Source organism: Bufo bufo, chromosome 10 (assembly GCF_905171765.1).
Source record: "Bufo bufo chromosome 10, aBufBuf1.1, whole genome shotgun sequence".
Taxonomy (NCBI): domain Eukaryota; kingdom Metazoa; phylum Chordata; class Amphibia; order Anura; family Bufonidae; genus Bufo; species Bufo bufo.
The window spans coordinates 143,989,773-144,107,557 of NC_053398.1; the positions used below are offsets into that span (position 1 = coordinate 143,989,773).

Below are 117,785 nucleotides of genomic sequence, written 5' to 3' on the forward strand. Positions count from 1 at the left end.
CTACATATCATATACACTATGTACTATAGCTTCACCACACTGAGATCTGCTCAGAAAGCTCATTTACATATCATATACACTATGTACTATAGCTTCACCACACTGAGATCTGCTCAGAAAGCTCATCTACATATCATATACAATGTGATTCCCTGAAGAAGCCTTCACAGGCGAAACGGCATTGTGTAGGGTGTGACCGAGGGGCCGACACGCAGCATCTGGTAGTACACTTTTACTCTTTTTACTTTTGGCTGCCAGCTTGTGGATCCATGTACCTAGTTTCTTTGAAACAGGTTTATTTAATACTTGGTTTTTTTTTTGCCTCTTGCTGGCAGTCTTGTTTATTATTATCACTAGAATTATTTTCACTTTATTTTTTGCCAGAATCTTTGCTATGGCCGACCCCCTCAGCCCTCCCCTGGGTCCATCAGTCCTTTACTGTCTGTTCTTATCTGCTGCTTACTCCAGTATTTAATTATGCTGTTCTATATGTTTGATATAATTGTTTAATAAAAATAATAAAAAATACATTTCTTAGATATTTGCCCTGTGTACCACAGTCTGCTGTTGCAGATATTTTTTATGATATCATCTTTAATAAATGACTAAGTTTGTAAAATACCTATGTGTGGAGGTGTACAATGTTTGTTTGGTTTAGTAATCATATACCATGTGTACTATAGCTTCACCACACTGAGATCTGCTCAGAAATCTCATCTACATATCATATACACTATGTACTATAACTTCACCACACTGAGATCTGCTCAGAAAGCTCCTCTACATATCGTATACACTATGTACTATAGCATCACCACATTGATCTGCTCAGAAAGCTCATTTACATATCATATCCTCTATGTACTATAGCTTCACCACACTGAGATCTGCTCAGAAAGCTCATCTACATATCATATACACTATGTACTATAGCTTTACCACACTGAGATCTGCTCAGAAAGCTCCTCTACATATCATATACACTATGTACTATAGCATCACCACACTGAGATCTGCTCAGAAAGCTCCTCTACATATCATATCCTCTATGTACTATAGCTGCACCATACTGACATCTGCTCAGAAAGTTCCTCTATATATGACTGCTTTATTCACAGGCACAGTATGCGATTATACAGACTCCAGTAATATGTGATTGCGTATAAGCATAGAAAGATCTGGCTTCTCCATGTGGTAATGCTGTAGCTTGGAGGTAAGTGTTTGGTTCTGCATGTAGAGATTCCCGGTCTGAACCCTGGGAGAGACTTAAAGGTTTTTATTCTTCCACGTTTAACCCATAATAAAAGTCTAGGGGGGTCATTTATTAAGAAGTGTACACCACTTTCTGGTGTATTTAAGGTGCAGATTTTGTTGCAAAGGGGTATTGCGGCAAGATCTATAACCTTTTCTTGCTCACGCCATTTTCCCAGGTGGCGCGGGCAGAGAAGGCGGCGGGCGGGTCCTTATCATTTACAATTTTCGACACCAGTTTAGGATGTGGAAAACGGTCTTAGGGTACTTTCACACTTGCGGCAGGACGGATCCGACAGGCTGTTCACCCTGTCGGATCCGTCCTTCCGCTATTTCGCCGTGCCGCCGCTCCGTCCCCATTGACTATAATGGGGACGGGGGGCGGAGCTCCGGCGCAGCACGGTAGTGCACGGCGAAAGGCCGCCGGACTAAAAGTCCTGCATGTCCGACTTTTTAGTCCGGTGGCCTCTCACTGTGAACTGCGCCGGAGCTCCGCCCCAGTCCCCATTATAGTAAACGGGGACGGAGCGGCAGCACGGCGAAATAGCGAAAGGATGGATCCGTCCTGCTGCAAGTGTGAAAGTACCCTTAAACAATGGCAGGCGTGGTTTAAACAATGTCGTAAGGCCCGCGCCTCTACATAACTTTTCAAAATAAACGGCCAGAGGTCATGAGAACACGACATGTTGTAGTTTTAATCCGGCCGCCTCTCGGCATGTTTGCCGTGCTGCGTCCGGACTTCCGGCCCGCACCCATTATAGTCTTCCGGCGGCGCGCGTGCACTAGCGGCAGCACGGATCCAGAAGGCTGTTCCCCCGCCAGAGAAGGCTGCCGCTAGTGTGAAAGTGGCCTTAGTTTATATATAAAAGGTAAAAAATGTTGCCTGTTGCAGCAGTGTTTTATTTTACCCTTTTGTCTATAGATATTATAAGGTTATTATGTATCACACTGACAGCAGCTATTAGATTTAGCTACGTTGTCATCTGAACCATAAATGTAGTCAGTTTTCCAATAAGATATTTTAAAGATGCATCTAAATGGCAGCAACTGTCATATACAGTACAGACCAAAAGTTTGGACACACCTTTTCATTCAAAGAGTTTTCTTTATTTTCATGACTATGAAGGCATCAAAACTATGAATTAACACATGTGGAATTATATACATAACAAACAAGTGTGAAACAACTGAAAATATGTCATATTCTAGGTTCTTCAAAGTAGCCACCTTTTGCTTTGATTACTGCTTTGCACACTCTTGCCATTCTCTTGATGACCTTCAAGAGGTAGTCCCCTGAAATGGTCTTCCCTTCACAGGTGTGCCCTGTCAGGTTTAATAAGTGGGATTTCTTGCCTTATAAATGGGGTTGGGACCATCAGTTGCGTTGAGGAGAAGTCAGGTGGATACACAGCTGATAGTCCTACTGAATAGACTGTTAGAACTTGTATTATGGCAAGAAAAAAGCAGCTAAGTAAAGAAAAACTAGTGGCCATCATTACTTTAAGAAATGAAGGTCAGTCAGTCAGCCGAAAAATTGGGAAAACTTTGAAAGTAAGGGCTATTTGACCATGAAGGAGAGTGATGGGGTGCTGCGCCAGATGACCTGGCCTCCACAGTCACCGGACCTGAACCCAATCGAGATGGTTTGGGGTGAGCTGGACCGCAGAGTGAAGGCAAAAGGGCCAACAAGTGCTAAGCATCTCTGGGAACTCCTTCAAGACTGTTGGAAGACCATTTCAGGGGACTATCTCTTGAAGCTCATCAAGAGAATGCCAAGAGTGTGCAAAGCAGTAATCAAAGCAAAAGGTGGCTACTTTGAAGAACCTAGAATATGACATATTTTCAGTTGTTTCACACTTGTTTGTTATGTATATAGTTCCACATGTGTTAATTCATAGTTTTGATGCCTTCATAGTCATGAAAATAAAGAAAACTCTTTGAATGAGGTGTGTCCAAACATTTGGTCTGTACTGTACTCTACAAATCTAATCTGTCTCCTTCACACACAGGAATCCTACCTAAGACACCAGTATAACTTTTAGAGCTCTAATAGGCACTTCTATTTCCCTACACAGCACGGAAGCATTCTTGTTTGCTTCCAGAGGTTGAAAAGCAAATGCCATGATGACATCTATATATATTTTATGATCAGCATAAGGCCCAAACTTCTAGAGTATACCACAGCAGCCACAGTACCCGGGTGCACCTATAAGATGCCCTGGTTGAAGCTTAGCAGGTGCAGAAATGTGCTGTTGAATAAAGCAACTTCTGAGACTTAAGCTCCATTCGTCTAATGCAACAGATTAAAAAAAAAAGAAAAAAAATCAGGCTTACTACAAACTGGCCACTAGGTGGCAGCATGACACCACTGCATAACTAAAAATCATCAATAAGGCAGAGGCGGCCATCTTGTGGATAGCCCTCAAATCTGATTAAATAAGGGTTCTTGCACAACGCAGATCCCCACCCCGAAAGCAGTCGTACAGGCTTATACGGGAAAATATCTCCGTTTATATCTCCGAGTCCGATGGAGCATGCAACAATTTCTTTTTCCATATGGAATCCAATAGAAAAAAAAAATCATGATCTGCATGAAATCAGAAGCAGATGGGGGTACAGCACAGCAGAGGACAGCCCCATTAGTGTTCCATATCCAAATCGGTTACTTTCCAATATAGTTTGTGTCTCAGTGCTTCACTGTTTTCAAGACCTCTGTTTGCGGTCAATGAATGCGACCCTTCAGAGGATGAAAACCCCATACAGACCTGAAACACCTGGGAGCTGAATACATCAGCGACACAGATCGCTCTCCTGTCCTGATCGTTTGCTACAATGTATCAGTGCAGGGAACAATGTATCGGCCCAGAGTGCTGCACGCTTAGGTCACAGAGGATTGCCCAGGCTGGAGACCACTGTCGGAAACGCTCTGCTGTATTTGGTCGGTACGGGTTTTCAGCCTCAGGTAGCAGACAAGAATGCTTCCAATCGCTGACAGGAAGCAGAGATCTTGTAACAGATCAGCTGGACGTGTATATAGGAGTTAATGCACACATTCTAGAAAGGTAAAAGAGCCGGATTCCTTTAAATGATGTATATTTTTCCTTGAAGCGAGGCATCTCTTCCACAATACATACGGTGTATCCCTGCTCGGTATAATCTTTGGTTAAAATCAACGCCCATTTGGTCTAAACTGAGACCCAGAGGCAGCCAAAGAGTCCGAAAACGACGGCTCGTGGCTGCTGGCGAATACCCTGCGTCTGGAGACGGTATACGTGTTATGTATGGTGCAGATATGTGTGCAGATCTATACATATGTATATATATATATATCTCTCTCTATATCCTCTATAAATATGATTTGTGCATAATAAAAATTTAAGGCAGCAGTAACATAAAAGGCACTTTGGTCATAAAAACGATATGGCTTCATAATCCCAGAGGAAAACTTCAGTCACTGTAGTGATAAAAGACACCGACTTCGTCAGCGGATCTCGCCGGACAAAACGAACAGCGAGTGTCTGTTGAATTCTGACGGGCTGCGGCTAGGGCGCTCACATCTTTGGGAGGAGGATGGGGGGGGTCCTGTCAGCCCGTGCGGTCACGAGACAGGATGGCGGCTCCTTGGTGAACACGTGGTATGAGCGGACGCCGCATGTTGTCCCTCCTTACATGTTCTTGATTGTCGCTGGAAGGCACGAATTATAGGGATAGCCCTGTGCGGAATGTGTCCTGCGGGGGGCACTCTAGGGTCAGGCCAGCAGACCCATCCGGCTGACCTTAGCAGAAAGGAATGTGTGCAACAGGAAAACAACGGGCTTCGGGCACGTGTGCAAATCCAGAGCCTGAAAGAGATAAGGGCGGTCGTGAGAAAATATATTCGACAAGAACTGCAGCAAATACCCGGTGGTTTGTGTACATTAAGCTACATGAGTCTAGATGCAGCAGAGCTGAGCGGGGCAGAGCCAATCTTAGTGGATAGGGGATAACTTCACATATCTCGAATACCCCTTTAAGCCTTGTGCTGAGCCGTGTCAGGCGTATGGGGTAGTGCATGTCCACACGACAGATTTTCTGCCTGGTTTTGGCACTTTTTCTTACACTTTCCATTCATTTCAATGGGAGAATCAGCACGGTCCGCTCCAAGACAGAGCATGCGGCTTCTTTTTTCCACGCTGTTTTTTTAAGTGTGGAATAAAAAGCAAGTTCTGCCTCCCACTGAAATGAATGGGAGGCTTTTTAGAGGTGCTTTTTAGTGTAGATTCCATGAACAAAACACGTGAAAAACAGCGCCAAAAAATGTCCCTTAAGAGTGTCAAACGCAGCAGAGCTGAGTGCGTCAGGTGCAGCGAGGTACTGTATCATTCACTACAATGTCAGTTATTATGGTCAATAACACCAACAGCTGAATGACAAATCCAGCTCTGCTACATGTCTATTATATCATGCCATGAGGCTGGTGTCACACACAGGGGGGTTTAATAATTTCTGAGGGGTTTTGCGGTGCATTTTTCTGCAGTATTTTATTTTTTTTTTTGGGCAAAAAACAGCAGATCCAGGTGTTGGACGGAAGTCTATAGGAAATATTAAAAGCAGGGCAAACGGCAGTGGCGTTTTTTTCACCCTTGAGGTGCATTTTTGGGGGTCCCTGGCATTACTGAAATCGCAGCACGCTCTGGTGCTTTTTTTTGCAGTGTGTGTGGTGGCGCTGTACTGGGTCCCCCCCCCCCCCCCCCCCCCCCCCCCCCCCCCTTGTATGTAATATGCCAGAATAATACCAGTTCTCCTTCTGGTCCACCAAAGTCCAGATAAAGATGTTTGGTCCCATCGTCTGCTGACATACGGAGCTTCTCAAATGGGTATCTGTACATGACGGGGCCCGAGGGCCCTCCGCGGCACACTGTGAATCCTGTGTCGTAATGGATGGAGAGGGAGACGGCTTCCCCGCGTAGAGAACAGCCTGTTAATACACAGAACAGCAATGCGTTACCCTGAGATCTTCCCAATTTAAAGGGAACCGGTCACCGGGATTTTGGGTATAGAGCTGAGGACACGGGCTGCTAGATGGCCGCTAGCACATCCGCAATACCAAGTCCCCATAGCTCTGTGTGCTTTTATTGTGTAAAAAAACCGATTTGATACATATGCAAATTAACATAAAAGAGTCATATCTTACTTGTGTGACCAGAGAAGAGTCATATTTTCAAGCTCTGACTCATCTCAGGTTAATTTGCATATGTATCAAATCGGTTTTTATACACAATAAAAGCACACAGAGCTATGGGGACTGGGTATTGCGGATGTGCTAGCGGCCATCTAACAACCCGTGTCCTCAGCTCTATACACAAAATCCTGATGACAGGTTCCCAACTCAGACAATCCTAACGATATCTCCCCCCCCCCCCATTATCTGATTGGGACCCACACCTACACAGAGAACGGAGCGAGGAAAATGGTGGCTGGAGGACCACAGGTTTTCCGGGGTCCGGCCACCACCAAGCACTCTCACTGTATCAGACAATGGGGGCATATCCTAGCAATATGCCCCCATGGTCTGAGATGGGAAAACCCCTTTAATATAGAAGGGCGTGACACGACCCCAGGAACGCAGTCAGTATTCCCAGCATGCTTTGCAGTCAAGTAAAAGCCCACAAAACACTTGTTATATAAGCCCCACCCCCTTTGGGACACGGTTCGCAGGACTGGCCCGCCAAAATCGAGACATGCTATAAGGCTCTATGTACACAACTACTTTAGCAAATATCTCTCACAGCTGAAACTTTGCTACAGTTGAATGCAATGTAGACGATCCTCTACAGTCTAAACAGTGTAGCAAAAGCTCAGCCGTTTTCATCTTCTGAATGTAAAGGATTTTCCCATTCACTGCCTGCAAGCACAGGTACGTGTGATTGTCTTTGCGTTCTTAAAGGGTTTTGCCTCAGACTGAATGGGCGTGCAAGTCCGTGCTGTCCACAGTAATGTCACAAGGCTATGCAAACATCCCACGCCTGCCGTGTCCATGGGAAACAAAATGGACGCAGTCACTTGGTTTAATCACATGATCGCCAACCTCTGCTGTACAGGCGCCGGACAGTTGTTTTATTGATTCAGTTCCGGTGCAGGAGCGGACAGGTAGGAGAGCAGTCACGTGATTAAACCATGTGACTGCAGCCATTTTGGTTCACATGGACACAGCGGCTGTTTACATAGCCATGTGACAAGCAGTTCAAGTGGTACACCTCAGATTACTGTGGCACAGCATGGACTTATGTGCCCGTCCAGGCTGGGGCCAACCCCTTTAAGAATGCGAAGACAATCACACTTAACTCTGCTTGCAGTCAATGAATAGGAAAATTCCTCTTTACTGTGGCACAGCATGGGCTTGCGTGGCAGTTTTAAAATGGCCAACCCCTTTAAGAAATCGACTCTATGCTGATGACACATTATTCCTACACTCATAGGGGAGATTTATCAGACCTGGGGTAAAAGAAAACTGACAGTTGCCCATAGCAACCAATCAGATTCCATCTTTCATTTTTCACAGCTCCTTTGCAAAATGAAAGGCGCCAGCTGATTGGTTGCTATGGGCATCCAAGCCAGTTTTCTGTTACTTCAGGTTTGATAAATTTCCCCCATGGACTGTAGCAAACTCTCAGCTGTGTTCAGCCTCTACACGTAAATAAAGATTTTTCCATTCACTGACAGGCAGTTATGTGCCATTGCCTTGGCATTCTTCAAGCAGACTTATCAAAACTGTCTGGGAGAAAATCTGCTTTGGTTGCCCATAGCAACCAATCACAGCACAGCTTTCATTTTTTAAGAGCTGAATTTGAAATGAAAGCTGCTCTGTGATTGGCTGTTATGGGCAACAAGGAGCCATGCTTTAGAGTTTCCTAAATCTATCAAAAAACTTTATTTTACCCCAAAAGTGACTTACTGATGGTGACCTCCCTCGTGAGTTCGGCTGACATGTGACACCCCTGCACCAGCGCTCTCGTCCAAGCAGAAAGATCCCGCTGGTTCTCCACGCGGAAGACGTGCATGTCAATTCCCTGAGGGCACCCCGTGCGAGTGGCAAAAGTTAGATGTGGCGCCAAAGAGGGCGAGTTGTGCCCCGGTCCTGAGTGTACTAATCTAAAAAGAAAATAATATAAGCAATAATTACACCGTGAACACGACAAGGCTACTATACAATATGGTGCTGGATGAAACGAGAAAGACAGCGCCACTCTTGCCCACTGGATTTATTTGGTATTGCAGCTCAGCTCCATTCAGCTCAGCTGCAATACTAGGCCCTGCCTGTTGACAAGAGTGGTGCTGTTCCTTGGCAAATGGCGGTCTCTTGATGCCAATGAGATTGCTGCTTCTCCTTTCTTATCTGTACACCAGAAAAGTCCGCTCAAATCTGAATGGTTGCTATGGGCAACAGCTCCACTTTTACGTCGTAAGCGTCTAGAGGGAGACTCGTATACAGTCTAATATCGTATTGCTGGCTGCTACCTGCAAAATCTAATAGTCCAGAAGCGACGCGAGTGCTGGGGAGCGAGGTAAGTACTATCTGTGTGAGGGGCCCAGGCATACGGGGGGCATTATAGGTCTTGGATAACAGTTTATTTACAATGTTAGTCAATCATTAATGCATATTGATACCTATAAAACTATCCTTCACCTTGTGGAGATCAGCGGCAACTTAAGCTTGGGGTGCGCCCACTCGTCCCGCGTCCTGGGCATTGCCTCGAAGAGAAGAAAATCCTTTGGAGAAACAACTGCAAGTATTGGATGCCATAAAGCCCGGCCATCGTCCTGAGAGACCTGAGATGGAGAATAATAAGGGTGAGGGCAGAGTACTATGAAGGGTCTATGGACGGGGGCAGGAGGCACTATGGGCGGGCCGAGGGGGAAGACTAGGGCCGAGGGGGAAGACTAGGGCCGAGGGGGAAGACTAGGGCCGAGGGGGACTCCTGGAGACTCTGGGCACGGGCAGGGAGACCGGTACTAGACACAATATGGGGGAATAAATAATGACGAAGCATACAGTATGTATACAACAGAAAAGTCTTAAAGGGGCTCTCTACTACGGTCACCTCTGGTCTGCCTAGAATCCATCTTATGTTCATACAGGACAAATCCTTGGGAGACCTGGCTCTTTAAAGGGGTTGTCTGTTTAATACTGATGATCTTCAGGATAGGTCATCAATATCTGACCGATGGGGGGTCCAAATCCACTGCACTACGGTGAGAGCACTGAGGACTCTTCTTAGGCCAGTGACATCAAGTTTATTGGCCACATGGCCTAGACGCAGCTCAGTCACATTGAGGTGAATGGGGCTGAGCTGCAATACCAAGCACAGCCACTATCCAATGAATGGCGCTGCGCTTGGCTCACGGGAGCACCGCCGCCTTCAAACAGCTGATCGGCAGGGGTGTGGGACCCCCGCCAATCAGATATTGATGACTTATCCTGAGTATAGGTCATAGGTATTAAACGCTTGGACAACCCCTTTAAAATAACTCGAAGATCTATTGTTTTCTGTTATCAGCCCCTTCAAGTGAGTGGAAAGCCTTTGTGCTGTCACTGAGTGGGGAACCTTCTCGTGTACACTCACATCCAGGAATCCCATAAATGCCTATTACTTCTTACAGCTGAGCGTTTGCTTCATTGTATCCAGTTTAGGCTGATAAATTATACCTGCGCTGATACACTGTAGCAAAATATCAGGACGGTAGAGAAATTCTGCTTCTGATATTTAGCTGGCAGAGGATTGGCTTGGATGCAACAGTAGTAAACTCTCTGTTGTGAGAAGTACTAGGTCTGTAAAATGTTCCTATTCACTAGCAGCAAGCAGAGATCTTGAAACTGTGACAAATTGACATACAGTTTATTAGAACTTTTCCGTAATTTTCATGAAACAATGATGAAATTATTAATCACATAAAAGTAGAAAATTCCTTTAAGTCTTCGAGCAGTAGACAGAGGACGGTACACGAACCTGTTCGGCCACCCAGCCTAAATATCGGAGGTCGTCGGCCGCCGCTCCCAGCATGCACTGGGTTTCCGCCAGGACCTGTGGCAGCAGAGCGGTAATGTTGTTGTGCAGGGCCTGTGACCAGGACAGGGAGGAGGCGGAATCTCGACAGCGCAGCACCAGCGAGTGACATCCATCCGGTGAGCGCAGCTCTACCAGCCTGTAAGACACGTGGACATAAGAGGAGTGGAGAAGAGGCACGAGGCACACTGCTACATGTACCTCCTGCAGAGACAAACAGGAACATTGGAGTCACGCACACATTGCCACTGACCGTCCCTCGGGGTCGTACATGCTCAGATTTCTCGCAGCGTAACACATTTTTAAGGGAATGACCTTGCAGTCCCTCGATCCGTGTTTGGGAGAACCGGACGCATCGCTGTGCGCTGGACTGCCGAGGTCGCAACCGTCCCAGGGAAGATCACCCACCAGGGACGCCTTCCGGATATAGGGGGACACGTCCTGCAGGAAGCGCACTGTCGGAAGAGAGAAGGAAGACCGTCTATTGTATAATTCATTGATATAACACCGACATATCCCGCAGCGCTGTACAGAGAATGTCATCGCTCACGCTTAGATGACATATGGCGGTATTATGGGATTAATATTTTGCTGCATCATCGGATTTAAAGGGTATTTACTCTTCATAGAAGCCCTTGAATACTATATACGGGTTTCTTAGGTACACTGGCTTCGGAGAGAGCTGGGTAACAACTAGGGCTGAAACGATTACTCGATTGAATCGGGGGGGAGGCTGGTGGCACTGGGGGGGGGGGGGGAGAGGCTGGTGGCACTGGGGGGGGGGAGAGGCTGGTGGCACTGGGGGGGGGAGAGGCTGGTGGCACTGGGGGGGGGGGGAGAGGCTGGTGGCACTGGGGGGGGGGGAGAGGCTGGTGGCACTGGGGGGGGGGGGAGAGGCTGGTGGCACTGGGGGGGGGGGGGAGAGGTGGTGGCTGGGGGGGGGGCTGGTGGCACTGGGGGGGGGGGAGGCTGGTGGCACTGGGGGGGGGGGAGGGAGGCTGGTGGCACTGGGGGGGCAGCTGGTGGCACTGAGGGGGCAGCTGGTGGCACTGGGGGGGCATTGATGAGTTTTTATAAAGAAAAACGTTCTTTCAATTAGTTTTTTGCTATTAGCGTACTCGATCAATCGTTGGATTAATCGATAGAATACTTGATTACAAAAATAGTCGGTAGCTGCAGCCCTAGTGACAACCAACATGGCCGCCCATATAAGGGTTACTATGTTTAATTAAGGCAAGTCAAGCTGAAGCAGCACCTATATAGTTAAAGAGTAAGTCCAAAGAGTAAGTTTCTTCCAAAAACAGCGCCACCCCCTGTCCACAGGTTGTGCGTGGTATTGTAGCTCAGTCCCAGTTGCTTCAAAGGAGCGGAGCTGCAATACCAGACAAGACGGGCGCGGCGCTGTTTCTGGAAGTTTACCTAAGCCTGGGCTTAGCCATTCAGGGTCTCAGGAAAGCTGAGTGCCAGCCTTGTGACATTTCCGATAGACAGGGTTTGGCAATTACAATGCACTGGGAATTTTGGGATTTCACAGAGAAATTCTACACTGGACAGTGCATAAGAGGTGAGTCATGCGATGAAGGGGAGAAAAGGGCAGGTTGAAAAATTTCCTCATCATTTTCCCTTACATGGGTCTCCAGAATTCAAAGTAATGATGGCGACGCCTTTCCCTCGCCTGTTCTTCTGGGACGTCAAGGGGTTAATCTAGACTGAAGCTGCTATCTAACTGCAGATTATATTGCTCGCTGCAAAATACGGGAGGATTAGGGAGAGTCTCCATATAAGGGAGCGAAGCATCACACGGTGTAATAAATGGAGAGGCGCCCGAAAAGGGGGGCAACTGGAGGGTCTCTCTCCGGGACCTGCTGCCTGAGGACAGGTGCAGCCATAAGAATGACCATAACAGGTCACCACGCTCTATAGTCTGTCTCCTTAAAGAGTGTTTTCCCTGTTCAGACAGTGCATCTCTTCCTGGGAAAGCTGGGTGATGGCCGCCATCACTTCTGATTGGTCACTCAGACTCCTGGAAGGCAAACTGTCTAGTTCTACAGTGCAATGGAAGCAAGGGGCGCGGATATTAGGGGCCACGGCTCAGCAAAGGAGGGGGCATTAGTTGTTTCTCAGTGGACTCCAGCCTGTGGCTCACCAGCTGCAGAGAAACTACAACTCCCAGTATGCCCTGACAACCTTCAGCAGGATCACCAGCTGCTGAGAAACTACAACTCCCAGCATGCCCTGACAGCCTTCAGCAGGATCACCAGCTGCTGAGAAACTACAACTTCCAGCAGGCCCTGACAGCCTTCAGCAGGATCACCAGCTGCTGAGAAACTACAACTCCCAGCATGCCCTGACAGCCTTCAGCAGGATCACCAGCTGCTGAGAAACTACAACTTCCAGCATGCCCTGACAGCCTTCAGCAGGATCACCAGCTGCTGAGAAACTACAACTCCCAGCATGCCATAACAGCCTTCAGCAGGATCACCAGCTGCTGAGAAACTACAACTTCCAGCAGGCCCTGACAGCCTTCAGCAGGATCACCAGCTGCTGAGAAACTACAACTTCCAGAATGCCCTTACAGCCTTCAGGAGGATCACCAGCTGCTGAGAAACTACAACTCCCAGCATGCCCTGACAGCCTTCAGCAGGATCACCAGCTGCTGAGAGACTACAACTTCCAGCAGGCCCTGACAGCCTTCAGCAGGATCAAGTCTCTGCAAAAAGATAATGATCTAGAGACGTTGCCACTGTGTCCCCCTTTTTTGGGATTTTGGTCACAAGAAAAAAAAAAACATATCTCAGCCCTTCAAATGAAAGTTAATGTAATGGCGGTGGCAGAGTTGTGACCCTTGTATCAGAAGTACTACATGCGGGTTACAGTCCTTCTGAAAAGGAAACTAAAGGGCGTGAACCCTATCGGCCCATGGTTCTCTCCGATTGGTGGAGGGCTGCTGAATGACAGGACACTCCCCTCCGAAGCACCGCCCACATGTCCTTTCCAGAAGGACGCCGAGATGCACTGAGCACCCATGAACTTGGTAGTGCTGATTTCTGGAGCTCTGACAACCAAAGATGTCACATTTGTCAGCGTCCACATCACATGTAGCTATATGTAATCCTTCTGCCTGGGGCCATAGGGTTCACATGTCTTCCCTGATGTCCCCGCAGGATTGAGTCATGGGCTACACCCTATTAAAAGTAATCTGATACCTGTGCGATTCTGCTCTCAATATGTACATTACGCTGGGAATGCAAGACGTGGCCTCGCCGGACAGGAGGAGGGAGAGACCCCAATGGATGCGAACCACTGCACTGACAGAGTGTGACTTTATCCGGAAACACGGACAGGAGGGGGTGACCATACAGGACAAGGAGGGGGAGGGGGTGACCATACAGGACAAGATATTTTAAAGCCACTGGCCGGCACGTCGCAAAGGCATTGAGTGGATACAACCATTTTCAAGGGATCGTCCAGGACCATTTATAGAAATTTATACTATTATTTTATTTATACTATTTATGAATGAATTGCCAGCCGTGTGTAATAGGGGGCGTGTCCCTGCATTCAGTGCTAGGTGGACACTCACTGCCCAGTGCTGGCAACTTTTAGTAGGAATAATAGAGTCACAAGAATAGATGCTCTAAGAATTGTTACTACATGGCGGATGCAACAACATGTCATGAGGGGCGACAGCTCCTCTCTAAAAATTTCGGAAAAGAAAGAGGTGATAAAATAACAACCTGCGTTACCTGGAACATCCCCCGCGAACTCCAGTGCCGCCATCTCCTCTGCTGTCCTGCAGTGCTGACATTGCCATCACCCATGTGTCACTGCTGCGGTTCTCGCCCGTGGGTGGTTGCGACATCATCACTGCAGGACAGATCAGTTTTCCAGGAGAGCAGTATTTATCTTTATCACATCCACTTTCATTTCCGAGATTTTTAAATGCCCTAAAGGACAAGCTCCGGGTGGACTGCCTGCGACGTGCATGCTGCTGCGCAGTGTACAGCCTGCTGCCTCTCCTGTGCCTCACACATGCCTCGTGCACCTCCACAAGTTGTGGCCTCTGACTGGTGGGATCCGCTTCCCCTAAGTGATGTCTGACCCAACGTGTCGCTACTGAACTACCTCCCTGCGTTCCCACACTAAAGATGGCAGACACATGGGAGGCAAATAGAGGGACACTATTCCACTGTAGGTGAGGTTAACGGGGGAGGGGGGACAATTTCAATATCGCTAACGTTGCGTTAACCGGCCCGGCCGGTTTTGAAAATACACATTTCATCATACAGCGCATCGGAAAAGATTAAAGTACAACTTATAAAATATCGTACAATTACAGAACCTCAGGGCGGAAGAAAAATGACCTTTCCCCTGGAAGAGACAAGAACTACGCAAGGTCAACAGCACCACAGTTGTCCTCAGGTTGTGTCTAGTACTGCAGCTCAGCTCCATAAAGCTAATGGGCTGAACTGCAGTACCATACATCACCTGTAGACGAGTGTGGCGCTATTTATGTTTTAAGACAGCGGTCATGGTTTTCTAATCTTTTTTTTTTTTTTTTTAAAGGGGTTGTCCCAAGGGGGTTCTGTCAGGGGTATCTGATCAGTAAGGGTGCAACTGCTAGGAACCCTACCGCTCACAAGAACAAAGTTAGAGTACCCGCCAATGAATGGAAGCGAGGTTGAGCGCGCACGCTGGACATAGGATCGGCAGCTCACCTGACTGACTGCCATACCATTCATTGTGGGAACTACGGACCCCATATTTATAAGCGGCAGGACCCCACCAATTACTTCTATCTTGGGACTGCCCCTTACCGGACCCAGACGGCTCTGGCTCATACCTCTAGCTGCTACACCTCCTGAGATACAGCAGGTTATAGCAGCCCCTCCGCATGGCTATGGCCGCAGCTACTTAAGGGAACATCACTGCTCGGCCGTAGTTCCGTCCCCGTCTGCAGGGTTGGATATGAGAGACCTGCCAATAATTCCTAAAAACCGCTGAATGTGAACAGAAACTTATCTGTACTGCTCCAATGCATCCGGAATAAAAGAAAGCATGTGGGCAAATAATAAAACCACGTGCTCCGTATTTGGTACACAGCTCCGATGCAGAGCCACGTGTGCTGCCATCGATTAATAATTGACCGCACACAGAGTGCACTTTTTATACGTTTTCGTATATTTTCATGACCACTCCCAAACTTCTACCTTCTCCGAAGGTTTTACGAAGCTGAGTAAACAGCGGCATCTTGTAACACTTACGTGTCGGTCACACGCGGAGCATATGGCGGTTACACACACACGCCCAGCGCCCAGAGACCCGGCCGTTCCCAGCCCACCAGATGCTGAGCTATTATATGTCTCCAGCTGTGGGGAATCGGGAGGTCTGCAATTTGTCATCACACCGGTGGTCTCTCACCTGTGCCTGTCAGACTACAACTCCCAACATTGCCCGAGTGTATGGCTTTTTTAAAAAAAAAAAAAAAAGGAGTTGGGGTAGAAACCCGATCTTAGATGTTGACCCTCGAGCATCTGCCAAACGTTCACAAACAGATTAGCCACATTTACATCCTCGTGCTTGCTGTCAATGAATGGAAACATCTTATTTATTTATTTTTGCCTCCACATTCCCAGCTAAAAAAAAACTAATATTTCTCACAGCTGAGGGTCTGCTACCATTGTACCCAGTCCAATCCTTTGAGATAAGGAGTCCGGGCTCCGAACCGACACATTGTAGCAAACGATCAGAGCCGGAAAGATTTCTCCTGCTGAGGTACTCAGTTTACAGAAGATTGTCTACACTGGACACGTAGCAGCAAACCCTCCGCTGTGGGAGGCGGCAGGTCTTTATGGCTTTCTAGCTTCTGGATGTGATCTCTTGTAAATGCTGGGAGTTGTAATACGACAAAAAAACAGCAACGTCAGGTTCCTAAAATACTTAGGAATTTGTAGATGAATTGCCGCCAGAGACGGCGCCGTCTACGCCAAATTAATCACGTGCCTCTTATTAACAGATGATTAAAAAAATAATAATAATAATAATGTTTCCACAATTATTTTTAACCATTGGCTGCCCGATTTGCCGTTATTGTGCATAATTCTCAATACCCGAGTCGCCGCCTCCTCTTTCTAAGGGCTCGTTTACACGACCGTATGGCTTTTTCAGTGTTTTGCGGGCTGTTTTTAACGGATCCGTTTATTGTTTCAGTAGTGTTTCCGTTTTTCCGTATGGCATATACAGTAATTACATAGAAAAAATTGGGCTGGGCATAAAATTTCCGATAGATGGTTCTGCAAAAAACGGAACAGATACGGAAGACATAGGCCTCTTTTTTCCGTTCCGTATACGGAACAATTCATTTCAAAGGGTCCGCAAAAAAAAACGGAAGGGACTCCGTATGCCTTCCGTTTCCGTATTTCCGTTCAAAGATAGAACATGTCCTATTATTGTCCGCATAACGGACAAAGATAGTACTGTTCTATCAAGGGCCAGCTGTTCCGGACGTCATCCGTATTTTTTTGCGGACCGCAAAATACTGGAAAAGCCATACGGTCGTGTGCAAGAGGCCATACGGAGTACATTCCGTATGTGTTCCGTTTTTTTTGCAGACCCATTGACTTGAATGGAGCCACGGAATGTGATTTGCGGGAAATAATAGGACATGTTCTATCTTTGAACGGAACAAAAAAAAAAACGGAAATACGGAAACGGAATGCGCACGGAGACCCTTAAAGGCGTATTCCCATCTTAGACAATTGGGGCATATAGCTAGGATATGCCCCCATTGTCTGATAGGTCCTACCGCTGGGACCCGCACCAATATTGAGAACAGAGCGGGGAGCGCTGTGGCTGGAGGACCACCAAGTCCACCACCAAGCGCTAATCCCCGCCTCTCCCATAGAAGTGAATGGGAGCGAGCGTGCGCGGCCCATGCTCCCATTCATTTCTATGGGGCAGACAGCTGCGCATGCGCAGTGCGCTCTCTCTTTAACTTTCGGGGCTCCGTTCTCGATATAGGTGCGGGTCCCAGCGGTGGGACCCGCACCTATAAGACAATGGGGGCATATCCTAGCTATATGCCCCCATTGTCTCAGATGAGAAAACCCCTTTAAGTTTTTTTTTTGCTGACCCATTGAAATGAATGGTTCAGTATAAGTAACGCATGCTGAACAAAAAAAAAAAAAAAAACGCCAGTATACTAAACGCAAAAAACATTTGTGTGCATGAGCCCTAAGGATTTTATCACAGACCCACCAGACAGCGGAGAAACGGATAATGTAATAATCCCCCCATTAGGGCGAGATAGCTGGCGGCACCGGATACGCGCTACTTTTCAGGCTGAATAGCACACAATGAGGCGGATTATGCTCTGCAGAAGGTGACAGCGGTGATGGGGGGGGGGGGGGGTTAATATTAATGCCGGGTTAATACTGATTAGCATTGTCAGGTGCTGACTCAGCAAATCCCTCCGTTCTGCCTACATGCGAAGGGTTAAGGCGTCTGCACACAACCCGATTTCTGGAGCGAACCTGGACAGGAGTCTGGAGGGTGGGGGTCGTCCTGCACCAGTGGAAATAAGTGAACCCCAAAGTAAAGGGCACATGGGTCAATCATGGTTACGCCCAACATGAAGAACATCCGAATATTACTCTTCGCCGTGGCCGATGATTACCGAATGTCTATGGGCAGCTTTAGAAAGGGGGATATTTAAAGGGGTATTCCCATCTTAAAGGGGTCATACAGGATTAGAGAAACATGGCTGGTTTCTCCCAGATAGAGCGTCACGCCTGCGTCTGGGTGGTGTCGCACACTGCAACCCTGATGACTGGGGCTGGGCTGCAGTACCACTCAGAACCTGTGGACGGGCGGGGCGCTGTTTTCTGGAGACAAGCAGTCATGTTGTTTTAACCCTGGACAACCCCTTTAAAGGGCTCATGCACACGGCAGTAGCCGTTTTTGCGGTCCACATAACACACATACCGCCCATGTGTGTTCCGCATTTTGTGGAAGGGAAGGTCCTGCCCTGTATAGAAGACAGTCCTATCCGAACAGGACGTGTTCTATGTTTTTGCGGGGCCACGGAACGGACAGGCGGCTTCCTAACATCCAGAAGCTGAAAACGTGCACAGGCCTAGGATCTCCTAACTGACGGACTGTTACAAGTGTATCCAGTCTAGGTGATCTTCTGCACGCAGACAGCACTGCTACATTGCAGGAAGCTATCAGAACAGCAGAGAGATGTATGCTGCTCATGTACTCGGCTCACAGCGCTACCCCTCAGCTGTGAAGGGTCCGGACCGTACAGAGGGTTCAGCCTCTGAATATAAGAAAGAATGTGCTGAAATATTTCTCCCCCGTTTATAAATATGTGTAACTTCAACATTATAATTACAAAAGGAATCTGCAAAAAATTACATTAACTGTACTGAACCTGAGTTACATCCTGTATTATACTCCAGAGCTGCACTCACTATTCTGCTGGTGCAGTCACTGTGTACATACATTACTTATCTCGTACTGAACCTGAGTTACATCCTGTATTATACTCCAGAGCTGCACTCACTATTCTGCTGGTGCAGTCACTGTGTACATACATTACTTATCCTGTACTGAACCTGAGTTACATCCTGTATTATACTCAAGAGCTGCACTCACTATTCTGCTGGTGCAGTGACTGTGTACATACATTACTTATCCTGTACTGATCCTGACTTACATCCTGTATTATACTCCAGAGCTGCACTCACTATTCTGCTGGTGCAGTCACTGTGTACATACATTACTTATCCTGTACTGATCCTGAGTTACATCCTGTAATATACTCCAGAGCTGCACTCACTATTCTGCTGGTGCAGTCACTGTGTAAATACATTACTTATCCTGTACTGATCCTGAGTTACATCCTGTATTATACTCCAGAGCTGCACTCACTATTGTGCTGGTGCAGTCACTGTGTACATACATTACTTATCCTGTACTGATCCTGAGTTACATCCTGTATTATACTCCAGAGCTGCACTCACTATTCTGCTGGTGGAGTCACTGTGTACATACATTACTTATCCTGTACTGATCCTGAGTTACATCCTGTATTATACTCAAGAGCTGCACTCACTATTCTGCTGGTGCAGTCACTGTGTACATACATTACTTATCCTGTACTGATCCTGAGTTACATCCTGTATTATACTCCAGAGCTGCACTCACTATTCTGCTGGTGCAGTCACTGTGTACATACATTACTTATCCTGTACTGAACCTGAGTTACATCCTGTATTATACTCCAGAGCTGCACTCACTATTCTGCTGGTGCAGTCACTGTGTACATACATTACTTATCCTGTACTGAACCTGAGTTACATCCTGTATTATACTCAAGAGCTGCACTCACTATTCTGCTGGTGCAGTGACTGTGTACATACATTACTTATCCTGTACTGATCCTGACTTACATCCTGTATTATACATCTCAGAGCTGCACTCACTGGCGGAGTCACCTAATCTGACACAAGCTTGGTGACTGTTTCCATAACAGACAGTAGAAACCCAGATTTGCAGCTCTGGAGTGTAATGCAGTTGTAAATCAGGACCAATGCGATATACCTAATGGGACTTACATATGGTGCTGCAGATGTACACTGTAAAATAGGGGTTGAAAGGTGGAGCTGCCCTTTAAAGGGGAGTCTTTCCACCGATGTACTGACCCGTATAGGACTCGGACACCTATTATAGTCCCCATATGTGATCGCTACTTACCGTTTAGCTGTCCGTCGCTTATTTTCTTAAAAAAACGCTTTTATTCAATATGCAAATTAGGTCTGAAAGTGCCCAGGCCCCTCGTCGCTATTCATATGAACCTTCCCCCCCCCTTTTCACCCCTCTGGCCCGCCCTAGGTTCTTCAGAAATCCAGCGCCGTTCACAAGATTCGCCGCGTGAGCGCTTCATTTCCCATTTCTTCACACGCGCATTAAACGCTCTTGTGCCTCTGCCCATAATAGGGAATGAAGTGCGCAGGCGCGGCGAATCTTGGGAACGGCGAATCTTGGGAACGGCGCTAGATTTCTGAAGAACCTAGGGCGGGCCAGAGGGGTGAAAGGGGGGGGGGTTCATATGAATAGCGACGAGGGGTCTGGGCACCTTTAGACCTACTTTGCGTTTTTTGAAGAAAATAGGCGTCGGACAGCTACACGGTAAGTAGCGTTCACATATGGGGCCTATAATGCAGATCATGGTGTCCGTGTAGGTGAAAGACCCCCTTTCAGCCATTTTTCGGTTAGTAGGAGGAGGTGTCGGGAGAGGCGCAGGGTCTCCAGAAATGAGGAAAGTTTCTGCCACGTGAAAGCCGTAAGTCCTGGGTGCGGACGCGATGACACCGACGTCGTCTCATGAAAAGTATCTGGACAAAGCTGCAGGACGCGGAGCGAGAAACAAGAGCCCGGCCACTTCTGGAAAAGCTGGGTGACTACCAATACGGCCACTTACCCGAGGGACACCTTCCGTGCTGCGGGAACCTAATGATGGTCGCCCGGCATCAAAAGACGACCTCAGCTCTCTCCAACCGCCCTAATGGGGCAAATACTAATGAAGCGCTGATTAGTACCGGAGGACTCTGTACTCACCGCTTCCTGGTCCTCGGCTGTGCATGACCTCACGCTGTGCGCAGCCTTCACAGCCGAGGACCAGGAAGAAGAGAGAAAACTAGTGCTGAGGGGGGGCTGGGGGCTAATATATGGCATTGGGGGTCTTATTGGGGCCGTCAGCTGAGGTCTGACCTGAGGTGTAATGGAGTGCGTCTTATAGGGCGAAAAATACGGTACTTGCTTTCTCCTCCTCCCGACCTCCCCTGACGTCACGTGGAGGCACCGCAACGCTAGGGTGAGCCCCCCGGTCTCCTTCCTGACCTGCGGAGCGGTGCCCACTGCCCCGAGCACGGATCCTGAGCCGCTGGGGTCTTCACGGTCAGCTATATTATATATATATATTACTTGTGTTGTGGTGGAGGGTCTTCAAGGGAATAGAACTGAGCTGCAAAACCACATCACGCCTGTGGATAAGAGGGGCGCTGACCCTTTTCCCAAATTCAGGACAACCCCTTAAAGCGGATTGGGTGATCCCTGTCGGCCAATCAGAAAGCATTGTTACAAACAATAGTAATAAATCACCGGTCACATGATCACCATACGCCAAGGCTCTGCTATTTATTGGTATTCCAGTAAATGGAGCTCAGCTGCAATTTCACCTCATGCCCATGGAAAAGGGGGGGCGCTGTTTCAAGAAAACCAACAGAATCCTCCCTCCCCCCCAAAAAAAAAATTAAAAAAATTATGGAGAAATCCCTTGGATCAGGTGATCCCTGTCGGCCAATCGGAAAGAAGCAGTATTGCAGGCGACTGGTCACATGATCATCATATAACTTCTACACAGACAGATGGGGGGGCACTGCCAGGAGGTGGGCACCTGGTGGGGGGGGGGGAGCACTGCCAGGAGGTGGGCACCTGGTGGGGGGGGGAGCACTGCCAGGAGGTGGGCACCTGGTGGGGGGGGGGAGCACTGCCAGGAGGTGGGCACCTGGTGGGGGGGGGGGAGCACTGCCAGGAGGTGGGCACCTGGTGGGGGGGGGGGGAGCACTGCCAGGAGGGGGGCACCTGGGGGGGGGGGGGGCACTGCCAGGAGGTGGGCACCTGGTGGGGGGGGGGGGAGCACTGCCAGGAGGTGGGCACCTGGTGGGGGGGGGAGCACTGCCAGGAGGTGGGCACCTGGTGGGGGGGGGAGCACTGCCAGGAGGTGGGCACCTGGTGGGGGGGGAGCACTGCCAGGAGGTGGGCACCTGGGGGCTCTTACCTTCCAGTGTCACCTCCTTGCCCGCTTTCTTCAGCACTTGCACAGCTTGGTCATGGGTGGCATTCCTCAGGTCGGCCCCGTTGACGGCCAGGATGGCATCCCCCACCCGGAGAGCCTGGCTCTTGTCCGCTGCCAGCCCCGGGAAGATCTTGGAGATGAGGATGGGCATGCGGTTCTCCTGGCCGCCCTTGATGCTGATGCCCAGTCCTCCGAACTCCTGCTTCACCACCCGCACCTTCCTCGCCGGCTCCGCGCCCTCCTCCGGGCTGTCCAGGGGGAACCTGGCCCCGGGGCTGCCCACCCCGGACTCGGAGCCGCAGTCTGATCTGGGGGAACTAGCTCCAGAGCGCCCGGGGCCCCTGCGGGGACTGCCCGGGGCCAGCTCCGTGCCATTGCTCATGCCATTGAGCGCGGCCGGCTCCTGCTCCGAGGTCAGGCTCAGGGTCTCCCCGGAGAGCTCGGCGTGGACCCGCACCCAGTGGTCCTGCAGCAGCAGATCCAGGAGCCCGGACTTGGAGGCTCGGGTCCACACAGCCATGGCGAGCGCCGAACTGACGAGCTGCTGCCTCCTGCGCCGCCAACTTCCTGCCAGTGTCAGCGGCTGCCTCCTCCCCGGCCTCCTCCACACACGCTGCGCGACGACCCCTGGCGGCGGCTACTGCGCATGACAGCTGGGGCCGGGCGCAGGGCAGGAGATGCAGAGCCGGAGCCCGGAGGAGCTGTGCGGAGGGAGGAGCAGAGCTGGAGGAGCTGTGCGGAGGGAGGAGCAGAGCTGGAGGAGCTGTGCGGAGGGAGGAGCAGAGCGGCTGGAGGAGGAGCAGAGCGGGAGGAGCTGTGCGGAGGGAGGAGCAGAGCGGCTGGAGGAGGAGCAGAGCGGGAGGAGCTGTGCGGAGGGAGGAGCAGGGCAGGAGATGCAGAGCCGGAGGAGCAGAGCGGCTGGAGGAGGAGCAGAGCGGGAGGAGCTGTGCGGAGGGAGGAGCAGAGCTGGAGGAGCAGAGCGGCTGCGGGAGGAGTTGAGCCGGAGGAGCTGAGCGGCGGGAGTAGCAGAGCAGGAAGAGCAGAGCGGCTGGAGGAGGAGCAGAGCGGGAGGAGCAGAGCGGCAGGAGGAGGAGCAGAGCGGAGAGGGGCTGGAGGAGCAAAGCTGGAGGAGCAGAGCGGCTGGAGGAGGAGCAGAGCGGGAGGAGCTGTGCGGAGGGAGGAGCAGAGCAGGAGATGCAGAGACGGAGGAGCAGAGCTGGAGATGCAGAGCTGGAGGAGCAGAGCAGGAGGAGCTGTGCGGAGGGGGGAGCAGAGCAGGAGATGCAGAGCGCAGGAGGAGGAGCAGAGCAGGAGGAGCAGAGTGGCTGCGGGAGGAGTTGAGCCGGAGGAGCAGAGCGGGGAGGGGCTGGAGGAGCAGAGCAGGAGATGCAGAGCGGCGGAAGGAGCAGAGCTGGAGGAGCTGAGCAGGAGAAGCAGAGCGGCTGCAGGAGGAGCTGAGCTGAAGGAGCAGAGCTGGAGGAAGAGCAGAGCGGCGGGAGGAGGAGCAGAGCTGGAGGAGCTGAGCAGGAGAAGCAGAGCGGCTGCAGGAGGAGCTGAGCTGGAGGAGCAGAGCTGGAGGAAGAGCAGAGCGGCGGGAGGAGGAGCAGAGCTGCAGAGCAGGAAGAGGAGCAGAGCGGCGGGAGGAGCAGAGCTGGAGGAGCAGAGCGGGAGGAGGAGCAGAGCTTCGGCCTCATGCACACGACCGTTGTTGTGTTCCGTTCCGCAAAATGGGGTTCCGTTGTTCCGTGATCCGTTTTTGTTTCCGTGTGTCTTCCTTTATTTTTGGAGGATCACCAGACATAAAGGAAAGTAAAAAGAAGTCTAAGTCAAGTTTGCCATGCAAATGATAGGAAAAAAACGGACGCGGATGACAATCTTGTGTGCCTCCGTGTTTTTTAGCGGGCCCATTGACTTGAATGGGTCCGCGAACCGTTTTCCGTGAAAAAAATAGGACAGGTTATATTTTTTTGACGGACTGGAACCACGGATCACGGACGCGGATGACAAACGGTGCATTAGCCGAGTTTTCAGCGGACCCATTGAAAGTCAATGGGTCCGCAGAAAATCACGAAAAACGGAACAACGGACACGGAATAAAACAACGGTCGTGTGCATGAGGCCTAAAGAAGATTATACAATATTCCCGTTCGGTTCCCTCTTCCGTCCTGTCAGCCTTTATATCTACCAGATGAGTCGGGCAGTGATTTAGCATTTTTTTTATCTTTTATTTTTCCATTCACTTTTTTTTTTTTTTTTAACGGAACAAGTTGTATTTTCTATAACGGAGCGGCCGCATCCAACCTACTGGGAAGCTGAAAGAAATTCTAAATGTGTCTGGAACTGGAAATGGAGGCGCAATTCTGACTTATGGGCTTTGTCTTTACATGATTTCCTATACGGTAAAAACGTCAGGTTCTGGCGATTCTCCGGGTCGGTGCCGTTACAGCAGCACCACTAACTTGTGTTTTAATAGATAAAAAAGAATCATAATCAATAATATAAAAACTTTTGGGGAAAAAATAAAAAAATGTTTTTGCATCGCCATATTCTGCCCCCCATAACTTTGTGAGGGGCGATCTGTCGTTTCCATGGATACCATTTAGAGGTATTTCATTCCTCCCATTGCCTTCGTCCTGTCCTGCTTCTGTTCAGGGGCCCCTGGTCATTGAACAGGTGTAGGAATGTGGGGGACACAGCGAGAGCCCCGCAGGAGCGCGTGAAGGTGTCGCCGGACGTATTTTGGAGACGTCAGCAAATTCCAGATGTCTACGGAGAAAATGGCGGTCACGCCGACAGCCTTGACACCGTAGATTTGACACTACACCACCCTGGGGCCCCTAATGAGAAATCTGGCCCCTTCATTCTAGGGTGTGTCATTTATAGTACTAGTCTCGTCATATCCAGCAAAATAACCTGTTGGACCCCCCATCAGGGGCCCAAATGTGACTGCAACAACGCCTGTAGCTATGCCCCTGCCACTTACCTCTAGAGGGGGGCTGCTTTGACCCTACAAACCACCCACAGTGTACCAACTCTGATGGAAGTAGCAGAGGTGGATTCTCTAAGCTAGGCGGCGCAGGAAGACTGTAGACTGGAAGACTAATGTAGCAGGATTGGAGAGCCGGTGTAGCAGAGCTGCAGGAGTGAGGCAGCGGAGCTACACCGTTGAACAACCTGTTGTGTCGTAGGGTTAGCGGGTGATCGATATGGAGTGATGTAACTGAGTTGTAGCAGCATGCTGGAGACTGGTGTAGCAGAGCTGTAGCAGTCAAATAGCAGCAAAGCTGAGTGATGTAGCGGAGTTGTAGCAGCAGACTGGAGAGTGGAGTAACAGAGCTGTAGAAGCGTAGTGAAGACTGTTATAGCAGCATGATGAAGCAGGAAACTAGAGAGTGGAACAGCAGAGCTGTAGAAGTGTACTGAAGACTGCTGTAGCAGCAGACTGGAGAGTGGAATAGCAGAGTGAAGTAGCAGAGCTGTAGCAGTGTACTGAAAACTGCTGTAGCGGAGTTGTAGCATCAGACTGAAGAATGGAATAGCAGCATAATTAAGTAGAGCGTAGAGCTGTAACAGCAGAATGGAGAGCGGAATAGCAGTGTGATATAGCAGAGTTGTAGCAGCATACTGTAGGCTAATATAGCAGAGTGATGTAGCAGAGTGCCGATGGCTAATTCAGTAGAGCAGGGCAGAGCAGAATGACTGGCGGCCTAAAGCTGGGATGTTAAATAATATAAGTAGTGTCCTGTGGCCTGAGCCCGGCGGAATGGTGTCATACATGTACACCCCACAGGGGAAGAGACTGGAACGGCCGAAAATGGGGAGCTGGGCAGCACTGCAGGATCCAGGACAGGTAAGGAGGATCTGCTGAATATGAACTATCACTGGGACAGATTTTCCTACTTTCCTATAATGGGATCCGTTCTCCCAACCAAATCCTCCTGTTACATTGGCACGGTGGTGATGCCACTGCCCGCCTGGCACCACGCTGCTCACCTGTGACATTCTCCCTGGAGCCTGAAGGTCACACACACTCCAGATACACATGAAATATTTGCATTGTCCTGTCGGTGCAGATTGTGGCAGGTGTACGGGCTCGGAGAAGCCTCCTCTCCCTGCCAAATATTTGCATTTTTACTAAATACACATTATAACATAGTGCAAAGTGGAGGCGGCTCCCTGGGAATCTGCAGACCACGAGTCCACGGACCAAAGCTTCAGTCTCACAGCATTAGGGGCTGAATAAGGTTAAAAAATAAAAGAAACAGCGCCCCTGTAGTCTATAGGCTGTGTCTGGTATTGCAGCTGAATGAAATAGGAAGGACAAACAGAAGACGCAGTGACTTATTAGATAATTACACGGATATTAATACTTCGACCCCCCCCCAACACAGAAAAAAGGGAAGTGTCACTTTAAAGAGTCGCTGTTAGTGTTGAGCGAACTTGTGTTTTAAGTTCGGCGTCTAAAGTTCGGGTTATCGAAGTATCCCGTTATGGATTCTAAATTCCGTTATGGTCCGTGGTAGCGGAATCCATAACGGGATACTTCGATAACCCGAACTTTAGACGCCGAACTTAAAACACTAGTCGCTGTCCCCTCTCCTGACGTGTCTGTTCTAGTGACTAGGCGCATCCCGCAGGTAAGAGTTGGAGCGTTTATTCTTATTGTCTATTGTCTACTGTGATTCGGATTGATTGTCCACATGGATTTCCCCGCGAACATTTCTCCGCACATAAACCCTGAAACCTAAGACTCCTGGATTAGATCATAGGGAGTCCTTTATTGGGCATACTTGTGGCGCAGAATGCGGTGTAAAGGTCCTTTGCGCCACAATCTGTGACTTCACCTCACTTACACCAGATCTAAAATAGTGGTCATGGCGTGGACGGGGAAGGAGCCGGCAGGCCCGTCTCATTTACCATTTTCTATGCTGGCGCGGCGGTGTATACGCCAAAGTTATGTAGTTGCTGGCGCCGCTTCATAACTTCGGCAGATTCACTGCCAGTGCAGGGCTTTATTAAGGCCGGCGTTTTATAAAGGTGCCCCATAATCGTGCAGGGCCTGTGCTGTATACAGAAGCCGGTGTTCTCTCACTATAAGGCCGCACACGTGTTCGTTTTGAGGTTCGCAAATCGCGCATGAGTAAAACGCGGATAACGGTTGTGTACATCCTGCATTTTTCTGTTCCCACTATTGTAAAAATGCCTTTTTTTTTATACCTCTAAATGGACAAGATTAGGGCATTATTTTATATATTTTTTGGGATGGTGGAATGGACATATGGATGCGGACAGCGCACTCAAAATGTGGCGAAAAATACATTTGTCTGTATGAGGCCTTAGGCCTCTTTTACACTACCATATTTTTTTTCCGTTTTGTGGGCCGTTTTTTGTGTTCCGTATATGGACCGTATGCAGAACCATTCATTTCAATGGTTCTGCAAAAAAAAACGGAATGTACTCCGTATTGTATTCCGTTTTCCGTGTTTCCGTATCTCCGTTCCGTGCAAAGATAGAACATGTCCTATATATGGCTGCAAATCACGTTCCGTGGCTCCATTAAAGTCAATGGGTTCGCAAAAAAAAAACAGGATGCATACGGAAATGCATCCGTATCCGCTCCGTTTTTTGCGGAACCATCTATTGAAAATGTTATGCCCAGCCAAATTTGTTCTATGTAATTAATGTATACTGTATATGCCATACGGAAAAACGGAACGGAAAAACGGAAACACAATGGAAACAAAAAAACAGAACAACGGATCCGCGTTCTGAGGCCTAAGGCTACATGCACACAACCGTATGTGTTTTGCGATCCGCAAAAGAAACGGATGACGTTCAGTATGGCATCCATTTTTTTTGCGGATCCATTGTAATAATGCCTATCCCTGTCCGCAAACTAGAAAAAAAATAGGACATGCACTATTTTTTTTGCGGAGCAACGGAGCGGACATACTGATGCGACAGCACACGGTGTGCTGTCCGCGTTTTTTGCGGACCCATTGAAATGAATGGGTCCGCATCCTATCCGCCAAAAAAACGGATCGGACACGGAAACAAAATACGGTCGAGTGCATGACGCCTAATACTGAAGAAATAGCAGATTGTGCTCATTTGATTCCTAAATGCGAAGTAAGGCCTCCAGCACACGGCCGTATGGCTTTTTCAGTGTTTTGCGGTCCGTTTTTTCACGGATCCATTGTTCCGTTTTTTGTTTCCATTTTTCCCTATGGCATATACAGTATACAGTAATTACATAGAAAAAAATTGGGCTGGGCATAACATTTTCAATAGATGGTTCCGCAAAGACGGAACGGATACGGATGCATTTCCGTATGTGTTCCTTTTTTTTGCGGAACAGAGATACTGATGTGGACAGCGCACGGCGCGCTATATGCATCTTTTGCAAAAAAATGCAGATGAGACGAGGACCAAAACACGATGTGTGTATGATCCTTAGACAGCAGCAGGGAGGGGGAGGAGGTTGTACCAGGGGGAGGAGGTTGTACCAGGGGGAGGAGGTTGTACCAGGGGAGGAGGTTGTACCAGGGGGAGGAGGTTGTACCAGGGGAGGAGGTTGTACCAGGGGGAGAGGTTGTACCATGGGGAGGAGGTTGTACAGGGGGAGGAGTTGTACCAGGGGGTGGAGGTTGTTCCAGGGGGGAGGAGGTTGTACCAGGGGGGAGGAGGTTGTACCAGGGGGAGGAGGTTGTACCAGGGGGTGGAGGTTGTACCAGGGGGTGGAGGTTGTACCAGGGGTGGAGGTTGTACCAGGGGGAGGAGGTTGTACCAGGGGGAGGAGGTTGTACCAGGGGGAGGAGGTTGTACCAGGGGAGGAGGTTGTACCAGGGGGAAGGCAGCAGCATCCTGGACACAGAGCCAATAGCCAGGAGAAACCTCTGACGCCAGGACCTGGCTGCAAACTAAATATCGCTGGGTCTGATATTTTTTCCATGTCAAAGGTGTCCATAGCCTTTAAAGGGGCTCCACACCAGAGCTTGACTTCACTGTCTCAGGGAGCCTGCATCAGGAGTGCCATCTTAATGTGACCCACACCCGCCCGTGTTATCTGCCAAGCTGTGCCCGGCGCTTCCTGTGAGGTCAGGAGATCTGCGGATTCTGAACGTTCGCGGTTCTCCAGTATAAATAGTTTTGCTTCTGTTTTATGTGATATTTTCTTATGTTATATTTAAAGGGGGTCGGCCAATGTCTGTATCCCGCACGTTGAAGCGCAGGGGGGCACCTAGCCTTTCTGCTGCCTGAGGCGAAAACTGAAACGGCGCCCCCCCCCCCCTGCCCAATGCAAATTTCTTAACCTAACCCCTTTGCCACAATGAAAGCGTTCATTGCCCATGACCCCTCCGCTGCCCCCCTCTTGCCCCTACCTGGTGCTGCCTGAGGCGATCGCCTCACCTGGCCTCATTGGTGGTGCGCCCCTGCTGAAGTGCCCTAACTGCCAGTCCATCGTCTGCGTACAGTAGATATCGCTGTGCCGCATCCATAAGAACCAAGATGGTGGCCGTCACCGCTCTCTCAGCTTTCCCTGCTACATCATCTTCTGCGCAAGCACAGACCCTCCATGGTGGCCAGCGCAGCTGCCCCTCCGCCAAATCCTAATTTTCAGGGGTAAGGCAGAAGGGGTTTCCTGAACTTGACTACCCCTTTAAGAACTACAAATGAACCAGGAGTTACCGTAAATGCCGGTTATGACACTAATGTCTACAAGACCTTAGGGAAGTAATGTCTACGAGGTGGCGAGGCTGGAGGTGAACGCTCCCTTGGCGGCGTACATCGGCTGACTTTCCAGAGACAATGTCATGTGTCAGGCCTGCTTATCTGGGAAGCCCTGGCGCGGACATGAGGCCTTCCTTCCTTCCTTCCTGAGGACGCACTCGCAGAGATCTGTTGAACGAGGTTTAACTCATCCATGGCCTGAAGCAGTTACTGATCATCTGCTAGAGAAGCCGCGACTAACGCACCAAAACTCAAATCCGCTAGAAAAGCTGCGACTAACCCTGCGGTAACCCTGCGGGCACTGTCAGCAGTTTACAGCTTCCTATGGCGGCACTGTCAGCAGTTCACAGCTTCCTATGGCGGCACTGTCAGCAGTTCACAGCTTCCTATGGCGGCACTGTCAGCAGTTCACAGCTTCCTATGGCGGGCACTGTCAGCAGTTCACAGCTTCCTATGGCGGCACTGTCAGCAGTTCACAGCTTCCTATGGCGGCACTGTCAGCAGTTCACAGCTTCCTATGGCGGCACTGTCAGCAGTTCACAGCTTCCTATGGCGGCACTGTCAGCAGTTCACAGCTTCCTATGGCGGCACTGTCAGCAGTTTACAGCTTCCTATGGCGGCACTGTCAGCAGTTTTACAGCTTCCTATGGCGGCACTGTCAGCAGTTCACAGCTTCCTATGGCGGCACTGTCAGCAGTTTACAGCTTCCTATGGCGGCACTGTCAGCAGTTCACAGCTTCCTATGGCAGCACTGTCAGCAGTTCACAGCTTCCTATGGCGGCACTGTCAGCAGTTCACAGCTTCCTATGGCGGCACTGTCAGCAGTTCACAGCTTCTATGGCGGCACTGTCAGCAGTCACAGCTTCCTATGGCGGCACTGTCAGCAGTTCACAGCTTCCTATGGCGGCACTGTCAGCAGTTCACAGCTTCCTATGGCGGCACTGTCAGCAGTTCACAGCTTCCTATGGCGGCACTGTCAGCAGTTTACAGCTTCCTATGGCGGCACTGTCAGCAGTTCACAGCTTCCTATGGCGGCACTGTCAGCAGTTCACAGCTTCCTATGGCGGCACTGTCAGCAGTTTACAGCTTCCTATGGCGGCACTGTCAGCAGTTTACAGCTTCCTATGGCGGCACTGTCAGCAGTTTACAGCTTCTGCCTTTTCCTATGCCAGTAAAGGTGACAATGTACCTGAGATAGCTGACGGCTACTCCGGGTGACCCCCAAACACCCTCTCAGTGGGGAGACAAATAAGCCCCTGCCAACATGTCTGACCCTTCTTTAACCCCATATTTGCTGTGGAGCGGAGAGTCAGAAGACTTTGGCCGCCATCTAATGTGTAGGACCTACTGCCACCCTGATTCATCTCTATGAAGAGTTAAAAGACGGCTCGTTTCTATAGGGCGTTCCCTCTGATTATTTAAAGGGTTCCCCAATTACATGGGCAACGTTACAATATATAATTATTGCCTGTGTAAGGGAACGTTCGCATCAGCATTGGAAATCCGGCAGCGAGCGGAGCAGCCCGCTGGAGGTCACCATGTCCGGCCGAGAACCGCCGGATCCACATTGACTATGCTTTCAGGCATAAATGGCGGGTTTCTGCGGGACAAATACCGCCACATGCAGCAGTTATTGTCTGGCCGACAGCTTACCGGAAGAGACTGCTGGATCTAACACTAAGGGCCCATCCACACAACCGTATGAATTTTGCGGTCCGCAAAAAATGCGGATGACGTACGCGTGCATTCCGTATTTTGCGGAACGGAACAGCCAGCCCCTAATAGGACAGTCCTATCCTTGTCCGTTATGCGGACAATAATAGGACGTGTTCTATTCCTTTTGCGGAACGGAAACAGAATGCACACAGAGTAACTTCCAATTTTTTTTGCGGACCCATTGAAAAAAAACGGAAAGAAAATACGTTCGCATGCATGAGCCCTAATGTAAGCCTTGAGTTAAGGTACTGCCGATCGCAGGACAAAACACTCATTTGTTTATGCAGCGTGTGAAGCGACTGATTTTCGTCTTGCGTAAACAGAGATCAAATCTGTACGGGGATAAAGGATCGCAGTAACGATTGTTCGTCCGCGCACAGAAGGGACGCCTGCTGCATGTGAACGCAGCTTGAACAGTCCATTCCCAATCATTGCCCTGCATGCTGTGACATGTCCCCCGTCAACTTCTGGATCGCATGGGGGTCCCAGCTACTCAGACCCCCCCCACCCCACCCCCACAATCAACTGTCGCAGCTATTTAATGTATGTTTTGGATGTGAAAAATCCACCGCATTCCTCGAATCTACACATTTTTGACGCTGTGAATATAACCTTGCAAAACGGACTCCACAAAGGAAATTCTAGAACAAATACGCCATGTGTGAACACGAATGTACTCTTCTTCCATATTTTTTTTTTCCAAGCCCCATTGAAATGAAGTATTCCGTATACGGACCTGTAAAGGTCCGTATACGGAATACTTCATTTCAATGGGGCTTGAAAAAAAAAAAAACGGAATGTGTGCATATGTAATGTTCTGAAAAAAATAAAAAAAATAGAACATGTCCTATTCTTGTCTGTTTTGCGGACATGGACAGGCATTGGATCCGCAAAAAAAAAAAAAGGATGCAACACAGATTATTATTTTTTTTACGGACCACAAAATACATACGGTCATGTGCATGAGCCCTTATAGGTCACTTAAATGGGACGTCTAAGCAGAAAGCCACAATTCAGCAGGACCGCAGGGCGGCGCTACTTGGACAGCCAGTTCCAAAGAATGAGGCCGATGGAAAAATCAACCTACAAAGAACAACGGCGCGGTTGTTTTCCACATACATAGGGCGAATGATTCAATAAATATAGAGTAATGTCGCACTCGAATGAGGTAAACCTCTGAGGAAGGGGTCAATGCTCTAAATCCCCGAAACGCGTCTGGTGTGAATCCCTCTTTAGTACAGAAAGGACATCGTAACTCCGGTAAGGTCTGGACATTGCTACAAGAATAAGGAATGTTAAAGCCAACTAACCACGACATTGGAGACGCCGAGACCACGTGGACTAAACAACCTAATTGGCGCCACAATTCAAATTTGAAGCAACAGCCCTTGAGACCGGGACTTCACGAGCCGAACGCTCCGAGTCGAGGGCGCATCGTCCAGCTTAAAGACCTCCGGGTAAGGTTACATAGATTCCACACAAGCGATCGCTTCTCTTAAACACAGCGGGACGCCGCTGTATGCTTTAGTAGCTATTACTTACTTGAACCATTGAAAGCTACACTGCTTGGAACTTTTTGACATCATATGTTCACAACATCGATACATACGTTGCAGGCTCACTGATCTACAGCTTGTGACTATTTGCAATAGGAGAATTCTCTGTTTAATTACCGACTGCTACATATGAGAGACTGGTCTTAATCAGGAACCATTCCTATTCTGACTAAATATTATTCCATATTTTTGGAGAAACACGCCAAATGAATATCAGTGAAAATTAAGACTTTTATGATAATTTATTCAAACATTATAAATTATCTGAAAATCTGAATATTTTTATCGTATCAATTGGGATCCATATTTATATTGATTGTTATTTAATATATTTTTACATTTTTAGGGTCGTCATTTCGCTTTTATCTGCTGCTGCTCCACATTATTATTATAATTTATCTCATATTGTCAATTCATTGTTAATTTATTGTATATAATGTTTAATAAAGATCCCTCTACTTAAGAGAGTGCCCCACTTCTATTTTTATATAGGGCGAATGATAGTTACCGTAGTCAGTGGTGTCACCCACCCCCCACCAGAAGTTTTTTTCGTAATTTACTTTGTTACTAAAATGCTCCGGTTGTCAGATAACCTTTTTATATTGTAATGGCGCCCCCTGGTGTTTAACCTGTACAGTAATGTGCACGTCCACCCACTGAGATGGTCACACATTCTCAGTTCCCTCACTGGTTACTTCCTACTACTAAAATGCTCCAGTTGTCAGATTCCCTTTTTATATTACAATGGCGCCCCCTGGTGTTTAACCTGTACAGTAATGTGCACGTCCACCCACGGAGATGGTCACACATTCTCAGTTCCCTCCAGCGAGATCTACTGTGACCGTTACCGCGAGAGAGCTGCAGCAGAAAGACACGCGCTCCCCGAGCTGCAGCAGAAGGGACACATCCCCTGAACAGCCAACATGACGAGAATCCGGGGAAGCATTTGGAGCAATGAATGGGGAAATCTCTGGATCCATGGGAGCTACAAGGCTGGTTCTAGCTTTGCCATATCATATATCATAACCCCTTTAAGACTGTTCTCGGTCACTGGTTTACCAGAGAGGATCTTCCCATAAACAGCGGCCGGTGCCGGCTCCTCTCCTTGATATTTGCTCCTATGAATCACCGCATAAGATGCCATTATTCCTGTCCGTGTAGGGAAACGTCAGCCGGCAGTCTTAATGAAGAAACCAGAGTGAAAGGAGTGCGCTAAATAAATAATGAGGGAGGTTACTAACAATTAGCGGTTGCCAAGAGAGCTGACCCCGGCGAGCAGACTGACCGTTACGGGAGGGAGAAGTGATAGGGGCCCCATTCACACACTGTCAATACCAAACCGCATAACCGGTTTCTGACAACCGGAGAGGGGGTTCCAAAAGGAGCAGATATGGTCATTGCTAGGGGTGCAACGACAATTCCGGGAAGTTCCCTGTGCGAACGGAGTGGTGGGGAGCGCAGGCGTGAAGACTCCTCGGTTCGCTCCTATCGGACTGCCGAGTACAGCCTTCAGACGTCTCCGTCTGTCTCACAGAAGTGAATGGAGCAGACGTGTGAATGGACCCTAAAGGTATGTCCACGTGGGATGTGTTTTGGACAGGAAAAGGCCTCTGTGGCTGGTACATTTCCTGTGCCTCGTCTGGGGTCGTCTCTATCTTTTTGATGTCGTATAGCCAAGGCACTCCCCGACTTAAAGGGGTTGTCTCATCTCAGACAATGGGGGGCATATCACTAGGATATAACCCCATTGTCTTATAGGTGCGGGTCCCACCGAGAACGGAGCCCCGAAAGTGAAGGAGAGCGCACGGCGCATGCGCAGCCGCCCTCCATTCGTTTCTATGGGGTCGCCGAAAATAGCCGAGCGCTGGCTCTGGCTATTGCCGTCTGCCCCATAGAAATGAATGGGAGCATGGGCCGTGCATGCGCGGCACGCTCCAATTCACTTCTATGGGAGAGGAGGGGATTAGCGCTTGGTGGTGGACGGACCCCGGGAAATCTGGTGTCCTCCCGCCACAGCGCTCCCTGCTCAGTTCTCGATATAGGTGCGGGTCTCAGCGGTGGGACCCGCACCTATCAGACAATGGGGGCATATCCTAGCGATATGCCCCCATTGTCTAAGATGGGAATACCCCTTTAACAACCGCTGCATTAATACACCTAGAATAAATGAGCCTAATATCACGCCATATTACACGCACTCATCAGTGAAAGGGTTTAAAGGGGTATTCCTATCTCGTTACAGCTAGCCCCAACCCCGTCCGACCTGGATGTGAGACACTGTTTCCATAATTCCCATTCACAGAAATAGTGTTCTGGGGACAGACTTGGGTCCCAGATCTATCAGGGAGGAGGGGTGGGGTTGGACAACTCCTTTAAACCTTTCCACAAAACACGGAAGGTGCGGCAGCATTTCTCAGAGCGCTCATAAATGTTTGAGATGGATATACCCCTTGAAAGGGCACCTAAACCTTCCCGCTAAACAAGAACACGGTAGGTGCAGCGGCATTTCTCTCAGCGACCTGCACCTCGGCTCTGCTTTTGCAGTATGTGGATCCATGGAAAGCATATAGGACCTGTACTCCGCAGGCGGAGAGCAGCGCTGATGTAAATGGAAGGTGCCGATCGCTCAGAGAAATGCTGCTGCACCTTTCACTTTCTGCGGGAAGTCTTAGGTACCCTTTAAAGGAGTTCTCCAACCTTTAACACAACCACTCCCTCGCTCACCAGCGCTCCGTTCCAATCGTCACAGCTTCCAGTCCCATGGACCAGAAATGCGACGCCCCATCCGTCCTCACTTGCACTGCTGCAGCCATTCCACATGCTGCTTGGGGACACGTCCAGGCCGAGGCCAGTGAAGGTCTGCAGCGACGCACGTGACGTGACCACTGATGGGACATCACATCTGGTCCACAGGGGGTCAGAAGCAATGGGGACCCTCAGTGCTAGAATAGAGTGCTGGTGAACAGGTGAGCGGTTTACGTTTTTAATGTTAAATGCTTTTCAGGCCTTCATTAATTTTACCTTTAGGGGGGGGCGGAAAACCTGAGGTACGGAATATTTCACATGAACATCCACACGCAGGACTGAATATTCCTCAGTGAAGACAACAAATCAGCAACCACAGAAAAGCCAATAATCCGGAATCATAATATATATTCAAAGTGGGAAATGGACAAAGAAATGACATTTTCAGTCCATAAAAAAATGCAGCCTCATAAACTGGGTCCTAACGGGTCCATTCTCGGTGTTTTGAGCGCTGCCACACCGACGTCCATTTATTTCCAGTCCAATCTGTGGTGTTACAAACAATCCGGGCCCTCTGCCCCCCCCCCCCCCCCCCCCCATTACAATAAAACCATCGGATTATAAAAAATAAATCTGAATAGAGAATCTGGGAAGGCGTTTCTAGGTTCCAAACTTCTTCTGTTTCATTGGAGGAGGCAGCTGAGGCAGGATGTCACCGAGCGGCCTCTCCACCAGGACCAGATCCCCATCGTCCAGCAAGTCCATGAAAAGCAAGGGCTGCAGGGTGTCCAGGAGAAAGGGCAGAATTTGAGTAAAAAAAAAAAAAGGGGAAATAAGTTAAAAGCATTAAAAATAATACTATACGGGCAGTTTATCTCACAAAGTATTGTCTATATCACCATTGTTTTTTAGGTTTGGCTCTTATGGCGTTCACTGCGCGGTAAAACGTTGATATGTTAATTTTAGGGCTCATGCACACGACCGTATGCCCTCCGAGACGTACGGTCTGTGAGCGGGCAATATGTCCCGGAGCGGCATACATAGGTTAGTATGATACTGGGCGCATCGGGCTGGCCGTGGGGCTATTGTCCCGCGCTCATATGAGTGCGGCCCGATGCGCACAGTATCCTAGTAACCTATGATGCTGTGCGCTCCCGTGTGCACAATGTATGCCGCTCCGGGACATATGGCCCGCTCACGGACCGGTTGTGTGCATGAGCCCTTATTCTGAGGGTCAGTATGATGATAGAGGTACCAAATTTATATGATTTTTATTATGTTTTACTACCTTTTGATTAAAAAAAATGTTTTGTGCCGTGGTATCCTGACACCCATAACTTTTTTTTGCTTTCCTATCGACACAGTCGCATAAGGACCTTTTTTTGGGGGGGGGCAGGCTGAGCTGGGTCCAAAGCGGACTGGAACCTTTTTGATCGTTGGATCACTTGTCAATACACTGCTATACTTTAGGTGACTAAGGGTAATTAGAGCATCCAACCACTGACTGCAGCATTTAAGGGGTTGAAATGGCAGGGATTAGAGTTATCTACAATCCCGTCCTATGCAGCAGGCCAGCTTCATATCGTACAATCTTTACACGTATGCTGTGGTGCATGTAAGGGTTAAAGAGTATTTGTCAGCATGATCAACTCTACTAAACCAGACATAATGGGTTGATCGGGCTGATGACAAATGCTTGATCAAGCCTTCTTTTCTCTGTATGTTGAACAGTCCTTGGAGCACTGCTTCTGTAACGCCCCTGTGCTCTGCCCCTCATTTACCATCTACCCCTTTAAGAAGAATGAAGGATCAAGGTCCTACCTGAAACCTTTTGGTTATTTTGAAGGCATGCGCATGACTTCTCCTCGCACTCTCGGACAGCTGTCTCAGCGAGTTCTGGTTCACCAGAGGGGTTTTATCATCAGGCAGAGGCTGTGGTGATAAGAATAGGATGACATATAGATGCATCACCAGGGCACATCAGTCACGACACCATCACCAAATAGCAAAACTGGACACATCGGCAGATTGGCATTGGTTGGGATGGGGCAAGATCGGCCCCAAGTAGTTCTGTTGCTTACCAGAGACTTATCCAGGACACAGAACATGTAGTTATCATGCAAAAGAATGTCTTCAGCCCTCGTGGGGTTAAAAGCGATGCCAGTGATGGGAGTATCGCGCTCAACCCAATCCCGATGGAGGCCGCGCTGCATGACTTTTCGACTCCAGTCCGTGTACTGCTTTTGAGCAATGCTGAACTCCAGGATCTAGAGGGCGAGAGAGGCAACGTAAGAGTCGTGTTATAGGGAGACCCCAAAGGAAAGCGTCTCCGTCCCGAGCAGAACCCACCTGCTGGTCGGGGTAAGCAATGACCAGGTTATTAGTGGATGGATGGATTCTGATGGCTGCAGGAGTACAATTGTATTGAGGTACTGAGCATTCGTACTGGAGGAAAGACAAGAAGAGGTTAATAGAATATACGCTCCCAACGTCCCTTTTCTAAAACTGCAGGAATAATTAGGTTCTTCTCACTTTTAGCTTCTTCACATCATATATATCAATCTGAGCATTTGCAGAGGCCACGGCCAGTAGGGACCCATCTGAACTCGCAGCCAAAAGATGCACCGGGTGGGAAGAAGCTGTGAAGAAATATACTTTCTGGTTAGACTCTTCTCCGAGGCCGCGGGGCTAAGGCTGGTCAAACGGCCGTTAAAATGGCAAAATAGTCCATTTTCAATCTGATACTTTTCTGAAAAATGGACATCGCTTTCAATAGTATGGGAGCTGTCTGGCCGTGAAAACAGACAGAATAGGACAAGTCCTGTTTTGAACAGAACCACAGACCGCAATGGTTAGGAAGACATCAGCCTGACGGCCGTCACACATCCATTGGTCATTGCCGTGAGAATGTAGCCTAAATCAAACAAATCTAAATCAATTTGGGGATTTTTATCTCGCTGTTCCTTACTGTTTATCTCACCGTACCCAGTACTGGAAACCCACAATGCAGCAGAACAGATGGGCTGCAGTATTAGGCACAGTGACGTGCGCAGAGTACAGGACCCCCATTGGTCATGAGGTAGGACCCCTTCCTATCTGATACTTCTTGTAACCGGAAGACGCCTTTAACTCCAGCTCCAGGATCAGTATAAATCCATCAGCCTGGGTTTCGTTGCCAGCTTCACTCAGGCTGAGGATCAGGACAAGTATTGGTAACTTGCCCCTCTAAAGCCGCCGCCAAAGGCTACTTTGACACTCGCGTTTGGTGCGGATGCGTCATGAATCTGCACAGACGGATCCGTTCAGATAATACAACCGTCTGCATCCGTTTGTATTATCTTTCACATGGCCATGACGGATCCGTCTTGAACACCATTGAAAGTCAATGGGGGACGGATCAGTTTTCTATTGTGCCGGATTGTGTCATAGAAAACGGATCCGTTCCTATTGACTTACATTGTGTGTCAGGACGGATCAGTTTCGTCAGACGGACACCAGAACGCTGCAGGCAGCCTCCAGAGCGGAATGGAGACGGATCGGAGGCGAACTGATGCGTTCTGAGCGGATCCTTTTCCATTCAGAATGCATTAGGGCAAAACTGATCCGTTTTGGACCGCTGAGCCCTGAACGGATTTCACAAACGGAAAGCCAAAACGCCAGTGTGAAAGTAGCCTAATTTGTCATAGGCACATTGCACAGGAATGTGCTGCAGGCAAAGAAAATAACTGTATCGGGAGGAACAATCGTCGTTACTATCGTTCATCCCCCATACACAAGCTATGACGGCTGCCAGTAAATGCAGCAAACGAGTGGGTAATGAGAAGGAACACATTTCCTTATTCCCCCCCCCCACTGCCCAGACTATCGGCAAGTGTAAAAGGGCCATAATACTGCACGCTAACCTGACCGATATGTACAAAATTCCAGTGACAATACAACGGGAGCATCATCCTGAACCTCAGTGGCGGTACCCCAAATCTATCAGCTAGCCACTACTCCAGGCTCAGCATTCACAGTCACGCTCTGCAAACTTTACCGAAATGTCTAACTTTTTCTCTTCCCCTTTAAGATGTCTCGTACCTGACGGACGCTCTAGTGTGCGACTGTGCTGGCAGGCGCCCTCCGACAGCTCCAGGACATGAACACGTCCCCCCTCTGAGCCCACATAGAGGCGCTTGGAGTCAGGAGAGAAGAGAAGCTGCAGAGCCGGGAGCTGAGGCACTTTGGGAACCTGTGAGGACACAAGGAGGTTATTAGCTGTGGATATACCAAGAAGGCTAATGAATGCGACACCGCAATATCCAGCGCTCTCCGCGGGTCCGACTCACCCGGCTGATTCTTAGATTATCCTTATCGTAATGAAGCCTATGAAGGAACAGACGGGAAGATGTGGCATAAGAGACCCATGAACCGCAGCGGGAGATGGTGCTGCAGCGGATGCACTCAGAGCCCTGAAAGGAGAAGACTGATTAACCCCTACAACTCTATGCATAAGAAGCAATGCCTTTGATTAGGAGTAAGGGCTCATTCACACGACTGCATCTGCAGACCCATCAATTTCAATGGGCTGCCCCGCAAAAAAAAAAAGATAGAGCAGATCCTATTCTTGACAAGCTGATAGCCACGTGCAGTCCGCAAATTACGGAACGCACACGGGCCGCTACCCGTGCGGTCGTGTAAATGTAGCCTAATGCACACACGCTATACAATATATACACACACATATTGCTCTCGTTCAAGATGCGGCATTTTCCGTAACTTTAAGCATAAAAAAGCCGCTGACAATGCGTCAAAACACGGTTTTCAAGAGGCATTAATCACATCTCCAAACAGCAGAGGCGCAATGCTGCCACCTGGTGGCGCTGCTCACCTTTCTCTTCAGCTGCAAAAGAAGTTCTTGCTCCTTGCTTACATTAAGAAGGTCACCATCGATTCCTACAACCCACAAATATATATTTACAAAATGGCTCCGAAAGTTAACACGGTCATGAAAGTGACATGATTCATTTGTCGCCTATACATAAATAAATGGTATGCATTATATAACCTTTTATTAGAAAAATAAATCTGCTTTCCCCGGGAGACTTTTGAGCAATTAAATTGGTCATGATGCGATGCATTAAAGGGGTTGGCCCATCTCATACATTCGGGGGCATATTTCTAGGGGTGTCTGATAGCTAGGAGTCCTAGAGGTGCACCCATCTCTAGAATTGAAAGCAGACCATGCATACGCGCGGCCACCTCTATTCATTTTCACAGGACTGCCGAAAATAGCAGAGCAGCGCGCTCGGCTCTTTTCTAACGCGCCATAGAAATAAATGGGAAGTGCAACATGCAAGCACAGTCGCCGCTCCATTCACTTCTATAGTGCTCGGCTCTTTTCGGCCGTCCCATAGAGCTTGTGCACTCGCTCGAAACGCCCCTTGCGCACCTCAGATGTACAGTTATGTCCGAGAGAGTGAAGGGATTTAAATACAGGTATGAATATCTACCCTGGAGTAACGCGACATACCCGATTCATTCGTCTGTCCCAGTCGCCACAGCTCTAGATGTCCTGGAAACTGGAACAGAAGCAGTCGGGAGGCTTGGGCACAGGATACAAGATGGCGCTATCGAAAGAAAAAGATGGTCAATACAAGGACAAACCTAATCATAATCATTTCTATAGACAAATTTAAACTTTTCACCTATCCACAGCTTAGGTCCTAAATAGGTTGCGCCGTGCAAAGATACTGATGACCTAATCCTGGGGATAGGTCATCGATATCAGATCTGCGCAGTCTGAGCTCCCGGCACCCTCGCCGATCAGCTGCTTGAAGAGGTAGCAGCGCTCCACTTCAAAATTACCTGTGCGTCACCAATTCCAACTGCTCTACCCATTCAAGCCCTAGGCCAGTGACATCACGTTCCTCCATCACATGGACTATGTGCAGCTCAGTCTCATTCCAATGAATGGGGCCTAGCTGCAATACCAAGCACAGCCACTATGCAATGCAATTAAATCGAATCCAGCCGGCACTTTCTGTATTACCTGGTGTTGCAACGGAAAGGAGCATCACTCCACCTGGAGCAGTGAAAAAATCCAGCAAACCGCCAAATTGGCGTTTTTTTATTCACTATGCAATGTAAGGCGCTGCGCTTGTTATGCGCAGCTCTCTCTGGAACACTGCTACCTCTTCAAACAGATGATCGGTCGGACCACCGCCGATCGGATATTGATTGCCTATCCCGAGGATAGGTCTCAATATCCTTGCACGGCACAGCTTTTTTAAGTGTCTATGGTTGGTGCCTGACACCCGGGATCCCCACCAATCACAAGAACGGGGTCCTGCCTCTCAGGTTTGAGTAGAGAGGCGGTCAGGGATGCATACCGCTGCTCCGTTAATCTGTAGGGGACTGCCAAAGATAGCCAAGCACTGCACTCGATTATCTTTGGCAGTCCCATAGATAAACTGAATGGCAGGGCACAGGTTCGATACAGGAACAAGGTACTCTGTTCTCGTGATCGGTGGGAGTCCCAGTGGTTGGACCCCCACTGGACAGACACGTACCTGTGCATAGGTGATAAATTCAAATATTGAATCATCCCCTTTTAGAAAACCTGTACAAAATGTACAGAGTCACTATGGAAGTCTAAGAATGGCTGCAGACAATCATAGCATCTGGAGACCATCAAGAGTATTGCAGAACCTTCCAGGTCTACCCAGCATGTTACCTGGGCCTGGATTACACTAGTTCTGTCACATCTCTAGTCCTAATGGGACTTACATGAGGAAACGTGATTTTTCTCAGAGCAGCTTCATAGGATTTTGTTTGCACCTTTTCCATCAAAGGTCGTGAGACAACGTGGCCATCAACACCTGTTAAAAGAAGAAGAACCGGGCTTCAGATCTGATGCTCAATGTCCTCGTTGTTCTATGGAATCTGCGGATCTGACGACACATGCTATGGCAATGTACGGCATTAAATGTATTCTGCAGAGAGGTACTTGATGTCATACAGAAAGATTTCTCAGTACATATACCCCAGGATCCTAAGGTGTGCATTTTGGGTTATGTGTCAGAGTTGAAAACATGCTCAAAGTGGCTATAGGTCGTTTGCTATATGTGGCTAGGAAACTAATAGCTCTACACTGGATACAAGCTGACCCTCCGAGTTTAAGAGCGCGGTTAATTACATGTTAGTATATGAAAAGGCTGTCTTCCAGAAAAGAGGTTGTCCCCTCAAATATGCAAAATTATGGGAGCCGTGGCAGGTGTATGTGCGGTCAAGTAATATTATGGGGTAAAAGTACAGCAGATACCGGAATGGGGGGTTGGTTGGTGCTGGGGGGGGAAGGGGGGTAACTGTATGCAATTGGAATATGTATACAAATTTACATGTAACGTTGCATATGTTGAGAATTGCTTCTTGATGTAGCTTTATGGTACGATGTTTCTACTTTCTGTAATACGTGAATATAAAACTAATAAAAATGATCTGGTTAAAAAAAAAAAAAAGAAGAACCACCTTTAGAGAGGAGGCAGAGCGATGCGATGTGTTAATCAAACCATAGTGAGCAACATACCTCCAGAGATGAGAGCGGTGCTGCTGTGCGCCACAGCCCTTACATCATGGGTGTGATATCGAAATGGCTTTGTGCGAACCCACTGTTGCTCTGGCTTCCCTGCCTGAGTGGCCAAACGTTGGAACTGGAGAATGAGCCCTTCAGCCGTGCCCACCAAGAGGCTATCCTCAGTCTGCCAGGACAAATGAGCAGCACGGGTCAGCATGATCATTCATTACGTTTTTATAAGACGTTTATAATAATGAGCAAGTGCGTCATCACCTGGTTCACCGCCAGGCTTAGGACGTCACAGCTCGTCACGTTGTAGGTGCGGATAAGCGTTCCGTGGTCCAATTCCCAAAACTGGAGTTTTCCTGTGGAATCCACACTGACGACTTCGCCGCAGGACAGGACGGCCACGCTCCACACAACGCACTCACGAATCTGTACATTCGATGGCCGGCGGTCCACCTTCAGTCTGTGAAGAAGATGACCTAATAGGAAACGACGCAACAAACCAATGAACTACAGGTCTGGTATAGACAGCAAAGATGACAGACAGTAGAAGTCAGATACTAGATCTTACAGGCCATGTACACCTTTGGGGGCGATTTCTTTTTATTATTATCATTGCATTGTACTCATTTTGAGCTATAAATGTTGAGCCCTTTTCCCTGCACAGCATTGAGTTTATCTGGTAGCAGGACCTGAATTTTCTCTCTGCTCCTCAGGCAGGAGCTGAGGCTCTTTATATCCGATATCCTAAACTCTCATTATAGCTCAATCCTTAGTTTACTGATAAGAATGTGGCTTAAATAAGTGTTTAGGACCTTTTAGTAATTCAGAGATAAGGTTTATCAGATGACCGGCACACGGTGAACGTACCAGTCACACAGCTAGACAAACAGTTAAATAGTGACTGCTGCTTTATTTTATTTTGCTAATGTGTAGGGACAGCGACAAGGAAAATAATAGTAATATACTTTATTTAGGGAAAAATGTTTATTTGTGGTAGAAAACTGGGGCTGAAATGTCCCTTCGCAGCGCACTCTCAGATGAGCATTGCTAAGGGCCATCCGTCTTCTATTAGCATAGGAGAGACGGGCTGTGCGGGAGCTGCGGGCCTCTGCCTGCCCTGCCCCCTCACAGCCTGGTGGGCACAGGAGCCTTAGAGTTCCGTCACAGGGGCTCTATACCAGTAAAGAACTGATCAGTTTTATCCCCATGCATTCTGAATGGAGAGCGATCCGTTCAGGATGCATCAGGACGTCTTCAGTTCAGTCTTTTTGACTGTTCAGGACGGAGATAATACCGCAGCATGCTACGGTTCTATCTCCGGCCAAAAAAAATGAACACTTGCCTGATCCGGCATTTTTTTCCATAGGAATGTATTAGTGCTGGATCCGGCATTCAAATTGCCGCATTGACGGATCCGGTATTCCGGTCTGCGCATGCGCAGACCTTTAAAAATGTGGAAAAAATATATATACCGGATCCGTTTTTTCCGGATGACACCAGAAAAACGGATCCGGTATTGCAATGCATTTTTCTGACTGCTCAGGCATTTTTCAGACTGATCAGGATCCTGATAAGTCTGAAAAATGCCTGATCAGTCAGAAAAAATGACATGACAGTTCAGGCAACGGAGCTGCCTGCCGGAATCAAACAACGCAAGTGTGAAAGTACCCCTATGTGTTAAAATTAAATGTAGCTTACCCCTTTTTATTAAATATAATGGATTGTACACTCTGTATGCTCACTGACCAGCGCTGTCAGTGAGCTGCACTCCCGGCGTGCTGTAGTGACGGTGTAGGGAGGCAGGGGGCAGCTGCTATACAGTATTTAAGGACAGTTAAGGCTACTTTCACACTGGCGTTTTGAATTCCGTTTGCGAGATCCGTTTCAGGGATCTCACAAACGGTTCAAAACGTATCAGTTCAGCCCCAATGCATTCTGAATGGATAAGGATCCGCTCAGAATGCATCAGTTTGGCTCCGTTCCGCCTCCATTCCGCTCTGGATGCGGACACCAAAACGCTGCTTTCAACGTTTTGGTGTTCGCATGGCGATACGGAGCCAAACTGATCCGTCCTGACTTACAATGAAAGTCAATGGGGGCGGATCCGTTTTCACTGACAAAATATGGTGCAATTGAAAACGTTTTGACTTTGTTCTTCATAATGCAAATGGATCCGTTCTGAACGGATGCAATGGTTTGCATTATAGGTGCGGATCCGTCTGTGCAGATACCAGACGGATCCGCGCCTAACGCAGGTGTGAAAGTAGCCTAAGGACTGCTGATACATGCAGAATACAAGCCACCGGAAAGTTTAGTTATATTTTAGGCATAAGTATAAACTACATGCTGCCACAATGGGGTAGCATAAGGCGCCTTCATCGATGTGGGCACACACCCCATCCCCCAATGCAGAAACAATACCCTACCCTCGTACTCACCTGATGTAACACTAAATACTCTGATGACCTTGACAGAACCAGTGACAATCTGAGATCCAGAAGGATGCCAAGCCAGGCACAGGATACGATCTGTAGTGGGAGACAGAGTAGGACAAAATGACGCTCGCCCATCAAGATCAGTCAGAAGCAGCCGACGACCGCACTAGATCGACCTGCCAATCACCTTTCTGCCGGTTCAAGGATTTCTCAAAGACAATCTTCTCGGGGCTGATGTTGAACAGCTTGACGGAGCCATCTTCACAGCAAACCTGCACCATAAAGGAATGCACCAGGTGAGGGGAGAGCATACAACCCAGAGAGATAATAGCATTAATGCTGGGGATGTGGTACATACGGCAAGTTGGGTGCCACTGGGACTGGCCGCAATGCCCCAAATGGGTCCTCCGAAAGCATCCAGAGAATATTTAACACAGAGCTTCGTCAGATCATACTCAACGATCTCCCCATTCAGACCGGCAGAGAAGAGCCGACCACCAGGGGCCCAGCATATGGACTGCGTGGACCTCCGATCATCACCGGGAATAACCTGCACAACAAAAACACAAAAGGGGGCGATTTACTAAACCCTTTACGCTATTAGACAAGCCTACAACCAGTGACCCCGCTGCGGTTATACCACCATGCCCGGCTTCACCCGCACCTACTGTGTCCTACCTCCAAACCTCGTAGACTGTAAGCCTCGCGGGCAGGGCCCTCTCCCCTCCTGTACCAGTCTGTAATCCGTCTTGTTCATGCCTAGTGCAGCTGTCTGTATTCTGTATGTGCACCGCTTATCATATGTACAGCGCCAGGGAATGAATGGCGCTTTAGTGATAAATAATAATATTATGGGGTAAAAAAGTAGCACATTATGGAGCCCGCCATTTGTGCACCATAATTTGCAATGTGCCGAGAAAAGGGGATGGGGTGGACGCAGACCTATCTCCAGAACGGAGCCCGCAAAGTGAATAAAGAGTAGCCGCGCATGCGCGCCCACCCGCTGTTCATTTCAGGGCCTTGTTCTCTAGATGGGAGTGGGCACCTTTCTGACATTGACCACATATCCAAGGGCCCCTTTCACACAAGCGAGTTTTCCGCGCGAGTGCAATGCGTGACGTGAACGCATAGCACCCGCACTGAATCCTGACCCTTTCATTTCAATGGGTCTGTGCACACGGTTTTTTTCACCCATCAAAATAGAAAAAAAATAAGTTATTTTGCAGGTGACAAAATCGCTTTAATTACACCCATTTCACAAACCTCTTTGAGGCAAATTTACTTTGTTAATGGGTTTTTCTGAGTGTTACATACTGGTGACCTATCCTGAGGATGGTCTGACAACCTGCACCCCTGCGCTTCGGTGGGCGCCGGATCATACCAAGCACAGACCTGTCCACTGGATAATGACCCCCACCGATCTGATACTGGTGATACTCAAAAAACCCATTTACAGGGGTCGTAAAGTTTAGAAAATCCATGTTGGGGGTTGTAGTTTTGAATCAGCTTAGCAGTGCCGTATGTACTGATCGGCATACCGTCTCCTGGTAGTAGTTGGCAGGAAAGTTGTAAACCTCCACAGATCCGTCATTGCGAGCCACAGCGAGCCTCTCCGTCTCTTCCGAGTACGCCATACAGCACACGCCGGACGGCACATAGTCAAAGAAGCGGACACGGTGCACCTTGAACTCCCCCATACCTGTATAATGACACAAGAGAGGCAGAATTTAGTGTGGACGTACCACGCCATGAGACCACGTGACCCTCTATGTAAACGATCGGCTATGGGGAACATTTTTTGCACCTCTATTACGGCCAGGCATCCGGTCCTATCTCTAGGATGCTGCCTGTTCAGATCCTCAGTCGGAAACGCCCCATGGCAACATACCGTGAGCGGAGTAATGTCCGCAGCAACCAATCACATCCAAGTTCTTATTTGTCGCTGCTGCTTCAGGAAATGTAAGCAGCAATCTAATTGGTTGCTATGGGCAACCCATCCTGTGGTGATTCTCCACATGTGAAACTACAACCCCCAGCAAGCCCTGCGAAAGATTCGGTCTGCAGATCCACTGGGTAGAGACGACATGTGGGTTGCATTCACGGGTGGCGAATTGTCACAGCAGCTCTGACACCAGGATCACATGATTACCAGGACTGCACTGTTGGGCCTCACATACAGCAGCCAATCAGAGGGCAGCTTTCATCTGTAAACTGCTAGTGCTCATATAAAATGAAAGGTGTAGTTTGATTAGCTGACCTGGCTGCCAAGAGAAACCAATCAGGGAATAGCTTTAATTTCTTAACCTGCTGAAATAGAATGAAAGCTGTGCCGTGATTAGCTAGCCTTGCTGCCAATAGCAACCAATCAGAGCGAAGCTCTCAATTCTTAACCTGCTCTGGTACAATGAAAGCTGCGCAGTGATTGGCTGCTGCGGGCAGTTAGGCACTGGGTACTACGGAAGGAAGGTAACTGGCTGTCTCTGGTGCATAAGGTCGAGGGAATGTTATTCGTGTCACACGGTGGACAGCACTCACCCCGGCTCTGCTCACGTTGCTCCTCTTCCTTCACGTGTGCGGCACAGTGCACGGGAAACGGAAACGCGTCATACCACAAGCCCCGCCCTCGTCGCTGCAGCGCCAAGTTCAGTTCCCGGTGGAGCGGCCGGTGGTCACCGAGGAGGATGGTTCAGATCGTCGTGTCCAGGTCTGTGGCCCTTGTCCCTGCAGAACTACTACTCCCAGTGTATCCGTCCGCCCTGACCAATCAGTCCGCGGGTCTCGTCCTCCTGAGACTGATGTAGAACTACAAGTCCCAGCAGATGCTTTCAGTCTGTTATTCTGTATGTGGATAAAATGCATTCCTGGCCAGTCTGTGAGTGTAGGGGGACTACAAGCCCCTTCGTGTCCTGTGGGTCTCATTCTGTGGCACCACAAGTCCCATCGTGTCCTGTCAGTCTCATTCTGTGGCACTACAAGCCCCTTCGTGTCCTGTCGGTCTCATTCTGTGGCACTACAAGTCCCATCGTGTCCTGTGGGTCTCATTCTGTGGCACTACAAGCCCCTTCGTGTCCTGTGGGTCTCATTCTGTGGCACTACAAGTCCCATCGCGTCCTGTCGGTCTCATTCTGTGGCACTACAAGCCCCATCGTGTCCTGTCGGTCTCATTCTGTGGCACTACAAGCCCCATCGTGTCCTGTCGGTCTCATTCTGTGGCACTACAAGCCCCATCGTGTCCTGTCGGTCTCATTCTGTGGCACTACAAGCCCCTTCGTGTCCTGTGGGTCTCATTCTGTGGCACTACAAGCCCCATCGCGTCCTGTCGGTCTCATTCTGTGGCACTACAAGTCCCATCGCGTCCTGTGGGTCTCATTCTGTAGCACTACAAGCCCCATCGTGTCCTGTCGGTCTCATTCTGTGGCACTACAAGCCCCATCGTGTCCTGTCAGTCTCATTCTGTGGCACTACAAGTCCCATCGTGTCCTGTGGCTCTCATTCTGTGGCACTACAAGCCCGTTGCGTCCTGTGGGTCTCATTCTGTGGCACTACAAGTCCCATCGTGTCCTGTGGGTCTCATTCTGTGGCACTACAAGTCCCATCGTGTCCTGTGGGTCTCATTCTGTGGCACTACAAGCCCCGTCGTGTCCTGTCGGTCTCATTCTGTGGCACTACAAGTCCCGTCGCGTCCTGTGGGTCTCATTCTGTGGCACTACAAGCCCCGTCGCGTCCTGTGGGTCTCATTCTGTGGCACTACAAGTCCCATCGTGTCCTGTGGGTCTCATTCTGTGGCACTACAAGTCCCATCGTGTCCTGTCGGTCTCATTCTGTGGCACTACAAGCCCCGTCGTGTCCTGTCGGTCTCATTCTGTGGCACTACAAGCCCCGTTGCGTCCTGTGGGTCTCATTCTGTGGCACTACAAGCCCCGTCGCGTCCTGTGGGTCTCATTCTGTGGCACTACAAGCCCCATCGTGTCCTGTGGGTCTCATTCTGTGGCACTACAAGCCCCGTCGCGTCCTGTCGGTCTCATTCTGTGGCACTACAAGCCCCGTCGGTCTGACGTCACTGGTCTCAGTGACGCTTCCAGTCTGGTAGGGTAGCTGCATAGTAAACCAACAATGGCTAGAGACCTCTGCTTGCTGTAAGTGAATGGAAGCCTCAGTCTGGTCCAGGTTGCAGTGCCGTTCCTTCACTTCCTCTGTGTAATTCCAGGGACGCCCCGGGGCAGCCGGCCGAGTGGTTACTTATGGAGCTGCAGGGAGAAATAGAAGCCCGGAAAGAGGATGGACTAACCGGGAAAATGATGGGCGATCTGCACTACACCAAGGAGGTGAGCGTGTGAGCCATGCTGGGAAACCCCACTCATCCGGCACCTGATAATCCGGAACTGACCAGAAAAGGGAGACTGAGCGGAGATAAGAGTCTGGATTAAAGGGACGTGCCAGCTCCGATCTGATATAAGACGCCGCCGGTGTGATCCCAATGGTGTAACTCTGGCAGAGCTAGAGGTCCTCTTCAGAGGTTGCAGCATTTGTGATGTAATAACATATCCTCGGCCATTCATTTCCCTGCTGCTCCGATCCGCCATTTTTTTTGGGCTGCAGGCAGCGACGACATATACTCCATGTGACCGCACAGCAGCGTCCGGGTATACGGCATGGAGGATCTGAACAGCGGCAGGAGAATGAAATAGTCTCACAATTGCTGCTTTGTGGGACATCTTCTTAGATGGACAACCCCTTTAAGAAAGAAATTTGATTAAGGCCTGATTTACGCAACGGCTGTCAGCCCAGGAAACGTGGTCCGTGTGACAGACGCATCTCTGGAGCCGACCATGGCTCCCCGAACTGACTGTATGTGCCGTCAGTTCCTGTCTGATCGATTTGAACTGACATCATCATGCGAGCGCAGTGCGATAAATTACTAAGATACAGTCGGTACAGGAGAACCGCGGTCGGCCTGGTGGATGCGGGCGACACACGGAACGTGTTTCCGATGGTCAGCCCTAATAGGAGGTTACTGTCATATTACTGCAATCCGGACACAAAGGGAATGCATTTGTGAGACTGATCCGGATGCGGATCCGTCTGGCAAATGCATTGCAATACCAGATCCGTCTTTCCGGTTGTCATCCAGAAAAACGGATCCAGTATTTTTTTTTAAAATAATTTTTAAAGGTCTGCGAATGCGCAGATCGGGAAACCGGATCCGGTTCTCCGGAACACTTAGTCCCGGATCTGGCATTAATACATTTCAATGGAAATTACTGCCGGATCCGGCATTCCGGCAAGTGTTCAGGATTGTGTTCAGGCCAAAAAACGTAAGAGGGACTGAACCGATGCATCCTGAACGTATCGCTCTCCATTCAGAATGCATTAGGGTAAAACTGATCAGTTTTTCCAGCATTGGGCTCCTGTGACGGAACTCAATACCGGAAAAGAAAAACGCTAATGTGAAAGTACCTTAATCTCATACACTTTGCTGGTACTGTAATACGCTGCGGTTTTTCCGCACAAGAATCCGCCTCGTGTGCAGGCAGGTGGTCTTATGCTGCTTGATTACAGCGCCATCTAGTGGCAAAGTTAGTACAGAAGAGTGAAGAATAAAGCACTTCGGCGCTTTCACATGGGGGGGAAGCAAACGGAATGCTTTTTAAAGGCTTCCGTTTTGCATTCCGTCATAATACAAGTCTATGGGCAGAAGTATAGTTTTTAGAATAATTTATTTATTAATAAACGAGAATTACTTTGAATAACATAAGATTTGTCCGGATTCCTCCAAGTGAAGTTTGCCTGTCCATAGATACAAATATCTGGCATCTTATGAAGTTGTCTCGTACCATCGTTTACTTTTCCTTGTAGTGATTGATTTTTATTTTTATTTTTTCACTGTGAGCGTGGAAAATAATGAATACTCTGCCAAACCATGTGCAAAAAATGCACTGTACGTGGCAAGGTTTGAAAAACTCTGCAGCCTGTAATACCAGGTTCGGCCACAAGGTGTCACACATACATAGCACATGACTGGAAGCTTTGGAACTATGGATCTACAGTGCTATGATGTCCCACGTCACATGACCCTAGGATGGGGTGCACAGAGGTTACGGGGGTTGTCCCACGGAAAAAGATTTTGTTTTTTAAACCTGCACTTTGATCGGAATACTTTTGTACTTGCCTGTAATTAACATTTAGTATAGCCAGTGAGCTATTCAATGAAATCCATCTGTATAGCGCCCTTTTTCTAAATTCTCCGTGCAGCTCACTCAGGTGGCTGCACATGCTCAGTTCCATCCTTCAACCGTCTCCAGCTGCAGCAGAAAGGACACAACCCCTGAGCTGCAAGCTGGAAATAAATCTAGCTAGGGGAATTGCAGCAATGATATGAGATCTGATTCTTACATTACTCATAGGATAATTCCTATGGGGGGGGTTTTCCCATGTCAGACAATGGGGGCATATTGCTTGGATATTGTCTGATAGGTGCGGGTCCCTACATTGAGAACGGATCCCTGGAAGTTGTGGAGGGTGCACTGTGCATGCGCAGCCGCCCTCCATTCATTTCTATGGGGCCGCCGAGAATAGCCGGGCACTGGCTCAGCTATTTCCGTCAGCCCCATGGAAGTGAATGGGAAGCGGTGGCTGCGCAAGTGCGGTGTGCTCCCATTCACTTCTATGGGGAGAGGACCTGGTGGTGGCCGGACCCGACCAGCACCTTCCCCCCCCCCCCCCCCTGCTCCGTTCTTGGTGTAGGTTCAGGTCCCAGCACTTATCAGACAATGGGGGGTTAACCCTTTAAGGGATCTATACCTGATTGCTGTTTGTGTTTTCATTCAGGGGGTTCCTGTTCTTATCGTTGGACATCACATCTTGTACGGAAAAGTGGCACGTCTGGAGAAGCCGTTTGCCGTCCTCATGAAGAGTAGCAGTCCCTCCTTGGGCGACGCAATGGACACCGGAGATGTGACGGAGACAAAGTATAATGTGACTGCGCTGATTAAGAGGAAAATAATTTTTAAAACCCGGCCAAAACCCATCATCACCAATGTGCCCAAGAAGGTGTGAGGGGCAGGAGACGGTTCTTGTGGCGGTGGCGGGTTTGGACTTTCACGGAGCAGCACTTGATCTGGAACAACCTTTCCTTTGGTGGGACCATAACTGAATGTATTTCTTCTGTTATATTCTGATCCCCCTAAAGAAGGCAAGACCCTACGTCATGTATCGTGCCCCTGCTAGCTCTGATCTAGGACACTAGCACTGGCGCCATATTTAAAGGGATCTCATCAGGGCAGATGTCCATTAGCTTAGAGTCTTATCAGAAGGGGTTGATTTTTCTTTTACTTAAAGGCATTATGCCAAGTTTTTAACATATCCCCCCTGTCCATGTATTCTGACCACTGGGACCCCTTCAATGTTGAGAATTAGATTCCTTTGTCTTCCTATATGAATGGAGCAGCGGTCGAATATGTGTGCTGCCAGCGGTCCCCTAGAGATGAATGGAGCGACAGCACACGTGCTCCACCACTGCTCCTTTCTTCCGGGAGGACACAGGACCTCCCCCTTGTGATCGGTGGGGGGGTCCCAGCCATCATTCGCAAATTGTGTGTAGATAGTAGAAGTTTAAAACTTGGCACAGCTCCTTTGCTGGAGGTCCAGAAGTGCCCATGACGGTGCCCTGACTCCTCAGGGTGAATTCACAGATGGCAGATTTGTTGCAGAACGAACATCCGTTCCATTCATCTCAATGGGGTTGGTTCAGCAGGAGGCACAACGTCTTCTGCAAGCCCCGTTCAGGTGCAGTGGCCGGAATTTTGCAGAAAATCTACCGCCTGCAAATTCCCCCTTAGGGACCAGGAGCGGCGAGACCTCATTCATAGCAGCCGCGGCAGGGAGTCTGGCAAGTGCAAGGCCATTTTGTAGGTGTATTTTATTAGGACTTCCACATCCGATGGAGCTTCCCTTTAAGAACTTTCAATGGGAGGACAAGGCAATGTGGATTTCCTACAGCCACCCATGAGATCTGAGATCCACCAGGATCTACTGAGCACCTAAGAAATGGTACATCGCCCGTGCACTGAATATTCCTGTAAAACCGTTTTCTCTGCACTTTTCTGTCTATGGATGTATTCTTGTTATAAAGAATTCCAGTGGATCACTGTGTTCCGGTTCTATACGTTTACTGTACGGCAGAGTGTAGAACAGGGGGCCGCCGGGTCCGCCAGAACCCACCCCAGCTGGACTTCACACTTCTCCTTCTGCATGCGTTTCAATTCTAATCAAGGGGACCCTTCACTGAATTCTATATGCCCCCCTCCCTGTTATCCTATCGATATGCTATAAGTGTCTTGGCTGGGGGGGCTCAATGACTTGTGTTCTTGTCAGTGAACCAAATGAATTAAGAAAATCTAATCTTGCAAACAGAAGCAGAAGTGGAATCCAATAAGCACATGTAATGGTTAATCAATGGCTCTGAGCACGAGGCCGTCCAGATACCGCTGTATGTGCAGATGTGAGGGATGGTGGCGTCCACTGCGCGACACTGGAGGGGATACGCCTGGGGTCTGTAAAACGCAGATTCCCCCATAGGTCAAGTAACGTACACTTCACTATAAATGGTCAGTCGTTGTGCTCGTCTCCAGACCCCGGCGTTCCTAAATCACGTCACATTATCATCTGCGGAGAAGAACGTCATCCCAATCACTTTGCTTTATTTTACGAAAATGCAGATCACAAAATAAATAAAATAAAAAATAACATAAAAGATTTCAAAACTGTACAAAGGTAAAACAAGCTGACGTTGACCTGGAACTTGTCGTATTTCACGCTGCATGCGGAGACCGCGCCGGACCCTGCCATGTGCATAGTATTTGCTTTAGGACTGCTGACAGTTCTCTCTGGGCGGTGTATGCAGCAGATAAAAAACGGATCCTGCGAACATGGCCGATCACTAACCAAGCCGCCTCATACTGTGTGGATCTATAAAACGTATATATGGTAGTGCTTGTATTATCTGCAGCACACGTTAATACAGGGCAGCCATTGGTCTCTCCAGTATCTAAAGTCACATTTGGCGACTTTGTTAAGGCCAATAGAGGGAACCCCCATCTAGGGGCCACGTCAATGGGAGAGTTGCATAATGGCCCCTTAAAGGGGGCTGTCTCACATCATCTCTCCACAGGACAATTAATAAATGTCTCATTGCTCGAACCCCAGCTGATTACCAGGCCCCCATTTCTCCTCACTGCACAACCGTGGTGGTTGTGCAGTGAGGAGTTTGAATGGGGGATCGGTCGAGCATGCGCATTTCTGCTCTGGGGCTGAGGATGCTCGGCTGTTCCCATCAGCACCATAGACCTTGAACTGAGTAACAGGACCGCCGTCAGGACCCCTTTTCTGGATACCTAAATATCTATTCTGGGACAGTCCCTTTAAATTGAAGAATTAATGCTATTAAAGGGGTTATCCACAGGACAGGTGATAAATAACCTCCTGAGAACGAGGGGTCTCCAAATCCCCCAAACGGGGGGCAGCGATGTGCTACTTCTGTGGGGCTGATGCTTACCGCTCTCTGTCAGCCCCATAGAAATGTAGTGGTGGACAGACATGCCCTACTTCATTCAGAGAAGGCATTCGTAGACCCCTCGTTCTCGGATTATGGTTGGACCACCCGCGATCTGTTAGATCGGTGGACAATCATTTTCCTGGTGCAGGCTTTGCGGGTTCTGTAGACAATTGGTGCAGGCTGCAGACCACACACTATGGCAGGGATGGCCAACTACAACTCCCACCATGCTCTGCTGTAGGCATGCTGGGAGTTGTAGTTTTGCAACAGCTGGAGAGCCTCAGGTTGGCCATCCCTGCACTATGGCATATGTAATAGATGAACTCCAGCCCTGCCTCTATTAGCCTAACCCTGAGAGCTGGAGCGGAGGCTGGTGGTTTCATCTACAGGAAGAAGAGCGGTGACATCTGGACAACACGATGCATAGTATAAGGGGACAAGGCGCAGAAAACGCAGTGTACTGGAGAATGGGACACGAGACAAATCCCTGAGCGGCTGCGCAGGCTGCCTGCTCTTATAGGGGTTGTTGCATATCCTCAGCATCACAGTCTTAGGCCAGGTCTACACGACGACATTTGTCGCGGGACAGTTTTTTTAATGATAGTCTATGGTGTCGCACTGCGACGCGACAGTCGCAGAAAGATCCATTCGAAATGGATTTTTCTGCGACTGTTGCATCGCAGTCACAGCGTGTCGCAGTGCGACACCATAGACTATCATTATAGAAATTGTCGCGCGACACATGTCGTCGTGTAGACCTAGCCTTAGGCCACCTGCAAATGGATGCGGGTGAACGCACATAAGATCCGCACGAATGTCTATTGTCAATTTCCACATGGACAAAAAATATCAGCCAAGTGTATATGAGATTAGTGTCATCCCGTACACTTTGCTGGCGCTGTAATCCGCTACGTGTGCAGGTGGCCTTAAAGGGCCATGTGATGTTGTCGTTGGCTGCACGTGCTGATCCTATCCACGTAAGGCGGCCACAGAATTACAGTACAGTACATATATGTCAGCAGGCTTCTGACCCTCTAATATCTATGAAGATACCAGACCTTCTTTACCTAACCTGAATTTTTTGGGGGGGTACTAATCAGTTGGCTTCATACACTGGCTGGTTAAGGCTAGGGCTGGACGGCAACCTTGGTCACAGGACCAACAAAGGTTGTGTATGATTTTGGATTTGCAACGTCCATTGACCACATTCATTACTCGCGAAGTCTCAATGCCGCGGTCGGCATGTAACCCTAGCTGTGGTGGTCTACTGCTGGAGATGCTGAGGAATGTGGGGGAGTCCAGGGTTGTTGTAAGACTCTGAAGATACCGGCACTGTCTGGAAGGGGAAGGTACTGATGAAATTGAATGTGGCAGGTGAACAGGGAAAACGAGGTGTAGCAGCATTCTATAACGTACAGTATACAACTAATACCCCATCTAATATACAATCAGACATGAGGCGCTTAGCTAAAAAAAAATATATGTGCCCATCCACCACAGCAAGGTGACCTCAATACAGATAGAAGATACTGTGCCGTACATGGACAACCCGAATACACCTTTGTCACCTCTTTATTACATGGGGTTTTAGTTTATATATAAATCATATACTGTACATTTATAGAATGCCTGCTGTGCCACCTAATTATGACTCTGTGCCCCTGCGTATTCATCTTACCCGGCAGGATGGACTGACTAATTCTGTTCTTGCAGCATGTATCTTGAGGTGTGGCGGCCTCCATATTGGTTGCTATTGCTGACCCATCCTTTCTGCAGCCTGTTTTTAATTAGCGTGCCGTGTATAGCTGCCTGCTCCTAGAAGGGTTGCTGGCACAGAGTGATACAACAGGTCATGGCCTGCTCACTCAGAAAGATTGTAGCAGTCGCAGGGTGTATGTGGGTTCCACTCTCCTTGAATTTAATTATATGTCTATGTACGCCATAGTGATGGGTGTAGCGTTAGGTTCCGATCTGTATGGAGGTCACTGTTGTGGTGGATGGGCACAGTAGTATTTTTCACATTATAAGATGCACTCCAACCCCCCCCCACCCTCAATTGTGGAGGAAAAATAGAAGTGCGTCTTATAAAGCGAATACTAATGAGTGCTCACATTATGGAAGTGCTCATTAGTATGCAGGAGGAGCAGTGAGTGTGGCTGCACTCACCATTCCCTGGTCTTCTTCCGTGCGCTGCATATAGTGTCATGATGAAGTGCACGTAGACGTGAACTATGACCTCACGCTGTGCGATATCTGGTCGCGGGGCCGGCAGAAGACCAGGGAGTGGTGAGTACAGGAAAAGCACACCACCCGGAACAGGAGAGGTAAGTTCATTTATTTCATTTCTGATCTAAGGTCTGATGAAGACTAAGGAGGGGGGGGGGGGGGGGGGGGTCTGATACAGATTAGAGATCTGATCTGAGGTTTGATGAAGACTGAGGAGGGGTGTGGGGGGGGGGTCTGATACAGATTAGAGATCTGATCTGAGGTTTGATGAAGACTGAGGAGGGGTGGGGGGGGGTCTGATACAGATTAGAGACATGATCTGAGGTTTAATAAAGATTGGGAAAAAATAAATTCTCATTTTCCTCCTCTAAAACTTAAGTGAGTCTTATGGTCAGGTGCGTCTAAAAAAAACGAAAACTACAGTGTTTGCGAAGCACCTCATGTGTGATTGTATAGTAGATTTATATAGGGATCATATAATGTATGTTTATGGAATCCTGCTATACCTTGCTTTCCCTCCCATTATGACTGTGTGCACCTCCATCTCCATCTCACCCTGCAGGATGGACGAACTCTGTTTCTCAACCTCTTGTAAATGTTATTTCACATGTTAATTCATCAGATGGGAAAACCTTCTAGCGCTCGGTGGATAGGATGCACGCGTGTCCGCAGACAGCCTAAGTTACATCTATCCAGGACGGTCAACATCCTGTGTGGAAGCTGTAATGGCGGCCATATGGGCTGTCACCCAGAAGCAGATAGAACTAAGAGCACAGCCCTAAATGATAGATAGTATCCAGAAGGTATTGTACACGTATCTTATTGCACTAAGCCCTATATATTAAGGAATAGAGGATTGCAGCCTCGATCGCGTCTGGCTTTGCGTCTACATTTCTCAAAAATGTAGCCTTGAGTCAAGTCTCATCCATGCTGGGAGTAATCGTGGCTGGAGATATCTCAGCGGCCATTGTAGGATGTCACGTCCTGTTGTACTATGAATATAGTGTCCATTATGGAGATCTTCACTTCAGAAGCCTCTTCCGCCGGCGGTGGGGCTCACAGTTATCCAGGTTTCTGGCACCATTACCATTAGGACATTTATGGGCATCTTAAGGCTGTGCCAGCTATGGCTTTTATCGCTTTGGCAGACGGCTCTATTTCTTTAGTATTTGCCTGAGGTATTTGTTTGCATAGTAAGGTCTCTAAGTCATTGCTGGTGAGAACTGCCTCCTGTGACCTCATAAGACCATGCCTTACCGTCTTCTTTTGGAAGAATGTCTTATACTCGGTTGCCTCCGCCATATGCCGAGACAGTTCCCATCATTCACACTTCCGATGATGCCAGGCTATACAGCTCCTGCTTCTTCCCACAGCGCCTGGCTACTATTACCAGGTACAAGATGAGCAGCGCCAGCCAGTAACACCCGTAAAGGGTGGCTCCAGTCACCAGGAATAAGAGTTCCGTCTCGGTGAAGGGATCTTGACTTTGGCAGTACGATGTATACGCCAGCCCACCCAGGAGGATACAGAACCAGACTGACACTGGCACCATACCGATGAAGTTCACCACCAGCTTCTTCCTGCCGGAGGTCCCCCATCCAGACTTGTTGATCGTGAGCAAGGCGAACATTTTAGAAGGTAGCAGGCTGGTCATGTAGAGGAGAGAATACAGAGACATAAAGATCATTTCGACATTGCCACGCAAGAAGCAGGCGTAGGTGGCCTTCACGATGCCCACTAGCTGGACGGTCAAAAGAAAAAGCATTATGTTCCAGATACGGCCACGGTAAAAGAGCTGCACTACTGTAGCCACCAGAAAGAAAGGGAAAAAGCCGGTGACCACAGACTCGTAGGTCATCCAGAGGTGATGCTTGTGGAACCACAGCGCGTTGTATAACCATTCCCGAAAATAGGATTTACTCCACCGAGTCTGCTGATTCAACCAGCGCAAATACTTGGTGGGGGTCTCAGTCAGGCACTTGGAGCGCGCTGTGTACTTAGTCCTATAGCCCATGCTCAGCACTCGATTGGTGAGATGACGGTCATCTCCGAAGCTGCACTTCTGACCTAGGAAGGTCTGATGGTACCAGTCCTCCAAAAAGTACTGCAGCAGGCTGTTCCGATATATGCCCAGAGGACCACTGATGCACTGCACGCACCCAAAGTAGGATTGGCAAGCCCGTTCTACGTTAAATGCCATCCAATATCGCACGCTGCTCAAGAAGGAGATCCAGGAGTCGTACTTGTTCAGGATCTGTAGGGAGAAAGACGTTTGGAGCAGTTGAGATTAAGGGGTTGTCCAAGTTTTTAAAAAAAATCCTCCATCTGTACCTGTTGGGAAATCTATACTTACCTGCTCTGTTCCAACTCTGTGGCCCCCTGGGCTCTCTTCAATGGTCTTCCGTTCCTCGTCTTTACACTTTGGCACGGATGGGGGTCATATGTGCTGCTGCAGCCAATGCCTGGCCTCAGCGGTGACATGCTCCCAAGCGGCACGTAAACCAACAGTGATATGCGGCTAGTCATTGGCTGCAGTGGCACATGTGAACCTATCCGTGTGGAAGTTGACAGAGAGGGATTAGAAGACCAGTGAAGAGATCCAGGGAGCCATGGAGTTAGAGGGGAGCAGGTAAGAATGTATTTCTTAACAGACGGAGATTAAAGAAAAAATGTGGACAAGCCCTTTAAGGTGGGCACCAATGAAATGAAAGCGTAAAATGTGTGCGCTACCAGTACTACATTTTTAAAGATGATCTACAATCCCTATAACAGGGGTCAACAACCTCCGACACTCCAGCTGTGTGCAACTACAACTCCCATCATGCTCCATTCACTTCTATGCGAGTTTTGACAACAACCAAGCAAGTGTGCATGCTGGGAGTTGTAGTTTCATCACGGCTGGAGTGCCGAAGGTTGCTGATCCCTGCCCTATAACAAATCCTTATATAAGCAGACGACGTCATCTCACCTGCACGTCTCCTCCAACTCCACCCACTTTAGGGTCTTCTTCCAATATCCGCAGCATCTCGGCAGTGCACGCCGGGTCAAGCACCGTGTCAGAATCACAAACCTACAACCAGAAGAGAACAGGGATTTCATGTCACCAAAGGATCCTGTAGAGCACATATGTCAAACTCCTGGCCCTCAAGCTGTGGCAAAACTACAACTTCCATCATGCTCAGACAGCCTACAGCTATCTGGGCATGCTGGGAGTTGTAGTTTTGCAACAGCTGGAGGGCCAGGAGTTTGACATCCCTGCTGTAGAGTCTGCAGAGTCTGTATATGATTTCAACAGGGAGAGAGGACAAAGTGACTGCCGGACACCATTAGTGGCGGCTTATCTCTGGGAGAACAAAAGGATCGGGGGTTGAAATTCGACATTTCCAATCCTTGGGAGTGTCAGAAGCTCCGCACCCAAGACTGTCAGCCGGGCCGACAGTGGGTTCAGCGGACAATAGTCTAAGGCCTCTTGCACACGACCGTATGGCTTTTTCAGTATTTTGCGGTCTGCAAAAAACAGATCCGCATAAAATACGGATGACGTCGGTGTGCATTCCGTTTTTTGCGGAACGGAACAGCTGGCCCTTAATAGAACAGTACTATCCTTGTACGGTTGTGTGAACGAGCCTTTAAGCACATGATTTTATGTGCAAGACCACAGCAATCTGCAGGGAACCACGTGTGGTTTTGCCAAGCTGTAATTGGCCGTGAAATAGTCACATTCGGGGCGACTACACATGTAACTGAGCCGTGGGTACCGCACTGCGGTTACCACTAATTGCCAGGCCACACCTGGACCTGCCATTTGAAACATAGCTGCCGTCTTGGTGAAGCCTGGTAATTAGCAGTAACCAGGGTGTGGTACCTGCAACTCCAGCAAATACAGAGTGGTAGTGCAGGCATTAAAGGGGTCCTCTCACTTCAGCCAATGGCATTATCATGTAGGGAAAGTTACTACAAGGCACTTACTAATGTATTGTGATTCTCCATATTGCCTCCTGTGCTGGCTTCATTCATTTTTCCTTCACATTATACACGGCTCATATCCAGGGGTTACTTCGACTGGTGCAGCACAGATACGGGGTAGCCGGGACAAGAGCTGCTGCGCATGCGTGCCTATGTGCGCTTTCAAAGTCCCAGGCAGTAGAGAAGCCTGTGCCTGTTCATATAGTGTGCAAGCGCGACCACTGCTGCTGGATTGCAGGGTGGTTGACGAGCAGTGTATAATGTGATGGAAAAAGGAATCCAGCCAGCAGAGGAAGCAATATGGAGAATCACAATACATTAGTAAATGCCTTGTAGTAACTTTCCCTACATGATAAATGTAATTTGCTGAAGTGAGAGGACCCCTTTAATATAACCGTCTGAGACAGAAATATGTTGGTCTAAGGGCTCATGCACACAAACATATTTTCTTTCCGTGTCTGTTCCGTTTTTTTGGGGGACCGTATGCGGAACCACTCACTTAAATGGGTCCGCAAAAAAAACGGAAGTTACTCCGTGTGCATTCTGTTTCCGTATTTCCGCAAAAAAATAGAACATGTCCTATTATTGTCCGCATTACGGACAAGGATAGTACTGTTCTATGAAGGGCCAGCTGTTCCGTTCCGCAAAATACGGAATGCACATGGATGTCATCCGTATTTTATGCGGACCGCAAAATACATACAGTCGTGTGCATGAGCCCCGAGGCAGGAGACATCAGGCCCTTTGTAATCTGTCAGTGAAGGGCAGAAAGCAGTCGAGAGCGCAGTCTTTGGCTCATGGTCAGTATATCTTTATTTTGTCTGACAGGACTGATAACTGCGAGCTTTCGGGAAATGACCTCAGGGCCACAATACGCAGTGACTGAAGACTCAAGGGCTGGGATCCAAGTTGATCCAGCACAGATTTAAAGGGGTTCTCCAGGCTTTTAATATTGATGACCTCTCCTCAGGATAGGTCATCAATATCAGATCAGCGGGGGTCAGCTGTATGAGGAGACGGCGCGCGCAGAGTGCCTGTGCCGTCTCCCGTCTCTCTTCCTGCTCACCGCTGCTGTCTATGGCAAAGCAGCAGCGAGCAGAAAGAGAAACGGCACATGCGCACTGCGTGCACCATCTCTTCATACAGCTGATTGGACCCTCGCCGATCCTGAGGATAGGTCTTTAATATTAAAAGCCTGGAGAACCCCTTTAAAGCCCAGGATCATGCGCCATATTGTACCTGTACGGCGTGTAACCTGAAAAGGCAGTGAAATATCGCCACCAAAAATCCACATGGCGCAAGGGGTGGCCCAATTGGGATATCGACGGCATATTGCTAGGATATGCCATCAATGTCAAATAGGTGCCGACCCTTTCATATCTCCAGAGCAGGAACTACGAGGTGAACAGAGAGCAGACGCGCATGTGCGGTGCGCTCTCCATTCACCGCTATGGGAGTTCCGGATATAGCCAAGTGTTTCGGAACTCCCATAGCAGTGAATGGAGAGAAAAAACATAAATGTAAATTTTAGAAAGATTTTGCACTTTATGAATGCAATAAAAAAAAAATCAAATTTTCTTACCTGCACATAGTCCACACTATCCCCAAGAGCCCGGAACGCAGTGTACATGACTTCTCGCTTTCCTCCCCATTTCTGCATGATACAGACGTACGGGAACTTCTGCACCAGCTCCTGCACTCCCCGCTCGCCCTCCTGCCCGCCTTCTTGCGAATCATGGTAATTGTTGTCCCAGACATAGCAGCAAGTGCCCTCTGATCCCATCACCTCTCGAAAAATGTCCATCATGTACCTATCCTCCTCTGAATTCCCGTCAATCACCATGATGACTCGGAGGTGCGGGTAGGAGATCCTTCGTGCCGACTGCAGACATTTCCTCAGGTACTCTGGGTCTTCTTGGTAGGCCGCAATGCACAGGGCCACCCTGGAGGATCCCGGTAGACCCTTGCCGCCTTTTCGCATTTGTTTGTGCTCCAGATAAGCGAAAAGGCTCTGAGTGAGGAGGTGAAGTCCCAAGATAGCTCCATACAGCCCAAAGGACAGGTGATGGCGGTCAGTGTGAATGAACTGGTAACCGGTCACATATGCCGCAAGTATGCCCCCCAGCACCAGCACGGCAAATAGGCTTGTGCCTAGGATTCTCAGGGCCGTCTTCAGCCGTCCAGGCATCTGTGCCACAAAAATAAAGCAGAGTCAGAAATGTAACCTATACCAAGTCAACACACGCCACTCCTCCGGTCTTCCTGCAGCGTCTGCCAAAGTGCACCTTTTCATGTGGTAATCGCCTTAATTATATATTCATTTTACTTCTGACTGTGCACAGTTCACACACACACCAAAACCCTTATTTATTGCTTATGGTGCCCCCTATGTCCTAAAGTAGAGCACACGGCTCAGCTAATCATTTTTATAGAAACTTATGGGAAATTCCCTGATGACTGAGCCGCACGGGAAAATTGCTGCCGCCATGTAACCTAACATTAGCAGTCAGGCAGAGACCTGTCCTCCCGCAGTCATGCCTCTAATCATGGGTGGTTATCAGGCGATTTAGGTCAAATTAACTTTAGAAAAGTCCGTTTACAGAAGACACCAATTGCTATCTCACTAGACCAAGTCAAAACTAAATCACAAGTAGAACTACAAGGTCAAGCATCATCCTTCTGTAGTGTACGGGGACTGTAATGCCCGTCACTACCAAAGTGTCACTTGGTGTGCTGTCGTCCCTCCTTAATCATGGGGAAGTTGGTATATGTCATCTTTATAAATTGTCATGTAATGTAATGCTATGTGTTTCCCTGTTACTATGACACTTGCATGTACAGGCCTGCTAGGGGTGTCATTCCAGCTTCTAGTCACTAGAGGGAGCTAGAGAGCCCTAGTTTATATAAGGCCCAGTCAGGGAAGGGAGAGGGAGTCTAGTCTAAGTTTCTGTCTAAAGCTGCAGCCTGTAGTCTGAAGCTGGAGCTTAGACTATGTCCGAGACAAGTCCAGGCCTGAAGCCTGCGGACCAGGAGAGGGTATTGCAGTCCCTGTAACCGGGTTCCAAATCCAAGGAGAAGGTTCCCCTCCTGAATATATACATATATGCAGAAGCAGGAAGACCACTGTTCAGAAGCTTCTAGAGTCTGAGGAAGCAGAGAGAGAGAGACAGAGGCAAAGTCAAGAAAAGCAAGAGGTACTCAAGATAACAGAGGAGGTACTTTATAAAGAGAAAACCAAGGATATAAGCCAGAACTAGGTTATTGGGCCTTGGAGAAGATTTGCTATGTTCCAGGATCAGTCAGAGATAGAGTGCAAGCTCCTGTACTGCAAGTCCTGTGTGTTTAACACTCTGTAGTCACCTTGCTCAATCTGTATTGCCTGCATCGACCGTATTGAAAAATCAACTGTATGCAAAGGAACTGTGCTTCCATTAATGTCTCTATATGGAAACTACTAAAGTTGGAGTTTTGTTTTAACATCACGTGGTTCCTCAGTTATTCCTGCTATCAGCAAACGGCGTGCCACCGTTTAATTGGCACTGGCGTCACGAACATTTTCTACCATCACCTGCCCTTGCAGAGAGTCAGCCGTCTCAGGTTAGTGTCTATTGCACTACTACACCCAGAAACTCTATTAAACACAACTTGAGTACGCTGCACTTCGACCTCTGGCCATCACTGGCTGCCTATAGGTAGCTGACTGCATGCCGCTGTACATTGAACTCAATAGTATATAGAAAGCCCTGCCCTAATGAAGGGAGCCAGATCTCTATGGTGAGAATTTATTATAGGGGTATTCCAGTGGATAGGGGATACCTAAATGACAGGTGGGGGGCCGACCGCTGAGAATGGGGGCGTGTCCCCTCACCCCGCCATGATGGAGCAGCAGGCCAAGCAGGCACCCTGCCGGTCCATTCATTCTCAATGACAGGGATCAGCAACCTTCGGCACCCCAGGTGTGGTGAAACTACGACTCCCAGGATGTACACTTGCTTGGCTATTCTCAGAACTCCCATAGAAGTGAATGGAGCATGCTGGGGATTGTAGTTTCACAACAGCCGGAGTGACAGAGGTTGCTGACCCCCGCTCTATGAGATAGCCGAGAACTGTACTTGCCTGTCTCCAGCAGTCTCATGGGGTGGGAATGGAACGGCAGAGCACAAGCTTCACCTGTCCGTCCATTAGGACAGAGGCACGAACCCCTATTCTTGGGATTGGTTGGAAGCCTAGTGGTCGGATCCCCACCAATCAGTTAGTTATCCCCTATCCAGTTAATGGGGTATAACTTTTAGTTACCGGAATACCCCTTTAAAGTTTCTAGGCCAGTTTTCTGCCTGGGAAATTATTGGAAGTGACTGGCGAATCAAATACCAAATTCCCCCCCTGTGAAGGGAATTTATTAAGAAATTAAAGGGGGTTTTCCAGCAGTTCGATATTGATGACCTATCCCCGGGATAGGTCATCAATATGAGATTGGTGGGTGTCCAACACCCAGCACCCCCGCTGCCACAGCTGTTTGAAGGGGCTGCGCTACTCCTCACAGCTTATCAAGCTATGTACCGAGGCTCATGCACACAACTGTATCGGTTTTGCGGTCTGCAATCGACGGATCCGCAAAATACGCATACTGGCTGTGTGCATTGCGCAATTTAATACTAGAAGTGACTATTTTTGCGTGCAGAACGGACAAGAACTGAACATGTTCTATAAGTTGTGGAACAGTCACACGGATGCGGACCTCCGCGTGCTGTCCACGTTTTTTTGTAGACCCATAGAAATAAATAGGTCCATGTGCAATCCACAAAAAATGCTGATCGGGTACGGACCAAAAGTACAGTCGTGTGCATGAGGCCTAATTTGAAGGTTCTGCGCACACGCCTAGGCCATGTGACCCATGAACGGGACATCACGGACCCAGTAAGAGGCTGCAGCACCTCTTCAAACAGCTGATCGGCAGGGGTACCAAGAGTCAGACCCTCAGCAATCAGATACTGATGTCCTAAGATTAAAGGGCTTATCCAGGAAATGATAATGATGACCTATTCACAGGATAGGCCTTCATTATCACACTGGCGGGAGTCCGAGTCCCGGCACCCCTGGTGAGTGCCGCGGGCTCCTAGCTGCTCACCAAGCACAGCATTCACTCCATGCGACTGATGTACGTGATGTCACATGTCCTAGAAAGACGCCGCGGCACTCAAGGACCTTATCTAACAGCTCCTGGGAGTCGGACCCCCGCCGATCTCATATTGATGAATTATCCTAAGGATTGGTCATCAATATTATTTCCAGGATAACCCCTTTAGGGTCCATTCACACGTCCGTGTGTGTGGATCCGCAAAACACGAACATCGGCGATGGGCGTTCCGCATTTTGCGGACCGCACATCGCTGGCACTTAATTGGTCATCAATATTATTTCCAGGATAACCCCTTTAGGGTCCATTCACACGTCCGTGTGTGTGGATCCGCAAAACACGAACATCGGCGATGGGCGTTCCGCATTTTGCGGACCGCACATCGCTGGCACTCCACAACTGCGAACAAGAATAGGACATGTTCTATATTTTTCGGGATCGGAATTGCGGACCCGGAAGTGTGCGGATCCGCAATTCCGGATCCGGGCAGCACATCGTGCTGCCCCATAGAAATGAATGGGTCCGCAATTCCGTTGCGGACGTTTAAATGGACCCTTAAACTCCAGGAGAACCCTTCTAACATGCACCGAATGTTGGCCCTAAAATCGACATGTTTTAAAGGGGCCCATACAGGAGCAGTTCCCTAACGTCTGAGTGTCTTGTGTGGTCGGACTCTTTGCAGTGCTCATCATAGTCATCTGTTGGGGACATTTCCTGCCGTACACCTCTGATGAATAACATTATATAGGCATACAGGGGCATATGTCACCCAGTGAACTACGCGGAATATCCGTTTTTTTTTACTGAATGCCTCTATTTTATTTCTACTGCACTATACTGTTGTACCGTTTTAGCCTCTGTGTGGTAAATGGAGGCCTATGGACACGTTTGCCGTGTGCCCCCGAAGCCTCCCTGGTGCGTACTGCAAAAACGCAATGTGACAGCCGCCTTACTTTGGCTCTGTTTTGTTCTTTAGGAGTCTTGAAGTCAGATCTGAAGCCACTTCTGAGGAGGTCATACATATCGGGGTCATTAAGCAGTCAGATCCTTTCCCATTAATGGAAGAAAGAAAAAAGAGTCTTGTGGAATAGTCTGATAGTCTTACTAATTACCGGGCCTTGAGGAGGTAATGAAGAAGAGGAGGAAATGAAAAGGCTACCTGTAAGGGAACGTCCTAAGGAACAAAGAGACTTCAAAAGCCTGGTATGACGGGGAGGGGGGCACGGAGGGATCCTAATGACAGGTTAGATTTGAGGGAGTCTCCAGCTTGTCTTTAAATTGGACTTCTAAAGTGAGGATCAGGAGCTGCAAAGCCTAAAATTCGTGGTGATCTTTGTGTGATCTGTGATTTGATTCTGCAGGGTGCAACAAACAGGGACACGGTCACCCCTATAGTCCAGAAATAGAGAGGCGCTATTTAAAGGGCTACTCCAGAAGTTTATTGAAAAAAGCACTTTTACTATATTTTCATTTACACATATGCGTTCCTTGTCCATTTGTAGCCACGGTGCCCACAGTTGCCAACAGTCCCAAATTTGCAGGGACTATCCGTAACTTTCAGAGACGCGGCAAATTTGGGCCATTCCGGGCCACATGGACTTTTGTAAGCCAAGTCTGTAAGTGGGTGGTCCTGGGCAGGTTTGGGGGGCTTACATATTTTGAATTTACCAACTACAATGCTGGTTAGTATGGGTGCCTGACAAAATATTGTAAAATATGAGCACATAAGGGGTAATATATAATATATAAAACTGTCTGAAATATAAACTTTAAAGGGGTCCTCTCACTTCAGCAAATGACATTTATCATTTAGAGAAAGTTAATACAAGGCACGTACTAATGTATTGTGATTGTCCCTATTGCTTCCTTTGCTGGCTGGATTCCATGCTGCTCGTTTCCATGGTTACAGACCACCCTGCAATCCATCAGTGGTGGCCGTGCTTTCACACTATAGAAAATAGCGTCAACCTCTCTGGTGGCCGAGACCATGGGGGAGCACATAGGCTGGTGCTTTTTCCGATATTGAGCAAGCATGACCACCAGGGTGGTCTGTAACCATGGAAACCAGCAGTGTATAATGTGATTGAAAAATGAATCCAGTCAGCAAAGTAAGCAATATGGACAATCACAATACATTAGTAAGTGCCTTGTATTAACTTTCTCTACATGATAAATGCCACTTACTGAAGTGAGGCAACCATTTTAAGTGCGTTGTCAATCAGTATATAATTAAAGTTTGTTGAAGAGAACAGAGGCAGATTGATGAAACTGACTAAAGGAAAATCTGTCTTTGTTGCCTATAGCAGCCAATCACAGCGGAGCTTTATATTCTTATAATGCTCTTGAAAAATGAAAGCTGCGCTGTGATTGGTTGCTATGGGCAACACAGACAGCTTTTCTTTTAGTCAGTGTCAGAAATGTGTTCAATAAACTTGATATACCGTATTCATGGACAACCTTTTTTAAGGAATGTTTTATGATGATGGCAGTGCAGGTGCCATGGCCATCACCCGCCATACGTTGACATTTACATATCTGTCAAAATAATGGCAAACGATGAAATACACAGACAGACCTTCTTTTCTCTAAAGGTGTTTTCCGAGATATTTTAACCGATGACCTATCCTCTTGATGTGATCAGTGGGGGTCTGACTCCCGGAACCCCAGCCCCCCCCTTCCCCCCACCCGATCAGCTGTTTGGGAAGGCACTGGTGCTCGCAGTGGCAACGCAGCCTTCTCACTGCGTTACGGACATCGGTCACGTGGCCTAGACGCAGCTCAGCTCCATAGAAGTGAATGGGGCTGACCGCGATACCAAGCACAGCCGCTATAGAATGTACTGCACTGTACTTGGTAAGCAGAAAGACGACCGCGACGCTACTGTGAGCACCGGTGCCTTCCCAAACAGTTAATTGCGGGAGTCCCGGGTGTCAGACCGCCACCGATCAGTTAAAATATCTTGGAAAACCCCTTTAATATAAAGTGTATTGACTGCTTTAGTTCTTTGTTGGTTAAGGGTCCATTCACACGTCCGTATTTATGGCTCCGCATCAGTTCCGCAATTTTGGGGAACGGGTGCGGACGGACCCTTTCATTTCAATGGGTCCGCAAATGATGCTGACAGCACACTGTGAGGTGTCCTGATCCGTAGTTCCGTTCCGCGACCCCGCAAAAAAGATAGAGCTTGTCCTATTATTGTCGCAATCATGGACAAGAATAGGCATTTCTATCATAGGGCGTCCATGTGCGGTCCGCAAAACACTTATGGACGTCTGAATGGACCCTCAATCTAATTCAGGGAAAGCTGGGTGACAATCAGTGGGTCTGCCATTAAAGCTCCCTCTGGGGTTACAGTGATATATATGCTTCCATATATGTGCTATTCAGAAGCTTGGAAAACCTGGGTACTTATGGTTGTGGCCATACTGGTTGTCACCCAGCTTTTCCAGCTCAGATACAGCTTACAACCTTCTGTCCTTGTAGCAAAGCTCAGATAGGAGCATCATACTAGAAAATCTCTAATTATGCAGTGAAGGTGACGGAGAAAACCCCAGTGTCACCATAAGGTACACAGACTGGGAATTCACACTGTCTTAAAGGGAACCTATCATGTTGTACATGGTGTTTGAGCTGAAGGCAGCAGGTTATAGAGCAGGAGGAGCTGAGCAGATTGATATATAGTTCTATGGGAGAAGATTCAGTAAAACGTGTATTTTATTCATTTATATTCCTGCTCATTTTGGGCTTTCAGGTCCAGGAGGCGGTCCTATCAGTGACTGACAGCTATCTCTGTATACACAGTCATAGAGGGCAGGATGTCAATCACTGATAGGACCGCCTCCTGGACTTCAAAGCCCAAAATGAGCAGGAATATAAATGAATAAAAGGCAAGTTATACTGAATCTTCTCCCATTAAATGATATATCAACCTGCTCAGCTCCTCCTGCTCTATAACATGCTGCCTGTAGCGTACAATGCTTTTTCCTAGTGAAAGGTTCCCTTTAACCAAAGGTGCAACTATAGGCAAAAGACACCGCTAGGGGAATGGCGGTATAAAAGGCAAATATATAATCTGTATAATCATATCATATCTGTAACATCACCACAAACACTGTGCTGCCTTTGGGTCCCGGTTGAGTAGAACAGACCTCAGAATGGGTTATCTCTTTAATATAATGTACCCTGAAATGTTACTATGAAGCCCAGCTGTTTTGATCTGGTCTTCTACGTCAATGGTAATAATGGACCCTCTACTGACAATCTGTACAACTTTCCAAAACTATATTTACAGTTCCCGATATCAATGTGGGTCCCATTTAAAGTCCCCCTAAAGTCTACCATAAGTAAATGCTGGAACCTATAGTTCTATAACAGCCGGGTTTTAGGTTATATATCGGAGGTATATATTGTATTTGATACTAGAAACTAGTATGCATAGTGGGGGAGGGGGCAATGAGCATTGCTTCTCTACGAGGACATGGGGCAAGGGGTTTTCTACGCATACACTGTAGCTGCATGGTCCCAGCCCTGTACTTAGTGGCTGCTGTCCAGCGCACAATGCACAATGCAGAACAGCAGGGAACACACTGCAAGGTCTATGTCTGTGAATGGATACAGACGGGCAGCTACGGTAGATCCCATGTGCATTCAGCAGGGAGCCCATTCATAATACTGTAGCCCATGCACTGAGACGCTCACCTTGTATCTGTCCCTATGTGGATTATTCCTGTTATTCCTTACTTGCAGGGTCTTCTTTCTTCCAGGAGAAGACAATAAAAGTCTGTGAGGGTGTTCTATGGCTTTCCTCTTCATGCATCCTGGATCTCCTCTCTTACCACTAGTGGACCTTCATGCATTCATGTCACCTCTGCCCTACTGCAGCTCCAGCAGTCTCTCAGCACTTCATACACTGCAGTGCTCTTTTCATAGGATTCTACTCAATTCTTTGCATTTCCTCCCCTGCACTCACTGCAATCTATGTGGTACACTCAGCCCTATATACTGCACTCTTCTATCCTCCTCTGCACTCACCTCTCCTCTCCTGTGCTTTTTTCTTCCCCCTTCCTTTCATCAGCAGGTTGCTTTAACCTCCAGCCTCCCACTCCCACTTCCAGCCCACCACCTACAGAACAGTCAGAGACCTCCCTTACAACTCCCCCCCCCCCCCCCCCCTTTCCATCTTATCTTTTTGTAACTCACCCCACCTTATGATCAGGCACCTCCTTTTCTCAGCCCATGTGCTCTGCTGGGTGTAGGAGCTGCTGTGGTAGTAGTGCACACCTCTTCTCCATGTGATGCCTCTGGTCTAGGAGCTGTAGTGATTTGCACACCTAGTCTACATGTGATGCTTCAGGTCTAGGGGCTGTAGTCCTGTGCACACCTCTTCTCCATGTGGTGGTCTGGTCTAGGCTCTGCAGTCCTGTGCACACCTCTTCTCCATGTGATCTACCTGGTCTAGGGACCCTAGTCCTGTGCACACCTCTTCTACATGTGATGCTTCTGGTCTAAGGAATGTAGTCCTGTGCACACCTCTTCTCAATGTGATGCCTCTGGTCTAGGGGCTGTAGTCCTGTGCACACCTCTTCTACATGTGATGCTTCTGGTCTAGGGAATGTAGTCCTGTGCACACCTCCTCCTCATGTGATGCTTCTGGTCTAGGGGCTGTAGTCCTGTGCACACCTCTTCTCCATATCATGCATCTGGTCTAGGGGCTGTAGTCCTGTGCACACCTCTTCTCAATGTGATGCCTCTGGTCTAGGGGCTGTAGTCCTGTGCACACCTCTTCTCCATGTGATCTACCTGGTCTAGGGACCCTAGCCCTGTGCACACCTCTTCTGCATGTGATGCATCTGGTCTAGGGAATGTAGTCCTGTGCACACCTCCTCCTCATGTGATGCTTCTGGTCTAGGGGCTGTAGTCCTGTGCACACCTCTTCTCCATATCATGCATCTGGTCTAGGGGCTGTAGTCCTGTGCACACCTCTTCTCAATTTGATGCCTCTGGTCTAGGGGCTGTAGTCCTGTGCACACCTCTTCTCAATTTGATGCCTCTGGTCTAGGGGCTGTAGTCCTGTGCACACCTCTTCTCCATATCATGCATCTGGTCTAGGGGCTGTAGTCCTGTGCACACCTCTTCTCAATTTGATGCCTCTGGTCTAGGGGCTGTAGTCCTGTGCACACCTCTTCTCCATGTGATGTATCTGGTCTAGGGGCTGTAGTCCTGTGCACACCTCTTCTCCATGTGATCTACCTGATTTAGGGGCTGTAGTCCTGTGCACACCTCTTCTCCATGTGATGTATCTGGTCTAGGGACCCTAGTCCTGTGCACACCTCTTCTCAATGTGATGCATCTGGTCTAGGAGCTGTAGTCCTGTGCACACCTTCTCCATGTGATGTATCTGGTCTAGGGACCCTAGTCCTGTGCACACCTCTTCTACATGTGATGCTTCTGGTCTAGGGAATGTAGTCCTGTGAACACCTCTTCTCCATGTGATGCTTCTGGTCTAGGGAATGTAGTCCTGTGCACACCTCTGATGGACAACCTCCTCCTCGTGTGATGCTTCTGGTCTAGGGGCTGTAGTCCTGTGCACACCTCTTCTCAATATGATGCCTCTGGTCTAGGGGCTGTAGTCCTGTGCACACCTCTTCTCCATGTGATGTATCTGGTCTAGGGACCCCAGTCCTGTGCACACCTCTTCTCCATGTGATGTATCTGGTCTAGGGACCCTAGTCCTGTGCACACCTCTTCTACATGTGATGCATCTGGTCTAGGGAATGTAGTCCTGTGCACACCTCCTCCTCATGTGATGCTTCTGGTCTAGGGGCTGTAGTCCTGTGCACACCTCTTCTCCATATCATGCATCTGGTCTAGGGGCTGTAGTCCTGTGCACACCTCTTCTCAATGTGATGCCTCTGGTCTAGGGGCTATAGTCCTGTGCACACCTCTTCTCCATGTGATGCTTCTGGTCTAGGGAATGTAGTCCTGTGCACACCTCTTCTCAATGTGATGCCTCTGGTCTAGGGGCTGTATTCCTGTGCACACCTCTTCTCCATGTGATGTATCTGGCCTAGGGACCCTAGTCCTGTGCACACCTGTTCTACATGTGATGCATCTGGTCTAGGGAATGTAGTCCTGTGCGCACCTCCTCCTCATGTGATGCTTCTGGTCTAGGGGCTGTAGTCCTGTGCACACCTCTTCTCCATGTGATCTACCTGGTCTAGGGACCCTAGTCCTGTGCACACCTCTTCTCCATGTGATGTATCTGGCCTAGAGACCCTAGTCCTGTGCACACCTCTTCTCAATGTGATGTATCTGGTCTAGGGAATGTAGTCCTGTGCACACCTCCTCCTCATGTGATGCTTCTGGTCTAGGGGCTGTAGTCCTGTGCACACCTCTTCTCCATATCATGCATCTGGTCTAGGGGCCGTAGTCCTGTGCACACATCTTCTCAATGTGATGCCTCTGGTCTAGGGGCTGTAGTCCTGTGCACACCTCTCCTCCATGTGATGCTTCTGGTCTAGGGAATGTAGTCCTGTGTACACCTCCTCCTCATGTGATGCTTCTGGTCTAGGGGCTGTAGTCCTGTGCACACCTCTTCTCAATGTGATGCCTCTGGTCTAGGGGCTGTAGTCCTGTGCACACCTCTTCTCTATGTGATCTACCTGGTCTAGGGACCCTAGTCGTGTGCACACCTCTTCTCCATGTGATGTATCTGGCCTAGAGACCCTAGTCCTGTGCACACCTCTTCTCAATATGATGTATCTGGTCTAGGGAATGTAGTCCTGTGCACACCTCCTCCTCATGTGATGCTTCTGGTCTAGGGGCTGTAGTCCTGTGCACACCTCTTCTCCATATCATGCATCTGGTCTAGGGGCTGTAGTCCTGTGCACACCTCTTCTCAATGTGATGCCTCTGGTCTAGGGGCTGTAGTCCTGTGCACACCTCTTCTCCATGTGATGCTTCTGGTCTAGGGAATGTAGTCCTGTGCACACCTCCTCCTCATGTGATGCTTCTGGTCTAGGGGCTGTAGTCCTGTGCACACCTCTTCTCAATGTGATGTATCTGGCCTAGGGACCCTAGTCCTGTGCACACCTCTTCTACATGTGATGCATCTGGTCTAGGGAATGTAGTCCTGTGCGCACCTCCTCCTCATGTGGTGCTTCTGGTCTAGGGGCTGTAGTCCTGTGCACACCTCTTCTCCATATCATGCATCTAGTCTAGGGGCTGTAGTCCTGTGCACACCTCTTCTCCATGTGATGCCTCTTGTCTAGGGGCTATAGTCCTGTGCACACCTCTTCTCAATGTGATGTATCTGGTCTAGGGAATGTAGTCCTGTGCACACCTCCTCCTCATGTGATGCTTCTGGTCTAGGGGCTGTAGTCCTGTGCACACCTCTTCTCCATATCATGCATCTGGTCTAGGGGCTGTAGTCCTGTGCACACCTCTTCTCAATGTCATGCCTCTGGTCTAGGGGCTGTAGTCCTGTGCACACCTCTTCTCCATGTGATGCTTCTGGTCTAGGGAATGTAGTCCTGTGCACACCTCCTCCTCATGTGATGCTTCTGGTCTAGGGGCTGTAGTCCTGTGCACACCTCTTCTCAATGTGATCTACCTGGTCTAGGGACCCTAGTTCTGTGCACACCTCTTCTCCATGTGATGTATCTGGCCTAGGGACCCTAGTCCTGTGCACACCTCTTCTCAATGTGATGTATCTGGTCTAGGGAATGTAGTCCTGTGCACACCTCCTCCTCATGTGATGCTTCTGGTCTAGGGGCTGTAGTCCTGTGCACACCTCTTCTCCATATCATGCATCTAGTCTAGGGGCTGTAGTCCTGTGCACACCTCTTCTCAATGTGATGCTTCTGGTCTAGGGAATGTAGTCCTGTGCACACCTCCTCCTCATGTGATGCTTCTGGTCTAGGGGCTGTAGTCCTGTGCACACCTCTTCTCAATGTGATGCCTCTGGTCTAGGGAATGTAGTCCTGTGCACACCTCTTCTCCATATCATGCATCTAGTCTAGGGGCTGTAGTCCTGTGCACACCTCTTCTCCATGTGATGTATCTGGCCTAGGGACCCTAGTCCTGTGCACACCTCTTCTACATGTGATGCATCTGGTCTAGGGAATGTAGTCCTGTGCACACCTCCTCCTCATGTGATGTATCTGGTCTAGGGGCTGTAGTCCTGTGCACACCTCTTCTCCATATCATGCATCTGGTCTAGGAGCTGTAGTCCTTTGCACACCTCTTCTCAATGTGATGCCTCTGGTCTAGGGGCTGTAGTCCTGTGCACACCTTTTGTCCTCTTCTGTGCATCTTTGCCTGTAGGATGGAAGCCAGCTGTCAGATCTCAGTGTATGTGTATCTGCAGGCACTTCCCTCTTGCTGAAGATCATTGCATTTTATGGACAGATTTATTAGGCATGTAAAATGTTAAAGTTCGAGCAGGGGGTTATGGGCAGCTGTCAGTGGAGGGACTTGTATTAAGTGTGTGACTTTAGAATACGTGACTAGAGATTAAGGGACTTTAGGAGAGGACTACAGTAATTTAGATTCTTATCACTGCACTATATTGTATTTTTTCTCTTTTCTTGTGTAATCCCCACTTAGTATGTGTTCCATTATTGACAGCGCAGTTCTGTGCACATCTTGTCTAATGTATGCAGTCCTGGAACAGCCTTTTGAGGGTGCATATCTTTGTTCAAAATGTGAGAAAATTGCCCATTTGGAATTGCACATCGTGTATCTAACCGGGCGAGTTTCAACACTGAGAAGCACTGACAATTTGGAAAAGAGTTTGCTGCTCACTGAGCAAGCGCTCTATGGGGTAGATGTGGGGGAGGCTGGTAGCGAGGAGGCTCAGGAAAGTGAGGTAGCTAGCTGGATAACGGTTAGAAAGCGGGGTAGAGGGAAAAGTGCCAGGGAGGCTAGCCCTGATCTGATACAAGGTTGGCAGATGAGGGGGATGTCAGTTCAGGGAGAGCACTGCTGCAGCCGGACACTTCCTCTGCCAGTCAGACAGGTGCTAGTAGTGGGAGACTCAATTATTAGGGTTACAGATAGGGCGATCTGTCACAAAGACCGGGATAGTCAAGCGGTGTGTTGTCTTCCTGGCACATCGCGGATCGGGTTGACAGATTACTGGGAGGGGCTGGAGAAGATCCAGCGGTCATGGTCCATATCGGAACTAATGACAAAGTTAGAGGTAGGTGGAGCGTACTTAAAAATAATTTTAGAGATTTAGGTCACAAGCTCAGGGCAAGGACCTCAAAGGTATTTTTTTTCCAAAATACTACCTGTACCACGAGCCACACAAGAAAGGCAGCAGGAGATTAGGGAGGGGAACAAGTGGCTTAAGAACTGATGTAGGAATGAGGGATTTGGGTTCCTGGAGAACTGGGCCGACTTCTCTGTCCTCTACAGGCTCTATCGTAGGGACGGGCTGCACCTCAATGGGGAAGGGGAAGATGTGTTGAAGAAGATGGCTAGAAGGTTGGAGGAGTGTTTAAACTAGGGACTGGGGGGGGGGGGGGAATTACGTTATAAGAGGGGAAGATGTAAAGTCCTGTCTAAAGCCCATAGTCTGAGAAGATATAAGTGAGGGACATGGACATGTGGAGTCACTGTGGGTAGAGATACATGGAGGCAAAAACAATAATAAATTAGTAATAGGAGTTTACTATAAACCACCTAATATACCAGAGTCCACAGAAAATCTACTACTAAACGAGATAGACGAGGCGGCAAATCATAATGAGGTGGTTATTATGGGGGACTTCAACTACCCAGATATAGACTGGGAAACTGAAACCTGTACATCCCATAAAGGAAACAGGTTCTTGGCAATAACCAAAGACAATTAGCTTTCCCGACTGGTTCAGGACCCGACTAGAGGGACGGCCATACTGGACTTAGTATTAACCAATAGACCTGACAGAACAACAGATGTGCAGGTCGGGGGACACTTTGGAAATAGTGACTATAAAATAATAACCTTCCAATTGTCATTCAAAAGAGTGTTTCTTCAGGGAGGAACAAAAATACCAAACTTCAAAAAAGCTAAATTTAGCCAACTAAGAGAGGCCATAGGCCTAACTAACTGGGACAAAGTCACAAAATGGGATATTTTTAAAAGCATCCTAAAATCTAATTGTGAAAGGTACTGTCAGGAGTAATAGGTAGGGGAAAACACGAGAAAACACACAGAAGATAATAGACAGGATTCTAGGCCTCAAAGTTAAGGGAGAGGAATGGTGCCCTCCTAGAAATCCCTAGACCTCTCACTGACTCCTGCCAATATGAGTAGACCCTGAAGGTGGAAAAAATCATAACCTGGGAACCTAGGCCCTGGAGACCCTGGAAATCTCTAAGAGTGGTGACAGGGAAAGAGACTACTGGTTCCTTCCCCGATGAAGGAACCAGCGTCTCCCTGAGGCCTAGAAAACAACATACACAAGCAAACAACAAAATGCACTTAGCTTAAGTAGAATGAAAGAGCAGGAGATCCAAAGAAACAACACCCCAGCTCAACCAACACCAGCAGGAAATATCACCCGCATGATATGAGCCTGGAAACTATAGGCCGGTAAGTTTAACATCCGTCGTGGGTAAACTGTTTGTAGGTTTTCCAAGAGATGCTATCTTAGAGCACCTCAATGAAAATAGGCAAATAATGCCATATCAGCATGGCTTCATGAGGGATCGATCATGTCAAACTAATTTAATCAGTTTCTATGAGGAGGTAAGTAACTGGCTCAGTGATAGAAAACAGAGGGTGGTTATTAGTGGTACACACTCAGATTGCGTCACTGTCACTAGTGGGGTACCTCAGGGGTCAGTATTGGGCCCTATCCTCTTCAATATATTTATTAATGATCTTGTAGAAGGCTTGCATAGTCAAATATAAATTTTTGCTGTGTAAAGTAATTGACACTGAAGAGGACAGTATACTGCTACAGAGGGATCTGGATAGATTGGATGCTTGGGCAGATAAGTGGCAGATGAGGTTTAACACTGACAAATATAAGGTTATGCACATGGGAAGGAATAATGCAAGTCACCCGTACATACTAAATGGTAAAACACTGGGTAACACTGACATGGAAAAGGACCTAGGAATTTTAGTGAACAGCAAACTAAGCAGCAAAAACCAGTGTCAGGCAGCTGCTGCCAAGGCCAATAAGATAATGGGTTGCATCAAAAGGGGCATAGATGCCCGTGATGAGAACATAGTCCTACCACTTTACAAATTACTAGTCAGACCACACATGGAGGACTGTGTACAGTTCTGGGCTACTGTGAACAAGGCAGACATAGCAGAGCTGGAGAGGGTCCAGAGGAGGGCAACTAAAGTAATAACTGGAATGAGGGGACTACAGTACCCTGAAAGATTATCAAAATTAGGGTTATTCACTTTAGAAAAAAGACGACTAAGGGGAGATTTAATTACTATGTATAAATATATCAGGGGTCAGTACAGAGATCTCTCCCATCATCTAGTTATCCCCAGGACTGTGACGAGAGGACATCCTCTGCGTCTGAAGGAAAGAAGGTTTGTACACAAACATAGAAGAGGATTCTTTACTGTAAGAGCAGTGAGACTATGGAGCTCTCTGCCTGAGGAGGTGGTGATGGTGAGTTGACTAAAAGAGTTCAGGAGGGGCCTGGATGCATTTCTGGAGTGTAATAATATTACAGGTTATAGCTACTAGAGAGGGGCCTGGATCTACACTGAGCAAAAATATAAACACAACACTTTTGGTTTTGCTCCCATTTTGCATGAGCTGAACTCAAAGATCTGAAACATTTTCTACATACACAAAAGACCCATTACTCTCAAATACTGTTCACAAATCTGTCTAAATCTGTGTTAGGGAGCACTTCTCCTTTGCCGAGATAATCCATCCCACCTCATAGGTGTGGCAGATCAAGTTGTTGTTTTTTTTGCCTTCCTCTGGATCAACCTGCAGGAGAACAGGCCGAACTGGATGGATAGATGTCTTTTTTCAGCCTTATAAACTATGTTAGGGTCCATTCACACGTCCGTGGTGTATTGCGGATCCGCAATACACATGGCCAGCACCCCCCATAGAACTGCCTATTCTTGTCCGCAATTAAGGGACAAGAATAGGACATGTTCTATTTTTTTGCGGAGCTGCGTCCCGGAAGTTCGGGGCCACGCTCCGGAAATGCAGATGCGGAGAGCACATAGTGTGCTCTCCGCATCCCTTTCTGCCCCATTGAGAATGAATGGGTCTGCACCGGTTCCCGATATTGCGGAACGGATGCGGACGTCTGAATGGAGCCACACTATGTTAATGAAACAACGGATATATTTCACATTACATCAGCTGAGCTAGCCTGACATACTCTGCAGCGCTTTACAGACATTAGCTTCAAGCTGCCCCCAATGGGGCTCACAATCTGAGTTCCCTATCAGTATGTCTTTGGAGTGTGGGAGGAAACCAGAGTATCCAGAGGAAACCCACGAAAATATGGGGAGAACAGATACAAACTCCATTGGTCGGATTCGAACCTAGGATCCCAGCGCTGCAAGGCACCAGTGCTAACCACAGAGCCACCGTGCTGGTCCTAGAGGGTCATTTGCATATATTAAAACATCATTTTTCTCAGTGCACATGTAACAGGTCAGCCGGTGCCATAGGTACAAAACTGCTGACAGATGCTTTTTAAAGGCATTGTCTCACCTGGAACATTGGTGGCATATTGTTAGGATCAGACAGGGGTGGGACCTGCACCTATCTAGAACAGAGTTCAGGAGGCCGCACAGTGCATGCAAGGCTGCCCTTTTTTAATTCTATGGGAGCTCTGAAAAAAGCCGAGCGGCGTGCTAAGCTACCGTCATGGGTGCACCTAGCCTTTCTGCTGCCTGAGGCGAAAACTGAAACGGCGCCCACCCCCAGTGCCAATTTCTTAACCTAACCCCTTTGCCGCAATGAAAGCGCTCATTGCCCATGGCCCTTCCGCTGCCCCTTCCCCTTTCTTGCTCCTACCTGGTGCTGTCTGAGGGATCGCCTCACCTGGCCTCATTGGTGGTGCGCCCCTGGCTACTGTTGGAAGTCACATGGAAATAAATTGAGAATGCACCGTGCCAGTGCGGCCACCGATCCATTCACTTCTCTACAGAACTGCCAAAAATAGACGAGACAGCTCTCCCATAGAAATGAATGGAGGGCGGCCGCGCACGCTTTTTATCTTTACAATGAGAAATACAGGGAGGAACATTATGGACTCATAGACCTTTCAATTTAAGACTTGGATGTAATAGTTGTGTGCTTGAGGCTTGATACCATGGCCCAAGTTGGGGGATGTCCGAAACTTAAAGTGGTTGGCCTACAATTTTTTTTTTATTATCTAGCAACAGGACACAATTTCTCACAGGAGGGATGTAATAGATGCTACGTGACACAATGTGATGTGTATGCATACGACCATATGTCGGGTGGAGAATGAGCAGAGCTCAGCGGGTCCACATTAGCACACCATCATCTTCTGACAGCCCTTGTGATACTTGTTGGTGCTCTTTGAGCTAGGACCTTATACGATGTCCCATTAGATATCTCCCCCACTAAAAAAACCTCCAACAAAAAGTTCAGGATAGGGCGTTACTGGTGCCCCATGGTTAATACTGGTTTCAGTCAACAAACCCCCATGGTTGTCATGTTTTGACAAGCAGTAGGGACATATAAAGTAGCCATGGTGGTTCCCACTTCACCATGAACACCTTTCATCCGTGGCCCATTGCCTTCTTCACTTTCACCATCTGCCACGCTTACTGTGAAATGGACCCTCCTTAGCTGGTGGACCCCATAGCAGCTGCTATGCCCATAGGCGTAGCTAGGGGGACCTACCGAGGAATAAACCCCAGGTCAGGGAAGACACCAACAAGCCACTTGGATATAGGACTAAGGGCTCATGCACACAAATGTATTTTCTTTCAGTGTCCGTTCCGTTTTTTTGCGGACCGTATGTAGAGCCAATTCATTTCAATGGGTCCGCAAAAAAACGGAAGTTACTCCGTGTGCATTCCGTTTCTGTATGTCCGTTCTGAATAAAATTAGAACATGTCTTATTATTGTCTGCATTAGGGGGACATCTGTTCCGGAATGCACACGGACGTCATCTGTATTTTTTGCAAATCAGTTTTTTGCGGACCGCAAAATACATCCGGTCATGTGCAGCAAACGGAACCTGTTTCCCAAGAGAAGGAAATCCTAGCTATGGCTCCGTCTATACCAGTTAGATCACACCCAGGATGATCCGTCAGCTTCCCCTTGAGCCTTACTGAGAATTTCCCGGAAATGGATCATTTCCTCAAACCTAAGTATTTGGGATTTACAAAATTTCTGATCTTCCTCGTGGCGGTTTTGTAATCGCACCGCACCCTCCTGTATTCCAGCGCTCTGATATAACACTGAGGTTAACACCTCTAGGCCTGAGGGGACAAATTAAGATTTTTATTGACGATCCCCCGGTGGTTAACTCTTCCGGGTACATACATCGTTGGATAAGATATGACAGTAATAAGCAATCACATTAGATTGTATTACCCAGAATGAAATAAAGGGAACTCCCAGTTACAAGACAACACAGGAAATTGCTCCACTGGGATCAGGAGCAGATAATGTCCCGTCATGCCTTTGGGCGCCCTTCCTGGTACTTTAAAGGGCATCTGTCAGCAGTTTTGTCCCTATGACACTGGCTGACCTGTTACATGTGCGCTTGGCAGCTGAAGGAAGCGGTGTTGGTCCCATGTTTATAAGTGTCCGCATTGCTGCGAAAAATGATGTTTTAATATATGCAAATGAGCCTCTAAGAGCAACGGGGGCGTTACTGTTACACCTAGAGGCTCTGCTCTCTGTGCAACTGCTGTGCCAGGCAACTGATTGACAGGACCAGGCAGTATAAACATCATTACGCCTGATCCTGTCAATCAAACTGCAGAGGGCTTGGCAAATGCAGAGAAAGCAGAGCCTCTAGGTGTAACGGCTACGCCCCCATTGCTCCTAGAGGCTCATTTGCATATATTAAAACATCCCTTTTCTCATCAATGCGGGCACATATGAACATGGGACCAACACAGATGCCTTCAGCTGCCGTGCATTTGAAGTAGCCCAGCAGGGTCACTCTCCATTATGGTAAATAAGCGATCTATACACAGCCAAGCATATACAATGCTTCCCCCCATTGTGAGATTCGTTGTGATCCCCCACAGGCAGGGGAATAACTACAGGGGGGCAGAAATTGCAGTTGTCCCCAGGCCATGTAGCCTGAGGGGGCCCAAAAGGTCCTAATGCACCATAGGTGGACACCCGTCCAGTCTTGAATTTGCCAGGATAACCCCACATTTTGAAAGAAAATTCTGGCAAACTTGGCTTCTCCTGGCCCCAAAATGGGTGGGGCTTATGTAAACCCTGCCCATAAGTGGGTGGTACCTGTCCAGTTTGGGACATGCCCAGGAATGGGATTTAAGTGCCCCGAATTTACCAACAAAAACGTAGATAGTGCCAGCATGAGTAGGCAGGGACAACAGAAGTAGGCAGGACCAGCATTCCCATAGTACAGCACAAAATACCGCCCCCGCAGAACCAAATACCACAGTGCAGCACAAAATACTGCCCCTGCAGAACCAAATACCACAATGCAGCACAAAATAAATTGCCCATGTAAAACCAAATACCACAGGGCAACACTAAATACTCTCATCCTAACCACAGTATTCAACTGTATGACTGTCCTGAGGATGGTGATACAGTAGGACTCAGAAGGGCACCCACGCTCATTGGCCAGGTGCATGAGGACCTGATGCTCCTACATTAATTAAAAGGGTTTTCCAAAATTTTAATACTGACGACCAAGTCATCAATATCTGATCGGTGGGGGTCCGACACCCGGGACCCCCGGCAATCAGCTGGTTGAGAAGGTCCTGTGAGGTCCGCTGCCTTCTCTCAGCTCACCAAGCACAGTAACATAGTAACATAGTAACACTTATATTTTCTTATTTTTTATCTACCAAGAGGGCGGCCATCAAGGAGACGCAGAAGTAATGATTCCCAAAGATAGAAACATGTTTGGACTTAGCGCCTCTTTACAGCCGAAATGTTTTGGTGTAGGTCACCATGTAGATTTATATTCCAAGACTTGGGATAGTAAAAAAAGTCAACATCTCGGCAGAGCGGGTGTTTTTGAGGGGCTTTTAATGAAAAGTGAAAAAGAAAAATGGACTTCAGTTCCCTGCAGTAAATTCTTGACCTCTGGTTCTACATACCAATCATCCAGAATTATGATACTAACACTACCGGTTCAAGCAAAACATCTACTCACACAGCTGGGAGGCCATATTGGGAGTTTTAAGAGATAAGCAGAATTCTATGCGGCTGTGGAGGTGGTCTTTTTGTAAGTTCAGAAGATAAGTAGAAGTCTATGAGGCTGTGGAGGTGGCCATTTTGTAAGTTCAGAAGATAAGCAGAAATCTATGAGGCTGTGGAGGTGGTCATTTTGTAAGTTCAGAAGATAAGCAGAAATCTATGAGGCTGTGGAGGTGGCCATTTTGTAAGTTTGGGAGATAAGCGGAAGTCTATGAGGCTGTGGAGGTGGCCATTTTGTAAGTTTAGGAGATAAGCGGAAATCTATGAGGCTGTGGAGGTGGCCATTTTGTAAGTTCAGAAGATAAGTAGAAGTCTATGAGGCTGTGGAGGTGGCCATTTTGTAAGTTCAGAAGATAAGCAGAAATCTATGAGGCTGTGGAGGTGGCCATTTTGTAAGTTCAGAAGATAAGCAGAAATCTATGAGGCTGTGGAGGTGGCCATTTTGTAAGTTTGGGAGATAAGCGGAAGTCTATGAGGCTGTGGAGGTGGCCATTTTGTAAGTTTAGGAGATAAGCGGAAATCTATGAGGCTGTGGAGGTGGCCATTTTGTAAGTTCAGAAGATAAGCAGAAATCTATGAGGCTGTGGAGGTGGCCATTTTGTAAGTTTGGGAGATAAGTGGAAGTCTATGAGGCTGTGGAGGTGGCCATTTTGTAAGTTTGGGAGATAAGTGGAAATCTATAAGGCTGTGGAGGTGGCCATTTTGTAAGTTCAGAAGATAAGTAGAAGTCTATGAGGCTGTGGAGGTGGCCATTTTGTAAGTTCAGAAGATAAGCAGAAATCTATGAGGCTGTGGAGATGGCGATTTTGTAAGTTTGGGAGATAAGTGGAAGTCTATGAGGCTGTGGAGGTGGCCATTTTGTAAGTTTAGGAGATAAGCAGAAATCTATGAGGCTGTGGAGGTGGCCATTTTGTAAGTTTGGGAGATAAGTGGAAGTCTATGAGGCTGTGGAGGTGGCCATTTTGTAAGTTTAGGAAATTAACAGAAATCTGTAAGGCTGCAGAGGCAGCCATTTTTTTTAGTTTATCTTTTTAATTTCAAAAAGTCCCGATGGATTGCTCAGTAAATATGGTCTCCACTAGGACAAGAGACCCTGAGTGGTCACACACTGACTGACTTCTGATGCTAGGCAACAACTCAACTGTATTCACTATACTCAGCCCATGCTGTATTCTGCTTTCACCTGCTTTTTGATGGTTACATAACTGGTTTCCACAGGAGCAGGTAGTTTGAACGATAATTACCGTCCTATTCGTGACGGTTATTACCCCGTGCCATGTCACTTTAAAGATAATTTATGGAAGTGGTAGCTTTTGACATCTACTTGGCGTCAGCCATATGCTACCTTTGCCGGAGGTATCATGTGTAGGGTGGGGGCAGTAGGTTTTCCAGAGGTCATGTGAAATATCAAATGCACTGAAAGCAATAATTATGATAATAGCAGCTTTACAGGTCGGGGCTATTACAGCCATCAATAATATAAGATTCATCATCATTGTCAGTTCTACTTCAGTCACATTTTGTACCCGTAGAGCTGAGAAGTTGGGACCAGATGCTTTCAACATGGGACAGGCTTACGACAGTAGGATAACATTAGGCTCGGGTTCACACATACCATTGCACCCAAAATTGTTCCTTTTTTAATTCTTGCCCCATATACATCCTTGGAGTGGAATTCTGTATACGAACATTGATGACATTTGGTTATGATATGCCAGCACAAAGCCACATTAGAAGCCAAAGTTGTTGGAATGATGTCTGATTGATGGAAAGTAGACATCATATAGTACATGGCAATACCTTTCTAACAAAGCTAGAACCAGCCCTGTGCCACACATGGATACAGTGTTCTCCTGTTAGCACAGTGGGCAGGGGAACACACACACAGTGAGCCCTAACTGAACCCAACCCACTTTCCCTGCCTACTTGCAGTGCAAGCCCTAAGTAGCAAGACCGCAACTGGTCGACGTTCCCTGTACTGCTAAGTGCCAGACAGACAGACCTGGAGACGCAACCACACAGAGATGAGTTGTACAGAAAAAGGTAATAACCGGGAGGACAATGTGGTACAAAATCAGAGGGCGGAGAGTAGTTTAAATAGCCAAGCCAAAGTCAGAACCAGATGGGTAACACGTGTAACACCCCGAGAGTGGTGTTACCACTTCTGCACCTTATGTATTTATTCCAGGTCCTCCACAATGTGCATTCCTATTTTGTTGTGCAACTGTTATGTTCACATGTAATGTGCCTGGTTCACCAGCAGATGGCAGCAAACACGACAGAGCTATACTTAGATAGAATGGAACCTTCCATTCCATTCTAACCACCCCTCTGGAGAGAGGTGGGCTAGTCCCACTTCCTGCAGGAAGAGTGGGACAGAAGTTCTAGGCAGTCTAGCTTACCCCCTGCTAGAGGCCAGGTGTGCAGGGGCACGTCTCTGCTAGCCACAGCTTCAAGGAGCCAGGAGGAAAATTCCCTGGCATAGCTTAGAGTCAGACTACAGAGAGAAAATGCAGCATAAAGAAGAAGCTGAGTTATACAGCCAGCCTGTCAGTACAGCGGAGTCAAAGAGAAACAGATATAGCAGAGTGGAGTTTGCCTGCCAGTTTTAATGCTAAATCCTGCTGGGACCAAGACAAAGCTTAAAGCTGCTGTTCAACTACATACAAGGTCTGGACTCAATCTTTCTTTCAAATCCCTCAATTCTTCCCCCTATTTATTGCTTCGGAGCCAAAGCCTGGGGTCCAGCCGTATCCAGGTAGGAGCACCGTGACACACACATAGAGACATATCCAGGTAGGAGCACCGTGACACACACATAGAGACATTTTAGGCCGCACTATGCCACTCGGCATTCCTAAACCTGGGACGTTATATAGAGGGCCCTAGACAGAGGTAGGGCAGAGGCAAGCTGAGGTCAAAATAACAAACAATCTAATGCTCACAGACAGCATCGGGAGCACAGCAAGGGAGTAAACCTATAACTGGCAAGGGTGTATTGCTAGCAGGGGATTTAAATAAAGCACTGAGTCCTTGGACCAGATAAGTCCAAGGACTCGGCGCCCATTGGACCAGGACATCAGTATTGTACAGACAGGCAGGCTCAGCTGCCACGCAGCCTGCATCAGAACACACACTTAACTCTAATAACCAATGAAATCACCCACAGGAACTCCTTCAGCATGTGTGTGCAGCGGGGAGGAGGTGAGCGAGCGCTCCAAGACATAGATGCGCTTGCGTCATCAGGGAGGGGGGGCATGCATGGTCAGACCCTGGAGCCCGGACAGGTAAGTTAGTAACATCTCCATATTCGTTGCTCCAGTTGCTCCTTTCTCAGGAGGCATGTCCTGTCTGCTGTGGCTTTTTCCCTGTAACTGCTACAGCTGCTAACAGAAGATATGGCTGGTGACAGTTGAAGATTTAAATTGAGCGTGTGCGACCACTAAAGTCAAGTGGACAAGAAATAAGTAATAGAAGAAACAGCAAGTGGCACTGCACAGATACATTTCATTGAATAACTCAGTGACTATACAAACTTTTTCATTACACTCAGTTACAAAAGTATTCAGATCCAGATGCTGGTTTGAAAAATGTAGAATAGTATTCGTGGCACGGCTCCTTTGAGGGTACTTCCACGATTCAGATTTGCATGCATTGTGGATTTGGCTGTAGAAGCATGGCAAAATTTTTAGCTGCAATTCCGCTTCATGTAGCCATACCCTAACACTTTGACTTACCTAAAAAGGGGTGTTCTAGCTATCCCCCACCTACCTCTTTGCTGCAGCTGAGGCCCCTATCAGGCCACCACTCCTAAGTAGAGTTGCCCAAGAAAATACGCACTGGCAACTCTATAGAATGCAGCTTGGCACTCTTGGCCAGGCAAAGGCTTCAGCCATGACCTTGAATGGGATGCCATATAGACCATGCTGAGCCACAGATTGAAAACCATGGCACTAAAGAAGAAGTTCATGGAAAGTTCCCCAAAAAGTTTCCAATGGAAAAGGGCATTCGACCTGCTAAATCCCAGGAAAGAAATTGTATCTGTACCTATACATTGTTTGGATGTGCAAGACCCAGTGGTGTTGCTAGGTTCTATAGAGATATATGGCCTACTTCCACACCCCCAAAAAAACAAGATCATGAACACAAAATACCACCCTGCCACATAGTGACTGATAATACCTCTATAATGATACTGAATAAAAACCACTGTACTAAGACCAGAATTACCACCATACAGTGACCATATAACAGTAGATACCACTACTACAGTACAATCATATCTGTCTCTGATTGGAGGCATTTACGTGCCCTTTTCTTCTCCATCCAGCCCAGACCACCTTAAAGACTTCTCCCAGCCACAATTTGTGTCTGCAAAGTGAAACTCACATCTTTGGCTCATTGCTTTTCAGTACCTTCCTTATATTGTGCCCACCTACACACAAGTCATCCATAATGCCCCCCCTCCTGTGCACCACACAGTAATAGTGCCTCCTTTGTATTTCCGCACAATAATAGTGCCACCCCCTTTGTGCCCAGTTTCAATAATAATTTTCCACTTTTTGTACCCCATGCAATAATAATGTACTTGAAATTGTCTGTTTGGATGAACTTTAGACGGATGTGTATGGGGACCTTTAGTCTGTGCATGACCTGCTGCACCCAAGGGAAAGCAGAAAGGACCTTTCAATGGGAGGGCAACTAAATTGACTGATAGGGACATTATGGGTGAGAAGTTTGGTGGGAAAGGTGACCGGGAGACCAGACTGCAGATAAACACATATGATATAGAATTTACTGTATATAGCATCTAACGGTCCACCGTGTCTTGGCCTCCACTGCTGAAACGTGGCATCTGATGACCACAACCTGGCTCTGTGCATGACATGCAAATGCCCGCTCCTCCACACATCCTCAGCAAAGGTCTTTTGCTCCTGCACAGACTTAATTAAGGGCTCCCACTCAAGAGAATTCTGGCCAGAAGCACCGACAGACATGCAAAAGACAAAAAGGACAACTCTACGAGGAGCTCCGTGGTAACAGCCCAACAATAGTCACAAATCCAGGGTTTCAACACCGGACCTGCTCTGCATGCAGAATAGACAGGAGCTCGGCTCAGTAATTGTAGGGTACAGGTGACCGATAAAAGAACTGGCTGACCCCAGCGTTTTTTTCCCTTTGGATATAAATTGAAGGTTATTTTCCTATAGGAGTCCGTTGTGCTCTAGCACGTGGTCTGGTGGAACCAGTGGCATGCTGGTACTACTAGTGTTGCATGATCTAATTGTAGTGTCATTCAATGTAAATCTTTAAAATAGTCACTTACCATTTGCGCACGGTGGATGCATATATGGATTTTTCCTTCCTTACTTCCGCACCTCACATCCCTCTATACCGCACAGTACTTGCATTAATAGAAAAAAAAATCAGTAATTTCGGTTGCCTTACCCTCTGGGTGGAGCGGCCCTACGTTCATGCCCTCCTCCTACTCTCCTACAGGGATATAAATAAAATTCTTTTTTTTTTCTTTTTAACACAAAAATCTCCTTGTTTGGAGTCTGAAACTGGATCCAGGAGAGGAGCGAGGAACAGGCAGCTCTTTCTCTCATCCTCCTGAACCTGGAAAAAACCCTTCATCCATCTCATCCATAAACATCATCAGGACATACGCCTCCAGTGTCCGAGGACAGAGTGACAGGGCGGTGTGTGTCTGGGGACATGTGTCCGGCTCCTCGCTGGAAACTGTCCGACGGATTAGGATGAACTTTTTTATCAGGCAGAATGTAAAATTCAGGAGGACGACTAGTCTCAACATCTGGGCACTTAATGGTTAGCAAGGTCACCTTATGGTACTGGATTTATGCGTTTATTTATGAGCAGGTCTGTATATATACGTAAATGGAGTCATTTATCAAACTGGTGAAAAGTAGAACTGGCTGAGTTGCCCATAGCAACCAATCAGGTTCCACCTTTCATTTTCCAAAAGAGCTGTTCAAAATGAAAGGTGGAATCTGATTGGTTGCTATGGGCAACTCAGCCAGCTCTACTTCACAGCAGTTTGATAAATAACCCCAAACGTTTCTATATTATCTCAGTGCTCTGTTTTTTTTGGAAAGCACTGCTCCTACAGTATATTCACTCCACACCCTCTATGAGCATTAAACCTAAACTTATGATTACTACTTAGTCACTGTGTACATACATTACTTATCCTGTACTGATCCTGAGGTATATCCTGTATTATACTCCAGAGCTGCACTCACTATTCTGCTGGTGCAGTCACTGTATACATACATTCCTTATCCTGTACTGATCCTGAGTTAACTCCTGTATTATACTCCAGAGCTGCACTCACTATTCTGCTGGTGCAGTCACTGTGTACATACATTGCTTATCCTGTACTGATCCTGAGTTCCATCCTGTATTATACTCCAGAGCTGCACTTACTATTCTGCTGGTGCAGTCACTGTGCACATACATTACTTCTCCTGTACTGATCCTGAGTTACATCCTGTATTATACTCCAGAGCTGTACTCACTATTCTGCTGGTGGAGTCACTGTGTACATACATTACTTATCCTGTACGGATCCTGAGTTACATCCTGTATTATACTCCAGAGCTGCACTCACTATTCTGCTGGTGCAGTCACTGTATACATACATTACTTATCCTGTACAGATCCTAAGTTACATCCTGTATTATACTCCAGAGCTGCACTCACTATTCTGCAGGTGCAGTCACTGTGTACATACATTACTTATCCTGTACTGATCCTGAGTTACATCCTGTATTATACTCCAGAGCTGCACTTACTATTCTGCTGGTGCAGTCACTGTGCACATACATTACTTATCCTGTACTGATCCTGAGTTACATCCTGTATTATACTCCAGAGCTGTACTCACTATTCTGCTGGTGGAGTCACTGTGTACATACATTACTTATCCTGTACTGATCCTCAGTTACATCCTGTATTATACTCCAGAGCTGCACTCACTATTCCCCTGGTGCAGTCACTGTATATATACATTACTTATCCTGTATTGATCCTCAGTTATATCCTGTATTATACTCCAGAGCTGCACTCACTATTCACCTGGTGGAGTCACTGTGTACATACATTACATTACTTATCCTGTACTGATCCTGAGTTACATCCTGTATTATACTCCAGAGCTGCACTCACTATTCTGCTGGTGCAGTCACTGTGTACATACATTACTTATCCTGTACTGATCCTCAGTTATATCCTGTATTATACTCCAGAGCTGCACTCACTATTCTGCTGGTGGAGTCACTGTGTACATACATTACTTATCCTGTACTGATCCTGAGTTACATCCTGTATTATACTCCAGAGCTGCACTCACTATTCTGCTGGTGGAGTCACTGTGTACATACATTACATTATTTATCTTGCATTGATCCTGAGCTGCAGTCTATATTTTACTCCAGAGCAGCACTCACTATTCTTCTGGCTCCAGAATTGGATCTCCAGGCCCATTTCAATAGGTGTTACAGTAGGTAAAATAAAATCTCCCATTCAGTGGCTGCTCATGGCTTCTCTTGGTGATATTGATAGCCAATGGGTCCTTGTTAGAAAGAGGGGAGCCTATATGGGATAAAATATGGTAGGAAATGTGCAACTTAATTTTGCTGAGATTGCAGATTAACCTGGAACGAGGGAATATACCAAATCTACATGTAGTCATTGTCTGGGTTGCAAAATACTAAAAGAAAATTTTCTCTGTACATGAGCAAAAAAGCTTGCAAAATATGCAAAATAGCCGCTCCTTTCCGGTAATGAGACAACTCCGGCAGAGAAGTCGTCCTCATGGAGTAGTAGAAATATATGCAGTTAATATACACTACCCACAAAAATGTTAGGGATATTTAATTTGTGCGCCCCCATGGTCCCATGCTTTTTTCTGTAGTGTGCAAGCACGACCACCACTGATTGATTGCAGGGTGGTCTGTAACCAAGGAAGCGAGCAGTCTATACTGTAATGTGATGGAAAAATGAATCCAGCCAGCGAAGGAAGCAATATGGACAATCACAATACATTAGTAGGTGCCTTGTTTTAACTTCCTCTACATAATAAATGCCACTTACTGAAGTGAGAGGACCCCTTTAATTCCCGACTTTAATCATATAATATCACTGGAGCAGGAACTTTTTACGTTTTCCATAAATTTCACCCGAAGGGCAAATATCCCTTACTTTTTGTGAGTAGTGTATATTTATTTCCTAAGAAAGCCTTTAGGCGACAAGACATATTATACAGCGTCTCCCATTAAAATGCTTTGAGGTGATAAGCGGCTGACAGACATATATGGTGCTGCTTATCTCCATGGGATAAAATACACCCTGTTCAGTCCATGGTTCTCCATCAGATATTTGGGTGCCATCTGGCAGAAGATTTGTGTTTTGGTACGGCCAAGTCCTGACCATAAGAGGTTGTGCCGCTCAGGCACTAGTGACCAATGAGGCTAATGATTGCCTGAGTATTCACGTGACCAAAGGACATGACGTCATGGCTTCCTGTCCACCAGGAACTAGAAGCTCTCAGGACCCCATAGTCCTCGATCGGAGGGGCCTCTCCTTTATTTTATAAGCCTGACTGTTGAGCGATTTTCCATTTTTGCGTTTTTGTTCTTAACTCCCTGCCTTCTTGGAGCATAGATTTTTTATTTTTTTCGTTCACATAGCCATATGAGAACTTGTTTTTTGCGAGACAAGTTGTACTTTCTAACGGCACTATTTATATTGCATAGGATGTAGTGGGAAGCTGGAAAATAATTCCAAATGTGTTGAAATTGAAAAAAATGCAATTCCACCACAGTTTTATGGGTTTTGTTTTTACTGTGTTCACTATGCGGGAAAACGGACTTGTGCTTTTCATTCTCTGGGTCAGTACAATTACAGCAACACCACATGTGTATAGTTTTCCTTGTGATTTAATACTGAAAAAAAAAAAAAAACTTTGGAAAAAATTATTTGTTTCTTTTCATCGTCTTATTCTGACCCCCATAACTTCTTTTTATAATTACGTCTACTGAGCTCCTTTTTTTGTGGGACAATCTGTAGTTTTTATTGATACCATTTTGGGGTGTGTATGACTTTTTGATCTCTTTTTATTAAAAAAATTTTCCATTATGCCATTTACTGTATGGGCTACTTTTTAAAAAAAAAATTTTTTAATAGTACGTGTGTCTTTGGATGCTGTAATGCCTATAATGTTTGTTTTTTATTGTTTATTTATTTTAATTTTGGGGAAAGGGGAGTGATTTGAATTTTTATATAATTTTTGAATATTGTTTAAAAACATTTAAAACTTTTTTTTTAGGCCCCCTAGTGGACCCCAACATGCAATCATTAGACTGCAATTTGTATCAAGTAATGGAATATTTTATCCATTACCATATACAAAGTTCAGTATATTCCAATAGAGTGCTGCCACCTGCAGGCCTGAATTGGAATATACCAGTAATAGGCCTAGAAGCCTAGCACAGGCTCTGACTCATTAATGCAATGGAACGCCTTCCCTGATCTCAGCCAGGGGAAGGCGTTCCTGCCCGGGAGACGTGTGCAGTCAGGTTTTTCGCCCATTCGGATGCACCTGCAGTTGAGCACGGCATCTGAGGGGTTGAATGTCCCCGGGTGTCTGCTCTGTGAAACTGCAGGCACCCGGTAGCTATGGTGCTCACTCCACTTTGGAGGGGGCACCACATGCCGGGAAAGGGTTAAAGGGGTTATCAGAGGCTGTATCCTGAAGACGGCTGTGCACTCAAGGCCTCTCAGAAATACTTATGAATTGAAACACATTTGCAGGGAGGAATGGTCCAATATTCCTCCTCAGCGCTGTGCAGATCTTCTGTGCAGCTACAGGAAATGTTCTGTAGAGGTGAGTGCTGCTAAATGGCGATATACAGGTTATTAAATCCAAGGGTTCACTTACTTTTTGACCCTGCACTGAGGACGTTGACACTGTAGCCATGAACAATACAACCATGTTTGTATTAGGACTCATGCACACGGATCTGCAAAAAATACGGATGATGTCTGTGTGCATTCTGTATTTTGTGAAACGGAACAGCCAGCCACTAATAGAACAATACTATCCTTGTCCGTTATACGGACAATATTTGGCCATGTTCTATTTTTTTGCAGAACAGACATGCGGACATACGGAAACGGAATGCACACAGAATAACTTTTTTTTTTTGCGGACCCATTGAAATGAATGGTTCCGCATACGGACCACAAAAAAACCACACAGAAACGGACACAGAAAGAAAATATGTTCGTGTGCATGAGCCCTTACTTATTAGTTTAGATAGATTATGTTTGTCTATATTTGTGAACGAGATAAATCTATGCAGTTCCAAAGGGTTCACTTACCTTTTTTTTTTCAGCTGTCTCATGTGATTTCTTTTAAGTGGATTTGCGCACCAAGATCCACTTAAAAAAGGGCTGTGTGAACATGATCTTACAAGGGGTTCTGCAGTTCTTTTAAACTGATGATCTATCATCTGGATAGATCATCAGCATCTGATCGGCGAGGGTCCGACACCCAGGAACCCTGCCGATCAGCTGTGTGAGAAGGCAGCGGCGCCGGAAGTAGCGCTGCGGCCTTCTCGCTGTTTACCGCAGGCCCAGTGACGTCGCGACTAGTATCACTGGCCTGGGCGCAGCTAAGCTTCATTCAAGTGAACAGAGCTTAGCCCCGCCCAGGCCAGTGATACTAGTCGTGACGTCACTGGGCCTAAGGGAAACCGAGAGAAGGCCGCAGCGCTCCTGGAGTTCAGCTGCCTTCTCAAACAGCTGATCGGCAGGGGTCCTGGGTGTCGGACCCTCGACGATCAGATGCTGATGATCTATCCAGAGGATAGACAGTGGATGAAAGTTAGGTCAACTGGACAGGTGCACTCATTGTAGCATCAGGTGCCTTGTTGTCCATAGCAACCAATAAGAGTTCAGCTTTCATTTCTGAAACTGCTCTGGGAAAATTAAATCTGCGCTGTGATTGGTCGCAGCGGACAACAAGGACACTTTTTGTTTGCTTTCAGTCATTTAACAAAGCTTTAAGTCCTGAAATGAAGGAAAAAAAGGTTTATCAAAAAACATTTAAAATGGCCTTGTTGCCCATAGCAACTAATAACAGCTCGAGTTTCATTTCTTAAATGGCTCTGGAAAAATGAAAGCTGTGCTCTGATTGGTTGCTACGGACAACAAGGACACTTTTTGTTTGCTTTTAGTCATCTAACAAAACTTTATTCGTCCTAAAGAAAAAAGAAAAAAAAAAAGGTGAAGGAGTACATGTGTTTTCCCAGCTGGAACAGATTACATGTGTTGTCATGGGAACAGGCAGAGAGCAGAGGCTTTGGCCTAGTTGTCACCATAGTCGGCTCTGTTACTGTGGCAACTGATCAGATAGCATGGCTCTAGGTCGGAGGCTGGCAGGTTCTGTCTGCCTTGAAGGAAATGTGTCCTTGTTGCCCATAAGAACCATTTTGTGACTACGTTTTAAATTTTTTAGGGCAGGGTAGAAAATCTATGTTTAGCTGTGATCATACCTGCCAAAATTTTAAGGCCCTGTTCACACTGTGTATTTCCACGGCAGAAACTTCTGTGGTTTTTCGTTCTGAATATTTTGAACCCGCTCACGGTTTAGTCTCATTGAATGGAGTTAAACCACAAACATCCGTCCAGAGGCGGTCGTCCGTGCGTCAAGATTGGACATGTCCTTTCTTGGCCCAGTCTCGGCTTTAAGCCACAATGGCAGCGCAGTCTCCCAAACTTATCATCATTGGAGTTGCATAGCTGCCAACTGTCCCGAATTTGCAGGGACTGTCCATAATTTTAAGAGACAGTCCTGGCAAATTAAGGCGGGGCTAATAATATAAACCCACCCATAAGTGGGTGTTTCCAGGCTGAGTTGGGGTGTTCCCAGGGGTGAGGTTTTGGATGCCCCGATTTTACCAAACTAAACGTTGGTAAATTAGGGACAAGTAGGCCTTGCCCTGAAAACGGCCCAAAACCATGCGGGCCCTCATTTAGGCCTCACATAAGCCCTGCCTGTTTATTGCTGGGACTATCTCTTAGAATTAGGGACAGCGCCTGCAGATTCGGGACTGTTGGAAACTATGCCACTGCAAACAATGGGAGGCAGCCACCAACTTTTTGGTGCGGAACATCCATTGTCAAAAGACGCTGTGTGAACAGGGCTTAAAGGGGTTACACCATGACTGATGTCAAAAATCATACAGTACATGACAATCTCTTTCTAAGAGCCCATTCAGACGGACGTTTTGCTTTGCGGATCCACAAAACACAGATACCAACCGTGTGCGTTCCGCAACTTGCAGACCGCACATGGCCGCAACCATAATAGAAATTGCCTATTCTTGCTCTGCTAGATTATCTTCAGCCTGGCCGCCCAGGGGGGGCATGTCCTTTCTGCTACAACTCTCTCCCTGTAACTTCCACAGCTTCTAACTAGACATATGGCTGGTGACTGTTGAACATTGAAACTGAGCAGCTGTGACCAGCTCAATGAGAGGGACAAAGAAATAAGGAAAAGAACAAACAGCAGGTGGCGCTGTACAGATACATTTTATAGAATAGCTCAGTGGCTAGACTAAATTTTTAACTACATGCAGTTAGAAAATTCTTCAGATCCAGATGCTGGTTTGAAAAATGTAGACACTGTTTCGTGGCACAACCCCTTTAAGGTTGATTTGCAGGAGATTTCATCAGTGCCATGCGCTAAGTGGTGCTGGAAATTTTCAGGGTGTGGACACCCCCCACTTTTGCAGGATCTGCTCGTCATTGCAGTATGCCAACTGTATGGTGCCATGCTCGCCCAATGTAATTTTGGAGCCAGGGCTGTGTCTCATAATGACTGCTGCAGCTAAGGGGGTGCGTCCATGCTCTCCCTGTCACAGCTCAGAAGGCAGTTGAAGGATGAAACTGAGCATGTGCGGCCTTCTCAGTGAGCCGGACAAAGAGATAAGAAAAACAAACAGCAGGTGGCGCTATACAGATACATTTTATTGAATAGCTCAGCAGCTATACTAATTTTTAATTACATGCAATTACAAAAGTATTCCGGTTCAGGAGCTGATTTGAAAACTGTAGAGTATTTTTCGTGGCTGCAGCGGTGATCCACCTCAGCTTGTGATTGGCTGAGCGAGCCTTTCTGGGCATTAATAGAGTGTTGAGCCAGGACCAGGAAGTGAAAATCTGCAGTGACCAGAGCAGTGCTAAAACGGCACTGGCAGGGGATCGGTGGAGGCGAGTTCATTTTTAATTCTGACTCCTATTCTTAAAAAAAAAATCTCTGTAGAAAACCCCTTTAAGGGCTCATGCACACGAACATATTTTCTTTCCGTGTCCGTTCAGGTTTTTTTGCGGACCGTATGCGGAACCATTTATTTTAATGGCTCCGTGTGCTTGCTGTTTCCTTATGTCCACAAACATTTAGAACATATCCTATTATTGTTCGCATTACGGACGCGCAAAATACGGAATGTACACGGACGTCATCTGTATTTTTTGTGGATCCATTTTTGCGGACCGCAAAATACATATGGTCGTGTGCATGAACCCTAAATCAGATTGCTACCAACATGTTTCCAATTTATTTTTGGCTTTCCCTTCTCAGGGACTGTAGAGAGTAGAAACCTCCTTTACGGCCATCTCTCTAGGGGGCAGCGCCTCTATGGCTGTGCATCTAGTGACCTCTAGAAAAGTCAGGATTTCTGTATTGATCTCATCTAGTGTCAACACAGAAACTGCAGACAATGGCAAAAAAAGATCAATAAGATCTGCAGATGTGGGGGGGGGACCCCGGATCGATGAGATAGCGGACAAATGATAAGACGGTAAGACAACACATTATCTGCAGCCACAAAGAACGATGAGGTAGTGCGGCTGTCATTATGGGGTAGTACGGCCGTCATTATGGGGTAGTGCGGCTGTCATTATGGGGTAGTGCGGCTGTCATTATGGGGTAGTGCGGCTGTCATGGGGTAATGCGGCTGTCATTATGGGGTAGTGCGACTCTAATTATGGGGTAGTGCGGCTGTCATTATGGGGTAGTGCGGCTGTCATTATGGGGGTAGTGCGGCTGTCATTATGGGGTAGTGCGGCTGTCATTATGGGGTAATGCGGCTGTCATTATGGGGTAGTGCGGCTGTCATTATGGGGTAATGCGGCTGTCATTATGGGGTAGTGCGGCTGTCATGGGGTAATGCGGCTGTCATTATGGGGTAGTGCGACTCTAATTATGGGGTAGTGCGGCTGTCATTATGGGATAGTGCGGCTGTCATTATGGAGTAGTGCAGCTCTCATTATGGGGTAGTGCCGCTGTCATTATGGGGTAATGCGGCTGTCATGGTGTAATGCGGCTGTCATTATGGGGTAGTGCGGCCGTCATTATGGGGTAATGCGGCTGTCATTATGGGGTAGTGCCGCTGTCATTATGGGGTAGTGCGGCTGTCATTATGGGGTAATGCGGCTGTCATTATGGGGTAATGCGGCTGTCATTATGGGGTAGTGCGACTCTAATTATGGGGTAGTGCGGCTGTCATTATGGGATAGTGCGGCTGTCATTATGGAGTAGTGCGGCTGTCATTATGGGGTAGTGCGGCTGTCATTATGGGGTAGTGCGGCTGTCATTATGGGGTAGTGCGGCTGTCATTATAGGGTAGTGCGGCTGTCATTATGGGGTAGTGCGGCTGTCATGGTGTAATGTGGCTGTCATTATGGGGTAGTGCGGCTGTCATTATGGGGTAGTGCGGCTGTCATTATGGAGTAGTGCGGCTGTCATTATGGGGTAGTGCGGCTGTCATTATGGGGTAGTGCGGCTGTCATGGTGTAATGTGGCTGTCATTATGGGGTAGTGCGGCTGTCATTATGGGGTAGTGCGGCTGTCATTATGGGGTAGTGTGGCTACATATGCGACCTCGATGAGAGATCAGGCACACTTAATTTCAACATGCCTCATCCTTGGTTCCCATGTGAGATACGTCTCTGCCAGATGTGCATGTCAAAAACACCATAATAAAACACTAATAAAAATGCTCAGAAATCCTGGTGTGTTCCACAAGTCATGGGTTCAAGGGGTTGTCCAGTGGGAATACATGAATGTATATAGCTCGAGTGGGTTAAAAAAAAAAAAAAAGCTTTACTCACTGAACTCTGACCCCTTTAATGACATCAGACAGCTAGACCCAGCCCTGTACCTCACATGGATCCAGAGATCTCCCCACTCATTGCTCCAATTGCTCTGATAGATTCTTTTCATTCTGGGAGCTCAAGGGGTCGTGTCCTTTCTGCAGCACATCCAGGGGATATTTCCTTTCCTGTAGGACTGGGGGGAGGGGTCTATCCTTTCTGCAGCAGCTCAGGAGGGGTGTCCTTTCTCGAGGGGGGTGTCTATCCTTTCTGCTGCAGCTCAGGAGGGGTGTCCTTTCTCGAGAGGGGGGGCGGGTCTATCCTTTCTGCAGCAGCTCAGGAGGGGTGTCCTTTCTCGAGGGGGGTGTCTATCTTTTCTGCTGCAGCTCAGGAGGGGTGTCCTTTCTCGAGGGGGGTGTCTATCCTTTCTGCTGCAGCTCCCTCCTTGTAACTGTCACCGCTTCCAACAGTAGACACAGCCACTAGCAGTTGAAGGATGGAACTGAGCATGTGCGACCACCTCAGTAGGTGGACGTGCACATTACTACACCGATTAAGCACCAGGGGGCGCCCTTAAAATAAACCAAAAGAGCATATCTCACAAGTGGAGCATAACAGAAAGTAAATGACAAAGGTGACTAGTTTTTTTTTTTTTATAATTGTATGTTTATTATGGTATATAAAACAGAAACGTGAATACACTCTTACAATAGCATAGTGCACAGAAGTTCAAGGAAAGGGTGTGACTCGTTTTTTAATGCTCCTTTATATTAAAATAATATTTAATGGAGGCACAACCCCGTCAGATCATACTTGCCCTGGTTGTGTTCCTACATGGGGGTAGCTGTAAGCCTGGATTCACACACAGTGTATTCTGCGGTGTTTACGTTGGTGTGTTTTTCATGACTTGTTGTTGTTTCTTCTGTACAGTAAATATTAGATTTTTTATTTATTTTTTGCCATTTTTGCAGCTTTTTGGGGATCAGAGTTTGTTTTTTGTTTTTTATACTTATGCTTCCCGCCCCCCCCCCCCCCCCCCCCCCCCAAACCTTAATAAATGCCATTAACAACACTTAGGACTGAAGGCGCCCTTTGCATGCATGACCCCTGACCGGCAGTGTTTGCTCTTGAGGTGACACTTTCATTGTGAGAGGGGTTTTCTTTTCTCGTCTCATCCATCCCTGCAGAGCACCTATTAATAGAAGCCGGGGAGGTCCTCCTCTGCCCCCACCATGCTGAAAAAGGAAGAGAGCGGCAGAAATTGGCAATGTTTCACAGCGGGTAATTAAGAAATTGAATTAGCTCAGGAGCTGAGCTCGAAATACTGAGCTAGAACAGAATTAACCCTAAGTGGGGACTTTAAGGTCAGGTTCAGACAGGTGTCTTTAACACTTGTTTTTTGTTTAATCTCCAAAAGGGTTGTACAAAATGAGGCATATTTTCCATTTACTTGTCCACTTCCATTTACTCCCATAGTATGGAGCCACCTAGTGTTCACAATGTATAGCAATGTGCACATCCACCTGCTGGTGGACTCACCTGCTCAGTCACTCTCCCATAGAGATCATCTGTTCACCCAAGGGCACCCAACAGAAATAGCTTTCTCAGGAAAGGAGCATAGCCTCTGTAGTAGCATGGCAGTAGTGCTGAGTAGACTACTTCTGCAAGGGCAGGAAGGAGGGACTATATTGTTAGCTCCCAGAGGCAGAAGGAGACTGATTCTGGCCAGAACACTTTGCTAGGAGTAGCAGAAACAAGGTAGAAAGTTTGTCATGGGGTTCAGGAGCTTCCATTTTTTTTTTGAAAGCCTGAGAAGAGCAGTGTGCCACACACAAAAAAAGTGCACAAAGATGCAGTCTATAGCAGGCCCTCTCCGTAAGTGAAGGGACTCCCATTAACCAATCCCCATCCTTCCAAGACAGAAGGCCCTGCAAGGGTCGGGGACAAGAGGCCGACTGCGGTCAAAACTGAAGAAGAGCCTGTAGTTGCTCCGGCTTCAGTTGAGGTCTTAGCCGACCCTGGAAGGGGACGCCAAGGGGTTTGCAGAGGGGTAAGGAACCTAATGGCCACACAACTCCTCCTTAGACGTCAGAGGGTAGCCCTTAAGGGCGCTGCGCCCTGTAAGTCCTTGTGGCGAGCTTCAAGTGACGGCGGTTTTGCATCATTATGGCGGCATGTTTTACTATAGAAGCTAGATCGTCAGTGTTATTCAATGCGGGAATTCAGCTATATTGTTTCTCATTAAAGAGACCCAGCAGTGTAGAGAGACGAGATTTTTCAGGCAATGCTTCATGGGAAAAGAAGTATGCAAATTATTTAATACGGCCAAACCGGACAGCTCTGTTCATTTGCATACTTTTTTTCCCAGAGACCTCTGCCTAAAAACAAAAAGCCTCCATATACCGCTCAGTCTCTTCAATGAGAACCAATTACCCCCCTGACGTATTGCTAGGGCATCTCACCCACCCACCAGTACCGTACCGACGAGGACCCCAAAACAGCGCTGTCTGCAGATAAGTGGCTTCATAAATAGGACTTCATATATTCTCATCCCTCGTTACTATGAATGATTTCTGGGATTCGTCTTATTAGGACGTATGGAGCGTTGATCCCTTCTGGTTATTGACAGCTGATTTTTTGGCTATACCTGCTAGGTATGACACTAACCCTGCTACCCTAGCAGAATGGAAACCTGCACTTTTCTCTGTGTTTTTGTGGCACCCAGAAAGTGAAAGTGTCTCCAGCACATCAGAGCTTCATAAAACATGAATCTTTATTGTCTCCTGAAAAACTCTGACTAAAAGTCACCGACGTGTTTCAAGCGAACTGTGACGTGTTCCTAGCCGTGGCTGGAGTCCCACTGGGGTAAGAATACGTTTACAACCAGACAGCCATCCACAATCACAGGGGATTTAGGCCTCATGCCCATGACAAATCTCGGATCCCGGCCGCGTGCACGCCACCATTATTTTTCTAACTCCTTTAGAAATGTCCTGTCCTTGTCCGCAAAATGGACAAGAATAGGAAATGTTCTGGCTTTTTTTTTTCCGGGGCCGCGGAATGGCGTGCTGTACGCATCTTTTTAAAATGAATGGGTCCACAAAAAATGCGGATCAGATGCAGACCGAACATACGGTTGTATACATGAGGCCCAACTAGGGCTGCCACCTTTCCCAACAAAAAATACCGGACACGTTAAGCCACTCCCCAAAGTGGGTGTGGTTGTGGGGGCGTGGCTCAACACGGGGTGTTAAGTCACTATGTCATAATGTGACTCCCATTTTTAATAATGCCCCCATTAGTGCCCCCCAGTAATATTAGTGCCCCCAGAATTATTAATGCCTCTATTTGCCCCCCCAGAATTAATAATGCCCCTATTAGTGCCCCCCAGTAATATTAGTGCCCCCAGAATTATTAATGCCTCCATTAGCCCCCCCCCCCCAGAATTAATAATGCCACCATTAGTGCCCCTAGTAATATTATTGCACCAATTAGTTTTCCATCACATTATACACGGTTCGTTTCCAGGGGTTACGACCACCGCTGCAGCAGAGATACAAGGTGGTCGGGATGGGAGCTGCTTCACATGCGCGCCTATGTGTGCTCCCACGGTCCCGTCCAACAGAGAGGCCGGCGCGTTTTCCTATCGTGTGCAAGCACGACCACCACTGATGGATTGTAGGGTGGTCGTAACCCCGGGATATGAGCCATGTGATGGAAAAATGAATCCAGCCACCACAGGAGGCAATATGGAGAAACACAATACATTAGTAAGTGCCTTGTAGTAACTTTCTCTACATGATAAATGCAATTTCTGAAGTGAGAGGACCCCTTTAATGTTTTATGGAGTTCAGGAGTGCTGGGGCGACTTCCACTTGCTGGATTACACGCTTGTGTCTGTCTCCGGATCTGGACTCTCCTCCCCGCACTCGGAGTCCTTCTCACATGTATTAATCGTCGGGGAAGAGCTTTTCATCAATGTTTGTTTCGATTATGCACAGCACCCCCAACGCCCTTAGTTGAATGATGCACTTTTTTGGGGGTACATTAAAAATGCAGGTAATGTGTTCAAAGAAACAAGCGGTCCGACACGCCGATCTGACAGGGACCGCCAGGGAATGGCACCGCATAGTGGCGGATAGCTGACTCAGCAGCCATCAGAGCTATGACACCTGCAACCACTGAGACTTAACTGATTGGAGGTTGCCGTGGTTACTATTTTTTGGCAAAAACAAAACAAAAAAACATTGGGGCACATTTAGGACTCATGCACGTGGGTCCGCAATTCGCAAGATACAGACTGGTGCGGAGCGGAGGCACGGAGCACTCCAGAGCGCTTCTGTGTGGATTTCAGTCCGTGCCTCCGCACTGCAAAAAAACCCACTTTTTTTTGCAGTGCGGACTGAATATTGCGTATCGCAGACCCCTTCAGGTGAGTGGGTCCACATCTGCAAACAGCGGCCACACAGCCAGTGCCTGTGCATTACGAAACGTTATTTGCAGTCCACAGCACGGGGCACATACGTGCATGTCTTTTTAGGCATAAAAATGCTGTTTTAGGGGTACAACGTATTTTGTTTCCGTGTCCGTTCCGTTTTTTTTTGCGGATTGGATGAGGACCCATTCATTTCAATGGGTCCACAAAAAATGTGCACAGCACACCGTGTGCTGTCCGCATCCGTATTCCCGTTCCGTAGCCCCGCAAAAAATATAGGGCATGTTCTATTCTTGGCCGGTTTGCGGACAAGGATAGGCATTGTTACAATAGATCCGCAAAATAAACGGATGCAACAAAGAGTTCACACGGACGTCATCCGTATTTTTTGCGGATCCGCATTTTGCAGACCGCAAAATACATATGGTCGTGTGAATGTAGCTTTAGACTGTCTTATTTTTTTTTGGCACATTTACTACTGAAAATGCACCTGTTTTAAAGGCATTTGCGCCTTGTTCACATATTTTGATTTCCTAGACTCATGCACACGACCGTATGTATTTTGCGGTCCTCAAAACACGGATACGTAAAAAAAAAAAAAAAGGGTGACATCCACGTGACGTCCGTGTTGCATCAGTTTTTTATTTTTGCGGATCCATTGTAGCAATGCCTGTCCTTGTCCGCAAAATGGACAAGAATAGGACATTTTTCAAGCCCCATTGAAATGAATGGTTCCGCATACGAACCTGTAAAAAAACGGAACGGAAATGGAAGAAAAATACGTTTTCGTGCATGAGCCCTAATTCTGAGATTTTCTAACTTTTGTGCCTATTTTCTAACCTATTTATGTAGGTGCACCTTATTTTGTCGCAAAAATTGTCTAATTTCTACTCCACTCCAGGACTGACTTACTTTTCTTCATTTGTTTTAACTGGTGAGTTGCGCCACATTTTCATGGAGATGTGCGTCTAATTTCAGCTTGCTTGCGCAACCTTTTCATGTGCATACTAATTAGACCAGTCTTAGTGAATATGAACCTGTCATACTGAAAAAGAGCCGCTAGAGGTCAGACTAATAGCAATGCGCTGAGTCTAAGGGCTCATGCACACGACATTATGGCTTTTTCAGTGTTTTGCGGTCCGTTTTTTACGGATCCGTTGTTCAGTTTTTTGTTTCCGTTGTGTTTCCGTCTTCTTTCCGTTTTTCCTTTCCGTTTTTCCGTATGCCATATACAGTATACAGTAATTACATAGAGAAAATTGGGCTGGGAATTACATTTTCAATAGATGATTCAGCAAAAACGGAACGGATACAGAAGACATACAGATGCATTTCCGTATGTGTTCCGTTTTTTTTGCGGACCCATTGACTTGAATGGAGCCAAGCACCGTGATTTGCGGACAAGAATAGGACATGTTCTATCTTTTCACGGTACGGAAATACGGAAATACTGAAACGGAATGCACACGGAGACATTGAAATGAATGGTTCAGTATATGTACAGCATACTGAACTCAAAAAACGGCCAGTATACTGAACGCAAAATACTGTCGTGCATGAGCCCTTATTCATGAAGTGCTGTGAGAGTTTTAAAGGGCTTATCAAATCCTAAAAATAAGCCCCCCCATATGCTGAGCCCCCCTGAATATACTTACCCCACTCCCCGCTCCCAGCGCCGCTCCTAGTCCCTGCACCGCTGCTGCTGCTTCTCTGTAATGTCCTCCATTATCCTAGGTCTGCTTCTGAGTGCCTGTGAGACAGTTAGGAAGCAGCTTCTCCTCTACTTTCTGCAAACCAGATATTCAGCAGGCACAGAGCAAAACTGCTAAAAATAATGCCACATAGAAGTTGTATAATGGCCAGAAATTGATTAATGCATAGTTTGTTAAACGCTCAGTGCCATATCCAATATCTTGATGTCAGGTCCCCTTTACACACGATGAAGAGAACATTTATTGCTGATACAACCACATAAAATGGTAACCATAAAAACTACACAGGATAATAAACGGCGCTAGTGATATACCCAGGAGTACACTCCTGTATATTGATGGACCTCAGCCTTCCTGCACAGTGAGTATTTCGTTTTTTTTTTTATCTAGACTCCAGACCGGAAGAATGCGGCAACCAGTAAAGGAGAAGATTCAGTGTTTGCAATTCTAATATGTGCAATGAGACGCGTTGTATTAAGTCATGGGCCGGTGGCGTCCGATCTCATTACTGCAGGACTAAAAGGGCACAGAATACAATCCTATAAAATGCCAATTACATATGGGACAGAAAATGCATCTCATCTTAAAGGAGCACTATCAATGTGTGTGATCGTGAGAAACGTGCACCCTCCGCGTCTGCTGTACTTCCAATGATTGGATCCTGGCACTTGAAGAGTTACCAGCAGCTGGGACACAGTAGGGAGAATTTACCAAAGCTCTACGCCAGTTTTTGCCTATTTTGTACCTAAATTTCCGACATTTCTCCCTTTTCTGCCACATTCATCATTTTTCTAAAAAGTGGGTGCTGGGCGATCAGTATCTGATCAGAGGCGGTCCGACACCCGTCACCGACGCCGATCAGCTGTTTGAAGAGAAACATGTTTCCATTTTTACCATCCGTGCTTCATCCGTAATTCACTGACGTTGCTCAACTGAAAACTAATTTCCAAAGAATCTCCTATCAGTCTTCAGTGAAAAACGGACGCACCACGGATACCATCCGCGGTAATTTTCACAGACCCATAGACTTCTATGGGCATGTTTGGTCCGCATCACGAATCAAAGTAGTGCATGTCTCCGTGACTGAAATGTGACTTGGAAAGTGCGGACAGCGCACGTCAGTAAAAAACAGAAATGTGGACGAGGCCTTAGGTTGTATTCACACGTGACAGATTTGTTATAGCAGATTCTGCGCCTGTCCCGTTCATCTGAATTGATCTTACAGAAAAACATGTACTTGCTGCCAAGACCCCACCCGGATGAATGGAGCCGATCTTCAGTCTATCTGCCAAGTATGAATATCCCTAAAAGCTTTGTCATCTAGGGATTCTACGGATATTACATGCGGGCGCTGCTTCCCCCGCCACACACCTGGCGGAGTGACTAAGGATCAGCATGGGATGCAGATGGATCACACCCAAGATATTACTCCTCTTACCATCAAAGCTTCTGCGAGACGTCCTCGGGCTCTTCTGTGTCACCTGCTGCTACTTTACAATGTCCGACGCACAGACATGTAGGTGAGATGAATAAGTCAGAACTGATGATGCATCAAAAATCTCTGATGATGAACATTTTGGCCACGATACCAAGGCGCTGTGTGGCTGTACTGGGCCAAAATGATAGAACAGGTTTTATCTTAAAGACGAGCACATAAAATCCTAATCATCTGTAGATCCCAGGAAATTTACTGCAGGCAGAATGGTGGATGTGGAGGTGACTCCTTAAAGGGGTTTTCTGGGACCCAGCAGATTCCGCAAACCCAATTTAAAGGGGTTCTCCGGGCTTTTACTGTTGATGACCTATGGATAGGTCATCAATATCAGATCGGCGGGGGTCCGACACCGTATGAGGAGACTGTACATCGGTCACATGGCCTAGTTGCAGCTCAAAGTCAATAGGGCTGAGCTGCAATACCAAGCACTGCCACTATACAATATACGGCGCTGTCCTTGGAAAGCTGCTGGGAGTCTGCCCCCTGAAAACAGCTGATCGGCGGGAATGCCGGGACTTGGACCCCCGCTGATGTGATAATGATGACCTATCCTGAGGATAAGTCATCATTATCTTTTCCAGGATAACCCCTTTAATTACATGGGACCTACCTGTAGGAGAAACCTCGTTATATACGTGGTATTATATAACACAGTGAGGGGACAGTTGGGATTTAGTGGGAGCTGGGGTTAGTGAGGAAAGTAGGGAGAAGACTGGGCAGAACTGTACACCGAAGAAAAATAGAGCTGCTGGTAACAAGAACCTCGAAGAAAAAAAGAGACAATGCAGCAGCACTATGCAAAGACAAATAAAAAGTGCAATAATGCCATAATTATCGAAAACATTCTGGTGCTAATGCTACGCTTATTTAGCAAATTTGAGATTCTTGGCAAATACATTTTGTACAAAATTATTTGGGCCCGTCTGCCAGCGTCAAGGCGATCTCTATAAGACAGGAACCTAACACTGGATCCTACCTGTTATGTGCCATAATGGCCACCATAAAATTCAGGGAGTGAAGGTTCCACATGCATGCTGGGTCCACTCTGCTTTTCCCATTTTTGGTGCCATAACGGCCTCCACTAAATCCAGGGATGCAGGTACCAACATGCATGCAGAGCCCACTCTATACCTCTCCTGGTGCTTCCAATAAATACAATGAGAGCAGGCTACAGCTTTAGGCGTCATGCACACGACCGTTGTTCGGGTCCGCATCTGAGCCGCAGTTTTTGCGGCTCGGGTGCGGACCCATTCACTTCAATGAATGTCCGCATCCGTTGCTCCATTTCGTGGCCCCGACCAAAAAAAACGGAACGGTCGTGTGCATGAGGCCTTATACTTAGGCGCTGCAATGCTCAATGCACGGCCCGCAATGCACAAACACCGACCATGGGGCAGCCACAGTGGATCGCGGACCCATTCACTTTAATGGGTCCGCGATCCGCCCATTCTGCAAAAAGATAGGATATGTTTTATCTTTTTGCGGAATGGAAATGTGGGACGAAACCCCACGGAAGCACTCCGGGCAGACGCTTGGATGACGTCACTGGTATGCGTCGGCAATTTCAAATTCGGAAGTAAGTCTTTTGTGCTGACAACTTGGTATCCAGTTTCTTTAGTCTTTGGCTTGAATCCACGCTCACTCTGTAATGCCAGACGCATTTCAGGGTCTTGCGCCCCTTCCTCAGTGGCCACCGAGTGAGTGGATACCAAGTTGTCAGCACAAAAGACTTACTTCCGAATTTGAAATTGCCGACGCATACCAGTGACGTCATCCAAGCGTCTGCCCGGAACCCCAGATCACCAGGTCACGTGGGACGCCACAGTCGGCCAGGCACGGCCACCTGGGAAATCAGCGCTGCAGTGAGGCATCAAGGAGGGGAGAGACCGGGTCAGTACAAGCGGCTGGATATCGTAAGTACTGGGAAGTTTACCCACATGTGCTGTGCCGATCCTTGAAGCATTGGACATTAGTGTCTCATCACTTTGGACATAGTTCACAGTATTATTGGTGGGATTCTCCGGATTTCCAATACCACCATCACTATTGGAACACAACGTGTGGCCAGTCATCTACATTTGTTGTCAATTGGGACATTGGTTGGACTATTTGTGACATCACCATACCTGCAATAGTGCTCACGCCAGTATATATGTATGCACCATCATATGTGACCATACCCACAGCAGTGTTCACGTCAGCGCTTGCACGTATTTGCCATCAGTGGTATATGTGAGTCTATAGGTTGCTATATTGCAAGATTACTTGTTTTATGTATTTTTTAGGGGTTTGTTTTTAGAATATTAAATAGCATTTACTCAATCATCCAGTGTTGCCCGTGTGTGTGTGCCCCCTCATTTTGTATACATTCTATTTTCCTTCTAGGTCCTGAGGGTAGGACCAGAGGGTGAGCACCTATCCATACGTGATAGGGGTGAGCCGCTGTATTCCTTACACGATTTCTTCCCTGTACCTGTAGAAGCAAAACAGCCCCAAAGCATGATTGACCCCCCGCCATGCTTCACAGTAGGCAAGGTGTTCTTTTCTTCATAGGCCTTGTTCTTCCTCCTCCAAACATAGCGTTGATCCATGGGCCCAAACAGTTCTCATTTTGTTTCATCAGTCCACAGAAAACTTTTGTGGTTTGTCCACATGACTTTTGGCATACTGCAGTCGACTCTTCTTATTCTTTGGAGACACAAGGGGGTGCGCCTGGTAGTTCTGGCATGGAGGCCTTCATTACGCAGTGTGCGCCTTATTGTCTGAGCTGAAACTTCAGGACCCACATCTGACAAATCTATTTTCAGTTCCTCAGCGTCACACGGGGACTTTTCTCCACTTTGCGCTTCAGGTAGCGCACAGCAGTCGAAGTCAGCATCTTCTTTCTGCCACGACCAGGTAGCGTTTCAACAGTGCCCTTTGCCTTGAATTAGCGAATGATGCTTCCTATGGTGTCTCTTGGTATGTTTAACATCTTTGCAATCTTCTTATAGCCATTGCCCTTCCTGTGAAGAGAAATCACCTCTTCTCTTGTCTTCCTGGACCATTCTCTTGACTTCACCATGTTTGTAAACACACCAGTAAATGTCTAGAAGGAGCTGAGTATCACAGTCCTTTTACATCGGCCTAATTGGTGCTTATTCTGCTTGATTGCTGCTCCTTGACATCCACAGGTGTTTTCAATACCTGATCGAAAACACTTGAATGAACCTCTGTTCTTAAGAGTGGTAGTCTTTAAGGGGTTGAATAATTGTGTCAATGAAGAAATCACAAAAAAAAACATTTAATACTGTATTACAAAAACAATTGATGTCATTTTAGTTGCATTTGGTTCTTTAAAAAGTCCTTGTAAGATTTCATTCTGAACACAATTACAAATGTACACTAAATTCCCTAAAACCCTTTACAGCATTGGGGGTTGAATAATTTTGAACACAACTGTATTATAAGTGATAACCAGCATGGGTTTACCAAGGACAGAAGTTGTCAGACTAACCTGAGTAGAAGGTGAGTAGAATCCTGGACAGAGGGGCGGCTGTGGATGTAGTGAGGTGAGTAGAAGCCTGAACAGAGGGGCGGCTGTGGATGTAGTGAGGTGAGTAGAAGCCTGGACAGAGGGGCGGCTGTGGATGTAGTAAGGTGAGTAGAAGCCTGAACAGAGGGGCGGCTGTGGATGTAGTAAGGTGAGTAGAATCCTGGACAGAGGGGCGGCTGTGGATGTAGTGAGGTGAGTAGAAGCCTGGACAGAGGGGCGGCTGTGGATGTAGTAAGGTGAGTAGAAGCCTGAACAGAGGGGCGGCTGTGGATGTAGTAAGGTGAGTAGAATCCTGGACAGAGGGGCGGCTGTGGATGTAGTGAGGTGAGTAGAAGCCTGAACAGAGGGGCGGCTGTGGATGTAGTGAGGTGAGTAGAAGCCTGGACAGAGGGGCGGCTGTGGATGTAGTAAGGTGAGTAGAAGCCTGAACAGAGGGGCGGCTGTGGATGTAGTAAGGTGAGTAGAATCCTGGACAGAGGGGCGGCTGTGGATGTAGTGAGGTAAGTAGTAGCCTGGACAGAGGGGCGGCTGTGGATGTAGTGAGTTAAGTAGTAGCCTGGACAGAGGGGCAGCTGTGGATGAAGTAAGGTGAGTAGAAGCCTGGACAGAGGGGCGGCTGTGGATGTAGTGAGTTAAGTAGAAGCCTGAACAGAGAGGCGGCTGTGGATGTAGTGAGGTAAGTAGTAGCCTGGACAAAGGGCCGGCTGTGGATGTAGTGAGGTAAGTAGTAGCCTGGACAAAGGGCCGGCTGTGGATGTAGTGAGGTGAGTAGAAGCCTGGACAGAGGGGTGGCTGAGGATGTAGTGAGGTAAGTAGTAGCCTGGACAGAGGGGCAGCTGTGGATGTAGTAAGGTGAGTAGAAGCCTGGACAGAGGGGCAGCTGTGGATGTAGTGAGGTGAGTAGAAGCCTGGACAGAGGGGCGGCTGTGGATGTAGTGAGGTGAGTAGAAGCCTGGACAGAGGGGCGGCTGTGGATGTAGTGAGGTAAGTAGTAGCCTGGACAGAGGGGTGGCTGTGGATGTAGTGAGGTGAGTAGAAGCCTGAACAGAGGGGCGGCTGTAGATGTAGTGAGGTGAGTAGAAGCCTGGACAGAGGGGCGGCTGTGGATGTAGTGAGGTGAGTAGAAGCCTGGACAGAGGGGCGGCTGTGGATGTAGTGAGGTGAGTAGAAGCCTGGACAGAGGGGCGGCTGTGGATGTAGTGAGGCGAGTAGAAGCCTGGACAGAGGGGCGGCTGTGGATGTAGTGAGGCGAGTAGTAGCCTGGACAGAGGGGCGGCTGTGGATGTAGTGAGGCGAGTAGAAGCCTGGACAGAGGGGTGGCTGTAGATGTAGTGAGGTGAGTAGAAGCCTGGACAGAGGGGCGGCTGTGGATGTAGTGAGGTGAGTAGAAGCCTGGACAGAGGGGCGGCTGTGGATGTAGTGAGGTAAGTAGTAGCCTGGACAGAGGGGCGGCTGTGGATGTAGTGAGGCGAGTAGTAGCCTGGACAGAGGGGCGGCTGTGGATGTAGTGAGGTGAGTAGAAGCCTGGACAGAGGGGTGGCTGTGGATGTAGTGAGGTGAGTAGAAGCCTGGACAGAGAGGCGGCTGTGGATGTAGTGAGGTAAGTAGTAGCCTGGACAGAGGGGCAGCTGTGGATGTAGTAAGGTGAGTAGAAGCCTGGACAGAGGGGCAGCTGTGGATGTAGTGAGGTGAGTAGAAGCCTGGACAGAGGGGCGGCTGTGGATGTAGTGAGGTGAGTAGAAGCCTGGACAGAGGGGCGGCTGTGGATGTAGTGAGGCGAGTAGTAGCCTGGACAGAGGGGCAGCTGTGGATGTAGTGAGGCGAGTAGAAGCCTGGACAGAGGGGCGGCTGTAGATGTAGTGAGGTGAGTAGAAGCCTGGACAGAGGGGCGGCTGTGGATGTAGTGAGGTGAGTAGAAGCCTGGACAGAGGGGCGGCTGTGGATGTAGTGAGGTAAGTAGTAGCCTGGACAGAGGGGCGGCTGTGGATGTAGTGAGGCGAGTAGTAGCCTGGACAGAGGGGCGGCTGTGGATGTAGTGAGGTGAGTAGAAGCCTGGACAGAGGGGTGGCTGTGGATGTAGTGAGGTGAGTAGAAGCCTGGACAGAGAGGCGGCTGTGGATGTAGTGAGGTAAGTAGTAGCCTGGACAGAGGGGCAGCTGTGGATGTAGTAAGGTGAGTAGAAGCCTGGACAGAGGGGCGGCTGTGGATGTAGTGAGGTGAGTAGAAGCCTGGACAGAGGGGCGGCTGTGGATGTAGTGAGGTGAGTAGAAGCCTGGACAGAGGGGCGGCTGTGGATGTAGTGAGGTGAGTAGAAGCCTGGACAGAGGGGCAGCTGTGGATGTAGTGAGGTGAGTAGCCAGGAGCCGTAGTATCATACAGGCGCAGGCAGTCGGCGATACTGCGGCTGCGCGAGATTTCTGGGGAAAGAAAGGAGGACGCAAGGATCGTGGGGTGAATAAATTACATGACGTAGCGGAGGGGGCGGCGCCGTTCTGCTCCGATGTAGGAGTAAATTAATTTATGAGGAGGCGTGCTGGGCTCGAAATAAAGGCGGGGGGGGGTGGGCGTTACTGGGCACTAGAGGAGAGGAATAACGCCCCTCTGGGCACCTTGAAGCTTAATTAGCATATTTGAAAAATCACATTTTGATCAAAATGAAAACTTGAATAAAAAAAAGAAGACACATGCTGGAATGAAGGTACTTTATTGAACATTGTTAACAGTTTAATAGGCTCAAACTAGGTGACAGATTCCCTTTAATGAATTAGACTCGGCGTATTACTATTAGTCTGACCTCTAGTGGTTCTTTATCAGTATGACAGGTCTATATTCACTACAACTGGTCCTCAAGTGAGCGGAAAATAGGCGCACGTCTCAAATGAAAGTAGGCAAAATGCGGCGCCACTCAAAACAGAGGCAGAAAAGTCCGCCAGCCCTGGAGTGGAGTGGAAATTAGATTGTTCTTATGACTAAATCAGGCACAAAATAAGGCGCACCTACATAAATAGGTCGGAAAATAGGTGCAAAAGTTAGAAAACTTGTGAGTTAGTCTAAAAAAACAAAAAGGTGAATGAGGTGGAAATGCCTCCGAAACAGGTGCATCTTCAGTAGTAAATGAGACAGACAGTCTAAAACAGCAGTTTTAAGCTTAAAAACAGGCTTAGAGATTATAGTAAATGTACCCCTAATAAGTCCATCCCAATCTAGGATGATGACCATAGCATTAACCCTTTAGCAGTGACCCAGCCGGTCACTGCACTAATATGTCTGAGCGAACAAATCTAAATGAGATAATGTGCCAATAAACACCTTCCGGATCATATAAAAAGTCATCACCGTAGCTCACGTGGGTGACGCATAAACTGGAAGCATCCTGGCATTGAGCTACCCCAAAGTACTGATCCCCTATCCGCAGGATCGCTGGGAGGGTCTGACTGCTGGTGATAAATACTTATTGTGGTATAACCCCTTTAAAGTGGTTTTCTGAGATTTTTTTTTTTTACTGATCGGTAGGGGTCCGACACCGGGGACCCCCGCCAATCAGCTGTTTTTGAAGGCACCGGCGCCACGCCTTCTCTCAGCTTTCCCTAGGCCAGTGACGACACGAGTGAATGGGGCTGAATGCGATATCAGGCATAACCGCTATACAATGTACGGCGCTGTGCCATGAGAAGGCCGCGGTACACACAGGAGAGCTGGTGCTTTCTCGAACAGCTGATCGGCGGGGGTCCTGGGTGTCGGACCCCTACCGATCAGATACTGATGACCTATTCAGAGGAGAGGTCATCAGTAATAAAATCTCAGAAAACCCCTTTAAAGGCTCATTCAGACGACCGTATGTTTGTGTCCGCATCCGTTCTGCAATTCAATGGGGGCCGCAAAAGATGCGGACATCACACCGTATGCTGTCCGCCTCCGTACTTCAGCGGTCCTGCAAAAAGATCGAACTTGTCCTATTCTTGCCCGCAATTGCAAGCAAGAATAGGCATTTCTATCATAGGACTGAACGCTCCGTTACGCAAAATGCGGAACGCACGTGGCTGGTACCCGTGTTTACAGTCGGATACAGTCGTCTGAATGAGCCCTGATTCGTAGATTTAAAGGATGGTGATGCAAACCGGAAAAGCCCTTTAAGTGAAATTAGCGGATGTGACCGGTTCTTGCAAAGTAAGTGAATCTAATATTCATTTGGACGCCATCTGCGTCCTATTTTTTACAATAAGCGTTGCTAATGTCTGCCTGGTATAGAGCCATAACAGGGCGGCCGTAGAAGTGCATGGGGCCCTTGCTGTATGGCTATAAGCGTCGCTAATGTCTGCCTGGTATAGAGCCATAACAGGACGGCCGTAGAAGTGCATGGGGCCCTTGCTGTATGGCTGCGAGGGTCGTTCTGGCAGGAACCTAACGGACAAAACTGCGGCGTGCTTCCATACGTATGGCGGTAGTCATGTGCAGCGTTTTCAGGGTGACAGAGACGCAGGTAGCGCCCACTTCCGTCAACAATATGTGCCAACTTTACCACTGGAGTGCCCATCGTGAAGCGCCACCCTGACCAGACCGACCGGGGGGGGGGGGGTCACTAGGTGTGTCCATTCCCTAAATGGCTGCCAAGTGATCCTAAGCTGATAATAAGCAGATGATGAAGGCGAGCGCCTCCGTACACCTCGCACCGGGCGCAATGCCCCTTACGTGCCTCAGTAGGTTCCTTTGAAGCCGAGTACTTTATTAATGATTAGTGCGAGGCCTCTGCAGATGAAAGGCTGCTCTCCACTCCTGCTCCACCACCTGCGAAGGACTTCAAACACAGCTTGTATTGTCTCGCTGTCACAATGGGGGCTCTCACGGATCCCCCCCCCCCTCAGCCGCCACTATGTGCACGCCCCACCTCCTGCCCCGCTATTATCAGTCTGTACACAAAGTCACCAATATGTCTACGTAAGTACTAAAACTATGAGAGAGAATAGTGAGTAACGGCGCAGGAGTCGTGCAAATCCTTGTCTCCGAGGTCTCACTCCACTCCAAGTTATAGCACTTAAAGGGGTCTCCCATGTCCTATAAAGAGCATAGATGATCATTATATGATCTGTGGCGGTCCGACTCCCCCCGACGATCAGCTGTTTGAAGCCCCTCACAGCTCACCAAGCACAGCGCCGTACATTGTATAGTGGCTGTGTTTGGTATTGCAGCTCCGTCTTGTTGACAGGAGAAAGGTCATGTGACCAATGGACGTGGGGCACCACTGGTCGAGGAAAAAGTTGGTACTGGGTGAAAAGGGGGTACTGGGTGAAAGACCCCCACCGATCAGATGTTCATGACCTTTCCTGAGGATAGGTTGTCAATATGGAAGTTTCGGGAAAAAAAAACTTTAAAGGGGTTGTCTCATCATGGACAATGGGGGCATATCGCTAGGATATGCCCCTGTTGTCTTATAGGTGCGGGTCCCGCACCTATAAGACAACGAAACCTCGCAAGGTGGTGGCTGGAGGACTCCGGTCCGGCCACCACCAAACCGTCTCCCCATAGAAGTGAACGGGAGCACACCGCGCATGCGCAGCCCCCGCTCCCATCCATTCTTATGGGACTGACGGAAAAAGCCAAGCCAGCGCTCGGCTATTTTCGCCGGCCCCATAGAAAATGAATGGAGGGCGGCTGCGCATGCGCAGTGTGCCCTCCTTCACTTGCGGGGCTTCGTTCTCGATATAGGTGGGACCCGCACCTATAAGACAATGGGGGCATACCCTAGCGATATGCCCCTATTGGCCATGATAAGACAACCCCTTTAAGGTTCCATTCACACAACCGTAGGAGCAATATACGGACACCGGCCGTGTGAATCCCGTATCACGGATGCGGACCCTTTGACTTGAATGGGGCCGCAATCCTCAAGATATGGTGCGGTGCGGAGGGACGGATAGGAAGCGCTTCTGTTGGCTTTTTGGTCCATTCCCTATATATACCGTATTACGGGATTCGCACTGGCACAGACGGCTTACGTTCATGTGAATGTACCCTACGGCCAATATGTCACTCCAAGGACCTGGAAGGAGAGATATGGTCGCGGGGCTGTGTAGCTGCAGGGTGGTCAGAGCGCCTCAGTGATCCCGTCAACTCCATGCAAGTGAATGGGCTTTACTACTGCCGCAGCCCCTTCGCTGTGCAGCTCCTTAGGGTCCTGTCAGCCAGACCCCCACCGACGACGATCACTTCATGTAGGACTATTCATATGAGGGTCTCTGACCCCTGTCCAATCAGGCCTTGGATGGTGTCTGTTGAAATGCAAGGGTTAATGCGGCGGTCAGAAAGAAGGCCTGACGGGCAGCCGGCCTGTGAGGATGTGAGGATCGCTGCCAGTAACCTGCAAATATAGGAAAACCTGATGGAGCAAGACATCTGTGGGGAGAAGGGGTTAACTGGCACCTGCACAGAGCAGATGATAGCCTCAGTAATGGGAGAGGCTGCAATTACTTTAACTGCGCCGGGCTCCGGTGTGTCTGAGCTGCGCCAAGTCACCCGGCGGTATGTATGATCTCCCTGTCTCTACCGCGACGCGACACCTTGTGCCTTAGGGTACAGGTTTCCACTGAGCTGCAGAAAGAGGCTTAGGCACCACAGTCCCGTGAGAGTCAGTGCTGTACCGGCGGTGCACCCTGCTGCTGTGCAGGTGGGAGGGCCCCCTACCCTTGGGCCCCTGTGCATCTGAAGGCGGACTAAGTTTTACGATTTGGAGCATTGCAGACAGCATGGTTACACCCCTCGTTTAGGGATCTTGCAAAAATTCTGCCATGACACCAATAAATAAATATTCAAACACTACTTTCACACTGGCGGCAGCAGGGTCCGGCAGGCTGTTTTCTGGTGGGGGAACGGCCTGCCGGATCCGTGCTAACGCTAGGCCGCCGTGCTGCCGGAAGTCTGCTCCGGCCCAATTCTCGATAATGGGGGTGGTCCGGAGGTCCGGCTGCAGCACGGCAAACACGCCGAGAGGCGGCCGGACAAAAACGTCAGCACGCTGCGGTGGGCTAGCGTTAGCACGGATCCGGCAGGGAACCTGCCGCAAGTGTGAAAGTAGCCACAGATAGTGACAAGTACATTTGGCATAGCAGAGCTGAAAGTGCAACGCAAGATCGTTTCCCTTTACAATCCCTCTAAAATCCGTGGGAATAACCGCTCCATAAAAGTTCCAGTAAGTGTGACCCAGTTCTCCATCTTGCCCGGTCACGCCATCATTTATCTGATTCATTCCTATTAAAGTTT

At 48.1% G+C, this 117,785-nt stretch overlaps 4 protein-coding genes across 7 annotated transcripts; 1 reads left to right on the plus strand and 3 right to left on the minus strand.

Annotated features, from left to right (window-relative positions):
* Positions 1–3,333: 3,333 nt before the first annotated feature.
* Positions 3,334–22,773, minus strand: SNTB2 (syntrophin beta 2). Its single transcript, XM_040409637.1, has 7 exons — positions 22,141–22,773; positions 10,549–10,750; positions 10,239–10,434; positions 8,918–9,060; positions 8,186–8,382; positions 6,027–6,208; positions 3,334–5,093 (listed from the first exon to the last, which is right to left on the minus strand). Exons 1-7 carry the CDS (start codon positions 22,676–22,678, stop codon positions 5,001–5,003), a joined length of 1,551 nt encoding a protein of 516 aa, XP_040265571.1. The 5' UTR covers positions 22,679–22,773; the 3' UTR covers positions 3,334–5,000.
* A 13,522-nt stretch (positions 22,774–36,295) lies between these two features.
* On the minus strand, positions 36,296–48,486 carry UTP4 (UTP4 small subunit processome component). 2 transcript variants are annotated; one of them, XM_040409961.1, is made up of 17 exons: positions 48,441–48,486; positions 47,444–47,604; positions 46,264–46,455; positions 46,093–46,177; positions 45,909–45,998; positions 43,735–43,946; positions 43,474–43,645; positions 42,675–42,766; positions 41,419–41,515; positions 40,777–40,841; positions 40,235–40,357; positions 39,987–40,137; positions 38,439–38,545; positions 38,256–38,351; positions 37,988–38,173; positions 37,728–37,838; positions 36,296–36,683 (listed from the first exon to the last, which is right to left on the minus strand). In XM_040409961.1, exons 2-17 carry the CDS (start codon positions 47,600–47,602, stop codon positions 36,567–36,569), a joined length of 2,055 nt encoding a protein of 684 aa, XP_040265895.1. In that variant the 5' UTR covers positions 47,603–47,604; positions 48,441–48,486; the 3' UTR covers positions 36,296–36,566. The 2 variants fall into 2 exon arrangements, with proteins under 2 accessions (XP_040265895.1, XP_040265896.1); XM_040409962.1 differs by lacking the exon at positions 48,441–48,486 and adding an exon at positions 48,210–48,230.
* Positions 48,487–48,494: 8 nt separating this feature from the next.
* On the plus strand, positions 48,495–53,992 carry CHTF8 (chromosome transmission fidelity factor 8). Its single transcript, XM_040409963.1, has 3 exons — positions 48,495–48,609; positions 50,113–50,230; positions 52,734–53,992. Exons 1-3 carry the CDS (start codon positions 48,587–48,589, stop codon positions 52,959–52,961), a joined length of 369 nt encoding a protein of 122 aa, XP_040265897.1. The 5' UTR covers positions 48,495–48,586; the 3' UTR covers positions 52,962–53,992.
* Positions 53,993–57,947: 3,955 nt separating this feature from the next.
* HAS3 (hyaluronan synthase 3) lies at positions 57,948–72,069 on the minus strand. Of its 3 annotated transcripts, none has more exons than XM_040410315.1 (4): positions 71,987–72,069; positions 63,233–63,838; positions 60,653–60,754; positions 57,948–59,938 (listed from the first exon to the last, which is right to left on the minus strand). In XM_040410315.1, the coding sequence occupies exons 2-4, from the start codon at positions 63,836–63,838 to the stop codon at positions 59,009–59,011; spliced, it is 1,638 nt and encodes a 545-aa protein (XP_040266249.1). In that variant the 5' UTR covers positions 71,987–72,069; the 3' UTR covers positions 57,948–59,008. The 3 variants fall into 3 exon arrangements, with proteins under 3 accessions (XP_040266249.1, XP_040266248.1, XP_040266247.1); XM_040410314.1 differs by having other exon boundaries at positions 71,992–72,066; XM_040410313.1 differs by lacking the exon at positions 71,987–72,069 and adding an exon at positions 71,486–71,818.
* Positions 72,070–117,785: the final 45,716 nt, after the last annotated feature.

Excerpts from the sequence above, each read along its gene's own strand:
- SNTB2 (XM_040409637.1), bottom strand. The coding sequence starts at position 22,678 with ATGGCTGTGTGGACCCGAGCCTCCAAGTCCGGGCTCCTGGATCTGCTG. Across the intron at positions 6,209-8,185 it reads CACGAGGGAGGTCACCATCA|GCTGTTCTCTACGCGGGGAA; the intron begins GTAAGTCACTTT and ends GTGTATTAACAG. Across the intron at positions 5,094-6,026 it reads GTGGACCAGAAGGAGAACTG|GCTCTGGATTTGCACACGTG; the intron begins GTATTATTCTGG and ends TATCTCTTTCAG.
- UTP4 (XM_040409961.1), bottom strand. The coding sequence starts at position 47,602 with ATGGGGGAGTTCAAGGTGCACCGTGTCCGCTTCTTTGACTATGTGCCG. Across the intron at positions 45,999-46,092 it reads ATCCTTGAACCGGCAGAAAG|ATCGTATCCTGTGCCTGGCT; the intron begins GTGATTGGCAGG and ends CTCCCACTACAG. Across the intron at positions 40,358-40,776 it reads TTTTGCAGCTGAAGAGAAAG|GGCTCTGAGTGCATCCGCTG; the intron begins GTGAGCAGCGCC and ends TTCTCCTTTCAG.
- CHTF8 (XM_040409963.1), top strand. The coding sequence starts at position 48,587 with ATGGTTCAGATCGTCGTGTCCAG. Across the intron at positions 48,610-50,112 it reads GTTCAGATCGTCGTGTCCAG|GGACGCCCCGGGGCAGCCGG; the intron begins GTCTGTGGCCCT and ends GTGTAATTCCAG. Across the intron at positions 50,231-52,733 it reads ATCTGCACTACACCAAGGAG|GGGGTTCCTGTTCTTATCGT; the intron begins GTGAGCGTGTGA and ends GTTTTCATTCAG.
- HAS3 (XM_040410313.1), bottom strand. The coding sequence starts at position 71,599 with ATGAAGAGGAAAGCCATAGAACACCCTCACAGACTTTTATTGTCTTCT. Across the intron at positions 63,839-71,485 it reads CACATAGGGACAGATACAAG|ATGCCTGGACGGCTGAAGAC; the intron begins GTGAGCGTCTCA and ends TTTGTGGCACAG. Across the intron at positions 59,939-60,652 it reads GAGTTGGAGGAGACGTGCAG|ATCCTGAACAAGTACGACTC; the intron begins GTGAGATGACGT and ends TTCTCCCTACAG.